Source organism: Melanerpes formicivorus, unplaced genomic scaffold (assembly GCF_026170545.1).
Source record: "Melanerpes formicivorus ecotype bairdi unplaced genomic scaffold, bMelFor1.0.p_v2 SCAF_258, whole genome shotgun sequence".
In the NCBI taxonomy this organism is placed as follows: domain Eukaryota; kingdom Metazoa; phylum Chordata; class Aves; order Piciformes; family Picidae; genus Melanerpes; species Melanerpes formicivorus.
The window spans coordinates 1-144,179 of record NW_027142610.1 but is presented as its reverse complement, the minus strand read 5'-3'; the positions used below and the strand labels follow the sequence as shown (position 1 = coordinate 144,179).

At 41.0% G+C, this 144,179-nt stretch overlaps 2 long non-coding RNA genes across 5 annotated transcripts; both read left to right on the top strand.

Moving 5' to 3' along the window:
* Positions 1-70,956: 70,956 nt before the first annotated feature.
* Positions 70,957-123,206, top strand: LOC137458548 (uncharacterized). 3 transcript variants are annotated; one of them, XR_010991815.1, is made up of 5 exons: positions 70,957-71,093; positions 71,498-71,544; positions 117,256-117,369; positions 121,619-121,758; positions 122,641-123,206. It is a non-coding gene; the product is annotated as an uncharacterized lncRNA (long non-coding RNA). The 3 variants fall into 3 exon arrangements; XR_010991814.1 differs by lacking the exon at positions 70,957-71,093 and having other exon boundaries at positions 71,139-71,544; positions 122,641-122,704; positions 123,091-123,206; XR_010991813.1 differs by lacking the exon at positions 70,957-71,093 and having other exon boundaries at positions 71,140-71,544.
* A 6,737-nt stretch (positions 123,207-129,943) lies between these two features.
* Positions 129,944-137,669, top strand: LOC137458549 (uncharacterized). 2 transcript variants are annotated; one of them, XR_010991817.1, is made up of 4 exons: positions 129,944-130,129; positions 130,280-130,399; positions 131,012-131,186; positions 137,470-137,669. It is a non-coding gene; the product is annotated as an uncharacterized lncRNA (long non-coding RNA). The 2 variants fall into 2 exon arrangements; XR_010991816.1 differs by having other exon boundaries at positions 130,280-131,186.
* The last annotated feature ends 6,510 nt before the right edge of the window (positions 137,670-144,179 follow it).

The window sequence follows — 144,179 nt, the reverse complement described above, 5'->3', positions numbered from 1 at the left end:
CCTCCAACCTAAACCTCCCCTGGTGCAGCTTGAGACTGTGTCCCCTTGTTCTGGTGCTGGTTGCCTGGGAGAAGAGGCCAACCCCTTCCTGGCTACAACCACCTTTCAGGTAGTTGTAGACAGCAATAAGGTCTCCCCTGAGCCTCCTCTTCTCCAGGCTAAACAATCCCAGCTCCCTCAGCCTCTCCTCATGGGGCTTGTGCTCAAGGCCTCTCCCCAGCCTTGTTGCCCTTCTGTGGACATGTTCAAGTGTTTTGATGTCCTTCTTAAACTGAGGGGCCCAGAACTGGACACAGGACTCAAGGTGCGGCCTAACCAAAGCAGAGTACAGGGGCACAATGACTTCCTTGCTCCTGCTGGCCACACTATTCCTATTGCAGGCCAGGATGCCATTGGCCTTCTTGGCCACCTGGGCACACTGCTGGCTCATATTCAGGTGGCTGTCAATCAGCACCCCCAGGTCCCTCTCTGTTTGGGAGCTCTCCAGCCACTCCGACCCCAGCCTGTAGCTCTGCATGGGGTTGTTGTAGCCAAAGTGCAGCACTCGGCACTTGGACTTGTTGAATGCCATCCCATTGGACTCTGCCCATCTGTCCAGTCGGTCGAGGTCCCTCTGCAGAGCCTTTCTACCCTCTAACTGACTAACATCTGGTCCTAACTTGGTGTCATCTGCAAACTTGCTAATGACTGACTTGACCCCCTCATCCAGATATTATTTTACATCCACTAGTATTATCCATTCATCCTCTATATCTGCTTAGGCTGGTGCTGTCAGCTGCTATTGCTTTCATGGCTGCTATAGATACCACAAAAGATCTTGCACTCTCCAAAGAACAGCTCTGTTTTGGATCTCTGAGATGTAGGAAAAAACCAACTAATTTACAACAGTTACTGACATCTGTTTCAGCATGTATATAATATCTAGCCTCACAGATTAATTTTTTTCTTCTTTGCTAGTGAGGGTGCTATTTAAAAGTACAGAAAAATATGATGAGAACACAATAACTTATATTTTCCTGTTGTAGAGCAGGAGTTCTATTTTGCATGTTTTCATAATCTTATGAAGCTGTAGAAATTAAAGATGAAAGGAGTTTGTATTTTTCACAAAGGAGAGATTCTCTCCTGTTTTGAACAATGTTAGATCAAAGTCCTTAAAAAAAAAGGTAAATATGTTCAGTGTACATGCTGACAAGCCCAGAGATTCATATGATGCAAAAGCAGTGCTCAGGGAACTCAGAGATGCTAACACAGGACTATAGAATTTGAAAAGGTATGAAATAGCCCTCCTCATGCTAAGGTGTTTTTTTCATCTGTATATATATATAATTAGTTTTGTTTTTTCCCCAGAAAACATACACCTGCACACCCATTTTTTTTGCCTGGTGAAATCTGGAGGCAGAATAAAACCAACATATTCTACTTTAGGTTGTTTGGCTGTGGTCTTCTCTCCCCTCTTCCTCCTCAACATGAAACATGAGTTTTTGATCATTTTCTTGTGTACTTCCCAATAATTGTATTGTAATAATAAGCTGGTGCACTTTTCTCAGGTGCATCTGTGTCAGTCCCCTTTGCCTTAGAACCCATCTTGACTAACCATTTATTTTTGAGGAATATTAATATCTTTTACAAGGTCAAATATATATATATATTTTCCATTATGGAAGAATTTGTCTGTGTATAATGGGATTTTCTTTCCCCTAAATATGTTTACTAGGGTTGCAATACAGATCCTGCTGCAATTGTTCTGGGTATTCCATGGGAAAGAAAAAGTAGCTGAATGCTACTGAATCCTAGACAAGACAAAAGGGGACAACACTTGGAATTCATAACTGATGAAATAATTATTACTGCCTGGTTTTTGTGAGATTGTAGGCACCAAAAATAAAAATGCTCCCCAAAAAATCAACATTCAAAGGCCAGCTCTATTATTTTGCAGTCAATAGGAAGACTCCAATTGACTTCAGTGGAAGGGAATGAAACCTCACTTGAGTGATTTTTCTAAGATTTAAGTAGATCAGATAGCTCTTTTCCTTCAGCTGCATCACTGCTGAGCCCATCTCTGGGTATGCCAGGAGGCTTTACAGGCCCAGAGGTGGGTGTTCTCTGGCCATGCTCAGTTGTTGCATGAGGCACTTCAGAAATATGTTACTAAAACACACATGGAAAAATCTTCAAACAGCTGAATGCTGAGGACAAAAGAAAATTGTGGTTTTACAGAAGCTTGTTTTCTGAGGAAACTTCTGTGTGCAATTCTTTTTGGTAGAGTATGTTGCCCTATTCTTGAAGCCAATGAATCTTCTGTCATTTACTTCAATGGGTGCAAAACCAAACAGGTAGGTTATGAGTTAGTCCAGTCCTTGTCCTGGTTTATAACACCCATGTGATGACTAATGGGGAATCCCTCTGGTGGAGGGAGAATGCATTATTGCTCCCTTGTGTTCTCACAGCCTATTTTTTACTGTTCCCCTTTGCTCTATCTCTTGCAAGCTGCGTCACAGTCTCCCGATGGTGGCTGTCCACACTCTTTTCCAAGGCTGGTTTTGTGCTATGCATACTGTAAGCCTGTCCACAAGTCCCTGGGTGCAGTAAGAGTATGCAGAGCTCAATGGAATAACATGACACCAGGGCTGCCCCCCCCCCCCCCCCCCCCCCCAGGGTGCTGTGGACTGGTGATGTGCTGTAAGCAGAGCACGCTCTACTAACAGCCTCTCCAAGATCTGCTCTTTCGTAGTGGTGTGCCACAGCATATCTTCCAGACCTGAAACTGGGCATATTTAATCAATGCATTTTAATTTCAGGTTCATCCTTCAGATTAGGAAAAAAGTGTTTATAACTTTTGAATAAAACCTGTATATTATTTTTAGCTCAGAGAAGAATATTTGGTTCTTACGGGGTTTACTGGAGTTGGAGAGAATATCCAGTACAATTTGAACACTTCTTTAGATGAATGAGGAAAGGATATCCAGTACAATTTGAACACTTCTTTAGATGAATGAGGAAATATAAACATACAGACATGAAATGGCAAAGAGATGTGGTTTCCTGTCCTGCAGAAAACAACCAGTAGCAGTAGCAAAACGGGAGTGATTGAATACAGAGCCCCTTTTCTCCTCCTTGAATTCAGCGAGATCTACTTAGGAAGAGGTTTTAAATAATTTTTACCTCTTTGTTTAGGGCTGCTTGAATTTTTATTTTTTGAAACCTTTTTTTTATTTTCCCCCCTAGATGACGAAGATTTCAGCCACATGCTCAGCTCTCTCTTGGTGCTGGCGATTTCACTGCTTATTTCAGGCTCCAGCATGATAACGTCACTTCTGCATGGTTCCAGGAGAGCTGAAGTAAACACTCCCATGCAGTGCTCTGAGAGCCCACATACAGTGGCTCATGCTCGTTCTGCTGTTTCATCCCAGACACTATATTGTCTGCATAAATAAACTGTAGCAGCAATTCATACACCAACCATTCGTCAGAGACTTTATTTCTATTTTTGCAGCTTGCAGTAATTATTTCCTCATAGGGAAATTGATTCTGCTTATATGGACTTTTCTTGAGATGGAGCATCTTTTCTCTACTTTCCTCATACTTATTATAAAGGAAGATTATTCATCTCTAAATTTATAGCCTCTAGACTTGTTCCCACTTGCAGCACCCAGACAGTTATTCACTTAGCTCTTCTCAATACCTGTTTTAAAAAAAACACCCAAACTCTTAATATTTTCTTTTTGAAAATGACTAGAGTCTGTCTTTATCATCATACTTTGTGGAAGCTTTTTGGTCTTATGACATTACAAATCAACCTTTTTCTTGCCTATTAGGACTTCTTTGCTCCCTTATATAAATGCTACTATCGCTATCTTTGTGACCAGAGTCTAATCATAAAAGTGTTAGGGTTGGAAGGGACCCCAAGGATCATTTAGTTCCAACCCCCCTGCTATGGGCAGGGACCCCTCACACTAGATCAGCTTGCCCAGAGCCACATCCAGCCTGGCTTTAAAAACCTCCCAGGATGGGGCTTCTACCACCCCCCCGGGCAACCTGTTCCAGTGTCTCACCACCCTTATAGTGAAGAATGTCTTCCTAACATCTAATCTGAATCTACCCATTTCTTTTTCTTTCCCCCATTCCCCCTAGTCCTATCGCTACCTGACACCCTAAAACTGAGCTCCTATGGCTTAAATTATTCATTCAGTTGGTCAGTTTAATAGGTAGGAAGCTTATAACATGAACATATAGAAACACTTGTTTCTTTAATTAACAGAACCTTTTAAGAAGTGATAAAACTGATTTCTGGGTTGTGCATTCAAACTTCATTGGCAAGCTTATGCAGCAGAGCATTCAGACTTTTTCTGTGGTGCCTTCTTAGGAGGCTACAGTTGTCATAGAATCATAAAGATTGGAGAAGACCTTTAAGATCATCAAGTCCAATTGTAACTCTAGTACCATGGCCACTGACCTATATCCTGAAGTGCCACATCTGCACAATTTTTTAACATCTCTAATGGTGGTGGCTCTACCACCTCCATGGGCAGTCTGTTCCAATGCCTCACTGCTCTTTCAACAAAGAATTTTTTCCTAATATCCAATTGTCCTGGGTCAACACAGTCCTCTCTTACAAGTCCCCCCTACCCATTTCCCACACAGGACAGAACGCAACACAAAACCCCTCTCTGGCTTGAGATAAAAAGTTTGACTGGAAATGATCCAATACATATTTACCTTATTTGCAGAAAAGTGCAGCAAAATGCAGAAGCAGCAGCAGAAGTTAATGACCTCCCCCCACCCCCTGACCCACAGCCTGCCCATCAGAAAAGAGCAACACCCCAGAAACCAGAAGCAGCAGGAAACCTCTCTTGTTATAATCTGAACTTTAAGCCCCATGATACTTTGCTCCACCAGCACTTTCATTTTGAAGCTGGCCTGATGGCAGCATGGTATTGAATGTCATTGGCACATTCAATTCAACCTGTGACACCGATCTAAATCTCCCCTGGCACTGCTTAAGCCCATTTTCTCTCATCCTATATCACTAGTTACTTGGGAGAAGAGCCCAATGGCTTCATCAGCCCCCTGGCTACCAGAATCCTCTTGCTGTCTGAGTTGACAATCATCTTCTTCCTGCAATGACCAATCTATTGATATGTGTTTGGAAGTTAAGGCGAGGGAACACAAAAAATCCCAGGCAAACTAGGATCTTGGTTTCTTACTGCTAGACTCCAAGAGAAAGCTTTTGAAGTGTTAGACCACATATTTTCAGATGTGCCTGGGATCACTCTCGGCTGAAGCTCCTGATCACCTGCTTGTTGGCTGTGAGGTTGACTCTTACATGAAGTCTCTGCTCTGCCAAATCAAATCATCAAAATAATTCACCTGCCGTAGTTAAAGCTTATGATTTTTTGCAGCCTGTCTCCTGATTTTTGGAGCCTGACTCATGGTTTCTGTGGAAAACTTCATCTTGGCAAATGCTGAAAGCAGTGGGAGTATTTGCAGCTTGAAGGCACTGTTCAGCGAGAGGAAGGGTGGAGGAATCTGCCCCTCAGCAATTAGTAGACTCGCTTTCTACGAAAGGACGTGTCATTTGGTAGGTTATTTTAGCATGCTGTACAGATGCAGATTATTTTTTAGAATTTTTAATTGGTGATACCATAGCAACTTTGTACAATGAAAAACAGTCCAGGCCAGATTGTGCCTGACAACCACCCGCCTGTTTGGGGGTGGCATAAAAGCTTTGAAAGGCTCTTGATGCTCCAAGTCTTGGTGTGGAAGGCTGTCAGTAGGTGAAATGGATTGCTGACCCCACAGCTAGAGGGGACAGGTCTGTTGCTTTGTCTCCCTACAGGCCTTCTTGCTTCCTTTTGCATTGGTCAAGATGCTACTATTAAAACCTTGGGATGTCAGAAAATTATTTAAACTCCAGGGTTCTGATAGATTTTTACCCTTTGTGGATCAGAGATGGGAGAATGTCTGAAAATGTAGTGTATGGAAGAAATACATGCAAGTGATTGCTTTGTTTCTAGGCCTACTAATGCTGCACTCAATAGTTTTCTTTCAGTGATCACTGAGATCTAGGCTTTTCCTCTGTGTGTTAATCTTAAACATTCCCTACCCTTTTAAGGATAAAAATCTGGACACATTATGGTCAGTGCTGGTCTCACATCCCTTGGTATCAATCTGACAGGGAGGGACAGAGAAGAGTGTCACATCACTATCCTGATGTAGGGCTTTTGGTGTCCTCAGCCAGAGGATTGTTTTTCATAAGCAGATCTCAAGTGAGATAAAGAGGCTATATTCAACTTTGTGTAGTATTGTGCTTTCATAATCTTTGCCTTTTCTGCTGTGTCTAAGACCTGTGTATGTATGCATGAATATGACTGTGAGGTGTTTTGGAGTCACTAATAGAAATTAAAATGGACTGTTCTTGACTGGGTGAGCAGATTAGGAATCAGCACAAAGAGGCAAAATGCATGAAGCTGACAGAATCAATGCAATTATATAAAGGTGGAAGGATTTTGGCTAAAAGATGGATGATAGATGAATCATGAGAGCAATTGTGGTTCCCAGCCCACCTAGGAAAGATAGAGAGCAGACAGTGGCTTTCACTCAGAAACAGTATTGGGAAAAGCAGAGACCTGGGGAGACTGGAGGCTTTCATGGGAAAGTAAGCTGTGATCCTTACACTCTCATGGGTAGTTAAGATAAGGGAGGATCAAAGCAGTGCCATGTATATACAATTTATTGTGCACGTATACTACAGCAAAGGCTGTCTTGTAGTGAATTTAGTCTTTACTTGGAGAAAAAAATTAAACATGTGATTAAATAGGATCAAATGTGTGGAAAATGGTAACTCTTGAGAAGGAGTATAGTAATGAAAGAGATATTTTGCAAACTGTGCAGGAGATTGAATGGAAAGAATTGAGAGTGATCCAGATAGAGGATACATGAAGAAAGTACCTGACAAACACAGATTTCCAACTTCTGAAAGAAGGCCACTTACTTACCTTAAAAATATCAGACTTCCTTCTTCAAGGACTCCAGCAGCCCTCTATTGTACACAAATAGATGTACGGGAAAGGAGCTTGAAGGAAGAGCAAGTCCAGTGCTTGAGAGCTGCCTGCTTCATTCCCAGTGTAGATTCATGGAAAACCTAACATGGAACATCGCTGAGCTAAATACCCAAGATCAAATGTTTTCCCACCCTATTGGGTAGCCTTATGTCCCTGGTCATTCCCTGGAGTTATGTACAAATTGACTTAAAATATACAGCAGAATAGGAATGTTGCTGAGTATCCATTTATTCAAACCATTTCCCATGGGAATTTCAAGGGAAGAAAGCAATCCGGCTGTGGGAAATTAAACATTCTTGAAGCCATGAGCAGAATTTATCATGAGTTAATGCTGTTGCAGTAGGAAAACACCTAAATATGTCCCCAGAAGCCTTTTAATAACAATTATTAAATGATTTTTTAATTTGAAGATGGAATATATTGTGGCTGTGTATATGTATGTTATTATTAATGTGAAAGAATTTGGCATTAATTATCAATTTAAAGAAATCTACCAAAGACTAATTGGATATATTTTTGTTAATTTCTGTTGTTTATGAAAATGAAGTTCTGCATTTTGACTATTGGTCTTAGAGTCATGGAAGTATTCCTTTTTTAATTAGGGAGATACTGTCCCCCACAGCAAACTTCTGGCCAAGCTGTCAGCCCATGGCTTGGACGGGAGCACACTGCGATGGGTTAGGAACTGGCTGGAGGGCCGAGCCCAGAGAGTGGTGGTGAATGGTGCCACATCCAGCTGGCAGCCAGTCACTAGTGGTGTCCCCCAGGGATCAGTGCTGGGTCCCGTGCTCTTTAACATCTTTATTGATGATCTGGATGAGGGCATTGAGTCCATCATCAGTATATTTGCTGACGACACCATGGTTTAGTTGATTAGGTGGTGTTGGATGATGAGTTGGACATGGTGATCTTGAAGGTCTCTTCCAACCTATTCTATTCTATTCTATTCTATTCTATTCTATTCTATTCCATTCCATTCCATTCCATTCCATTCCATTCCATTCCATTCCATTCCATTCCATTCCATTCCATTCCATTCCATTCCACCACTGCCTGAATGTTACAATTTTTCAATGTTACAGTTTACAAGTATGTTGGTTATCACCTGTTTTCCAGAACACATGCATAATAATGAAGTGAGGTTTTTCTCTCCCTATTAAATTGCTTTAAGTGAGAAGCTAAACAGGAAACAAACACCGTCAAGCCAAAGCTTATATATTTATTTCTGCATAATAGTATGCTCTCCAAATCCTTTCTGTGCTTTATTAAACCATAGATAGCTGCTCCCCTTTCCAACTAATCTTAGTTTGATGGAAATCTTCATATCAATTTATGATAAAATATTATCAGGATGTTACCATTTTTTATTGAGAAACTATATCACTGCATCTTTCATAAATACTAATTAAACAACTGAAGCTTACGTCAGTGCCAAGATTCATGTCAGCAGTTAGTGCAACTTGTTATTGTAAGATTAGTTCTGACACATTCCTTCCAGCACGGCAAGCAGTGGGATCCTGTGCAGCACTGGGAAGAAGTCATCTCTCTAGAGACTGCCAGTAGGTATCCAATAGGAAGGAAGACTGCTTTCTTTAACAAGATTAAAAACTCTCTGCTGACATACTCCCTAACTGAATCATCTTCAACTGTAAGTCTCACCACGCAGAAGGAATGAACGTATCACTCATCACTCAGTCTTCTCCCTTTATGACACTGTTAGGCCATTTGTATTATAATGTTCATTCACCGTGCCTGATACGAGGTTGTGGGGCTGGCTTGAGGAGCCTCCTCTAGTCTGGTCAGGGATCATTCACAACTGCAATAATCGGCAGTGATTTCTTGACTACAAGAACATTGAATGAGGCTTGCTCCTTTGAGCAATTACTTGCTGTGAAAGAGAAGTAAGGGGGAGAAATGACCTCATTCTGTTCAGCTGGCATGTACACTGCTGATTCAGGGGCATTCACTGGCCTTTGCTTAAAGGGGTGCTGGTAGTGGTGTCAATGTTTAAATGTTACCATTTGAGTTAGCTGAGATGTCATTACTTCAGCGCCAATAGAAAACTAAGTAGAAAAGATGAACTGAAAAGCTAAAGATATGCTTTAAACTGAGCATGCATAGTTTCATCAGGTATAGTGAGAATCTGGGATGTAATGCCATCTCGCACACCCTGAAGAATTTAGTGCAATCATTGTCTAGTACAGAAATGCTATGCCAACATGCAAACACTGGTATTTGAAGAGCTGTGTAAAATATTGCATCTCCTTGGTAGAGCTCATCCTCAAAAGAATTGATTTAATTGTTCAGATTCACAGGGGTTCTGGTGCAATGCCTTTTGGGTATCATTTCATTTCACTCTGGGTGCTTGTGAAGTTGCAGATTATGGTGACAGGGAGATAGGGCTAGACAATGCTTCAACACAGTACAGAGACTGCTTGCCGGGCGCTGCACCATGAATCAAGCATTCTGTCTTGTTTCACAACTTGTTAAGACCCAGATTTTTCAGAACAGTGTGAGCATTTGTGCATCCAGTTGGCACATGCAGTTGCCATGAGTGTGTGCACAACTGTAATAAAATGGAAATGAAAGGGACAAAATATGCATCTAATGGCCTGTGTGCCTAAAGTGATTCAGAAGTAGAGTACTCCCTCAAAATCAGATCTTAGTCATACTGCAGCTCTGAAAGACAGTCTAGCCTGAAAACTTGGATCCTCATGAGAACTGAGGCATTCAGTAGTGGGGGGGGGGGGGGGGGGGGGGGGGGGGATTTGATAAATGTTTATAAATATCTGAGGGCTGAGTGTCAAGAGGGAGGGGACAGGCTCTGCCCTGTTGCACCCTGTGATAGGACAAGGGGCAATGGATATAAACTACAGCACAGGAGGTTCCAGCTCAGCATGAGGGGAAACGTCTTCACTGTGAGGGTCACAGAGCACTGAGCAGTCTGTCCAGAGAGATTGTGGAGCCTCCTTCTCTGGAGACTTTCAGAACCTATCTGGATGTGTTCTTGCATGACCTGTGCTCGATTCTATGGTCCTGCTCTGGCAGGGGGGTTGGACTTGAAGATCTTTGGAAATCCCTTCCAACCCCTAACATCCTGTGAGCCTGTAAGCAGCATCTATGTATTTTTCTCTTTTTAATTTCATTTTTTCTAATGAGGTACATTTAAAAAAATTAAAGCCCCTGCATATCCACAATCAGAAAGTTATTAAATAGATAAGCCTTCTTTATCCTCCTGTTTGCTGCACTGACTTAAAATGAGTGAAGCTTTGTTCCCACTTTGGGTGGCTAATGATGAATTTGCTTCTCTGAAGAGAACCATTTTGGTTGGGAAAGACCTCTAAGATTCAGTTCAACCATTGACCTGACACCACCATGGCCATTAAAACCTCCAGGGTGCCCGCCACTTCCCTGGACAGCCTATTCAAATGCCTGATCAGTTTTTCAGTGAAGAAATGTTTCCTAATACCCAGTCCTTATGATGCAAAGTGGTCTGGCTGGTCTAGTAATTGCATCAAATTATACTGTTCTAAAATGTGAATTTAGACCTTGTAATCTGTAAGCAAGCTCAGCTTGGAATCCAGATACCATTTTTGGTTGTGTAGAATAGAATAGAATAGAATAGAATAGAATAGAATAGAATAGAATAGAATAGAATAGAATGGAATAGAATAGACCAGGTTAGAAGAGACCTTCGAGATCATCATGTCCAACTCATCATCCAACACCACCTAATCAACTAAACCATGGCACCAAGCACCCCATCAAGTCTCCTCCTAAACACCTCCAGTGATGGCGACTCCACCACCTCTCTGGGCAGCCCATTCCAATAGCCAATCTGTGAAGAATTTCTTCCTAACACTCAGACTAAACCTCCCCTGGCTCAGCTTGAGACTGTGTCCTTTTGTTCTGGTGCTGGTTGCCTGGGAGAAGAGACCAGCCCCCCCATCTACAACCTCCTTTCAGGTAGTTGTAGACAGCAATAAGGTCTCCCCTGAGCCTCCTCTCCTCCAGGCTAAACAACCCCAGCTCCCACAGCCTCTCCTCATAGGGCTTGTGCTCCAAACCCCTCCCCAGCTTTGTTGCCCTCCTCTGGACATGTTCCAGTGAGTCAACATCTTTCCTAAACTGAGGGGCCCAGAACTGGACACAGTACTCAAGGTGTGGCCTAACCAGTGCAGTGCACACATACCAGAAAACAGGCGGTTAATATCAAATGTCAAGATATGTGTCTTCCAGGTGGGGGGTGTGTGATGCTGTTCTAAGCATGCTGGTGGATGGAAAAGAGGTACAAGCATGAGAGATGACAGAACAACTTGTATTTTCTGTCTTCATTGCGTATGGAATATCAGTGGGAGTTCATCTTTACATCAGAGAGAGCTGTGAAGTGTGATGGTACTTTTTGACTTTGTCACTTGTACTGCATAAATGACTGATTAGTCCTAACAGCATCTTGCTTGAAGGACCTAGGCCTGCACAACTGCTAGTAGGCTGAGCAAGATTTGGGCAGATAAATATACACATGAAAGCCCTGTGTTTTCTAAACATATTGTACTGGAGGGTGCTTCTTAGCAACACCTCACAAAGTGAGCAGAGATACAGTGATCCTGTCTGGGTGCATCAATCATCGTCTTTGTCAGTATCCATTAGAAATGGAGTGATGTTGTGATATTCTTTGCTGAGTTTAAATCTGCAAGCATGGAAGAAAGCTGTATCACAAGTCCTTAATTGCTTGTGGTTTGGTTTGTTTGTTTTTCCTGAGAAATGCTGAATTCCTACCCTAACAAGAACGTTCCATTATTAAGTAGAGAAAAAATTGGCTTCTTTATGACCTTCAAGGGGGCCACATCTATTTAATATGATTATTTTTTTTAAGGAAATATCTTGAATATTGTCATAAAGGGCATCTGGACAGTTGCTGTGGGTTTTTTGTTTTGTTTTGTTTTGTTTTTTTGGTGGAAATACTTTTAGACTGTTCTCAGCTGATGCTGAAACTTGAGTCAAGATCTCCTACTAGATTAGTGCACGAGGTGCTGCAACTGGAGACAAAGGCACCTGGGGACACATATTTAACCTCTGTAAGAATTATTGAGAAATTTTAATTTGTTTGAATTATTTACTCTGAAGTCTGCATATTGCAGCTTAGGCAGCATGTCTTTAGGTGCAGAATAATATCCTGAGGATATGAGAGGGAGGGTGCTACAAAAGGCTGTCAAAGGAAAAAGGGCATAAAAGAGGAGGAACTAGTGTCATTAATATATAAGAAAGAGGTGAGGAAATTAATGATGACTCAGAAATTGCTGAGATGAAGTTTGAAATTTCTTCCTTTAGGCGTTTTTGAGTTGTGAATGTATAAACATTTTGTATAGAACACGTGGAAGAAGTGAATCTTTTACTGCCACTTGCATAACTTAAAACCTTTTGAGTTCACAGGAAAGGAAAGATAAAAGGGTGGGGGGGAAGGAAAGGAAAAAGGAAAGCAAAAAAGTAAATTTGTCTGAGATCTAGCATGAAATGCTTACATTCAAAAGAAATACTGTTATTTTTGTTGCTGTTTTGTTTTGCTATTTTAGAAGGAGTTGCAGTTAACAGAAGGGGAATCTGAATGGAAAGCAGAATGCCACCTTTGCAGATAATCAACTACACACGCATACAGGGAGGAGATACTTGGTGTATGAGAGTTCCTTAATTTAAACTTAAGAAAATATGATTTATTTCATCCTTATGCTTATATTAACTGCAGTTTCAAATGCATAATGTGCATATGTTATAATACTGGGGATGGTAACATCAGAGTGCTTTTTAAATGTATACCACTGTTTAGTCTGTTCACTAGATTGACATATGACAGGTACTTAGGCTGCTGAGTATTACTGAAAGCTGACAAAATAACTGGACTTCCACCAGAAAGAAATAATTAATTCTTTCCCCAAAGCAAAGATTGTTGTTAACTATTCCAGAACGGTAACTGTTAAAGCATTCAGTCTCAGAGATACTCTAATGAAGACAGAAGGTTTATATAGGCTTGGCTAGTCCCCATGGTAACAGCCTTTCTACTGGGTTACCATAGGAATCGTCAAAGCCTTCGTAAGCCTCCCTTAATAGAGCATATACGCTTTCCAGGCAGACAGGAATATCTGTTAGAGGATACACCTCCTGTTGTTAAATATAAATATAAACAGATTTTGTTTTTGGAGTGGTACTCATCTCTGTTTAACTAGCTATGTTATTCTTTACGTTAGAGTTATATTAAACATTGGAGTCACCTATGATACAGGAAAATGTGTGCAAACCGAGTGGTTTAACGAACAAGACAACCCTTATACGTTTGTACCTAACCTGTAGGGAACTGCTAGCAAAAATACTGTTCTATACACAGCCCAGACATTGCCCTTTCACCTTCCTGTGGACATCACAGAGCTTCGGTCAGTCTGAAGCTTTGCTGGACAAAAGTTATACAACAGGAAACAAACAAGCGAGAAATGGAGCCAAAGGAAACAAACAGAAACTCCATCTGAATGAAAAAAGGCAGAGAGCAAGCCAGGGAGTGACTTCAGATCTGTAAGTCTTTCAACACGGTTGTTGTTTTGCACTTCTGAATAATGTTCCTTGAAACTCTTACCTGAGCACAGTAGTAGTAGTTTCTTGGATAATTGGTCAGGAATTGTAGCTTCACATTCTTGATCCTGAGGCTTTTTACGAACAGGGGAGTACTGCAGGTTGTGAGGGAACCATGCACCTACTTGCTGGTCTTGTCATCACAGGCTTCATTTTATTCAAAAGACCTTTACAAATAAAGAATTTTAATATAATTTTGGTTCTGTTTAAGCTCCCAGGACTAACACAGTGTTCTTCATAGAGGAATGACATTAATAAGATGACTTGTTAAGGAAATCTTGCCAAGATCTTCAGGGCTTGTTATTTTTCCAAACAAATGCTAGCTACATGGGTTTCTACTGTAAAGCTGACAGCATCAGCATGCTTTTATATTTTACTTTCCAGCTGGCTAAATTTCATTATACAATTTGGTCTTATAAATCAGTAGAACTGAATGGAAGGACATGGTCTTACAGGATGACACTAGCAGACAATTTGGCCCTTTAGCTCCAGTTACCAAGACACCAGCTTCTGCACATGTAAAGATCTCTACAAAAACAGTGGGACTACTTACATGCTTTGGTTAGGCATGTGCTTCCTTGTCTTACCAAAAAAATATTTCTGACTGGAGAAAACAAGGTTTTTGGAATTGCCCAAAAATGTGTTTGTTTTGAAGTGGATCATTTAAACTGCAGATAGGAAAATTGCTCCATATTCTGGTAAGTTTACACAGATGGTATGGCAAGGCATACATTTTATATGACTCCTTTCCAGAACTGGTGAAAAAGTAATATATTTTTCCAGGAAAATATTTGAATGAGGCCACAAATGTAATTGATTTCACAACTAACAGAGGTGCCTTTATTAAGGAGGTTTTTGGACGGTCTAGCTGAAAGATGACCTCTCTAGCTACCCAAAATCAGGCAGTGAGCATCTGAGGACAACAGTCATCCAGAAGTGATGAGAAAATAAGGTTTGTAGGAGAGTAAAGAAGGGATTCTTCTGCACATTGATAATTTGAAGACTGCTTTAACTGTCCTCTGCTAGTTAAGAGTTGCTCTTAAACAGAAGCTGATCCCACATTTTTGGGTTTATTGTAGGAACTGATAGAAGTCACAAAGCTGGTATATGGAGCAAGGAGAGAGTCAGGATTATGTAGAGTATAACCACGAGAGTGCTCTTCAATGCTCTCTCCCACTACAAATATAGTATACTTACTGGTTTTTGAGTTCTGACTTCCCTGGCCATGCATTGTCTTGCCAGAGCAGATGGGCACATGCCAACCTCATGAAGGTCAATGAGACCAAGTGCAAGGTCCTGCACCTTTGTAGGGATGCACAAATATAGGCTGGATGACAAGTAGATTGAGAGCAGCCCTGCAGAGAAGGACTTTTGGGTGCTGCTTGACATGGTCTGGCAATGCGTGCTGGCAGCCCAAAAACCCAACTGTACCCTAGGCTGCATCAAAAGATGCATGGCCAGCAGGTCAAGGAAGGTGCTTCTGCTCCTCTATTCTGTTCTTATGAAACTCCACCTAGAATACTGCATTCAGCTCTGGAACCTCCAACACAAGAAGGACATGGATCTTTCTGAGACAGTCAAGAAGAGTGCCATAAGGATGATCATAGGGCTGCAGGAACTCTGCTATGAGGACAGGCTAAGGGAGTTGGGGCTGTTCAGCCTGGAAAAGAGAAAGCTCCAGGGAGTCCTTATAATGGCCTTCCAGTACCTGAAGAGGGCCTACAGGAAAGCTGGAGATGGACTATTTATAAGGGCCTGTGGTCACAGAACAAGGGGCACTGTAGAACAGGGTAGATTTATATTAGGCATTAGGAACAGGTTCTTTACTATGATGGTGATAAGACACTGGATTGTGTTGCCTGTAGAAGCTGTGGATACTTCATCCCTGGAAGTGTTTAAGATCAGGCTGGATGAAGCTTTGAACAACCTGACCTAGTAGGAGATGTCCCTGCCCATGGCAGGGGGGTTGGATCTAGACAATCTTTAAGGTCTTTTCCAACTCAAGCCATTCCAGGTTTTTATGGCTTGCAGTGCTCTTTGCCACTGTAAAGTTCTTCCCGGCTTCATTTGCAGAGGCTGCCACTGAAGCTTTTTGTAGGTGACAAATCCACCTGGTTTGTGACTCATGTTTTGCGATTGCATGGCTGCAATTTTTCACAGGTATGTGAGGTTGTGAATAAAGTACTGCACTGGCTGCAGCCTCCCAACCAAAAAGCTAGCCTGTTTTATATGTTTTTATGTTTGCATATGAAATCACTGACAATCAAATTGTATTCTTGTGCAAAATATGGCACACTAACAATTTGTTTGGCCTGCAGGGCATGCAGTACATCTGCTCCATTTCTGAAGGTGCTAAAATGGTGGGAGCAGGGTGAAGGTATTTGGCAATTTTGTGGTAATAGGAGCTCATTCTAAACTCCATATGTAGACTATCTGCTGACAGATGCACTGTCTTTCTCAGTGAGCAAGGAACTGGGCATAGCATTTCTGTTCTGTTCTGTTTTTAACTGCCCTTAGTTCCATTTGTATCCCCACTCCTTTTTCTCCACCCCATCTTGTTTCCTGTTTTGTTCTACAAAGTCAGGGGTCGGAATCAGACTTAAAAAAGGTCTGGAATCATAGAATTATAGAAGCATAGAATGGTTTGGGTTGGAAATGGGGTTTAAAGGCCATATAGTCCAGCATCCCCTGCAGTGAGCAGGGACATCTTCAGCTAGATCAGGTTGCTGAAAGCTCTGTCCAGTCTGACCCTGAGTAGTTCTGTAGTTCTTTCCCTGGTGTGTATTTTTGCAGAGGATATTTCCATCTCTGTACCTTTCTTTCCTCACAAATATGAGTATACACACCCAGCATGTTGTATTATCTTTGTATTTCCCATCTGGAGAACTACTTGTCCTTCTGGCCATTCTCAGGTGCATGTAAACACACGTATTTAGACAAACATGTTTGCTATAAAGTCAGACCAGTGGGGCTACCTATCCTAGGCACCAAAAGTAAATGGAAGATCAGCGTACGAGAGTCTCTTTGGATTCTATTGCTCTCTCTTCTGCTCAGGTTAAGGGCTGAGGTGACAGTGATGCCATGGCTGGATACAAGCTGCTCAGAAGCACACACATGGAAAGTGAGTATGAGAAGTTGTCCTTCCTGTGAGACAACAGCAGGAATGTGTGGGCTCTGCCTTGAGATGGATTATAAAATAGTCAAGAGTTTAAGGATTAGGATTAGAAGGCAGAGATATGTGGGTAATTTTTCAGTGGGTGATTGCTATGAAATCACCTGTCAGGAAGGAGTATATGATGGCTTCTTCAGATGACAGGAAGAAGCCTCATGTTCACAGGTCAAGTTGCTCACACTGGAACTGGAACCATGGCAATATCTGCCGGAGGGACAACACAGAAGGGCATAAACTATCTAGGATGTTTTTGGATGTCATTAATGACAGCTCTCTAACATTGGTGACTGAGGAGATGACAAGGAGAGGGACTCTAATATTCCTTGTACTTATGAACAAGAAAGAGCTGGCTGAGGATGTAAAGCCCATGGGTAGCTCCTTCTCAGTGGTAGCCAGTGAAAAGGGGCATTGTGCAAAAATTGTAATGTAAGAAAATCCATTTAAACACAAGAAAATGTCAAACACTGCACCGGGTTGCCCAGAGAGGTTGTGGAAACTCAGTCTTGGGATATATACACAAATCTAACTGGACATAGCTGTGCTTTGAGCAGGGTGGGTAGATTAGATGATCTGAAGAGGCCCCTTCCAGCCTCAATCCTTCTGGGATTCCAATTTTTTAATGTAAGGGAAACAGTACAAAGACTCAGATGAGGATGGAGGAGAAAAGGAGAAATGGGAATTGTATTGGGTCCAGCACAACAGTAGAAGGAAGCACCTCTCAAATTGAAAATTAAAGCACTAAGACAGCAAGATGGGGAAAATTAAGAACATCCTAACCCACTTTCCACCCTTCCTAAGCGATGAAGCATTAGCTAGCAGGACTTTTCCAAACGGAAATGTGGCTTGCCTGAGTTGGAAGAAGGTAATGAGCAGGTGCCAGCCCAGAGACAGTACTGTGCTGCTGTGTTGTGTGCTGTGGATGGCTCCTACCTCATTCATCACATGCCATATGTGCCGTATACAGTATTAGGGCTTCATATTTTTCCCATGATCCTTATTACATCTCTCTGATGGACTTATGGCCCTCTGCTGGCTCCTCATCATGACCTGATAGCATTGTCCCTGTGACCTCAGCATCTGCTGGACTGAAGAGGTGCTAAGTAGCTGCATGTGATACAGCACTAGAGGAACTGATTCCCTTTGCTTTGGTACATGCACACACCTCTTTGGACTGTGATGACAGCGCCTTTTTGCCATCTCAAAGACTTTGCATTCTGTTGATGTTGGCTGGATACATCCGGCCTGAGCTGGTTTAGTGCTCATGGATACTTTTTAACTTGAGGGAGAACATGTCTTAAACAAAGAAAAAGAAAAACCAGCTGAACATGATTATATCCCTGTTTGGAAACGCCTGGGCAACCGTCCCTAGGGTAACAAGCAAAAGAGGTCACTGAAGAAACACTGCAACCTACAGGATGAATGGGAGGAGTGTTGATGTATCTGAAGCATAGGAGCTGTTGACAAAGAAAACTGAAGGCTTTTTAAAGGAAAGAAATCATGTCAGGGACTTCTGACTGCTGCATCACAGGTGCCTTTCTGGAAAAGCTGAAAGCACTGCCACAGGAAAGGGCTCAGGGGAACATCAGCAGCTGTAACTTGCATGCCTAGGGGAAGTGATCAGTGTTAGATGCAGTTAAAGAAAATACTTGGTGTTTTTCTTGTTGGAAGAGAAATGTTAATGCCAAGAAACAGGTAGAAATGCAGGTAAGTAGCTTATTTGTATGTTTAAAGACTCAAAAGATTCAACATGTGGAGAATAAGGGCAAGACTCTAACAGTCAAGACAGTACCACAGAACTGAGAATCAAAGGGAAGGGAGGTCTAAGGTCTTTCCAGTTCATTTAGCTTTGTTTGTCTAAGATATTTCAAAAGCTGAACAGCCTGTTGAGCAGCCTTGAGTGCAAATGTGCATAAGACTTTTTTGATGTTTGTGGAAGTGTTCATGTGGGCACACTCATTCATACACTTGCTTGGAATGCATGCTTGAAATCATGATTCCTTAATTCAGTTTATATCTACTTCTTAAAGTATTAATAAATTACAAACAGAAAACACCAAGAAAGCAAAATCATTGTATATGGTATGGGAGAAAGGTCAGTTATGCCCTAGGCCAATCTCTACTGTAAAGAAGCAGAGTATTATGGGCACCAAAGGAGCTGTTGAATGGAACTGTGCCAGCAAAGACAGTGGATAATTTACCCTCTACATACAAAGATGATCTTTCTTTCTGCCCACAGTTAGTCTGTTAACAGCTTTCAAGATCAGAGTAGACATGAGGAAGAAATAATTTCAAAAGATCCCAGAAACGCTGAGTTGAAAGCAAGGAAGTTAATGTTTATGAGAAACATTTATGAAAATATTAACTTTTGGCAATGTAGGCATCCCTTTTAAGCTGAATGGGAGAGGCAGGCTTTAAAATCATAAGAACCCCTTAAAAATTCATGCCAAGATACAGCCTAATGGGAGCAAGAAAGTACTGAAAAATGTTCTTGAGAGTATTGGTTGTGTCCTAGTTTCATGTGTATAGGGTAAAATTAAAGAGGGATTTAGTAAGAATGATAAAGAAGACATCATCTGAAAACTATACCCACTCTAATCTGTCAGCAATTAATTTTACTTTATTATTAATTATTCAAATAATGAAGCCCTAGTGATTTTTATTTTTTTTCTCTATGCTGGAAGTATTGACTGAGCAAGGAAAATTAAGATCAGAAGTAATGACATAGTGAAAAGAGTCTAGATTCCATGTCTGTAACAGGGATTATTTACATATTGACTGTGTATATTTATTGTATATGATGGTTGGAAAATGTCTTTTCCAGAGAAGGAAAATATTACTAAGAGCTATAGAAGATTCTGACATTGTCATTTCAACCTCTGTCTTTTTTTTGTTCTCCCTTCCAAGTTTTACAAATGTTGCTTTTCTTCATTTTTTATATCCTGATACTTGTGGCATTGGAAGATAGAGGATTAAGAGACCATATTGAGCAAAACAAGAACACTGTCAGTTAGTCATTGTAAAGACAATATCACAGTATCAGTCAGGGTTGGAAGGGACCACAAGGATCATCTAGTTCCAACCCCCCTGCCATGGGCACGGACACCCCACACTAGATCAGGCTGGCCAGAGCCTCATCCAGCCTGGTCTCAAACACCTCCAGGGATGGGGCCTCAACCACCTCCCTGGACAACACATTCCAGGGCTTCACCACTCTCATGGTGAAGAGCCTCCTCCTCACGTCCAGCCTGAATCTCCCCACCTCCAGCTTCATTCCATTCCCCCTAGTCCTATCACTCCCTGATATCCTGAGAAGTCCCTCCCCAGCCTTCTTGTAGGCCCCCTTCAGATATGGAGAACTTGAGACTTTTTAGCTGTCATAGTTTGGAACAGAAGGAAAAAAAGGCCATGCTCTTTTGAAGGACTTTGTACCTTTTTTATACATATGCATATAATTTTACAGGTGCATGCTTTTTGTTTGCCCTCAGCAGAACTGCCACATGTCAGATGCTGTGAGCCTGAGGATAGGCAGCAAAAACCCATCCAAAAGCTACACCTTGGAGCAATCACTTTGTGTTGAAACTTCTTACATGTTATAAAATGCTTGGTGTAAATACTTAGTTTTCTAACATACTTAAGTTAAACTTTTACCTTAAATGTTTTAGAGTCCCCTGCATTCACGTATATCTTGTTATCTTGATACTTCAGAAGCTGTATGTTTTGCATGACATTGTTCTGTTAATCCTCCTTTGTGTGCATGCCTCTCATACCTCTACTACAAAGGATCCTGTTGAGTTTCTCACCAGCTAGGAACTTTTCATTTTAATAGGGAGTTTCATCATATGTTGTAGTCATAGAATCACAGAATTGGAAGGGACCCCAAGGATCATCTAGTTCCAACCCCCCCTGCCATGGGCAGGGACACCTCACACTAGATCAGCTTACCCAGAGCCATATCCAGCCTGGCCTTAAAAACCTCCAGGGTTGGGGTTGGGGCTTCTACCACCTCCCCAGGCATCTTGCTCCAGCATCTCACCACTCTCATGGTGAAGAACTTCTTCCTAACATCTAATCTAAATCTCCCCTCCTCTAGCTTGGATCTGTTCTCCCTAGTCTTATCACTACCTGACACCTTAAAAAGTCCTTCACCAGCTTTCTTGTAGGCCCCCTTCAGATATTGGAAGGCCACAGTAAGGTCTCCTTGGAGCTTTCTCTTCTCCAAAATGAACAATTCCAACTCTTTCAGCCTGTCCTCACAGAAGAGGTGCTTCAGCCCTCTGATCATACGTGTGGACCTTCTCTGGACATGTTCCAGAGTATTGTAGTCTTTGAGTCTTTTGAATGATTCACCCAAAAACTGAGAAGAATAGAGATCAGAGATCATTCTGGTGTCTAAAATAAATTATTTCCAAATTTAGTGTGCACAAATCACACATATGGACTTCAAGATTACAATTATTGTCTTCTACCTTCTGAGAAGAGATCAATAAAATGAATTTTAATTAGTGATTTTGCTTCCATGTGGGTAGAAGGATGTGGGAGAAGGGAGGAAAAAGATCTAGAGCTGAATTTTCTGGACTAGACTGATACTTTGATCATGCTGTCACCAATCATTGCTCAACATAAAAATTCACTTCTGCAGTTTTTAGTTTATCAGCATTAAAGGAGCACATTAGAAAGTCATGTGCACTTCAGTATCTGGTAGTCTGTGTTTTTATACTTCAGAACAGTAGTTCTGACGTGCAGTCATAATAAAGCTACATCTTGTATAACCGGTAGACATTTTGTGTCTTTACTCATCCTGGATATGCAATATTGCACCCAATCATTATTTACGACTAAAATATGGTAGGCTGAGTTTCCTTGATGGTTTTTGGTCCTTTCTGAAATTCTGGTTATGTAAAAGAGCCTTGAAAATGGCTGCAGATTTGGCAGAAACTTTCACAGACGTGACAGTCTTGATAAGTTCACAATGACTTACAGTGCCCAGCATGTGAATGATGCAAAACAAAAGACTTCAGAAAGTTCATTGCCTGTCATTTCCTGCATTTGCCTCTGCTCAGGCAAATATTTCCATGAAGACAACATTGTGCTTTACTTGCATTTTGCAGTCATCTTCCACATGTAAATGGAGCAACAAGTGCAAGATTCCTGTATTTTCAAAGCTCAGTCCTTTCTGTGGATGAAAATGTAAAATATAATAGGATCATAAAGGAAGCAGGAAAATGTGATAAAGATAAGGGTCTGCATACAGGAAACAAAATGTGTGTACTCATGTTTTTATGGTATTGCATATTATATATGCACACACACTTTTTGTCTACAAGCTCAGTCCTGAGGTGATGATGACTTCAAACTTAGATAGCTGTAGCCATAGCACCATGTTCATAACTGTTCTTGTAGTTAAAGATTGATTTAACTGTCATGAGTGACATGACTAGATGACATCAGGGGAAAGTAAAAGGTGTTTTATTAATACTCTTGTTGTGTGTCTTGCTACTTGCCATTATAAAGTCAACACTGAGTCAGAAGTTTCCATCTAGAAAGGGGACAAGATTACATGCCTATTAGCTAGGCACTCTTTGAAACCTCTGTCTCTGACATAATTGCACACGCTGTATTCAGGATATTTATGTGAAGTGGTCACCACTGTATATTCATTTCTTCCTGTCATATCTGTGGAGATCTGTGGATCTGTAGAAGCTCTTCTACTTGAAGGAACTGGCATACTTAATGCTAAATTACCCATAATGGAGCCAGCACAACACATGTTTTTCTTTTGTTTCCTGTTTAGGTTCAGTTGTGACTGGTTTTCTACTCATGCCAGTTACAGTTCACTACATGTAAATATTATATAGCATGTGTATGTTTCTTCATGTACAGCTTCTGTGGGACTCTCTGATTTGCTCATGTCAGAGAGACCTCGACAGGCTGGACAGATGGGCAGAATCCAACGGCATGAGATTTAACACATCCAAATGCCGGGTTCTGCACATTGGCCACAACAACCCCATGCAGTGCTACAGGCTGGGGTCAGAGTGGCTAGAAAGCAGCCAGGCAGAGAGGGACCTGGGGGTGCTGGTTGATGGTAGGCTTAACATGAGCCTGCAGTGTGCCCAGGCAGCCAAGAGGGCCAATGGCATCCTGGCCTGCATCAAGAACAGTGTGCCCAGCAGGAGCAGGGAGGTCATTTTGCCCCTGTACACTGCACTGGTTAGGCCACACCTGGAGTACTGTGTGCAGTTCTGGGCCCCTCAGTTTAGGAAGGATGTTGACTTGCTGGAACGAGTCCAGAGAAGGGCAACAAAGTTGGTGAGGGGTTTGGAGCACAAGCCCTGTGAGGAGAGGCTGAGGGAGCTGGGGCTGCTTAGCCTGGAGAAGAGGAGACTCAGGGGTGACCTTATCACTCTCTACAACTACCTGAAGGGAGGTTGTAGACAGGCTGATGATGGTCTCTTCTCCCAGGCAGCCAGTACCAGAACAAGAGGACACAGTCTCAGGCTGCGCCAGGGGAGGTCCAGGTTGGATGTTAGGAAGAAGTTCTATACAGAAAGAGTGATTGCGCTATGGAATGGGTTGCCCGGGGAGGTGGTGGAGTCGCCGTCATTGGAGGTGTTCAGAAGGAGACTTGATGGGGTGCTTGGTGCCATGGGTTAGCTGTTTGGGTGGGTTGGATTGGTTGATGGGTTGGACACGATGATCTTGAAGGTCTCTTCCAACCTGGTTTGGTTTATTCTAATTCTATTCTAATAATCTAAAATTTACTAGCAACAAAGCATTTAAGACCTCAGACAAGTGCAAAGTGAATGTGCTAAAGAAATTCTCCATGAACTTTTACCATTCAATTTGCAACAGTGTGCTGCAGGAACCATTTTATCTAGGGGTAAGGGCAGACAGAGATCTTCACAGGAGGTCATCCTACAGAAGGAAGCTGGAAGAATAAAGGAAATTTTGTGAACATCTGAATTCTGTGATGAACTGGATGACTATAAATGGAGGGCAATGATTTTTCCTCATTTAAAAATTGGTTTTTAGACTTTATTAATCTAAAGTTGTTGAAATAGACAATGCACTAAGTTTCAAAAGTATTCCTTTCAAACACTGGTGTGAATAGAAAAATCAATAGCAACAAATTACAGTATCACAGTATCACAGTATCGCTAAGGTGGGAAGAGACCTCGAGGATCATCGAGTCCAACCTGTCATCACAGACCTCATGACTAGACCATGGCACCAAGTGCCACATCCAATCTCCTCTTGAACACCTTGAGGGATGGTGACTCCACCACCTCCCTGGGCAGCCCATTCCAATGACGAATGACTCTCTCGGTAAAGAACTTTCTCCTCACCTTGAGCCTAAACTTCCCCTGGTGCAGCTTGAGACTGTGTCCCCTTGTTCTGGTGCTGGTTGCCTGGGAGAAGAGACCAACCCCTCCCGGCCACAACCACCCCTCAGGTAGTTGTAGAGGGCAATGAGGTCACCCCTGAGCCTCCTCTTCTCCAGGCTAAACAATCCCAGCTCCCTCAGCCTCTCCTCACAGGGCTTGTGCTCAAGGCCTCTCCCCAGCCTTGTTGCCCTTCTCTGGACATGTTCAAGTGTCTCAATGTCCTTCTTAAATTGTATAAATCATGGTAAGTCATGTGTGGTGCTTTAACATGGCTAGCTGAAGCTTGTTGAGCATCAGCAAGTTTTCACATTTACTTCATATCTCTCTGGTAGTGACAGCTACTCTGTGACAGATTTCAAATATTTTAAAATAACACAATTTAAACCCACCCCATTAGTTTTATTAGGTGATGAATATCCAAAATCTTCCATGTAAGCATGCAATAATATTGAATGACCTATAACAAGTCCAAGTGCCGGGTGCTGCACTTTGGCCACAACAACCCCATGCAGAGCTACAGGCTAGGGTCAGAGTGGCTGGAGAGCAGCCAAACAGAAAGGGACCTGGGGGCAGTGGTTGACAGCTGGCTGAACATGAGCCAGCAGTATACCCAGGTGGCCAAGAAGGCCAATGGCATCCTGGCCTGCATCAAGAATAGTGTGGCGAGCAGGATCAGGGAAGTCATTGTGGCCCTGTACTCAGCACTGGTTAGGCCACACCTTGAGTCCTGTGTCCAGTTCTGGGCTCCTCAATTCAAGAAGGACATTGAGACTCTTGAAAGTGTCCAGAGAAGGGCAACAAGGCTGGTGAGAGGCCGTGAGCACAAGCCCTATGAGGAGAGACTGAGGGAGCTGGGTTTGTTTAGCTTGGAGAAGAGGATGCTCAGGGGTGACCTTATTGCTCTCTACAACTACCTGAAAGGAAGTTGCAGCCAGGAGGGAGTTGGTCTCTTCACCCAGGCAATCAGCCCCAGAACAAGAGGACACAGTCTCAAGCTGTGCCAGGGGAAGTTCAGGCTTGAGGTGAGGAGAAAGTTCTTCACTGAGAGAGTCATTTGCCATTGGAATGGGCTGCCCAGGGAGGTGGTGGAGTCACCATTCCTGGAGGTGTTCAAGAGGGGATTGGATGTGGCACTTGGTGCCATGGTTTAGTAGTCATGAGGTCTTGGGTGACAGGTTGAACTTGATGATCTTTGAGGTCTTTTCCAACCTTATTGATCCTATGATTCTATGATAAAAGTTAGATGCTACTTCTAGGTATGGTCTGCCACAAAAACAATGGGTTGAAGTGTTGCCTCGGGGAAGCATGGGAAGAAACTGTTGAGACACTCCTCTGTGAGTATGTTTGTGATAGGGATATAGTAACACGATTCCACCTTAAAAAGGTCAGCATTCTCAACAGATATCTTGTCAGCTCAACAGGATTCATGTGTGTATGGTGGGTTGCCTGAGACAGAGCAAAGATATTATGCACTTGTCAGTGGAGGGGCTCAGAAATTTAGAACAGAATGTTTCTCAGAAAATGCCAATTAATTCAGTTGTAAATGTTCCATGGGAATGTGTCAGGATTGACTATACTTTGTTTTGCTTTCAATCAAAACAAAGACTTTTGATAACTTTTTTTTTTTTTTTTTTATAATCTTGTCATGACAGAATATTTGAGTGTTTAATTTTGGAACAACATTTCATTTAGTATTGTGTTTGCTGTTATAAATTAAGCGAAAGTGAGAAGATAAAATACTAACTTTTCATATAAGTTTATCTTAAATGAATAATAATAATAAAAAAAAAGTCCTACGGGAAACTTTCCTTCAGTTTAGAAGGGGTGAAATGCTAAGATGTCAGAATTTACCAGGATTCTGCTTACATGATGTCGAGGGTTGGAAGGGTAAGGCCAAGAAGCCTCCTCCCTTCCCCCTTGTAAAGTAAAGGGAAAGAAAATTGAAGGGAAAGGAAAAAAAAACCTCACAGCTGAATTAGCAAAGCAGTGGAGCTGTATATTTACAAAGCAATGTAGGATATGCAGGGGAATATATACAAATTTACAATATTTACAATATATACAAAGATATACAATAAAGTAACACAGAAATGAGAGTTCCCCCCCCCTGCTGAGGGGGTTCCCCACCTCCGCTCTCCCCCTCTCTCCCCCTATTCCCCAGAGTGGGTTGTGGTCCCTTCCAACCCTGAATGAAACTATGAAAAGAGAGAGAAAGAGGAAAAAAAAAGTTAGAAGCAGTTTGTGTTAATTGGAAAAGAGTTAATACAGGCCTTTATCAGTTTTCAAGGCCGAAGCCTTGGCAGAAAGCCCAGCACAGAAAGCTGCTGCCCTGTGGAGGAGCGGAAGCAAGACTGAAGATAAAGTGCTGGAATGCCCAGGATAGCCTCCTGCACTCCCAGTTCAGAAGGTGCTTCCTCCCACTTTACCAATGAAATTAGTTTAGATTGTTCTTTTCATTTACCAGCTTCCGTCCACCATATTCCCTTTCTTAAGGGGACAGTGTCAACCGGTCACACATGAGAAGTAACTGACAAAAGTCCATCACTCATCATTAAAAAATGAAATGTTTACTGTTTTCAAATCCAAATTAAACATACAGTTCCGTGAGAGAAACTGCTTAAAAATAGTATTTTGCAGTCATCTTAATGTTGAAAGGTTAAAAAAAACAAACAAACCACAACTGTATATTTCATTTATTAGGTTACTGAAAAAAAAGGTTTCCAAATTGAAAAATGTTTTCCAAGTGTCCAAATCAAGATTTGAATATTTGAGTCCTGTCACTGGGCACTATCGAGAGCAGTACAGTTTTCCCTCATTCCCTTTCATCAGGGGTATACACACTTTGATGAGATTTCCCCCTGAGCCTTCTCTTCTCTAGGCAGAAGAATCTCAGCTCTTTCATATGAGATGTTCCAGTCTCTTAATCATCTCTACAGCACTTCACTGGACTTGTTCCAGTAAGTTCATCTCTCTCTTGTACTGGGGAGGCCAGAATTGGGCACAGTATTTCAGATATGGCCCCATCAGTGTTTGGTAGCATGACAGGGGCAGCTCCTTCAGCTGCTGGCCATGCTCTTCCTGATGCAGCCCTAAACACTATTGTCTGCACTTGGTGTATTGCTGGCTTGTGTTCAACTTGTCCCCCAGGACCTCAAGGTATTTCTCTATAGAGCTGTTCTCCAGACAGTCAGGCCCCAATGTGTACTAGTGCATAGGGTCATTCCTCCCCATGGGCAGGCCTTAGCATTTATCTTAGTAGAAATTCTTTAGATTCTGCTTTCCCTTACTTTGTTGAAGTCTACATCTCCACGTTTTGTTTAATCTCTGAGCTTGCCGAGCATTCACCTTATGACACTGTCCAGTTCCTTAATGAAGAGGTTAAACATTATTGGCCCCAGTATTGACTCCTGGGTTACACCAGTAAAGAATTCCCTCCAACTGGACTTTGTGCTGTTGATCACAGCCTTCTAGGCTTGATTTTCAATCTGCCTCACTGTCCACTTATCTAACCTATACTATGTCAGCTTATCTGAAAGATTGCTGTGTCAAAGGCCTTAATGCATTTGAGGTAAACAACATTCAGTACTCTTATCATCTCGCAAGGTAGGAGGTTATCTGGTTGTTTAAACATGACTTCCACTACCTAAATCCATGTTGATTACTTCTGATGATCATCTTTTTGTTCTTCATGTGTTTGGAACTGACTTCCAGATTAGTTGCTCCGTCACCTTCACAGAGACTGATGAGCCCGTAATTCACAGAGGCTGATCAGCCTGTAGTTCCCCACATCTTCCTACTTGTCCTTCTTGAAATGATATTTGGTTTCTTCCAAGATGGCAGTGATGACATGATTGCATTCTTTCCTATGTCCTTTGTTTTCACACACTCCATTTTGCCATGAACAGATGCTTAATATTCCATTCACTTTCCAGATGCACATGGTCTGGATTTCCTTGATGTAAGCAGTTGTTGTGAGATCCTGCTCAATGCAGCAGTGATATTATGAAGAAGAACACTCACACAGGACTCTGAGAGGAGATTTTTCTTCATCTTCTCTTTTTGAGTTATACCTAGAACTTTTCTTCACTTCTATTACAAACAGCATTGGACTTGATGATCTTTGAGGTCTCTTACCTTACTGATTCTATGATTCTGAGAGACAGAGCTGCAGGGCTTCTTTCTTTCCTTCTTTACAAAGAAAAAGAATTCCCCTGCTTTGGTGGCAGAGGTGAATTACAATTCTGGAAGTGTTTTCTTGCCCTTTCTGATCATGGTTGTTTCTCTGGCCAAGACTGCCAGGAGACTGCACATCTTAGAAACAGTCTGAGGAGGGAATCATGTGTAGAGAAAGTTTGGATATGTGAGCTGCTAAGAGAGTTGGGTCTATTCTGTCTGGAGAAGAGAAGGCTCCAAGGAGACCTTATTGTGGCCTTCCAGTATCTTAAAGGAGCCTACAAGAAAGCTGGAGAGGGACTTTTTAGGGTGTCAGGTAATGATAGGGCTAAGGGGAGTGGAAAAAACCCAGAAATGAGCAGATTCATATTGGATGTTAGGAAGAAGTTCTTCACCATGATTGTAGTGAGACACTGGAACAGGTTGCCCAATGAGATGGTAGAAGCCCCATCCCTGGATGTTTTTATGGACAGGCTGGATATGTCTCTGAGCAACCTGATCTAGTATGAATTGTCCCTCACCTCACAGGGGTGTTGGAACTAGATGATCCTTGAGGTGCCTTCCAACCCTAACAATTCTATGATTCTATGAAACATCCTTCTCTTTTCCAGATCAAGGATTCTTCTGGTCCTGTTGGTCTTTATGACCCTGTCTATGACTGATCTGAATTTTCTTCCTGGTTGAGCTTTAGGACCTATGTTAATAGAACTGACTTTACCTAGATGCAATAGTGTGACTGCTCTGTGAGGAGTTTGGTGACATATATAGCCCTGAAACAAGGGTATTTTATTTTTTATGTAGACAAATAATACAAAGTTTGTGCTTTGTTTAGTACTTTAACCTACATGTTGGCTTTGAACCAGTGTCAGCAATTGGGCTGAACCTGAAGTCTTTGCCAGTGATAACCTTGAAGCTGTAGAAAACTCAGGCTCATGTGGAGACTTGGAAACATTCAGAACTAGGACACCAAAGAAATATCTGGATACAAACGTAGATATAAGAGAAGCACATCAAAAGCCAGAAATTTATCCAGGGACACCGAGACCTAATTTGATGGTAATTTGTACTTAAATGCTTGTGAGAAGATTAAGAAAGAGGAAAAGCAACTGAAAACAGAATTGTCTTATTCTAGAGACCACCAGGCTAGATCAGAATAATAAAATACCCTAGATTAATTCATCTGGTACTTAAAACCACATAATTCTTTTACCCATGGGGAAATGTTAAATATGTGGACATCTGCTGGGTAAAAAGCATTGAAACTTGGTTCATTGAAGTGCAGCTCTGCTCTTTAAACTGGATATGTGAGAATGACATCTCCATGTTTGTGGTCTCTCAAAGTTTGCTCTATCAGATTGTTTCTCCTTACCAGTTAAAAGAGGCATCTTTAACATCAGTCCACAAGCTTAACCTTATTAACCTAATAGCATGCAGCTGCTACTGGTGTATGCAAAATGAACAAGTAAAAAAGTGCTAGAATCTACCCTTGAACTTGGATTAGAAGTAGCTATAAGGTCCAAGTAAAGGTGTTTGTAGCCAGGAGGGGGTTGGTCTCTTCTCCCAGGCAACCAGCACCAGAACAAGAGGACACAGTCTCAAGCTGCACCAGGGGAAGTTTAGGCTTGAGGTGAGGAGAAAGTTCTTCACAGAGAGAGTTGTTAGCCATTGGAATGGTCTGCTCAGGGACATGGTGGAATCACTGTCCCTGGAGATGTTCAAGAGGGGATTGGACGTGGCACTTGGTGTGATGGTCTAGTAGTCATGAGGTGTTGGGTGACAGGTTGGACCTGATGGTCTTTGAGGTCTTTTCCAACCTTATTGATTCTATGATTCCATGATTCTAAATAATTTTATTCTCTAGTTCTTAGACTGGTAGGCTCAGCTCCAAGAACATACCTGTGTCTGGTTTCTTTCCCTCTTGAAATGTGGTTTCTGTAGCCCTGTTCCCATAGAGAACAGTGTTTTTTGCTGGAATTAATGTTACAGTCAATTCCAGAAAGCATCTGTCCTCAGAACCTGTTACATACATGGGTACATAATTTTCTGTACATAATGAATAGATAGTCTGCCCTGCATCATCGTCTTTAGAAGAATACTCAGGTTAACTGAATTATAAAGGTTTTATGAACTTCTCTGCTTTTTGGCTCCCAGTATGTGTGCCCAGTCATTGCTGCCATCAGTCAAAACAGCTATAAAAGACACACTTAGGGGAAAAAAAAAAGAAAGAAAAGAAAGAAGAAGAAACCAGACACAGGTATGTTCTTGGAGCTGAGCCTACCAGTCTAAGAACTAGAGAATAAAATTCTTTAGAATCATAGAATCATAGAATCAATAAGGTTGGAAAAGACCTCAAAGATCATCAAGTCCAACCTGTCACCCAACACCTCATGACTACTAAACCATGGCACCAAGTGCCACATGCAATCCCCTCTTGACCACCTCCAGGGATGGTGACTCCACCACCTCCCTGGGCAGCACATTCCAACAGCTAACAACCCTCTCTGTGAAGAACTTTCTCCTCACCTTGAGCCTAAACTTCCCCTGGTGCAGCTTGAGACTGTGTCCCCTTGTTCTGGTGCTGGTTGCCTGGGAGAAGAGACCAACCCCCACCTGGCTACAACCTCCCTTCAGGTAGTTGTAGAGAGCAATAAGGTCTCCCCTGAGCCTCCTCTTCTCCAGGCTAAACAATCCCAGCTCCCTTAGCCTGTTCTCATAGGGCTTGTGCTCAAAACCTCCCCCCAGCCTTGTTGCCCTTCTCTGGACATGTTCAAGAGTCTCAGTGTCCTTCTTAAATTGAGGGCCCCAGAACTGGACACAAAGGAGAAGAAAAAGAAGGAAAAGAAAAAGAAAAAAGAAAAGATAAAAAGATAAAAAGATAAAAAGAACAAGTGTTTGTGAAATCCTCATGATCCCAGATCACATTTTTCATGTATGAAGTTGTATCATTTTTCTGCAATCTGAGAGCAGCTGTCAAGTATTTTAAAATACAATTATTCTATATTGTAGTATCAGACAGATGCTTTCTGATGGGATGTATTCTAGCAGGTTCCTTCCTTCCAGAAGGCAGCAGCCACTCCCTGGGTCGTTATTGAAAGAGTTAAAAGAACTTATGTTTTCCATTTAGGAGTACATCAAAGGATGGAAGCCAATCCTTATTCTCCTGTACAATGTCAGAGGTGCACAGCATCAATGTTTTTACAAGTTATGGCAAGGCCATGTCTTATATCTGCTGATATATTTCTGAAATGTGTTTGATACATTTATTGTATTAACAAATTACTAGCATTAAAATTTAATTTAACAACATAAGCTTGTCCTACAAAGGTTAGTAAACATATTGTACCATTCCAATTCTCAAAGCTCTACAACAGCACAATTCTAAGCCAAAATATCCTATTAAAAAGGAAAAAAAAAAAACTAAAAAGGGCTTTTCTCCTTCCTCATTGTGCATTATGAAAGAGTCTCCAGTTACATGGTGTGCCCATTCTTTGCTCTCCTCCTGCTTTTTACACGATGGACTGTGTTCTTGCAGTCCAGAAGGCTCACACAGCCAAGGAGTCTGCTCTCTGTAGACTTCCTTCATTTGTTGCAAAAATTGGAAGATGTGCAAGGCAACTGTGGGAGGGTGGAAAACAAAGGTTCCTTCAAGAGAGTTGGATCCTGTTCAGATAATTGAATTCTATTTGTTGTAGACAGCAAGAATTCCCTAAACAGTGTTTTATGCATGATCACTTAAAAATTGCTCTGCTACCACTTTATGCTCTTGTCAGCCGATGAGATAGGGTCAACAGGATCCTGATGTTGGATACATACAATGCTACATACATATATATATATATATACACACACACATATATATATAGATAAAAAATCTGAGTATGAGGCATCTCAAAATGAACATCCATATTTATTGAACGTCTGTAGTGGTTTGAGCCTTAACTGGGAGTTAAAAGCTCAAATGGGGAAAAGGCTGACAATCTCTTCCCCGCTCCCCCCCACCTCCTCCCTCCAAACAGAGAGGGAAAGAAAAAAGGGGTAAGGAGCAAATCCACTAAACAACAATCTGGAGTCGGCTTGGAAGTAGAGAGGCAAAGAATTTTTCTTTAAAATATATATATATATATATATATATATATATATATATATATGACAATAACAGGAAAAGTTCGCAAGGGCAAGGAACAAGAGTGGATGGGAGGGGGACAGAAAAGCATAATACAAAACCAGTCTTTCTCTGAGGAGGCGCAGAGGCAGCAGGGAAAAGGATCAGGTCCAGCCACGTGGCTGAGGAGCAGGAGGGCAGCTGCAGTAGCTCTCATCCAGCAGAGGCAGGAGCCAAAAGGAGAACCAACAGCTATGATGTCCTGCTTTTTATACCCTAGCTGGGCAGGGAGCGGGGGAGTGGAACAGACTCAGCTTTCCCAGGGGGAAACGCCCTGCAGGGAGGGTAAAGTACCCGCAAGCCCTCCACCCTGCTTTGTTTTTTTGTTTTCAGAAAGAGGCGTTAACCCTCCACAATGTCTTTGCCCTTTGTTTCTGCTGCCCCACTGCAAATTTGGGATAGTTGACCCTGCCTTTTCATAGGAATGCTGCAAAGATAAATTAGCTGATATTTTTAAACATTAGCTTTCACTCAGAAGCTGCAATGATGAATACCATTAGCAAGCTTGCAGGAAATTAATTTCAAGCTGTTGTAGATTTCCTCATCAGCCAAGTGACTGAATACTTGGTGGTTGACTTTCTTTTTTTTTTTTTTAATGAGGTCACTCATTCAATGTTACATGAAAGCACAGTGGAGTGTGGTCGAAGTTACATAGCAAAACTTAAATTCTGGCCTTGCTTCTAAACATCTTCTTTCTTCTCTTAAAGCAGATTTTTTTTTGGTTTTGAAAGCACAACATAAATATTTTCATAAAGATTTTTATTCAGGAATTTATGGCGTGGTATGTGTAGCAACTGGCTCTTTTTTCTTACCAGTGACAGTGGCAAGAATATGACAGCCAATGCTGTCATCTTCTTTAGGTCATATCCTGAAATGCCACCTGGCCATAGCTCTCCTAGGAAAATGTGTCTATTGTGGATCATCCTCAACTTCTGCACATGGAAAATACTATTGGCATAAACTTTTGCCAACGTATATGCAAAGTGTTGTTTATATAAACTTTAGCATGACTAGAAGTTTGTAGACATCATTTATTTTAAGAAAAAAAAATAATGTTAAGATTTAATATGTTAAAGCAAAGAAATGACCTGAACTCAGCACTGGTTAGGCCACACCTCGAGTACTGTGTCCAGTTCTGGGCCCCTCAGTTTAAGAAAGATGTTGAGTTGCACGAATGTATCCAGAGAAAGGGCAACAAAGCTGGAGAGGGGTCTGGAGCACAAGCCCTATGAGAAGAGGCTGATGGAGCTGGGGGTGCTTAGCCTGGAGAAGAGGAGGCTCAGGGGTGACCTTATTGCCATCTACAACTATCTGAAGGGAGGTTGTAGCCAGGTGGGGGTTGGTCTCCTCCCAGGCAACCAGCACCAGAACAAAAGGACACAGTCTCAAGCTGCACCAGAGGAGGTTTAGGCTGGATGTTAGGAAGAAGTTCTTCATAGAAAGAGTGATTGGCCATTGGGATGTACTGCCCAGGGAGGTGGTGGAGTCACCATCACTGGAGGTGTTTAAAATAAGACTGGATGAGGCTCTTCGTGCCATGGTTTTGTTGATTAGATGGTGTTGGGTGATGGGTTGGACATGATGATCTTGAAGGTCTTTTCCAACCTGGTTAATTCTGTGATTCTGTATTCTGAAGTGATTTAATGAGAAAAACAAAAGAAAACAACTCTAACCACCCCAAACAGAAACTTTGCCTTCACTTTTCTTTTGCTCACCTAACACAGAAAATTATGTATTCCACAGAGAGTGAGAATTCTACCTGCATCTTGTACCATCTTTGATAACCATATACAGCCCTCTTTATGATTCCAGTTCAACAGGGTACTTTGGACACTGTAACTTTTAATAAGCAAGGAAACCAGTCAACTTTAATGGCACCACTCATGGATGTAAACCTAAGTATATGCCTAAACATTGTGCTCTGTCCCATTTAGATGACACATATACACAGTGCTTCACTAATATACAACATGTCAGTTAAACATAAAGTGGAACTGCTGTTCCATAAGAAGAGGTAAAACTACAAAATCTCATATGCAAAGTACACAGTAGAGGAAGCTAGCTAAACAAATACTCTCTTTGTAAAAGATCCCATCTTTCAGGGTGACAGCATTGGACGTTAGCATGTGAAGAGAAGCAAGAATGATACACTGAGCTAAAGCTGAATCTGCTTTTTAGGAACAATATTGATTTCAGTCCCACTGTTTCTCTAGAGTTGGATTTCAGCCTCCAGGAACATGCTGTGCTTCCCATCCAATAAGGTAAAAAATAGTGGTACCTTTTTTGGTATCTTATATACAGCTGAACAGATGCAGGAGTTAGGAAAGGTCTTGTGTTTATTTTCTTTTCCAGAGAAACACCATCACGGCACAAAATATCGTACGGATTTCATTTGCACACCAGGGGAAATTTCTGGCATTCAGGAAAGGGAACTGAAATTTTCCTTGTTGCATTTACATTGCCTGGGCACAAAGATAGCCCTGTTACACCTGTGGGTCCTGTGTTGCTTCTGGCGTACTCCCCTCTGCAAAGCTCATAAACTCCCTATCAGTGTTGTTTTATGAAGATGTGCTTTAGATCTATTTTTTTTGTTCCACTGACTGGCTTCCCTTCAGGATTTTCTTTGAAATTTAATCTGTTTGTTTATTTATTTTTAAAATGGGTAATGTTAAAAGCAACAAACAATTAACTCTGGTAAATTGTAGTACTTGTTAGATCTCATTCATTATAATACTTTTTTCCCCTGAAGCATTTTCTTCTAAGTAATGTGTACCTGTGATGAAATTCCACATTTTTTTTCCCCATGTCCCAAGACTGCATCTGTGTGTGCACAGGCAGCCAAGAGGGCCAATGGCATCCTGGCCTGCATCAGGAATAGTGTGGCCAGCAGGAGCAGGGAGGTCATTCTCCCCATGTATGCTGCACTGGTTAGGCCACACCTTGAGTCCTGTGTCCAGTTCTGGGCTCCTCAGTTTAGGAAACATATTGACTTGCTGGAATGTGTCCAGAGAAGGGCAACAAAGTTGGTGAGGGGTTTGAAATACAAACCCAATGAGGAGAGGCTGAGGGAGCTGGGGTTGCTTAGTCTGGAGAAGAGGAGTCTCAGGGGTGACCTCACCACTCTCTACAACTACCTGAAGGGAGGCTGTGGACAGGCAGGGGTTGGTCTCTTCTCCCAGGCAGCCAGTACCAGAACAAGAGGACACAGTCTCAGGCTGCGCCAGGAGAGGTTTAGGTTGGATGTTAGGAAGAAGTTTTACACAGAGAGAGTGATTGCCCATTGGAATGGGCTGCCCGGGGAGGTGGTGGAGTCACCATCTTTGGAGGTGTTCAGAAGGAGACTTGATGGAGTGCTTGGTGCCATGGGTTCGTTGTTTAGGTGGGTTGGATTGGTTTATAGGTTGGACGTGATGATCTTGAAGGTCTCTTCCAACCTGGTCTGGTCTGGTCTGGTCTGGTCTGGTCTGGTCTGGTCTGTTCTGTTCCGTTCTATTCTGTTCTATTCTATTCTATTTATCACCAGCACCTTGGTCCTCTGCTACAATTTTTTTCAGATACAAGGTTTTTAGCTATAATCTCCTTCACAGACTATTTTGCTACTTTGATATGTGATGTGTTACATTTCTTCTCCTGAGAAAGTATTTCTAAATATTTCTTTATGGTGTGGGTTTGTTTAGGAGCTCTTGAAAATGTTTACACATTTCTTGCTTTATTTCTTGAATACTTGAGATGTCATTGCTTTTTCAACCTGGAATGGACACAAACTTGCCTGCTGAGATCCTATTAAGCTGATGTTTTGCTATTTCTCTATCAGTAACCACTTCAATAGTCTTCAATCTACTATACACATTCTTCCTTTTGTTTCTCCTGCTGCTTCTCGCAGGTTCTTCTCCTGCAGGTTCTTGTCCTTTCTGGAGGTATTTTGAATAAAGTGATTTTTCTTTGCTTTCTTTTCTTTCTTTCCTTTCATTCTGGTTATTCTTACTTTTCTGGATTTCCGTGTAGCTTGTATTAAAACCAGATAATATTGTGACAGGTTTTGTGATGCTGCCACAAGGAAGAAAGGTTCTTGATATAGAAAAAAGGTCTTTTGGCGAACACAAATTTTGGTACTTAAACACTGTTCTTGAGACCAATTTGAATTTGCAAGGCTCCTATATATCTTGCCTTTTAGTCTTCTACCAGCCTTCAAGGATTGTTTCTTAAGTTAGATATCTGTTCTTGGAGTCTATGGGCCTTAACAATAGGCAACTGCATGGACACACAAGTAACCATGAACTCGTAATCTTCAATAACATGTGAAATAAATGAGTGAATGATCAAATTGTAGAGGAGGCTGGTAATTCAATAACACAATCTTGGCACATAACATATCATTGCAGATAGAGTTTTGCATCTAAATCCAAACATGTATTTATTAAGTGTGTTTTAATTTTTAATACTTTCTGAGAGCTGTGATTAAAGGTATTGCTGCTTCCCTATTTAATCCTGTCAATTTTTGTCTTGGTGAATCAATAGTTTCCTGTCATGATTTCAATTGCTGTTTAATTCTTATGTACATTTCTAACCACTTTATGACACCCACCCCCCCCCCCCCCCCTTTTGTTAACTGCTTTACAATGGCAAGTACACAGAAGAAAATGTAAAGACCATTATGTAGTTGGGAAAGTATTCTTGACACATCTTGGCCCTTTTTTGGACTACTGAACTGTTGCCATTTATTTTGAGAATGAGCTGACAGTGTCTAGAGGGTGAGTAAGGCTTCTGGTTTATTCTATTCTATTCTATTCTATTCTATTCTATTCTATTCTATTCTATTCTATTCTATTCTATTCTATTCTGTTCTGTTCTGTTCTGTTCTGTTCTGTTCTATTCTCACTTTTCACTACTGTATGAGTGTATGGAATAGAATAGACCAGACCAGGTTGGAAGAGACCTTCAAGATCATCGTGTCCAACCTATCATCCAGCACCATCTAATCAACTAAACCATGGTACCAAGCACCCCATCAAGTCTCCTCCTGAACACCTCCAATGACGGCGACTCCACCACCTCCCCAGGCAGCCCATTCCAATGGGCAATCACTCTCTCTGTGTAAAACTTCCTCCTAACCTCCAGCCTAAACCTCCTCTGACGCAGCTTGAGACTGTGTCCTCTTGTTCTGGTACTGGTTGCCTGGGAGAAGAGACCAACCCCTGCCTGTCTACAACCTCCCTTAAGGTAGTTGTAGAGAGCAATAAGGTCACCTCTGAGTCTCCTCTTCTCCAGGCTAAGCAACCCCAGCTCCCTCAGCCTCTCCTCATAGGGCTTGTGTTCCAAGCCCCTCACCAACTTTGCTGGCCTTCTCTGGACACATTCCAGCAAGTCAACATCCTTCCCAAACTGAGGGGCCCAGAACTGGACACAGTACTCGAGGTGTGGCCTAACCAGTGCAGTGTACAGGGGCAGAATGACCTCCCTGTTCTTGCTGGCCACACTGTTCTTAATGCAGGCCAGGATGCCATTGGCCCTCCTGGCAGCCTGGGCACACTACAGGCTCATGTTCATCCTACCATCAACCAGCACCCCCAGGTCCCTCTCTGCCTGTACCTTAAAGTCAAAAGTTTAATGTCTGATACATGTGCTTTCTTATTTTCTCAAATAGATACAATCATAAAACTGCCTCTAACGTATGTATTTCAGTGCACTGCAGGTTCCCCAGCTTCTGTCTTTGAGCTAAGAGCTGGCTGGCTGGCTGGCTCTCAGTAAATTCCGGATTGTATAAGCTTGTGAGTTGATAGTGGTGTTGGTAGTGAGCAGCAAAGCCATCCAAGGGCAGCTGAGGCCTGGGAGGGAAAAAAAATCACTTTCCTAGATACCCCAGAATGAGGTCAAGGCCTAGAAGAGTTTCACAAAAGCCCCAGTTTTCAAAACAGTCATTGGTTTTCAGGAAGAGCTTGATCTGTATTGCCTTGCACCACCAAACATGTCAGTGTCTTAGGGGAATTTAATCCTTTAAGTGCAGAGTAAAATTTGTTAGGTGGCTGTATGCCCTGCTGATTAATTTTCTTTTAATTCTGTTTCATAATAAACATGCTGAAACTGAGTCTTGTGTTATGTTGCATGTAATAGGGGACACAACATTCACAGGCTGTGAACTTCCATAGCCCCCACAAATTCAGTAGGGCCAGAGGATTTTTGTAAGCATAGTCTGGAATAAAATGTAAGAAGTTTTAACAGTGCATGAAATTCTAACAGTATGACCATACAACTGTCTAAAAATATTTCTCTGTTTGCAAGTAAGTAATGATATTTTTTTACATTATTTTTTCAGTTGGTGTGGGTGTAGAAGACATCGAGTAGAATAGAATAGAATAGAATAGAATAGAATAGAATAGAATAGAATAGAATAGACCAGGTTGGAAGAGACCTTCAAGATCATCGTGTCCAACCTATCATCCAACACCACCAAACCAACAAAACTATGCAACCAAGCACCCCATCAAGTCTCCTCCTGAACACCTCCAATGATGGTGACTCCACCACCTCCCTGGGCAGCCCATTCCAATGGGCAATCACTCTCTCTGTGTAGAACTTCCTCCTGACCTGCAGCCCTAACCTCCCCTGGTGCAGCCTGAGACTGTGTCCTCTTGTTCTGGTACTGTAGTTTGTTTTTTGACAGCTGAAGTGAACTAAGTGGGAGATCATTCATTTGCTACTTATGACAGTTCATTTGGCCACTTAAAACTTCAGCTTTCAGTCAGATACTTCCAATTTATCTCTTTTTTTTTTAGGTTAACAGTTCAATGTTTGTCAGGCTTTCTGAGCTATTCTTACTAGCTTCCATAAATAGTCAATTCTAATATTGCAGCTTATTACTTAAAAAAAAATAGTTTTCAGCAGATCTTGTGAATTATTATCCTTGGTTTTGATATAATGCCTAACTTAAGAGTAATTAAGAGGACATAAATAAAAAGGGTAAATGAATATTGTTCTGCTTTTCAAAGGAGTCAAGTGTCCTGCATGGGTTTTTTCGCTACAGAAAGTTATCATTCATAGATACCTTAAGTCTGTTTTGAGTTCATTTTAATACCAAAAAACCCCAAACCATAAACCCCAAAACAAACTAAAACCAAAACCAAAACAGCAAATGATATTAGAATAGAGTAGAATGGAATGGAATGGAATAGAATAGAATAGAATAGAATAGAATAGAATAGACCAGACCAGGTTGGAAGAGACCTTCAAGATCATCGTGTCCAACCCAGCATCCAACACCATCTAATCAACTAAACCATGGCACCAAACACCCCATCAAGTCTCCTTCTGCAAGCTGTAATATTATATATTGGAAAGGATATTCTGTGCCCTCTTTGGAGAAGCCTGATTTTTCATCTTGAAATAATACTAATACTAATACTAATACTAATACTAATACTAATACTAATACTAATACTAATACTAATACTAATACTAAACAACCAGGTTGGAAGAGACCTTCAAGACTTAATTACTCAAACAAACAAACAAGCTTTATTTTGAAAGAGCTAGATACAGTCAAAAAAGTGTACTCAGACAAGCACTGCAGAAAAATATACCCACAGAGTCATTAGAGATGAATGAGCAATGGGTGGACAGAATGTGTTGCTTGGTAAATTTAGCTTTGCCTCCGACTGCCACTTGTTTGTGAGCTGCTTTGGTCTTCCTTGAATCTGTTACACAAAATTAATCTCCAGCCATGGTGGCAGCTCTTGCGTGTTCTCACAGCCCTGGGAACTATAACAAACATGGTCTCCTGCAAGCAGAGCCTCCTGAACTGGGCAAGCTAGAAGGGATGGGCCAGACTCAGAATCTGGTCTTCTAGCTTGGTCTTTGGGCTAAGTCTGAACACTCTTCTCCTTTTGATATAGAGCCAAATATATATTACAGATAAACAATAATACAGATAAATTATCCAGGTATGGAAAACAGAGTAAGGGCTGAGAAAGTGGAACATCTGGATCTCATCAAAGGCAGAAATCTGAGCCAAATATGGTGGAGTAATTATCTCAAAAGTACATCCTAATCTCAGCAGAATGGAAAAGAAATTGAACCTTGGAGTATGAAAATCTGCTGGTGCAGTTGTTGTCTTTGAAACAAGCTGCGATCGAACCTGGTATCGGCGTGCGTGCTCTTATGGCAGAAACAGTAAATCAACCCCAAAGAACCTGTATCATCTCCTACTGTTGACATGAAAATGATCTGTACACTAAAGTATGAAAGTAGGAAAAGAAGAAGGTATAGTAATACCTGTGACACAGCTGCTTACAGTGGGATCAGACTAATCAGCTTTGCAGTTCTAAAGATCATCTCATTATACTCACAATTGCATTTGCAAGAATATATTAATATTCAGAGATGGAGTTCTTATCTACTAGATCAACCACAAACTGACTTAAGATGACAGATGACAACAAACTAACATTCAGCCTAAGGGCTACTACTTGTGATTCAGGCCACTATTGTGCAAGAGAGAAAAATGCTCCTTTAAATAGATGAAAGTAAGGGATAAGACGTGGCTAAAGCAGAGAATGCAGAAAAATGTCCAAGAATCACACAATGATGTTGATCACCAAGAGCTGGCTTTAAAAACCATTGATTCAAGTGTACAGAAAGTTTTGATACTGTAGCTCTAATATCAGGCACGCACATTAAGAATGAATGGACTTTTTTATGGAGGATCATGGTGATAAAATGGATAAAGACAATGATTCAGAGACATTTTCTAGACAGCCAAACCTCTTATGAAACCATCATTTATTTTTTTTAGGGAGCATACAGAAGCAAGCAGAGCATAAAGGAACAAGAAAACTTCTGATGGACTATAAAATCTTAGGAAGGTGTAAAATCAGACAAAAATCTACTTTTAGTTCGGTGATGAATTTTGAAACAAACCAACCAAACAAAAGAAGTAAATGCAAAGTGAGATTCAAATGCTTCCTTTTGCAGATGGACAAAATAAAAGACTGCTGAAGGAATTCCTGATAAGATCCCACCAACTTATGCAATGTCACAAATGTTTAACCATTACAAAGAGGATTTTCTAAGAAAATATGATTGAACTGCAGAAAAATTGGTCTGTCATGGCTCAAATATTTTAGTTTTGTCAGCTGCCTTAGAAAAGATGGGAATGTAATAACATAGAATTGATATATTATATATTGCATTACATATATACTTATATAATAATATTGATATAATGTGACACAATAATGTTATATTATAAATTATATTTGATATATCAATTTTATATTATAATTGATATAATAATACATGATTTTACAAAAAAGAGATGTGAAGCTGTACCTCAGAACCATAGTGCAGTCACAGTGAAAAATTAAGATTCCCAGAAAAAGCATTAAGCTTTGTCTTTGAGGAGCATAACAGAAGAATGAGATCTCTGCCTCATTTGATATAAAGTGATACTACTCACTCTCTACAACCACCTGAAAGGAGGTTGTAATGAAGTGGGTATTGATCACTTTCCAAGTAGCATGTGACAGAACAAGAGGAATGGCCTGAAAGCACACCAGGGGATGTTTAGGTTGGACTTTAGGAAACCTTTATTCACCAAAGGGTAGTCAAGAATAGTGAAGAGGTGATTGGGAACAGTCAGCATGGCTTCGCCAAGGGCAAATCCTGCCTGACCAACCTGGTGGCCTCCTATGAGCAGGTGACAAAATTAATAGATGAGGGGCGAGCAACTGATGTCATTTACCTGGACCTGAGCAAAGCCTTCGACACTGTCCTGCACCACATCCTGGTCTCCAAACTGGTGACACGTGGGTTTGATGGGTGGACCACTAGATGGATAAGGAACTGGCTTGATGGCCGCACCCAAAGAGTGGCTGTCAATGGGTCCGTGTCCCAGTGGAGGCCAGGGACAAGTGGAGTCCCTCAGGGATCAGTCCTGGGACCTGTCTTGTTCAACATCTTTGTGGGTGACATGGACAGTGGCATTGAGTGCACCCTCAGCAGGTTTGCTGATGGCACCAAGCTGTGTGGTGCAGCAGACACGCTGGAGGGAAGGGAGGCCATCCAGAGGGACCTTGACAGGCTGGAGAGGTGGGCACAAGCCAACCTCATGAAGTTCAATAAGAGCAAGTGCAGGGTCCTGCATCTGAGTCAAGGCAATCCCAGGCACAAAAACAGACTGGGCAGTGACTGGCTGGAAAGCAGCCCTGAGGAGAGAGACTTGGGGGTGCTGGTGGACAAAAAGCTCAACATGAGCTCTCAATGTGCACTTGCAGCCCAGAAAGCCAATCAGATCCTGGGCTGCATCAGGAGAAGTGTGGCCAGCAGGTCGAGGGAGGTGATCCTCCCCCTCTACTCAGCTCTGGTGAGACCCCACCTGGAGTACTGTGTCCAGTTCTGGAGCCCCTATTACAAGAGGGATATGGACGTGCTGGAACGTGTCCAGAGAAGGGCCATGAGGATGATCAGAGGGCTGGAGAACCTCTCCTGGGAGGACAGACTGAGAGAGTTGATGCTGTTCAGTCTGGAGAAGAGAAGGCTCTGAGGTGACCTAATTGTGGCCTTCCAGTATCTGAAGGGGGCCTACAAGAAGGCTTGGGGAGGGACTTCTCAGGATGTCAGGTAGTGATAGGACTAGGGGGAATGGAATGAAGCTGGAGGTGGGGAGATTCAGGCTAGACGTGAGGAGGAGGTTCTTCACCATGAGAGTGGTGAAACCCTGGAATGGGTTGTCCAGGGAGGTGGTCGAGGCCCCATCCCTGGAGGTGTTTAAGCCCAGGCTGGATGAGGCTCTGGCCAGCCTGATCTAGTGTGGGGTGTCCTTGCCCATGGCAGGGGGGTTGGAACTAGATGATCCTTGTGGTTCTTTCCAACCCTGACCGATACTATGATGATACTATGATACTATGATGATACTATGATACTATGAAGTAGTGTGGAATAGGCTGCTGAGGGAAGTGATTGTGTCACCATCCCAGGAGGTATTTAAACAATGTGTAGGTGTAGTGCTTAGTGAATTATGTTTGTGTGAATTATTTCTTAAACATTAAAAATCACCCAATGGATTTGTACCAATTCCAGATGCCTGAATTCTGACTCTAAATTCACAGTGGTTTTGTGAGATGGGCCTACGGTTTAATCTGAAGGAGGAGAACGTGGGAAATAAAAAAAAAGGATTCATATGGCTTGGAATAAGGGATGACACGTGGCCAGGAATTATTACTGTAGACTGTGAGGACATCTACCTGCTGAGAATAATGGAACACTGATCCACTTCTGCTTAAACTATCTGCAAACAGCACAAGCCACTGAGTGGAGGTATCATTATGGTCCATATGAAAGAGACCTTTTGAATTCAGTATGGGAATTTGTATAAGGATGGTAGCAGACTGATATTTTCAGCTGCTGTTAAGGAATCAAGGACATTTCAACTTCCCATATCTTGCTAGCATGCAGGTTCACAAGCAACAGAGCAATGGACCCAAACTGGCCAGTGGAATATTCCATATTAACACAACATCATGCTCAGTATATAAATGAGGGGAGCTGGGAAATTGAGACTCTTCCAGGATTGCAGTTTTGGGATTGTCTCTCCTTTGGGACCGCTATCTGGGAATGAGCTGGGCATTGGTCAGCAGGTGGTAAACAACTGCATTGTGCATCATGTGTTTGTGTATTCTATGATTATGATCATTGCTGTTGTTCCTCCTCTTCTTGTTTTTCTTGTTCTTCTTGCTCTTGTTATTAACCTTTACATGAACATTACTTTAATTTTATTTGATTTCAATGATTAATTGGTTTTATGGCATGAGATTTAACACATCCAAGTGTCGGGTTCTGCACATTGGCCACAACAACCCCATGCAGTGCTACAGGCTGGGGTCCGAGTGGGCTGGAGAGCAGCCAGGCAGAGAGGGACCTGGGGGTGCTGGTTGATGGTAGGATGAACATGAGCCTGCAGTGTGCCCAGGTGGCCAGGAGGGCAAATGGCATCCTGGCCTGCATTAAGAACAGTGTGGCCAGCAGGAGCAGGGAGGTCATTCTGCCCCTGTACACTGCACTGGTTAGGCCACACCTCGAGTACTGTGTCCAGTTCTGGGCCCCTCAGTTTAGGAAGGAGATTGACTTGCTGGAACGAGTCCAGAGAAGGGCAACGAAGTTAGTGAGGGGCTTGGAACACGAGCCCTATGAGGAGAGACTGAGGGAGCTGAGGCTGCTTAGCCTGGAGAGGAGGAGACTCAGGGGTGACCTTATTGCTCTCTACAACTACCTGAAGGGTGGTTGTAAACAGGCAGAGGTTGGTCTCTTCTCCCAGGCAGCCAGCACCAGAACAAGAGGACACAGTCTCAGGCTGCACCAGGGGAAGTTCAGGCTGGAGGTGAGGAGGAAGTTTTACACAAAGAGAGTGATTGCCTGTTGGAATGGACTGCCTGGGGAGGTGGTGGAGTCGCCATCACTGGAGGTGTTCAGGAGGAGACTTGACAGGGTGCTTGGTTACATGGGTTAGTTGATTAGATGGTGTTGGGTGATAGGTTGGACGTGATGATCTTGAAGGTCTCTTCCAACCTGGTCTATTCTATTCTATTCTATTCTATTCTATTCTATTCTATTCTATTCTATTCTATTCTATTCTATTCTATTCTATCTTAACATATGAGTCTCCTTACCTTTACAATTCTCTCCCCCATGTCCTGGGGCAGGGGGAGGATGAGCAACTGCGAGCAACTGCATGGTGTTTGAACTGGCAAGGTATACTGTTGTATTTTCAATGTATGCCCTACTAAATTTAATCTGTATTTTCCCTCATGGTATATTTTTATAAACATGGTATTAGTGCACTTGTATGAGTATTTTCTTAAAGGTTCTTAAAATTCTGTTCCCTGTGGTTAACCCCTATGTAGTGAAAAAATAAGTAATGCATTATTTTGCAGACATGTTGAGTACCTGTAATTCATGAGATTTGGAATGCAGCTTCTTATTTGAACATTGCTGGGTAGTGCTTGGCCTGGTGTTGTTTCCTCAGTACTCAATAAAAATATTTGGGAATGAATTATATTCTGTTCCACTCTTTATAGCACACCATTTTCCTTGGTATCTGAAGTCCTATAAAGCCATCCATTAGATAAATGGGAGGGGGGAATAAGAAAGCCATGTTTAGGCAGTCAGTCATCAGTGTAGACCTTAGATCACCTTTTCACAGACAAAAAAAATGGGACCTATAATTCAAAGGAATTACAACAGAATAATTAAGATCGGAAAATTACCTTTAAGGATGCATCCTGCTCACTTGTTTTCTGACCTTTTGTATATATCTGTAGCAAAAATGGGACAGGGAGCTGTTTTTAATGGTTACAAAGAGATCCTCATGACATGAAGGATATGAGTGCTGTTAAACTGATGTATCAGCTCTGTCTCTGCATTTCCACCCAAGGGATGTCTGAGCTTGGCTGGAATCAATAGGAAGTGTTGGAAAGCATGGTAGGAGTTGCTTTAGGAGGAAAAAAGCGCCTATAAAATAACAAACAAATTGTGAGTAAAAGCTAGTTGTGTAAAATTTTTCCAGATATGTGGAACCAGGAATTTTCTGCAAACTTTGCCTGGTAATGGCACGCCTTTTTCCATGGGAGACCAAATATGACCTTTCTGAAATAAGGGATAACTGTTACCATGCAGATTTTGATGGTCTATGGCCTGATAATGGCTTCCAGTGTTTGCCTAATGCTTCAAGCACCAATGTTACTTCAACTTAGCCTTTTTGGGTGAAAGAGAAGAAAAAGAATTATATAATTGCTCCAAAAGCTGGATTATATGGTTGCTTCAAAAGCCTCTGCAGACTTGGGAATCAGTCAATTAAGCTCTTCATTGACTATCACAGGTAGTGATAGGACTAGGGGGAATGGAATGAAGCTGGAGGTGGGGAGATTCAGGCTAGATGTGAGGAGGAGGTTCTTCACCATGAGAGTGGTGAAGCCCTGGAATGTGTTGTCCAGGGAGGTGGTCGAGGCCCCGTCCCTGGGGGGTGTTTAAGAGCAGGCTGGATGAGGCTCTGGCCAGCCTGATGTAGTGTGGGGTGTCCCTGCCCATGGCAGGGGGGTTGGAACTAGATGATCCTTGTGGTCCCTTCCAACCCTGAATGAAACTATGAAACTATGAAACTATGACTACGTTCTGAGGAAACATTAAAACAGGGCTCTCCCTGGAAGAATTTGAGGGGAGAGCTGTGGGTGGTAGATGGAATGGTAGTTTAATGAATGCTCTGGTTCTGCAGTGAAATAGCCCTGGAAGCTGGTGTTTTCAAAACATACATTTTAATTATTTATTCAAAAAAGTTAATGTCAGAAGTTAGTCACATTTACTAGTGAAATAGTTGAAAAATAAATACCCCAAGCCCCACTGTAACTTAATGGTTTCATTTGATCTGGAATGGAATGGAATGGAATGGAATGGAATGGAATGGAATGGAATAGAATAGAATAGAATAGAATAGAATAGAATAGAATAGGCCAGACCAGGTTGGAAGAGGCCTTCGAGATCATCATGTCCAACCTGTCATCCAACACCACCTAATCAAATAAACCATGCAACCAAGCACCCCATCAAGTCTCCTCCTAAACACCTCCACTGATGGTGACTCCACCACCTCCCCGGGCAGTCCATTCCAATGGGCAATCACTCTCTGTGTGTTGAAGTTCATCCAGCCTAAACCCCCCCTGGCACAGCCTGAGACTGTGTCCTCTTGTTCTGGTGCTGGTTGCCTGGGAGAGGAGACCAACCTCTGCCTGTCTACAACCTCCCTTCAGGTAGTTGTAGAGAGCAATATCCTTTGCAATTTTATTTCACTGTGGGAAAAAATAGCCAGTGGCTGGTGGTCAGCCAACATTAACTCCACTGTTTGTGCTGCCTTAATTATAATTGCCTTTTAATTCTGTGACAATTCAAAACAATCTCCATGTGTGCTGTTCCTTCTATCATGTGGGTATTTCTGGTATTTTCTTTGTTTGGTTGCTTTTTATGATTAAAAAGGTGCTGAATTACAAGTATGGAACTTTGGACATATGAAGAAAAACAGTGATTTTACCAGTGACACAACATTGAGAGTTTGCTGTGGAAGTCTCTGTGCACCTACAAAAGCGATTAATCTTCAGTCCTGCCTGGAAAGGAGTATCTTTGCTCTTTGGCAGAAAGAAATTGCATGATTTTTATCTGACATTGTGTTGTGTTCCCCTGGTTTCACAGAAATGTTTTGCAAAATAGAAAAGTACCTGTACTTGCTTCTACTGTTTAACCTAACCTTCCAGAGCTCCGTGTGAAAAAAGTAATTTTCAATATGGCTAGTTTAAAGAGCAGCAGTACAATGTGGCCTTACTGTCATGGTTCTCAAGCTAGCTTGCTTAGCTTATTTTATAAATTAGACAAATTACTATATAAATTTTAAAAATATTTCTATTTGCCTACAATATACTTTTTTCTTTGTGTGTGTGTGTAGTTGTTCACAGTATCACAGTATCAACAAGGTTGGAAGGGACCTCAAAGATCATTGAGTCCAAGCTGTCACCACAGACCTCATGGCTAGACTATGGCACCAAGTGCCACATCCAATCCCCTCTTGAACACCTCCAGGGATGGTGACTCAACCACCTCCCTGGGCAGCACATTCCAATGGGCAATCACTCTCTGTGTGAAGAACTTTCTCCTCACCTTGAGCCTAAACGTCCCCTGGTGCAGCTTGAGACTGTGTCCACTTGTTCTGGTACTGGTTGCCGGGGAGAAGAGACCAACCCCTTCCTGGCTACAACCACCCTTCTGGTAGTTGTAGAGGGCAATGAGGTCACCCCTGAGCCTCCTCTTCTCCAGGCTAAACAATCCCAGCTCCCTCAGCCTCTCCTTGTAGGGCTTGTGCTCAAGGTCTCTCCCCAGCCTTGTTGCCCTTCTCTGGACACCTTCAAGTGTCTCGATGCCCTTCCTAAACTGAGGGGCCCAGAACTGGACACAGTACTCAAGGTGTGGCCTAACCAATGCAGAGTACAGGGGCACAATGACTTCTCTGCTCCTGCTGGCCACACTATTCCTAATGCAGGCCAGGATGCCATTGGCCTTCTTGGCCACCTGAGCACACTGCTGGCTCCTGTTCAGCCACCTGTCAACCACTGCCCCCAGGTCCCTCTCTGGGATATCTCCAGCCACTCTGACCCAAGCCTGTAGCTCTGCATGGGGTTGTTGTTGCCAGAGTGCCAAAGAGAGCACTTAAGGAAATGTGTTTAGAAATGCTAGTACTGCAAGTTAACTGCACACTGTACGCTCCTGCTCCTTGTAGTTCCTGGAGCTGCAAGCTGAGATCTTGGTCTTAGCCCTGCAAACACTAACCATACTAATCAGGGGCAATCCTGTTTCCAAACAGGCTAATGAAGTGAGACAGAAAAAATAAGCAGCAGTGTTCCCCTTTCCCTGCCCAGTTTGGCACTAGGGGACTGAGTGATTAGCATACCTTCCCAGTGTCAGAAAAGTTTGTTGCAGTAACAGGACCCGAGCATGTGTCTTCACATTCCCAGGCTTCTGCTACAAATAAAGTCTTTCCTTCTGTGAAACCCTATTTATTTTCTGAAATGCTGTATACAGTATTCAACTGGTCAGACCTGAGTGTTTGAACATACATGTTTCAAATGTGTAGTATTTTTTATAAACTTAGGAAAAAAAAAACCCAAACACACTTAAAAAAACTGCCTGCTAACATTTCTTTATATTTTTTTAGGCCATTAAATAGTATGGACCTAGATTTTAGGCCAAACTTTCAAAAACATTTGCCAGCAAAAATATCTTCCTTTCTCAAATCAATATTTATGTGTCCTAGCTGGACATTTACATGAATAAATATGAGTTTTGCCTGGGCAAACACCGATACATGAAGGCTCTATTGGCATGTCTCAGGAAAGAGCTTTAACTGAATCTGTTTTCTAGCAATAAGTAAACTACCTGTTTTGAAAAGGGAGTCTTCTATGATTTAAGAATGATGGTTTTCATGTTAGTAAAATCTAGAAAAAAGATAAACTAATGGGACAGAGTAGAAATGTTCAATTCTACTATTTTTTTTTTAAACCAATTTTCCTCTTAGAAAGTTGTTATTTACTCCTTTGTAGTGCACTCTGCATTTTTGCTATATTTTCTAGATGCAAATTCTCCTACACAAACCATTAATTCAGTGGCTATTTAACTTCTCAGTTTTGAATTAAATGCTTTGATTGGAAATTCAGGACAAAAAATTAACAACTTTTGAGGGGGGTAGTGCAGAGGAAAAAAATCGTGTGACTTTGATGTGGCATAGAGTGATTGTGTTCTTTTGCTCTGGTTGTTGTTGGCTGTAGCTGCTTGCCAACGTCAAGTCAAAGAACCTGACTTGAGAACTGGAAACTGCCCAAAACATATGGAAGTTAAATAAATTTAAATAAATATCCTCTCACCTGCATTGCAGTCCTTCTAGTCATACTGGGAGGTCTTGAAGGAGTCTGTCTCCCTGATTCCTTTTAGTGCCTTGGAATTCAATCCAGAAAAAGAAAGGGATCCCTAAATTTAAAACTGCAATCCAAGTTTTGGCTTCTTTCTTTCTTTTCTTTCTTTCTTTCTTTCTTTCTTTCTTTCTTTCTTTCTTTCTTTCTTTCTTTCTTTCTTTCTTTCTTTCTTTCTTTCTTTCTTTCTTTCTTTCTTTCTTTCTTTCTTTCTTTCTTTCTTTCTTTCTTTCTTTCTTTCTTTCTTTCTTTCTTTCTTTCTTTCTTTCTTTCTTTCTTTCTTTCTTTCTTTCTTTCTTTCTTTCTTTCTTTCTTTCTTTCTTTCTTTCTTTCTTTCTTTCTTTCTTTCTTTCTTTCTTTCTTTCTTCCTTTCTTCTTGAAACTAACCACATCAGAGGTTTGTTTTCAAGAATATTAAATAGCATATGCTCGTCTTGGCCTTGAGAGCACTCTTGCACACAAGTACTGTAGGTGGGAGTTAACATGCTATTGAAGATACCAGGGGCAGCCAGCAACAGAGGTGTGGCCTCTTTTATCAAAGTGTTAAAATCAGCCCTGTGCAATGCTCACACTTTAACACATCACATCCTATATTGGAGCTACAAATTTTTATCAGTTTGAAAATAAGATTTCTGTCCACACAATAATTTAACCTCTGCTGAGACAATCTGTTCACCTTTATATAGTTTGTTATTCAATGATGTAATTCTGGTTTTGACTTCACATATTTTTCACCATACCCCAAAGTGGTGCCAGTTATTACCTGTCACCACAGGTGTCCTGGGACACATACAGTGTAGATTCATTGTGCCTGAGTAAAAGGGGTAATCCCTCTGTGCCTCAGAGTCAAAGATGAATATTCAATCCCTTTACTTCCACCACAGTTAAAATGAACCAAAGTTTGTGTTGTTTAGTAAGAAGGTTGTAAAAATTAGAATGAGTATATCAGTTACTAGTGCTACTTGGCATAAGCCAATACAACCTCCAAGATTTATCTTTCTAAGCATCTGAACTGCTTCCAGTTACTTTGTAATTGCTCTGTCATACTCAGGCTTCATGTCATCATTTTCTGGGTGTATTGGTTGGTGCATCTGATATGCAGAACTTGTCCTCTTCCTCTAAGTGTGTCTAGTGGTGTGGAACTCAAAATGAATCACAAGTAACTTAGACTTTTATTCCAAAATGTCCCTTGTCTGTAACCTGGCGGGGGTGAGGGTGCAGTGATTCTCTCATTTCTGTCCTCAGAGCATGCCTGGGAAAATGAACAAGAACTTGTCACAACCCCCAATATCTGAGTATGAGTCGTCAAGCACAACTGGATCCTCTAGAGTTAAACTTCTCAGAAGAGAAACTGTGACAAGAGCTACTGCTTCTTGCCAAAAAGGTTCAAACATTAAACTCTATTGCAAACGTCCTCTACCTAATGCCTCCTTCACTTAGGTGAAATTCAGCGGCCAGTAGTTCTGTTTAGCTGATCCCAAATAATCGGCAGACAAAATGGAGGAACATTTTCTACACCATTCTCAAAGAACAGGGAAACCATATGTGTAGTTCTGGCTTGGATCATTTGCCCATTAATGTGAGACCTCAATTTCTTTCAGCTTTCTAGAGGTTCTTCAGGTGGTCCACTGATCAGCTTCAGTAGTTTTAATCAGGCACGATGCAAGGATATTCCTAAAGGCTATCTCTGGCCTAGGGAAGATGACCTTCTTTAGCTCCTTCTGTACTCAGTAGAGAAAGTCACATCCCAACTTTGGCTGCAGGTTAAATTGGAATTTCATTAAACTATAAAGGACAGTATGGTTAGATTCCTGTTGTAAATCACTTTCTAGGAGAATCATCTTTCAGAGCTGACTACAGAGGGAAGAGAGAGATTAGCTATTGTGGATGCTTCCGCTGTTTTAATAAGGATTTATCATAAAAAATTATGTCTATTAAATATTAACAATTGCATGCCAACCTGAGTAACATTTGTTCTTAGAACTACTTAGAAGTTAACTGCAAGACATTAATAACCCTAGGAAACTGAAATGGAAGTACAGTGAACATATACCTCCCCATTAACAGTTTGGGGCAATCCAATTATTTGTCATATCTACTTTCTCTTCTCTCTGATGTAGCTTGCTGGCAAAACATGGAAGACTGGCACAGCCACATATGTTTAAGTATTTAGAGTCCTGACTTCAGATAAGGAGGATGTAGTTGTTCACAAGCATTTGCCTGTTATCACTTTCAGTCTTACCTTTAAAATCAGGTTGTTTAATAGAAATCTGGTTTTGATGTTTATCATGGTAGGTTTAAGATGTAAAGTGAGAGTTAGAAAATAGAAGATCACCCTGTCTGAGTTTTCTTTGTAGTTAAAGTGCCTGAATGAGTAAAATTTGTGGAGAAGCCACATTGAAAATAGTTTCAAAAGCCAGAAAGCAGAACAAAAAGTGATTCATACCTTCTCACACGTTCACCTTCAAACAAGATGGCTTTCAGAAGTTTCAATTCAAAGAAACCTAGAAGCTACTACATATGTAGAAACCACATTATGGTATGTTGAATGCATACTTAGCCAGCATTAGTGCACACACACTTAGGAGATGTGATACACCTGTAAATATTGACAGGGACAGGAAGTTGTGAGGTTATTTTTGTTTATTTGTTTCATCTATTTACTATGTCTAGAGGGAACACCAACTTGCACTTCTTAAAGAAAATGTAATTATAAGAATGCTATAAACCTGTAGTTGTTTGCATTCTCATCTGGTGAACTGCTTCACACAGAGAAAATCCTCATAAGAGCCCTCAGTTTTCCCTCAATCACTCTCCCTTTCATTGTTTAACTGAATGTCTTCCATTCTGTGTAGCATTAGGAGAGCTCTCAGGTTGGTGATTTCCAGATCACAGCTGAGAAAATGACAGTGTAAAGGAGTGGTAATTTACAGTACCTATGGAACTTATATATCAAAAGTGTCATCTTTTTCCAAAGTTGCATTCATTCTACTGTGCATCAGAGGGGCTTGTGAGAGAAGTGAACCTTGAAGAAGAAATTATGTGTCACATTAAATATAGTTTCTTAGGAAGAGACCATTTAAAATTGAGTCCATGCTCATCTGAAGTTGATACTTTAAACCCCAAACATTTCCATTAAAAAATTACCCTCCATTTTTACCAGAACTGGCATTTTCATATTGGCAATGTGCTCCATGTCCTATATTTCTATACATAATAATTTCAATTAGATACACTTTATGAATTTCAGGATATTTTTTTCAGATCAATTCTCCACTTTGTTGGCATCCAGCATACTTGTAGACCTCTCCTCTTTCATTGTTGGCTAATTAAAGTAAGCATCTGCTCTGTTTCTTCATGTAAGCTGTTAATGAAATTATCAGACAGTATTAGATCCAGAACATGGATCTTCATTCAATGCAGTCTTCAGGCTGACAGTGAACTCTGTGTGCAAACATTTTTTTCCCAGATTGGATTGCATTGGGTTGGAATGGACTCTCAAAGGTCACCTTGTCCAAGCGTCCTGCGCTCAGCTGTGACACCTCCAAGTAGATGAGGTTGCCCAGGGCAACATCAAGTCTGATCTTGAATGTCTCCAGGGTCAGGGCTTCAACCACATCCCTGGGCAACCTGTGCCAGTATTTTACCACTCTCATCGCAAAGAACTTCCTCCTTATGTCCAACATAAATTTACCCTGCTCTAGTTTAAAACCATTGCCCCTCATGCTATTGCTACAAGTACTTCTAAATAGTGCTTCCCTGGCCTTCCCATAGGTCCTCTTCAGATATTGAAATGTAGTCACTTTTTGGTTTGCTTACTCTACAGTAATTGTATCTAGTCTCTGGCTGCGTGTACATTCATGCTCTGATTTGGAGAAGCAGTGTATCTTTTTATGTGTGTTGGTTTGGTTTTAGAGAGTTTTTGCAGTGTGTGACCTGCACTCCTGTGAGATGACACTAAATCTGAATTTTGGCTCAAGATATTTACTGAAAGCTCTACAAACCTCTCCAGAGAATTGTGGGGTTCAAACTAGTGATTGATTCTTTTGGTGTCTTTAAACAGAAGCCACTAGTTGTGCTTGCCCCTGTTGTGCCAAATGCATAGGCATGTTTTCCAAGTCAGCTTATGAGACTATTGCAGAAGGCAACTTTTGAGAGTCCTGTTAAACACACTTTGGATTCCACAACTGTGCTACAGCGGCTTGACTTCCTTTGCTCTAATGTTTTCTTTAATATATAAAAGTTCCTATGTGATTTGCAAATGAGTAGAGGAGTATGTATCTGCAAATGCTTAAACAGCCTCTTGATATCATAGTTTCATAGTTTCATAGTTTCATTCAGGGTTGGAAGGGACCACAAGGATCATCTAGTTCCAACCCCCCTGCCATGGGCACGGACACCACACACTAGATCAGACTGGCCAGAGCCTCATCCAGCCTGCTCTTAAACACCCCCAGGGACGGGGCCTCGACCACCTCCCTGGACAACACATTCCAGGGTTTCACCACTCTCATGGTGAAGAACCTCCTCCTCACATCCAGCCTGAATCTCCCCACCTCCAGCTTCATTCCATTCCCTCTAGTCCTATCACTACCTGAGATCCTGAGAAGTCCTTCCCCAGCCTTCCTGTAGTCCCCCTTCAGATACTGGAAGGCCACTATTAGGTCACCTCAGAGCCTTCTCTTCTCCAGACTGAACAGCCCCAACTCCTTCAGTCTGTCCTCATAGGAGAGGTGCTCCAGCCCTCTGATCATCCTTGTGGCCCTTCTCTGGACACGTTCCAGCACCTCCACATCCCTCTTGTAATAGGGGCTCCAGAACTGGACACAGTACTCCAGGTGGGGTCTCACCAGAGCTGAGTAGAGGGGGAGGATCACCTCCCTTGACCTGCTGGCCACACTTCTCCTGATGCAGCCCAGGATCTGATTGGCTTTGTGGGCTGCAAGTGCACGTTGAGAGCTCATGTTGAGCTTATTGTCCACCAGCACCCCCAAGTTTCTCTCCTCAGGGCTGCTTTCCAGCCAGTCACTGCCCAGCCTGTATTTGTGCCTGGGATTACAAATTGTCACATCAGTCAAAATTTTGCGAAGTAGCATTATAGTCATTCTCTCTGAAAACTGCCAATTTGAGCACAGTACTTGTCAAAATTGGTTGGGTGGGGTTTTTTTGTTTGTTTTGTTTTGTTTTGTTTTTCCCTTTTTTTTTGTTTGTAGGGTTTTTTGTTTGGTTGGTTTGGTTTGGTGTTTCTGTTTTGTGTAGTTTTTGGTTTTTTTTACTTTTTTTCTTTGTCCATTTTACAATGAGGCAAAGAATATGGGTAGTAAGACAGATCTCTTATCTCTATTGCTTCCTGAGAAAGATTGCTGTTGTCAGGATATCTGTTGCCAGCTACTTGTAGGAAATCATGCTAGTAACCCATAGTTTCTGCTAATAAAATGAATTGTATGATCTTCTAAGCAGCAGGAGTCTCTGTAAAATTTTTCACAAAATTTGTCTTTCCAGGGCAAGGTGCCAAAATGTGCAGCTGGGGGAACACAAATGAAGGCAAAGCCAAATTTATTCTCTGTCCTCCTACCCTCACTGAAACCTTCATATTGGGAAGTGTCAGGTTTCTTAAAAAGGGACACTCCTGAGCTGGAATGATGAAAATTTGTGAGAGGATACTTGAACTGAGCACAGACCCAGATACAGGGTCCAGTCCTCTTCTGGCATGAATGGGTGAAAGCCCACTCCTGGAGACTGTGCTGACTTACACTAGTTAGACGTTCTTCTTGGCACTTCCAAGTGTCTTTCCTGACTGCAAACTTCTGCTATATTCTCTGAATTTTTGACTTTCTAAGAACTGTATATTTGCTTAGTAGTATTTACTAAAAGATAAGTGCATAAAATTTTTTAATGCATTTATCACTTCCTCTGCTTTGGGGTCTAATTCTCATCCTGAGCTTTTTGTCAGCTTGCAATAATGCATGGCTGTAACAGCAGTGCCTTTGGTGAAAACTTCAGGAGAATAAGGCCCCACATATTCTTATTATTTATATACACAGAAGTTTCATCTCCCAATAGCCATTGCAGGAGTGTCAGCACCAGTAGTGACCATGGGAACAGGACTGCTTTGCAGATTTATCATCTCTTGTCATTACTTGGGTAAATCAAGAAGCCCTCCCCAGATCTACCCAAGCCTCTTTGTTTCCTGTCAGTTGTGCAGCATGCAGGCCTGTCCTTTAGCTCAGCCTCACACTTGCTGTGACTGAGCTAAGGCAAAGAGAAGGTCCATCCAGGGGTCATATGTTCCAAGGGCTGTGACAAGAGGGCTCCGTGCACACCCAGGTCAATCTGTCACTTCACATGGTAGCCACAGTTGTAAAGCACAAAGAGTTATTTAGTAAGAACTGTAATTGTCTTGGGGAGTGCAGGAAAGCTTCAGAGGCTGAAGACTTCCCTGCATCAACTGTAAAGGTGTCTGTGGTGCCTTTTGGAAGACTAACTTTGATATAAGGAACAGTTCAAGCTGTTGAAACTGGTCTTTCTGTCGTTCTTCAAGGGAAAGTTACTGATTTAACCACTTGACAGGCCTCTGCATCAGATCAGCGATTCATACAACAAAGGTCTTAATTAAAGCTAGGACCTATTAGTGCATGCAGAAGTCAGTTTCTCTGTTTCTTTTCCTGGGGATCATTCAGCTTTGGGAATTGAAGTGGCAAGCAATAAAAAGCCCATTTTGTACAGTTTCTGATGAGTTGTGTTGGCCAGTCAAAAGGCTTGAGAAGGCTTTGAATGAATATGAGTGGATCTCTGGTTATCATCCAGTTGGGAAACAAGTCATCTCCTTTGTAACATTTAAATTTTTTCAATTGCTCATTGTTCCTTGTGGTTCTGGTTCCCAGGACTTGGTCACCATAAATCTTCATGTGAAAGTAATGACTTGTATTTCGATTCATGGAAGATGGGTTAAGATATGGCAAAAAAATCAGAGACTGGGCCAGTTTTCAAAAGACATCTTAATGCAGCCAGCACTGAATGTTTGCAGGTCTAGCTACAGTATAAACTGCACTGGCTCAGACTACTTTCCATGTATCAGCCACCAAGGTTCTTTGCTGGTTTAATCTGTAGGCAGCTATAGACTGCCTGGTCCATAATTTCTTAAAAACAAATCCCTTGATCATCACTTTATATATCTTCAGGATTGTAAAATTTTAACATAGAAGAATCTTCATGTAAAGCATTGCAGCACAGTGTCATTTGTGCTGATTGTTTAACCAACCTCCAATATGAAATAACAGCTTATGAAATGATACAGAAAATCTGGCTATATCTGGTATCTTGTTATTGCTTTTACTTCAGCAGTAAGGACTGTGCCACACCATTATGTGCTTCATTTCCCTATATAATATGGTTGGCAAGTGATCATTGGGTTCTTACCATCATTTGTTTGGTTTAACTGAAGATTTTCAATTTAATCAAAGGATTTGTGTCCTGCTGTGTACCAATTAAACAAACATTTAGACACCATATCAAGTAATCATTTAATATCCCATATCCTCGTTGCCATAATAACTCAGTGTGTTTATGAGAAAGACAAGAGAAAAAAGAAATCTATCCAGACTTGTGGTTGACTGATTAAGCTGTAATTATCCTTCTGAAGCTACACCTCACTTGTGAAACACAAACCCACAGAAATCACAGAAAACTTCTGGTTGGAAGAGACCTCACAGATCAGCCAGTCCAACCCTTGACCCAGCACTGAAGGGTTGACAGTAAACCTTGTCCCTGAGTGCCAGGTTCACACACTGCTTATACACCTCCAGGGACTGTGACTCCACCACTACCCTGGGCAGACCGTGCCAATGTTTGATAACCCTTACTGTGAAGAAATATTTCCTAATATCCAGCCTAAACTTCCCCTGGAACAGCTGGAAAACATTTCCTCTAGTCCTATCACTTGACACCAAGGAGAAGAGGCTGGCCTCCTCCTTGCTACAACCTCCCTTCAGGTAATTGTAGAAAAAGATGAGATCTCCCCTCAGCCTCTTCTTCAGACTGAACAATGCCATCTCCCTCAGATGCTCCTCGTAGGTCATGTACTCCTCATAGGTCATGTGCTTCTCACCCCCTCAGGTGAAATCTTTGCTTGAAATTTGGTAGGACCCTCAGTCTACTTTATCTGGAATTCAAATCATAATACTGAACTGTGCTCTTCATACATCAGTGGGCAGAAATGTGGTGATAAGTTCTACACGAAACAGAGTACCATCTGTTGGCAACTGAGTCACATGTACTAGTAACCAGTTACATGTACATGCAACTAGTAGTTGCCCTACTACTAGTTCAGGGCAACTTGCTGCTCCTGAACCATGCTACTTCTGCTAGGTATCACAGTTAGTCATGTTAATGTACTAGAAGATGGAAATACTCACCTGAAAAGCTTTGCAGAGAGTGCTGTATATCCTTTTATGTATCCTTGTGTGTTCAAAATACATTGGAAAATCTGGACTAACAGGCTGCATTGCCTACAAATATGGGTAAAACCAAATTAAACCAAACCAACCAACCAACCAAAACCACTCACAAAACTAGCACTGAGCTGTTGAGCTGAGAATGGTGGCACAATGCCCATGTTCCATCTCCACCTTCATTTAAAAAATGACCTCACACAGAGCAGTGTTCATGCCTTCTTGGGTTTTGACACGGGGAGTTGTCATGTGCAATGGCTTCTGAAGGATGGTGAAAAACATTGCTTTACTACCAGTCACTTTGGCAAACCCTTTGGACTCCTGAATCTCCACAGCCATTCTGTGGACTTCAATTACTTCTCCATGGACTCATCCTCATCTTGTCCAGGCACTGTAGCAGCCCTAATTAGAGCTGTCATAAGGTATGCATACACTATGCTGGTGTCACTACATTGTACAATGGGCTGTACATTAGGCTGGTGTCACTACATTTTACAATGTCCTGTAAGATGTACCAGTTCTGATCTTGTAGCAGTAAAACTATGGGAAAGTAGCAGCCTGTTGGGGTAAACAATCTTCTGTAGCATTTAGATCTTGTCTTATGCTCTACTGCACAATGTATACATAAGCATTTTGCTTTTTCTCTTCCTTCCTGTCACTGCCTCTCCCAAGGAGCTGTTCACATCCTTAAAAGGTCTTAGGTGGAGATAGCAGAAGTTCTGCACAACTGAAGAAAGGAAGGGTTACTCATTTTCGTAGTTTGACCCCAGTCAGCAGCTAAAGACCATGCAGCTGTTTGCTCACCCCTCCCATTTTAGTCTGACAGGGAGAATAATCACCAAAGAAAAAGAGTGAAACTCATGGGCTGAGGTAAGAACAGTTTCATAACTAAAATATAATATAATAAAAAACCCTATAATAGTAATGAAAAGCAAAAAGAGAGAAAGAGACAGAAAGGAATCTAGGGGTACTGGTGGTAGTAGGCTGAACATGAGCCATCAGTGTGCCCAGGTGGCCAAGAAGGCCAATGGCCTCCTGGCCTGTATCAGGAATAGTGTGGTCAGCAGGGGCAGGGAAGTCATTGTGCTCCTGTACTCATTATTGGTTAGATCACACCTTGAGTCCTATGTCCAGTTCTGGGCCCCTCAGTTTAAGAAACATGTTGAGTTGCTGGAGCATGTCCAGAAAAGGGCAACAAAGTTGGTGAGGGGTTTGGAACACAAGCCCTATGAGGAGAGACTGAGGGAGCTGGGATTGTTTAGCCTGGAGAAGAGGAGGCTCAGGGGTGACCTCATTGCCCTCTACAACTACCTGAAAGGTGGTTGTAGCCAGGAAGGTGTTGGTCTCTTCTCCCAGGCAACCAGCACCAGAACAAGGGGACACAGTCTCAAGCTGCGCCAGGGGAGGTTTAGACTCGAGGTGAGGAGGAAGTTCTTCACCGAGCGAGTCATTCGTCATTGGAATGGGTTGCCCGGGGAGGTGGTTGAGTCATCGACCCTGGAGGCGTTCAAGGGGAGATTGGACGTGGCACTTGGTGCCATGGTCTAGGCATGGGTTCTGTGTTGACAGGTTGGACTCGATGATCCTCGAGGTCCTTTCCAACCTAAGCGATACTGTGATACGGTGATACTGTGATATTAAATTATCTGAAGTCAGGTGATATGAAGTCTAATATCCTATGTCATAGCTGAAATAATTGTGTTAGTATGTGAAAGTTTCATAGCCAAATAAAGAGGGTACTAGCTTTTTAAAGTCTCCTCAATAACAAAGCAAAAAAAAGTGAGTCCATTTCTTACCTGGTGTAAAACTGGAGATTCCATTGGCAGGGTAGCAGTGAGCAAGTGCTTCATTCTCAGGGTGAAGGAAAAGATCTGTCTGGTATGTTTTGCAATTTATTACCTGGAATCAGGTTCCTCTCACTTCATTACAGCCAACTTTGTCATCCATGCTGCCTTCATGAACATTGGAAAGCAGTGAGCACTGTTAACATGGAATTCACATCTTTTGTGTTAATTAGATTATCTAGGTGACCAATAACTCTAAGAAAAGGTTATGTTGATATAACTCCTGTGTAAATGTCCATATTGTTCCTTTCAGCCATGAGGCAGATGGTATTCCTAACACATGGAGGAGCTGACTCCACCTTAATCCATCAAGGTCATAGAGATAACTCATAGCATCCAAACAGGTGCTCCTGCTACTAACATCTTTCACTTCTCATACAGCTGCCATTACTACTCTTTATGGGAGTAACGTGGGAGATATGTTAAGGTATCAAGGTAGAACAAACCTAAGTTCTATCTTCCCAAGGTTGTGCTCTCCTTAGGCACCAGTGGTGCATCTTTTGCAGAAAGCACTCAGCATGCATGAAAAGCAAACTACTTCAATTTAGGTGTTTCACAATGCATTTTGAATGCTCTTTTCTCAGGCTTTAACCACGAAGGAAGGATGGTTGTGGTACTGTGCTTTGTGATAGAAGATAAAGCAAAGAAAACATTGGATTTTTTTACTAACCCAGAAAAAAATAAAAAGAAAAAGTATTCTCTCCTCTGCCTCCTAGCTGCTACTCAGGTTTTAGAGTAAGGAAAGGCTAGCACATTTTTTGGCACAGGAACACTTCCAGATTGTGTCTTATTTCTTTGAACTATGCAGGCTAAGATAATGATATAAGGATAATTATATTTCATGCTTCAAACTGAAGTTGATAGGGGAGAAATATCCTTCTGTGTGGAGCTTTTACATCATGTTTAAAACATCTGTTATTAGCTGAAGCCAGAACGACCTATGCATGTATTTAAAGAATACATTTAAAGACTGCAGAACGTAACCAGCATTAAAAAAGCCCACAACCCTTTTCCTCCTTATATAAGCTAATCTGATATTTTAATAGTATCAACACTGAGGATGCCAGTGATACATCCCATGCTGATCATCAGTGTACTAGAAAGGTAATTTACTAGTAGCTTTAGAAAATGCAGTTTCCAGAAAAAGGTAAAAGTAAAAAAGCAAAATCTGTTGTCTAAAAACCCTGTCAGTAGCCTCCCAAGAGTCTTCACCAAGTTAAAAATAATAACAACAAACCAACCAACCCACAAGAAAACAGACCCCACAAAACCCCCCAAAAATTCAAATCCAGGGAAAATAGAGGAGGTTTCTTTAGAAACAACCTCACCAAAAATGAAAGAAAATGCAAGGGTTTAGAATTTAGAATAAATAAGAATGGAATAAACTGCTACTCTAAGTGTTCAGCTCTGCATGAGGAAGAGTTGAGGATTAGAAACTGAGAGGCGGTTTCCTGAGGGCTGCTGAGCTTCATCGCTGAGGGTGACCATGGTAGGGCTGCCTGTAGCTAGGCAATGCCCTGTCACTATTCAGGAAGCTGAGTAATGATGTATTGGAGGCTGTTTCAAAATTAGTTACTAGACAGATGGTTGCAAAGGGCCTGGATTGCCTCTCTGTTAGGTTTTCTACAATTTAAAACTGTACCAAGTGAAGATAGATCATGTAATTGAAAAAAAATATGAATAAGGAAGCTTTTCTGAACTTTGGAAGAAGATGTCCTCCAAGGGCCTCTCTTGCTGGAAATGGAGCTGGAGCAAGACCACTCAGCAATGCAGTAGTGAGCAGTGAGACTCGGTTGGCATTTGGCCTTCTGATGGGACAGGAGGCAGCAGGAATTCTGTGCGACAGCTGGCAGGACAAGACTAGCGCAATGCCTAATGAAATAAATGAAAGCCATCTCCTGAAAATGCAGAAAGATGGTGGACAGAGAGCTTTTGTACTGCACCTCAAATATCCAAGATATGAATCCTTCCTCTCTTATCTTGTTTCACCTGATTCTCTTGGTGCCGATGTGTAATGGGTTGGGGCAGACCCCCTCCCCACCATGCGCAGAAATAACGACTCAAACAAAGAGATTGCAAAAGTGATGCAAAGTTTAAATAGAGAACAGTGAGTGCGTGCAGAAGGCTAGAAACACAGTCCCAGAAAGATCCCATCCCCACCTGAGGGTGCACCCAAAACCCCCAGGGCTCCTCCTTCCCCCCCTGCTGCTAGGCTAGTCTCAGCTGGCCAGATCTGAGACTGCCCACCCCCTGTGGCCTTCGGCCTAACCAGGCCCATGGCCAGGAGATCTCTCCCTCAGTTACCGGGGGTTGGAGAGGAAAGGAAAGAGGAAGTGCCAGACCCTGCCATAAAATTTATAGTGGTGCAAGGCATCATGGTAGGAAATACATAATTTCCTGTGTCCACTCACTGGGCTGGACTTCTGGACACAGGAAACACCTCTGTAGCAGAGGGCACCCAGCCCAAACTACGACACGATGCTTTCATGACAGGGATGTATAAGGGCATCCTTATACCTTGGAAACCTTATATCCTTGGAAACCTTATGCTACCAAATGAGTAAGGAAGAAGGAAGAATTCCTCTGCTGACTTCTTTCACCCTCCAGAATAGATTTTGTAAAATTCTAGAGATTTGGTTTTACTTCTTGTCCATTAAACTAATTGAATGATTAGATAACTTACTACTATCGGTGGTGACAGGTTGGACTCGATGATCTTTGAGGTCTCTTCCAACCTTGGTGATACTGTGATACTGTGATCTTTTTCTTTCCTGTCACTGAATAATTTTGATACTTTGCATTTGAATCACTGTAAGGTCATGAAACTGTGGTATAAGTAAATGAAAAGCTAAAACGTTGGGGTTAATTCCCATTTTTTCATTCATAAAAAAGGATGGAAGATTAAGATCACCAGATGAGGGTAAGGGTAACTCTTTCATGCAGTTACGGTAAGAAAGTGCCTCCAAACATTAAGTTGTGCTATTTGAAAAGAAGCTGGGGCAGCATCTGACAGGATATCTGACAAAGCACTTTATTTGAACATCCCTTGCTGTACACAACATGAAGCTGAGTGCTGGCAGAAACTCTTTGAGGAAAAGGATGTTATTGGGTCCTCCTTTCCTCTGTGACTGGCAATGTGACTGTAGCTGACCGGTTAGTGAAATTGCTGATCATCGTTTTTAGTCTTGAAATTTTGGGGCTGTGTTTTCAGTTATGTTTTGATTTATTGTTAGAGAATGGGATCATAATTCATGACAAAACCATACAGGACACAATTAAAAAAACCCTACAAAACAAACCTCCTTTGCTAAGCAGTCGGTATTCCGTTCTTCAACAGGCAGAATTTAGAATAAAAGGTTACTAACATTTTGGCAGTGTTTTCCTCAGGCTTTCTCTTGTATTTCTGCCAAATATCTCACAAGGCTCAGATTTGATTAAAATGGCAATGCTCTCTGCTACTTGAATGTAATTAGAGCCATTCATTACAGCTTTAGTTGACAGTTTGGCAACCTGTACATTTTTCTGAATATGGACAAGTATTCCATGGAAACATTTCAAGGGAAGAGTGCAAGAAGAGGGTTGTCTCTTGAACTGCAGTAAATGGAAGGCTGTCTATGTTTAGAGGAGTTTATGGTTTTCCAAACTGTCAATCGAAGCTGCAAGGAAGAGCTCTAATTAGATTACACTAGCAGAGCACTGCATGTTTGGTTTGTTGTTGTTTGGTTTGGTTTTGGTGTTGTTTTTTTTTTTCTTCAGCCAGTTTATACAAGCTCCTCATATACGTTGTAGGACCATTAAGTTCTTTTATTGCAGGTCATTCTGTATTGCTCTTATTAATCCCCATCTAGAACACTGTTGGATGGAAAGCACATCAAGAAAATGTGTTTGCCTATATAAACCTTTTCTGCAAGCCAGCTTTTTGCAGAATTTAGAAGATATTTGGTGTGCTTGAATTTCCCACCCTTTCCAATATATGTCAAATAAAACACAGTTCTGACAAAGTCAGAGCAGTCCTGGGCCTCTTTCAGGTTCCTAATGAATTATATCTGTCAGTTAAAAATATTGTCAACTCTTGTTACTTTCATTTTGCATCCTTCTGTGGCACGCCCAGGAACTGCTAAAATATATCATGAAATGTCATTTTAAGCATCTCCCAAATAATCTGAAAACACAAAGCCTGTTGATTCCAATCAAGTTTCTCTTGTGATTAAAGTAGGAAAGACTTGGTCCAAAATCTGTCTAGAACAGCTCTTTGTTTTCCCTGTGGCTCATCACCACATTAATGGATGGGACAATCTGTAGTTTAATTTGGCATTGCTTGTTGCTGGGCTACTTCACTATGTGAACTAGGGGATGATAGCCTCATTGCCCTTTTGGTTTCATGGCAAACTGAATACTGAGGCTTTGCAGGAGAGGGGGTGCATCTGAATGAAATACGGGTTCAAAGTTGGGATAGCTTTGAGGTCATTTGTTTGTTTACAGGATTGTACACAAAACCCAGTTCCTCTCAACAAGCATTAGGAAAATGCAGACCACAAACTTTTGCCAAAGTCTCCCACCAGACACTTGAGCTGTGTGCCAGAGAAACATCTGTCTCTTTTTGCCTCAGTTCCTTTATCCTCTGACATTTAACTGGTTTCCTCATTCCCAGCCTTGTTAGATGTCCCTGAGTCCAGGATCTCAGAAAACCTTTTAACTTTGGGTGGAGCCACGGCTTTGGGGCTGCCAGTGAGAATTGCTTTTATTCTGCTTTGCAATAGTGTGACTTGAAGAGCAGTCGAAACTCAGGGCATGGAGGGCCCCGGGAAGCTGTCATATTCCTGATCCTGAATGACTGCCAAGACATTCCTCTTTCCTCCCAGGTCAGCTGAACCTCCTTGAGCTCGATGCCATTACTGTTACAATACTTATGGTGACCTTTGGGGTGGTTGCTTGCGATGTTTACACTCTTTTTTTTTCTTTCTTTTTTTCTTTCCCTCTGCCCCTTAAGCCGTGGGTATTGTGCACTAAAATCTTTGATAAGAAAGCAAGGGAAGGTAGGTCAGACAAAACCCTTACTGTCAGTCCAGGTGTCCTGGAAAGATGTACTTACATTGCTAACAGCTGATGCCATACAGAACTATTATAATCTCATGACTGCTCTTACTTGGACAACATTGATTTTACTGTGTTTGGGTAAATTCACACCTTTAAGTAAAACAGCTACATTGGTAAAAGACCAGAAGACATTTATTGCCTCTAATAGCGTCCAACAGACATGCTTCTTAAATCCAGCCTACCACTATGGAGCCTGAGGCCATGGCACGATTCCCAAGATAAGCAGTGCCAAACACACATGAAGTCAGAGGAACAAATTAACAGAATAGTCACAAATGTTTAACTATTTATGCAGTATTCTCCCTATCACAAATTTTCAGCTTATTATTGCAAATTAATTTTATTCCCTTCCCATTCTTCTTAAAGCCTCCCTCTGTGTGATTATCTCTCTTTCCCACACAGAATGGAAAGAATGGCTTTCAGATGCCATTGTTTGGCTTGGCAGAGGGCCTTGCAGGCGATACCTACCCAAGTGATTCTAACTCATAAATTGGGATTTTACTGGCAGCTCAACTGTGTTTGGTGCCCACCTCTGTACAAATGCGTCACAGTTGTGTTACATTCTCCCATGGGTTAGTCTGTTTTAAAGTCTCTTCCCATGGGAGTGGAATAAATACATTACAGTTCTGAAAGTTTTCCTATGCCTCAGAAACATTTCTATGCAGTTCTGTCTCAGATTTTCTCTAAAATGTGCATGCACTTAAATGTAAGAAGCCACTCAATTCACTTTAAGAAGTGTCCTTAGCTCCGTGTGTTCTTTTAAGCCACAAATGTGATTATCTGTGTTGAATAGGAAAGGAAATTTGAAACACGGGTAGGTTAAGGTGCCAAAGTTAACTGTGAGACTAAGTAAAGTCAATCAAAACTGAAGTAAAATAACCTGCAGAGAGCTCTGTGGTTAGCTTTGTTTCCAGCAGTTTGCTCACTGTATATATGACTTAGCCAGAGATAGTCACAAATGGCCTTCAAAGGAATTCCCTACCTGGCTAGGATGCTCAGCACCATTTCTTTATCCTGATGCATAGGAACTTTTGTGGCCAAAAGTGACTGCAAAGACTCCATATTTCACACCTCAACTGCTTTATCTCTTATATTCACAGGCTACTATAGTGTATGATTGATGCTGCAGTCATTATCACCAGGCTGGTCTCAAGCATTAGGACAGAGGTTTACTGCATTTCTTCTGTAGAAGCAACACATTTCAAGGAAATTTCTGTTGACTAGCCACACAGAAAATACTTCCTAGTGCTCTTACCTTTTAAGATTTAAAATGATAAACAACAACTTGTATTTTCACTTGTCCAGATCCTGCTCAGATTCTAGAGGTCAAGATTTCAAGATTTTATTATCTCTTTTTTTTTGATATGTGGATACAGTTTGATACACTCTCTTTGTTTGAAGTGAATTAGATGATTTAATTAGAGATTGTCCTTATCCTAAGTAAGTCTGCTTGAACAAAACATTATCAATAACGTTTAGAATTGCAACTCACTTATCTCAGGGTTACATGAGGCATACATACATACATGCAATGTGCATAATTCACTTAGAATGGTCTTTAAAAGTCATGGAGAAGAAAACTCAGGCTTAATTCATTCTATATGACATCAGAAAGTTTGCTCTTTCTCCCTCTTGACAATTTAACTTTCTGTTCTCACGAGGTTATCCCGTTCAATCCTTCATTGTAGTCTCTACCTTAGTGGAGCATGATAGCTTTCAGAGCAAGTTTCTTGAGGTTCTCAATAAATTCTTTCTTTTACCCCAAAACACATTTCGGATTTTGTCCTGGCTGTTCTTTTTGGTTAAATTAAATACTATTTCTTTTCCTTGGGATTTGCAAATCACTCTCTGTTGAGCTGAGGTTGATTTCCTGCACAACTCTGCCATTTTAATCCTCTGACTTTGGTGATTTTTAGGCATATTTCCTGTTACTATTTGAACTTCATCTCTTAGAGAAATCAGTATGTTAACAAGCACACTAGATACAAACGTGTGAGGCAGTTAAGAGCAGGAAGATAATTTCTGGCTGGTTGAAACCAGACACCATGGCACTTGACTCCTTCAGCGTTTGATCCTCACCCTTAGCCTTTCTCACTTCAGCTCCCGGTAACACAGCTGGCAGTCTCAGCTATCCCTCTCCTCTCCACCCTGTGACCAAGGCTGTGCCCACACTCCAGATTCCAGAGTCAGCCCTGGACCCACTACATGGTGTTGACATACTGCCAGTTTCCCAGAAAGGACCTGATCCTATCATAGCAGCAGACTGGTGCAACTGCTCTTGCCTTCAAAATGTCCACTCTCCTCTGAATTTGAAGAGTGCTTACATGAGGGGGTTTTTAAGCATGAAAGTCTACACTGCAGACAATGTTTCAGTACCATGTCTATAGAACATGAGAACTGTAGTGGTTTGTAGCCTAACAGGGAAAATGTGAAGATCAATATTATTTTATTATAATTTGACCATTGACAAGATAGCATTTTTGATATTTTTGACATTGTATTCTGTGAATCCTCTCTCCTGTTCATGTTTGTTCAACTAGTTTTGAGCTTTCTTGATCGTGACTCCTTAAGAACTTCCTTTTCCCCTCCAGCAAGATGAGTGGTCAGGAAAAGGTACAAATAATTTCACAGAATCACAGAACGTTAGAGGTTGGAAGGGACCTCAAAAGATCATCTAATCCAATCCCTTGCCAGAGCAGAATCACCGAGGCCACACAGGAATGCATCCAGGCAGGTTTTAAATGTCTCCAGAGAAAGACTCCACAACCTCTCTGGGCAGCCTGTTCCAGTGTTTTGCAACCCTCACAGTGAAAAAGTTTTTCCTTATGCTCAAGTGGAATCTCCTATGCTCCAGCTTGCACCCATTGCCCCTCGTCATTTCCTTGTATGCATTGATTCATGTGATGCGTTTGAATCAGAGGGAGTTCATAGCTAAACTATCATTAAACAAAGTACGGCAGATATTGCAGCAAAGTCACTACTCAGACTGTATGTCAATGCAACTATCCTGTCCACTGGGTTTCCAATGGTGCTGAGGTTCCTAGCACTAGGCAGAATGCTTCTGTGGGTACCAATGCCTTTAGTTTGCAGCCCAAGATGAACAATGCCTAACAGAGCACAGTAGGATGAATTCTGGCACAGAAAAAGAGATCTAAAGCTGTATGTACACCTGCACATGCTCTGGGTGCGTGTTTCTTGCAGCATCTCAGTGACGCTGGGTATTAGGTAATTACAGATATCTGCCTCTGTTTTGGCAGTCCTGAGGGCTCATCACTTACGTGGCTTTGGCAGTGCTAGGATCTGTTTTATCGTGTGCTGCTGTGTACTTCCGAAGGCTGGAATCTACACACCTCTCCAGAAAGAGAAGGAGGCTTTCTGTGGATCATTTCTGACGTCTTGGCTTTGTTACAGTTGTTTTACCTGGCTGGCTGAGCAAGTGGCGACACATAATGTGGCAGGGGCAGAACCATGTGAGGTCTTGGTTGCCCTGCCAATGCACACACGCTGACTGGCTACTTGGCTGGCATCTCTGGCCATGCACAGTGGCTGGCTCCCTTTGACAACACCAGCTTGGTTCTTTTTTCTTTATGTGAACACAAAACTTGTAGAAATGTTTTTTTCTTCTACATCTTTGCTCATATGCCAAGTGTGAATAAAACTACTTGGTTATTTCAAAAGAGAGGAGTAAAAAGAAACATGTGAGTGAACAGACTGTGTGACCAAGGACAGACTTTGTGACCATCTAAACCTCATTCCCTTAGAAATCCAAAGTAATCATAGATATCCAGAATCCTAGAAAACAAGAAAAGCTCTCTGGAATGTTGCAAGGGGGTAGATGATATAAGGGATAACATATACCTTAGGTTCATTATTTTGACTTAGAGCAATAGGGTTATGAACCTAAAGCTGAAATACATCTGGGGAGGGAGTTTGATTTTTGGTGACTGGAAGCCAAAGCAAGGCCATCTGAAACCCAATTTCATTCTTCCTGTATAGTTTTCTGAGGTAGGGTTTAATGTTTTTTATCTGGAGAGAAAACTGAAGTATTTCCTTGAAGAGTATTTATAAACCTAGAGAAGTCTACATGCTTGTGACATCAAATCACAAATGGAGTGCTATATTGCCTCGTGGGCATGGAAATTTCAAACTCTTTAGTACACTATTATAATCATATTAAAATGCATTTCTTGCAAACAGTGTAATTTCTGGAGACACTTTAGTTGTGCATTGGCTTACAGATTGTTATCACAGTTGTGGAAAGGAAAGAAGAAAATATTTCTATTTTCAAACACCTAAATCAGAGTGACAGGCCTGCACTCTCTCTGAGGGATCAGTGGTGACTTCTGTTTTCCTTCTACTGCACAACTGCTTTCCAACCATTATGCAAAAATATTAATCTTTGCTAGAGACAAAGCATATTTACTCATAAAAATCCCTTTGAGGATTTATCTTAGCATGTTTTCAAGACACAATATTTAAATGCTTTCACTAAAGCAGGATAAAGTAGAAATAAAGATCTGACCTGGAAAAATAGCACTGACTTTTAGTGAAATACCTCTTAGTATCTGCCTCGCCTTGCTGTCAGACTCAGGTTATGAGGCTGTTGTCAGCATACTTGTTGGCCTGTTACATCTGTTTCAAGAAAATTGGGTCGTAATAAATGAAAACATCTTGTGGTAACACAACATTTAACTAACTAAAGCCTTTTCTGATCATTTGGCTTAGAAGATAGTGGGTGGATTCCCCAGTTCATGTCCTTGCATCTTGAAAACTCTGATTTTATTATGCTGAAGTGACTCCCAATAGGCTGATGTCTTGAATATCCTCAGTGAATTTAATTTCATAGTTTTTGCTGGCACATTCTTTCTTCATTTGCAGCTGGCTATAGTTTGCATTCACATACTAAGAAAATTTCCCTAATTTTTGATTTGCCTTTTTTTTTTTCTTTTTTAAATTTAAGTGACTTATTTTATTACTTCCTGGTCTTCTCAGTTGGCTAATGAGACAGATTTATCACTTATCTAATAAGCATTCACATGCCCATGAATAATTCTGCTTTCCCTCAGTCTTTGCTTTCCATGAAATCTTCTTCATAGCTGAAGATGTCCTGTCTTAAACTCTTTCAAATTCTACAGCATTTCAAAGATGTGCCCCTATATTTGCAACAATAGAATATACGATCAGAGCTATCTGTAGTGCCATAGCTGTATTCTTAACAGGCTGGTTTTATTAGTACTACCCAACACCATGTTTGACTTTGACAGTCACAGTAATAAATACAGTGCATTAACATCTTTAATCCTCCTCTTATATGATTGGTTGGTGCCTTTATAATGGGGGGGTTGGCTAACTATGAATCAATTTGAATAAATTTTCCCCACCTGATTCAAGTAATATTTATCTCTTTAAAACCCTAGATTGCAATGCAAAAAAAGCCAGTAGTGAGTTTTAACTGTCTATTTTGTCCCATGAACAGATTTCAAATGCTAAGTTTTTGGTGCTTAACTCAAGAAATATAATACATTTTACATGCCCCAGTGCTTGAAGACTGCTAGAAAGTGCAAGCTATGAATGCCTGGCTCTGCTGACCTAAGGGGAGCTAAGTACACCACTCTGATGTGGTAGAAGCATAAGCAAAGGTAGGGAAAGTTGCTGGGGTAGTGGGAAGAAGCTGATAGCTGTTGCAAGGAAGAAAACCATGTGTGATGATCTTTGAGGTCTCTTCCAACCTTGGTGATACTGTGATACTGTGAGAGAGAAAACCAGATCTAAGCTAGAACTGGCTGCTAGAGAAGTCATTTTGTTGGAGCCGTGACCGAAGACTGAAATATTATAGACTCATAAGAACCTTTGACAGCAGTATGTGACTTCATAGTAACCTGCAGAAGATAACTGGATAACAGTTCGGATTGGATAGCAATGGTTTCTAGTCTGAGTAACTTATGAGTGCTAATGAACATAGAAATGAACTTTCACATCTAACTCTTCCAAGATTTTTCTTTATGTTGTTTAAAATGGATTTTCATTTTATCACTAATGGCAGGAACTTACCAGCCCACAACTAGGATGGAACAAAACTACTGATTCCAGGTATGAAATGCTATTATTTGAAATAACCTTTCCTCCTTGCCCCAAGTTCGTTTCTGGTCTGATTTGTAGCATAAATTTCCTGCATGGCATTGATTAGCATGAAATGGATTGCTCAGTAAATCTTCCACTTTGAGCTTCTGCTAGACTAAAACAATCCACTTAGGATTGTCCATATTACATCAGTGCAAAGGATCTCATTACTTGCTTTAACATTCTGAATTGGGACTGGTATTTTAGTCAATCCCTAAATTAATTTTGATTCCTAAGAGCCAGGCTCTTAAATACTTGTGTTGGGTTCCTTATTGTGGTACAATACTTCAGTGAGACAGGACTGGATTATAATTACCCATCCAAAAGACTGCTGCAGGATTTCCTTGAGGAGGTTTAAAGTTTCTTGAAAACTCTTCCTGAGCAGATAGTATCTTTTCCATTCTTGTCCTGGTTCTGCTGTTACAGAACCAGGAGCTGATTTTCTGTGGCATGCTGTTCCTCCCAAAACAAAGAAATGCTGTGCCCTTCCTTCAGCTTAATACATGCCTACTCCTTACTAACTGCTTGCTAAAACATGCCATTTATTTTGTGTTGTTGTGAAAGTGTTCCCGCTCAAACTGTATATTCAAGTCGACGGTCTTCTGTGACAAGATACTGTACAACTTTACAGTGTCATACACTACACCACAGCAGCATGCAGGAGCTCACATGATGGTCATTTAATATCCATGACTCACAGTCCACAGGACTAGGATTCTAGCCAGCTAGGATTTGTTCTAAGTGGCGTGAAATGACAAACAGTGCATGAGATACAGCTCAGATACCAAACATGGTGGCCGAGCATTAAAAACAACCCCATGGCTCCTTGCCCACTCTGATAAAAAACAATAAATTAAAACAATCATGCAATAGATCCATCCAATGGCTACTGAATACCATTTTGCAGCAATTTAAGAAAGTGTAAGTGGCAAAATAAAGAATATAGTATCTTGGCCTTTCTAAGTGGCTTCTGCATTCCCCCTGATCTCTGTCTGTTTTCTTTTCTTACCTTTGCTTTGTTTGATTTTTTTCAGTTTGTGTTTTATGGTGGACACTGATAACTGCTTTAGCTGTGCTTGTAATCTTTCTGCCTGATTTTTGTATTTAAAACCACAACTTATTTTCTGTGGCTTGATATTCAGCTGGGATGTTACACAGTTGTGGAGTACAGGAGGGATTAGATGTTACTCTGTGATTCACCCAGTCCCCGAGGAGAGCTATATAAAGCTCATCCTCTTCTCCTTGGCCCCAGGGAAGCCAGGGGGCAGATTATGAGCTAGCGGAAAAGATGAAGGCATAAAGAAAAAAACCCTCACCATCTGCAAAGAGGTTCCAGGAGCACACATTGCCCTGCTCTCACAGTGTTCAGAGCTGGGGAACAGTATGCTCCACTGCTTGGCTACTGTTGGTATAGCCGTAGAGGGGCAGCTTTAGGAAAACCAAATCTACTAAAAGTTCTCTTTCCCACACCACGACTGCTTCTTTGAGAGAAATTACTCAAGGTTTCCTTTCACAAAGGGAAGAAGATGATGTGGAAAGCAGGATTTACAGATATTGTTGTTTGCAGATTTCTTTTCTCTATAGCCTGGGAATCCTGAAATGTGGTTGCCTTGTAAGGGCAGGTTATTTTCAACCACTCCCTTCATTTATGTTCCTGTTAAACCCATGGCTTAAGTGGGGCTTCTGTGCTGGAGAGATTTTGAACTGGCTGTCTGCCCAGGGATGGATTGCAGCAGGAGCAGACTGACAGAAATAGGTGGTTATGTGTGTAGATCTCCAAGTCTTGAAATGAGAATATCTCTGCTAGAGGTCAAGGTTTATGCTTGCCAGTATTTCCCTCATTTACTGAAGTCAGTTGACTCTCCTTTACTAGTGCTGGCTATTTTTATAAGTATCACTATGGAGGGGGTTTTCTCATTCCAGTCCTTAAAAAATGACACAACTTGGGATACTTTTGCCTCTGAGCCTTCATTAAGAAGTGCAAGCCCTGTGCTTTCATGTTAAAATTTCTTCTAGATTACTAATTTGCAAGTGAAAACTGTTTTAAACTCATTTCTATAAAATATTTAATTGTATTTTTATGTGTTTTATTTGAGGCTTTAATATTTTAAGACTATTATTTTGTTCTCCTGAAACTCTTGCCTTTCCTTATCTCTCAGAAACAAAGCTCTGAATTCTAGAAAAGAAAATCAAGACAGCTGTTTGCTGTTTTGTTTTTTTTTGAAAGTTGTTTTGGTTTTTGTTTTTAAACCCCCCCCAATATTTAACAGTTTTGGACTGCTTGTTCGAACACCTGGAACGATGGATTTTCAATCATAAGTCTCATATCTGGTCCTTTTGCTTTTCCATGGCTGTTAAGGAGGAATCAATATATGATTTAGAAAATTGGAGGAAAGAAGGAACCTGAAAGCTGACAGTTATGACAACACCTGTCTCAGCTTTCTGTGTTCCCAGTGGCACATGTACTTATATTTATCCTTCTATTTTTACATCAACATTTTGAACCACATATGGTCACATGGAGCAGGGTTTTGCTACTTCAAAGTCTTTGTCAACTCTAAAGTCACTGCTAGATGTAGCTTATCTAAGATGAAAAGCCTTTACAAAATAGAGGTTGGACCTTCTTACAATGGGAGCAGTGTTTTAAAATGTTTTATTTTATCTTTTATTTTTAAAGATTTGAATGAAGAGGTCTGCTGCAGCACTATCTGGTATTGCCGTTGGCTTTACTAAGGCTTCCCTGACTTAACTTTTGTTTTTAGTGTTCAATATGTGGTTTGTTTTTAAAATACACGGTGTTATTCGTGTTACTGAAAGTAAATCCAAAGTGCCCTGCACAAGTAGGTAATGAGATTTGCAATGATTCTCAGTTCCTTGGGGAAATATTTTAGCCTTAGATGGCACTTTGGGAACCTGCTGCTTTTGCACAAATAAGCTTCCCATAGTTATAAGGAGATGCTTAATATAGGGGAAGATTGAAATCAATGATAAAGGTTGTAATGATTTCACTGGGTCAAGGATTTTACTATAGGATAGTTAAACACAGACATGAACAGTAATGAACAACGTGATGTACTGTCTCACTTGGGCTGTGAAAGAAGATTGCTTTTGGTATGAATGTTGGGTCCCAACAAGGCACTGCTTCTTCCAGAACAAGAGGACAGAGTCTCAGGCTGTGCCAGGGGAGGTTTAGGTTGGATGTTAGGAAGAAGTTCTACACAGAGAGTGATTGCCCATTGGAATGGGCTGCCTGGGGAGGAGGTGGAGTAACCATCATTGGAGGTGTTCAGAATGAGACTTGATGGGGTGCTTGGTGCCATGATTTAGTTGATTAGGTGGGTTGGATTGGTTGATGGATTGGACATGATGATCTTGGGGGTCTCTTCCAACCTGGTCTGGTCTATTCTATTCTATTCTATTCTATTCTATTCTATTCTATTCTATTCTATTCTATTTACTCTACTTCTATTCTATTCTATTCTATTCTATTCTATTCTATTCTATTCTATTCTATTCTATTCTATTCTATTCTATTCTATTCTATTTACTCTACTTCTATTCTATTCTATTCTATTCTATTCTATTCTATTCTAAAGTGAGAGCTGCAACGTGCATGAAGATGAATCCACACCATGCTACCCACTGGATTTTTTGGGTTGGTTAGTATTTTCTTTCCAATAACCTGCAAGGAGAGGAGAGGAGATTCTGTATACATTTGTTCTCTGTTAGTAGATGGAATTGCTAAGACATGTTTAAAAATTTGGCCGACTGGCCTTAATTTCTTTACTGTCTGACCGTCTAAACTGTATTTATTACAGCTTACTGAACACTGAATCAGTAGATATCTAGAACAGCATTTCCTTACTCTTTTGACAATAGCTGCTCCTTTCTAGCAGTTTCCATCCACTACTGAGCTACTATTGGGCCAGCTAGGCTCTGGAGTCCACTGATGCTTTCTGGTACAGATATGGCAATAAATGGATGGAGTTTTCAGTTAAAAATTTGGTTACAAATAACCTAACAGACTAAGATGTTTTGCAGAAGTATTATCTAAACTTAACTGGCTTAATGTCATAAAACTAGGAGGGGGCTGCTGAATTGAAAAAGAAGGAATGAGGAGTTGCTCTGGTTTGGAACAATTACTTTTTCTCTACTTTGCTCTATGGTTTATACTTCCAAAAAGGAATGAATGCACTACCATTGGTGATATGTTGATTTGAAATAAATAAATAAATAAATAGGTATTCTGAGCCCTATCCTGCATTTTTCAGGGCTGACTATGCTTCTTTACCCAGTCTCCTTCTACCTTCCTCAGGCCATTAGATAAAAAGCTTGAATCAAAGCACTTTGCTCATCTAACCCACAAGGCTGCCTCTCTCTGTGTACATTAACTGTTAACCCATACTGCCCTGCACAATTTCTTCTACCTTATCTGTTATTGTAGGAGGAGTACATGTGCTTATGTAGGTCCAGGTAATGTATATTTCAATTTGCTTAATATAATAGTTTAGATACATTGACTTTTGTTGCCATAATTTTTCTTGTCTGATTCTCTGATGGGAAGTCATCATTAGAATATCATGTCTACATGGACATACTGTTCTATTGATGAAGACAAGATCAGAAGATGCTATGAGTAGGTATTTTGCAGAGTACATATAAAATCACAGTCAAGTTGGTGGGTCTCTTTCACACAGCAAAATGTCAAGAGTCAGAAAGGCCTTTAAGTGGGAAATATTGTAGGTGAAACTGCCTTCACATTTGCTGATGATTGACCTGTTTCTCCTATGTAAGAATGCCCCAGTGCAACTTCTTGTATCTTGTGGGTTCTGTTTAGTGATTGGAATGTTAGAAAAAAAAAAAAAAAAAAGAAAAGAATAAGAAAAAGACAGCTTTATGAATCTATTGTCTGCAGGAATCAAACTGTGTCTCACTCCGCTTGGATCTTCAAGGTCTTCAGGAATCATTTGAGGGGAAAGGAAGGGAACGTTTGGGAGCCTGGAAGCCATGAAATATTATGGTTTTATGAATAAAACTTCTACAGAGGTTCAGCTCTTTATGGGTTGTCAAATGTGATGAAGTGATACCCCTATTATCATCTCTATCCTTGCTTTGTTGTTGAAGAAGCAGCAGAATAAAGACATTTTTTTTTACCTTGCAGGAGTATAGAATAGAATAGAATAGAATAGAATAGAATAGAATAGAATAGAATAGAATAGAATAGAATAGAATAGAATAGATCAGGTTGGAAGAGACCTTCAAGATCATTGCATCCAACCCATCATCCAACACTATGTAATCAACTAAAACATGTCATCAAGCACCCCATCCAGTCTCCTCCTAAACACCTCCAGTGATGGCGTCTCCACAACCTCCCTGGGCAGCCCATTCCAATGGGCAATCACTCTCTCTATGAAGAATTTCTTCCTAACATCCAGCCTAAACCTCCCCTGGCGCAGTTTGAGACTGTGTCCTCTTGTTCTGGTGCTGGTTGCCTGGGAGAAGAGACCTCAGGTATTGTCAGCCTGGACTCTTTCTCTGATCTTGAGCAAGACTCAAAACCTTCATAGTATTCAATTTTATAAATGTCATTACTCTTTTGCCTCACAGACAAGGCATAAGTTATTCAATGTCTGCAGACAGTTTGAGCCATCTATTTCAAGGAAATATAAGATAATAGTATCTTTTTTTTTTTTTTTAATTATTTTTATTTATCCCCCAAACCTCCCACTTTTCAGGTTTTTACAGAAGTTTTACAACCTGTCTGTGAAAATGAATTAAAGAGTAATTATGAAGTGATTGATATTTTTTCCTTTTAGCTTGCTTTCCTAAGGAATTACACTCATGTAATCCTGCTTTCTTGCTTTCCCTTCCTTTGTGTGTACATTTGTCTTTTGTGTCTGCTAGACAGTTTCAGTGAGATCTGATAGAGTTCCTAGATCAGTTCCTAGATGCTTCATGAAATTATGCTCAGAGTAGAATAGGGTGATACTCTTAATTCTCATGGGAAGGGTGGGGGGTGCTATGTTAGCAGTCAGAGATACTCTGGGAAAAGAGTTATGAGTGCTCAGCCACAGGAAATGCTTTGTTCAAACAGTGCAGACGAGATCTACTTAATAACAAAGTTTTGTTCCTGCATAGACTCTCCTTCTCTAGTCCTTAATAATGGGGTAAAGAAATGTAGAAGTCCGTTATCAAATGCCATTCAAAATTAGGCTGCATTGGTTTATGTTCTCACCCAGCTACTTGTTTTCTTGTAAAGAATGCAATTTTAAAAGAAAAATAAAAAAGCATATTCAGAATACCAAGGGTGAATTCAAACTCAAAGGTAAGGCCCTGTGCTCTTGCATATAAAACACGTTATTAATATAGTACTTTGTGCTAAATTGGACATTGATTGCTTCAAAATCCATTGCAACCCAACATTTTTCATGTTCTTATTAAACTCCCCTTAAGAAATTGTTTGCTGCTGGCTCTTCTGAGTGTGAGGAAAGCAAATGTCACATTGGCTGGCTGCCTCTTCTCTTGGGCATGGTCACTACAGATTGGCTCTAACCATTGTTTATTTGTTTGTTTTTCAAATGTTCTGGGGCAAAACAATGGGACAGGAAACGTCTGAGCCTCTCTGACACCCCTGCATCGTGAGCCCTGCTGCAACAGCTGGAGCTTATTATTTTCCTGGGTATTCCTTGGCTTAGGCCAAATTTTCTTGGCACTTTTGAACCCCTCCAGTTGTACAGCTCCTAGAAAAACTGTGCCATGGTCCTGAGTGCATTAATAGGCTTTAGCCACTCTGACTAACCCCACCTATGGCCTCAGAAGCTCCATTGTGGCTCAGTCCCTGCCTAAGTAATGCTGTGAGTGTGCCTATCTGTAGCTCCAGACGTGTTGTAGTCATGCCTGGCCATGGGCCATGTTGACCTGACTGAACTGTGGACCTGTGAACTTTGCTCCTAGCTTGACCTTGGGCCTGCCTTGACAATATGGTCTTGTCTGGTGATCATGAGAATGAATATGACTCTGGCTATCACTTTCACACCTAGTCTGACCCTAACTTGGTGATTTCCATGTCAGGCTTGACCTTGAACCTACCTTGTAATTGCAAACTGCTTGGGACTACAGGACACCTCACACCACAGAGATGCAAGGTTGTAGTTTGTTTTAAAAGAGTGGAAGACCTTCCACTACTCAACCTTCCCTCTGTACCTTCTGTGAGGAAAATTACCAGATGAAGCAAAACATCATAGCTTTGACTAGCCTGTGCATGTCAATCCATCATTCTTGCTACACCCAAGAACTCCTGGCTAAAATCAGTTACTTATGTGTACATATTTGTATTTATATGTGTGATATGGGCACACTGCTGGGAGGGGTGCCACTAAGGCATGGCTTGCCCTTGCTAATCCCTTCCCCAAGGGATGGAAATAGCCTTCTGACAGGAGATAGTGAGTCTTAGATTCCTAGAATTTCAATTACAGGTGGAGGAAGGGAAAGAGAGAAGGAGAGCTGGGTATTGTTGCTGTCTGCTTCCCTCTGCAAAGCACATATTTCTGCATGGATTTCCAGCAGCAGTCATTGATAATCGCATCAGCAGTAATGTTCCTTGATGCTTGCAGTCCCTCTTAAGGAGGCCAGGGACTGGAGCACTGCATGGAAACAGAGCTGAAAGAGGAAGGGGATACCAGTGACAGGTGAAGGTGAGTAGAGAACAGAAGAGCTGCTCTGTGCAAGGAGAAGTCCCATTTAGCCCTGTGTCTTTTCCATAGTAGGAGCCAGCTGTAAGTGCCTGCGTGAGAATAAAGGAGCTGCTGGAGCAATTCCTCCCTTCTTACATCCTTCCACCATATCTCTAGCAGTCTCTGGGTTAGAGACTCCTTGATCAAGAATCCAAGGTGGTGTAGCTCAAGACTCCAATAGACATGACGTTCATGCATATATTCATTGTTCCTCAGGGAAGTTTGTTATGCCTATCTAGCAGTAGGTGACACCAATATAAGGAATTTCAGTGTGCAATGTGCAAACCTACCCTTTTTTTGTGTAAAGACTTTTCTTTCTAAATATTTACCTAGGCATGCCAGAGCACGGGCAGAAGAATATGATTATATTACACCTCCAGTATAACTTCTTTCACCACCTGAAGCTCCTTCAGTTCTGAGTTTTTGCTAGTAGGATTTGGGTTGTCTGTTTTGCTGTGCTTTATGTTCTTCCACAGGATGGTGAGGTAGAACTTTTTCAGCTGATATACATTGTTTTCAGTTGAGGATGATGGCTTTTGCTGAATGGAAAAGAAAAAGCACATTACCTCGTGCCCTAGTTTATTTTTTCCTGGCTAGCCATTGAAGTAGTCACCTGAATTGTCAACTGCATCTTGTATGTCTGTATGCAGTAGGTAGAAAACCAGCTTCCTTATTTTACTTTGCTGTGAACTCCCAACCTAGGAACTCTACTTCATGTAGTTTACCCATCCCAGTATCATTGAAGATTGTCTGACTAGCCTTTCTTCTGTAAACAAATCCAGATTCAGAGCAATTGCTAGCTAGAGCTAGCTCATGTATTGAAAGCTACTAGGTGAGTAGCTGGAAGGGCCAATGAGGTTATTTGGGTGTATGACTGAATTTACTTTTATTCATTTTACTATTGTACTTATTATTTTAATGTATTGTTTCTGAAGGTTTTCAACAACAACCACCTTGACCTTGCACTCTCCATCTCTGTCAGTAAAAACCTCCCATCACACAGTGGAGAAAGCAGGAGTTTTCCAAGGCTTATTTCTGCTGCAGAGATAGGCAAGAGTTTCCACTATCTCGTTTCTGTAAGAGCTGCAGTGACAAAATCATGGGAACTGCTTGCAAGAAAGTGAAGCCGCTTGTGGATTCAGACAAGCAGAACTGGAGTTCTCTGGAATTTGTCTGTTGTTTTAGGATGACGTAAAAGTGCTACCATCTTTGTCAGTGTGTGACTGGATAACTTTTACCTGTCATCTGTCCTGGCATTGACAGAGAAGGATGAGGTTTATGATTTCATTTTTTAAAAAGTATTTAATTTCAAATGTAATTCTTATTGGTGACCTTCTTTGCTTATCAGTTCAGAGTCAATGGTCTACTAATACTCTCATTTACCTGGAAGCTGACATCCTAGAGGAAAAACAAAGATTGGTCAGTCTGCTAGGCTGGCCTATAGTGGCTTAATAAAATATTCTTTCATTGACATATACTATGTTCTGATCACTAAAGCACCATGAAGTTTGCTGACCTGTGATCTGCTCTCTTAAGTTCTCTGGATAATTTCCAAGCTAATAGCTTAATTGGTGCATATTTTGGTTGCAAACCTTTCTGCTAAAAGTAGAATTAACAAAAGTGTCTGGTGTGTTTCAGACAGAATCTACCTTGGTCCTCAGCTCTTTTTCAAAGTCTTGAAAGCAAATATTTTTTAAAATGAAGAAATGTAAGGAAAGCAGCACAGGAGATCAGTTTTGGTTTTGGAAACGTCAAAGAATGATTTTAATTCCCCCACCCCGGCCTTTGTATAGCAGTTTACATGAACCTTGAGAAATGGTTGAATAGGGATATTTCCTATCAATTAAAAGATGTTTTTGAGTTGAATTAAATCAGCACCTAGAATTCCACCTTAAATTCTCCAAAGATGGCATTTGCTTAAGGTTCTGAAGATGGGAGTATGATCTGCTAAAAATCAGACAAGTGAGCAGAAACAAACTATGACTTCTGCCCCAGGGGTAATGGAGACAGAGATGAATCCTGACAAGCACACACATGACAAGACCTAGGCAGAGCAAGAACGGGTGACTCACAAATTGTAGTGGCACGTTCTCTCCAAGGGCCTCAGTGTTCAGTAATGCCTGAAAGATCTCAACCACGATCACATGATGCATACAGTGGTTGGCTGACTGTTGAGCCATATAATAAAACCCTAACAAATTAAGTATAAAACAGCCTCTGGTGAGCTATAGCCCTAATTAGAAAGAAAATTAACAGGTATCAGACCAGCAGAATCCCTGCCAGTAAAGTATGTAGGGGATAACATTAAAGAGACAGGCTTTTGGTATGTGTTTTATGTTTCTCTTAAGTCGATCCCCTTTTCCATTACTTGTGCCACTACGAGAAAGCTAGCTGGATTCTTTCACTGGAAAGACCCGGACAAAGCTACAGAGAGGTTCATAAGTCATCACAGGTAAGTAGAGAATGGGGGAGTTCTTTACCAAGCACTTTCTCTTCTTGTGGAAGTGTTCTGCTGAAGCTGTTTGTATCGTCTCTCCATGCTATCCCCCTGCCTCCCAAATGGTCAGTGAATGTAGTGCCACCACTGACCACGCTGTTGTCAAAGTTCCCCTTACACACAGGCACAGAGTTTTCCCTGCTGTTAGAGTTCACTGTGGAATGAGCTCACGTTCAGCTTCAGCCCAGGTTTTTGGAGCTGGGTATTTCTCCATTCTTTTCTCACCCTGTCAAACTCAGTTACAAAAATCAGTCTGGATAGGTTTATTTGCAAAACCATAGTTTCATGACTTCCAGGTTCCCAAGGTGCTTTTGTCTGCCCTTTTTTCCTTTTCAGGTGTTCCTGTTTGTTCATTCTGGCCCTTCTTTGCTCTGTCTCTTGCTATTCCTTTTCTTTCTGCGCCCCCTGCATCTTTCCTCCCTCCCCCCCAGCTTCTTATATCTGTTTCAGTTTGTCTCATTGAAGTAATTTTGCTCAGGATGCTGATCTCCATTGCTGCTCCTTCATCTTGCCAAACCAGAGCACTGTCCCTTTATGCTGTCTAAATAGCAGTCATCTTGGACAAACAGATACCATGTGCAAATATCCTTGCAAGCTTCTATATGCCAGATACTCAGAGCAGAACAAGAAGCAGTGGCTATGGGGGCAATCAGAGTTTGTCTCATTATTTAGTTCATTAGCAACCTTCTTCTAGCCCATCATCTTGAAATTATGAGTCTGTGAAAGAGACAAAAGAACCGTATCTCTTAGGTTCAGCAGAGTCCGAAGCAAGTCATCTCTCATGCTGTCTGCTGAATTGGTAAACACACCATTGATCTGTGATGTTGCCAGCTCCATTAGGTAAAATAGAGGCTACCAAATTCCAAATCTAAAAGTAGGATGGTTCTTGTCTCCCTCATGCTTATTGAAAGCCAGCTGTGCCTGTACAGTAGAGAGTATGTGTCCCAGATGTACTGGGTTTGATGCACTTACAATTTAGAGCTTTTCTGTACGCATGCAGAGGTTATCTGATCATGATTATGATGAAAGCATGGTCAGGTCTTTGACTTTCAGAATGTGCTGTTCTTGCCAATGTCCCTGCCCCAAAAAGCAAACTTTTCCTGCTGGAAGATGGGCCATATTTGTTTTAAAAGCCCCTGAGAGGGGGCATTCTGCCAGGGCAGCCCTGTTGGGTGAACAGGTTGTCTGAACAGTGGTGCTCAGAAAGGAGGCAGCTTTTACAGTATGTTTATAAATGTCCTTTGAGAAAATCAGGTACAAGTTTCAGTTAACTGTCTGAATGCTGGGAAACAGTAGTTGTCTCCCAGGTTCTCAGGTAAGTGCAACTCATTGAAAGGGTTTTAAAGAGCATTATTTCAGGATGCATGAATTCATCTCAGCTTGAGAAGTCCCATTCTGCCAACACAAAGTGCTCCCATTCAGGGTCTAAAAGCATTCTTTCTCCTAGGTGTGTTCTGTGCTGATGGCTGTTGTCAACTTCCTTCCTGTTATATGTGACTGCATTTAATGTGTGATGGAAAGGATTCTGTCTGAAAAGATAGATTTTGGCAAATCTGTTGTCCTTTTAAAGCCACGACCCTACGAGGCACACATGGTATGAGTTGGACGACAGTATTCTGGCAGACTCTGCAGATAGCTATTGAAGTCAATTTTTGGCAAGGCTTTAGCTAGCTGGGTTGCTATCACATGTTTTTTATAGCTATTGTGGTTTACTTTGACATGGAAGGAGTGACGAAGCACACAGAAAAAAGCTTAGGTTGTTGCCACTTTAATAGTAAGAGTATAGACATCAAAGAATGGCAAATTTGTTACTGCAGCTTAATGAGTGACTGTCATTTCAGATCAGCTGAGGAGTGTTACCTAGCTAAAGTCTGATAACTTGATTGCTTGTAATCTTCTAAAAAGAAGATTACTAAATTACCTTGCTTGAGCGGATCTGGATGTGGATCAGCCATCCAGAAGTAGGAAATGGAAGCCACATACCCCTAAAATATCTGCCTACTTCCCTAGCCCAGTCTTGTTTCCTTTTTCAAATCATTTATGTGTTTGCTGCCCTATTCATTAACTATGTCTCAGCCAAGAGATACATCAGAGGATTCCTTGTTCTGCACATACTCCATATATGCTTATACGAAGGCTCCAAGAAATCTTTAGTCAAAAGGTAAGGCTGCATTAGCATTTTAACGAAATTAAAATACTAGATTGGGTCATAAATGTGAAAAATGAATCTGCTGTCACTGGAGATAATAGTTTCTGCTTGCTGCTTTTGTTCTACCTGTGTATGTGCACAGGCACACACACACGTGCGCACACACATGCACATATGCACACACACATGCACATATGCACACACATGCACATATGCACACACACACAGAGTTTGTCACAATGCAGTACAGCCATAATTTTCAGTTCACCAGAAGCTCATAATAGCAGAGAAATTGTTCAGTCAGGCTTGACGTGGAGAACAAGTGTTTGCACACACTCCTCGCTCTCTTTCTAGGAGGATAGTATCAAAAGAGGTTTGAAAAAGGAATGTCAAAGAGAAGAGAGTAAACACATTTGCCTGTTCTTTTCAATGCAGTTATTACAGGTGCTGGTCTGCTGTGGTTTAGCTGAGAAGGGAAAAAGAAATCACAGAATCATAGAATCAATAAGGTTGGAAAAGACCTCAAAGATTATGAAGTCCAACCTGTCACCCAAGACCTCATGATTACAAATGCCATGTCCAATCCCCCCTTGAACACCTCCAGGGATGATGACTCCACCACTTCCCTGAGCAGCCCATTCCAATGGCTAACAACTCTCTCTGTGCAGAACTTTCTCCTCACCTCGAGCCTGAACTTCCCCTGGTGCAGCCTGAGACTGTGTCCTCTTGTTCTGATGTTAATTGTCTGGGAGAAGAGACTAACCCCCTTCTGGCTACAGCCTCCCTTCAGGTAGTTGTAGACAGCAATAAGGTCTCCCCTGACCCTCCTCAGGAATGTAGGAATTTAGATGCAGTATTATTTTATCTGGAAAGGCAAACAGGAACAAAGCAGATAGGATTTCACTATTGGGAATCTTCTGCTGAGTGTATCAAAAAGACCTTAAGAGGTCTTTCTTGAGAAATAGCTTAATTACTTCTTTCCTACCCTAAAAGACTGGAAAATAGTCTCTGAAGTCCTCTGAAGAGGCAAAGAAATACATGACCAGACAAAGAGTTTGTTAGCTCAGGAGATACAGCAAAACATGATAAACAAAAACCTGTGATAAAATGGCTCTTTGTCACCCTTCCACCTACTACCTGACTACGTCCCAAAGTACAAAGCTTTTGATTCTACGACTTCAGTCATCCACCAAGCACCAGACAAAAGTATCTTTGGGGCTATGTATTCAGAGTGAGAAAAGCTAGCTTCTACCAAGACTCATCAACAGATTCAGCTGTGCTAAGAAAATAAGTTTGAGTTATGTAGACACTCACACCCAAATGCTCCTATTTCCCTTCTTTCTCTCTCTCTCTCAAGGCCAAAATATTTCCTCAGATATACATATTCATCTCCACTGAAGATAATGGGAACTAAGCAACTGCCAGAAACCAACTGTTGTTTTCTGTAGTAAAATATAGTTATCTACAGAGTAAAATATGTCTCATTTTAAAAATGGAAAATCCAGACACAAACTCCTCCTGATGTTGTACCGATGGTTCTGAAGAATCCCTCTCTCTGCTACATTCACTGAGCAAGAAGACTGACCAATTTATTAACTTCTCCCTTATGACTTAGGACAAAATTTAATCCATTCTGGCCATAAAATTGGTGTCAAAATTTAAAAGCTAACTATAGCTTTTCCTCATGGAAAAAATCTGAAATTTTATAACATCCACACCCAGGAGCAGTCAGTTTACTGAAATCCATCCTTCTCTGGCATTGGCAAAAATCACAGCAAGAAGGCCTAAATGTAATGTGAAATATGAAAGTATTTAACACATTACAAATATAGATAAGTATACTTTCTGTTGTAGATGCATTGAAGAGGCATGGCAACCAGTTAAGTTCCTTAGAAAATGCCAAACCAATTGTTTAACTGCTGCACAGAGCTGTAGGCAAGTATCCTAGTGAGTTCCTTGTAATGTATGAGCTTTTGTTTGTATTGCACAGTGAAGACAGACCAAATCTGCAACCTTCTCAAGTTTGTTTACAATATGATCCAACTAATTCACATCTGATACTGAATAACTGGCTTTACTGCATTCAGTTGCTAATGATTTTTGACACAGAGTATTTTTCCTGGAGGTGCTACTATTCGTGGTGAGGGATGAGGGGATGAAATGTTGATGGAACTAGAAAGGAGCAACAAGATGGGGGAGGTCCAGCCACACCCATGTAACTCCCTCATGTTCACCTTAAGTGCTCTTTGGTGGTTTTTTTGCACTACATCCTTCTGGGGCCTCCAGTTACCAGAATATATAATTTCATACTTCCTGTTCTTATACTTCACTATAACAGTGGAAACTCAAACCCCCACTTGTACCTCTCACACCCTGAAGGCAGCAGACTGCCTACACAGTTTTAAGCTGGAATTTCCTTTATGCTTTGTACAATGCAAACACACACGCTACAAACTGTGCAGTATTTTGACTGGAGGACTGACTTAATGGCTACTCTGCTTTCACTGTAGCTTATGTGCATCCTCAGATCTTCTGAAACTTTGCTAGAGATTCTATCTGGAGGTAACTGGCATTGCTTCTTTGAGTTATACACACTGGCCAGTTCAAGCAGAAGATGATTTTGGCTGAGCAAACTATGCAGCAGGATGCGTATTCCATTAAGTGCTGTTATTCCAGCTGAATGTGGCCGGTCTAAACTAGCTTTGTGCTGAAGATAGCATGGTTGCTTCAATTATTCATTTGCACACAACTCACTCCTGTTTTATTATTTGAGAATCAATCACAAACATTCATCTGCAACACAGAAATTAATATTGTTCATAATATGTTGAACTGTTTGTTCGGTACAAATTGCTGTCTGATGGGTAGTTGATGTGAACATGTGAGAGCTATTCGTGATACATTTGCTCTGACTTCTTTATGTGACAGTTTTACAAATAATTTAAACCAAGACAAAGATTTTAATAGAGGAAAATATTAAATAAATAATGAAAAAGACACAGGAAAGCAAGTAATTTGTTTGTGAACAAATACCCTTGTCCACCTAGAAAATTAAATTGAATTGCATGAGTGCCACATAGCAGCCATCAGAAGAACAGATGGGCACAAGTGGTCCTGTAAAGGATCTTCTGGACTATGGCAAATACAGTTTGTTTCTGAGTGGAGCAACAGCTTCCCAACAAGAAGCATGGCCAGCAGATTAAGAAAGGTGATTTGCCACTCTGCTCCAGTGAGACCTCATGTGGAGTAGTCTGTCCAGCTATAGGACCCCCAACACAAGAGAGACAGACCTGAGGGAGCAGGTCCAGAAGAGGACCACAAAGATGATCAGAGGGCTGGGGCACTTCTCCTACAGAAACAGGCTGAAAGAATTTGGGCTGTTCAGGCTGGAGAAGAGAAGGCTCTAAGAAGACCTTATAGCTACATTACAGTATCTGAAGGGGACCTACAGGAAGGCTGGGGAAGGACTGTAATGATAGGACAAGGGACATGGTTTTAAACTGGAGCAGGGTAGATTTAGATTGGACCTAAGGAGGAAATTCTTTAGAATGAGAGTGGTAAAATGCAGGAACAGGTTGCCCAGGGATGTGGTTGAGGCCCCATCCCTGGAGACATTCATGATCAGACTTGATGTGTCCCTGGGCAACCTGACCTTGTTGGAGATGTCCCTGCTGACTGAAGGGGAGTTGGACAAGGTGACCATTGAGAGGCCTTTCTGAGCTGCTGCCGTCTTTGAATCTGTGAACACCTGCACAGACATGCATCACTGCTGTTCTCTTTTCAATCCAATACTGCCAATGGGTAATCAAAGTCATTCGGGGGGGCACTCACAACTGTGAACCATTGGGAGCTATTTTGAATAGTTCCAGTGCATTCTTCTAGACAAAAATGTGGCTGTATTGTCAGTCCATTTTGCAGATGCAGACTGTAAAATAATGAGAGGCAAGGACTGACATTAACACAATATGGATGCCTGAGCTTAGTCTGCTAGAATAGAATAGAATAGAATAGAATAGAATAGAATCGAATCGAATAGAATAGAATAGAATAGAATAGAATAGAATAGAATAGAATAGAATAGATCAGGTTGGAAGAGACCTTCAAGATCATCATGTCCAACCTATCATCCAACACCATCTAATCAACTAAACCATGCAACCAAGCACCCCATGAAGTCTTCTCCTAAACACCTCCAGTGTGGAGGGTTCATAGTATCATAGTATCATTCAGGGTTGGAAGGGACCACAAGGATCATCTAGTTCCAACCCCCCTGCCATGGGCAGGGACACCCCACACTAGATCAGGCTGGACAGAGCCTCATCCAGCCTGGTCTTAAACACCCCCAGGGACGGTGCCCCGACCACCTCCCTGGACAACCCATTCCAGGGTCTCACCACTCTCATGGTGAAGAACCTCCTCCTCACATCTAGCCTGAATCTCCCCACCTCCAGCTTCATTTCATTCCCCCTAGTCCTATCACTACCTGATATCCTGAGAAGTCCTTCCCCAGCCTTCCTGTAGGCCCCCTTCAGATACTGGAAGGCCACAATTAGGTCACCTCGGAGCCTTCTCTTCTGCAGACTGAACAGCCCCAACTCCTTCAGTCTGTCCTCATAGGAGAGGTGCTCCAGCCCTCTGATCATCCTTGTGGCCCTTCTCTGGACACGTTCCAGCACCTCCACATCCCTCTTGTAATAGGGGCTCCAGCCTTCTCCCCCCAAAAAGAGGAAAAAAAAAACTAAAAACCACAGCTAGCCAGCTGGAGAAGCAAAAAGGGAAAATGCTATATTTACAAGCAATTTTTAGGGAATACAGGATATATACACAATTTACAGTATTTACAATATATACACAGAAATATACAGCAAAGTAAAAAGAAAAACGATAATACAGGAACGAAATTTCCCCCCCCTCCCCCCCCCACCCCGGAGGAGGGTTCCCCCCCTGCACCCCCTTCTCTCCCCTTTTTCCCCAAAGAGGGTTAAAAAGAGAGAAAAAGAGCAGTTGTTAATTAAAGCAGTTATAAATTAAAGCAAAGTGTTAGTAGGCCACACGCTTATCTGTCCAAAGTCAGTCTGGCAGAGAGCCTAGAAGCAGACGAGCTGGAAAGGAGGAGGGAAGAGTGAACTGAGGAAAGTCCCAGTCGCACTCAAAACGTAAAGTTGCATTCTACCAATCTACCAATGAAATTCGTTTAGACCTGTCTTTTGTTTACAAAACATTCAGCCATTGTGCCCCAGTACTGTCCTTGTCTTAAAGGCACAGCCTCAAACGGTCACATCCAGTGATGGCGACTCCACCACCTCCCAATGGGGAATCACTCTCTCTATGAAGAATTTATTCCTAACTTCCAGCCTAAACCTCCCCTGGCACAGCTTGAGACTGTGTCCTCCTGTTCTGGTGCTGGTTGCCTGGGAGAAGAGACCAGCCCCTGCCTGTCTACAACCTCCCTTCAGGTAGTTGTAGAGAGCAATAAAGTCTCTCCTGAGCCTCCTCCTCTTCAGGCTAAGCAGCCCCAGCTCCCTCAGCACCTCCTCAGAGGCCTTGTGCTCCAAACCCCTCCCCAGCTTTTTTGCCCTTCTCTGGACACATTCCAGAAAGTCAACATCTTTCCTAAACTGAGGGGCCCAGAACTGGACACAGTCCTCAATGTGTGGCCTAACTAGTGTGGTTTTCAGGGGGAGAATGACCTCCCTGCTCCTGTTGGCCACACTGTTCCTGATACAAGCCAGAATACCATTGGCCTTCTTGGCCACCTGGGCACACTGCAGGCTCATGTTCAGTCTACTGTCAACCAGAACCCCCAGGTTGCTCTCTGCCTGGCTGCTCTCCAGTCACTCTGACCCCAGCCTGTAGCACTGCTGTGTAGAACCCGTCTCTTGGATACAAATGGATATATATTCATTTGTAGAAAGGCTGATCTGGAAAGTGGTGACTCTGAAAAAGACTCAAATGTAAAGTGAATAAACAGCTGCGTGTGAACTTCTGTGGTCTTGAGCATATACAGTGAAAAGCAGGGCTGTCAAGTAGTAGTGTTGCCTTGAGAAAACCGCCAGTAAAATCCTATCCAGTCTCCACACACCAAACAGCCTGTCATTAGGAACAAGCTCAGAAAAGTCTTACAAGTCTTTAAAACCTGTGTCAAGTGTGACTGATGCAATACACTGTTCAGTTCCTATTAAAAAAAAAAAAAAGCTTAAAAAACCTCACATGACTCATGAGCTCTTGAACACTAAAAAAAAGGCAGAAATGAGATTTCTAGAAAGTAAGTGTAGAGAAATCAAGCTAGAAGTCATGTGGCTACTTGTTGTGATTACCTGACTCCTGGAAACTACTTACCTAGACATGAACATTGCTCTAGTCACTTGAAAACTGTAAGCCAGCATTGGATATCTTACAAAAGTTATATTCCATCTCAGTCAGAAGTTATGCATTTGCAAGGGTTTTCAGCTGTTGGACCACATGGATCAGCAATCAAGTAAGCTCAAAGACCCAAGTTACAGAAGAGGAAAGGGTTTCAAATAATTCACTTGAAAATCACCTAAGTGAAAATATTAGTTAAGGACCAGGGCAAACAGGTTGATACAATGCTTTATATAAAGGCAGGATAATTTTACAAATCCAACTGAAAAGAAGTTATTGAAGCTGAATTTTTGAGCGTTTTGCCACAATAAGAAACAATAACTGGCAGCTTGCCTCTGACAAAAGAAGCTCACCTAAGTTTCTATGAGGAAGCAAGGGTCTCATAGCACTTGCAGATGAGTTGCAGTGCATCTCTGGCATAAGCATCATTTGATAACTACTATGCTTTCTAATCACTTTCTAATTAAGCTGAATTATTACAAATAGGATGCACAGCTGTACTTCATTTGCCATATTCTTTCTTAGACTCATTGGCGCCAATCTGTAGCCCAATTTTTGTACTATGGGGCTACCTGAAAAAGTTCATCTTGTCAGATTTGTCTGCTGAGTTGAAAACTCTCTTCTACAGTCTACTTATGCTCATCTCCTTTGATATTGCTTTCTCTCTTTACCTTCCTTCCCTCCTTTGCCTTCCTTTACTTTCCCTTCTTCCTTCCTGTTTTCATTCCTTCCTCCCTTCCCTTCTTCCTCTCTCCCATCTTCCCTTCTTCCTTCCTCCCTGCCCTTTCTTTCAACCTTTCCTTCTCCTTTTCCTCCATCCCTCCTCTTCTTTCTTCCTTCCTTTCTTTCCACCTTCTCCCTCTTCTCCTCTCCTCCCTTCCCTCCATTCCTCTCTGCATTCTCTCTTCCTGCACCACCCAAGCACTTGTGCCATTAGCAGAAAATAAAGCAAGAGTGCAGTTACCCATAATTATTTTTCCTACTCCTAAACAGAAATATACAACAAAAACCTAAAAGATGGAGCTATATAAATTCCAACAAAGAAGATATAAAGGTATGTTGCAAGCACAGCCATATTATCTGTGTTTTGGATGTAAAAATGAATGATATTCAAATTACAGGGGAGTAGGTATGGGTGTGAGGTCCAGGAAAGCAAAAGCTGCATTCAAACCTAGGTAACCCAACTAACCAATGTAATTATGGCATGATTTTTCAATAGCTGATGCCACCCCAGGCTGACTCTTCTGAGGAATGACTGAGGGAACTGGGACTGTTTAGTTTGGAGAAGAGGAGGCTAAGGGGAGACCTCATTGCTCTCTACAATACCTGAAAGGACATTGTAGAGAGGCTGGTGCTGGTCTCTTCTCACAGGTGATTAGTGATAGAACAAGAGGAAATGGCCTCAAGCTACGACTGGGTAGGTTTAGACTGGATATTAGGCTGGACATTAGGAAGAAGTTTTCTACAGAAAGAGGGGTCGGGTATTGGAATGGGCTGCCCAGGCAGGTGGTTGTGTCACCAACTTCGATGTGTTTAAGGGTCATTTGGATGTGGTGCTTGGGGATATGGTTTAGGGGTGAACCTTGTAGAATAGGGTTATTGGTTGGACTTGAGGGTCTTTTCTGACCTGAATGTTTCTGTGATTCTGTGATTCTTTCAACTTCAAATGACTAAATCAGTTGGAAGCAACCTTTGATATAAGACCTTGAATTCACAGCTCTGAACCACTGCTTAAACTACATATATGGAGTTCCCTGATGTTTGAAGTGCTGTCTGATGTAGAACTAACATAGTTTGTTGCACTGCCCTTTTATCAGACTACATAGAATTGTAAATCTTCATCTTTATTCTTTCAGCAGATGCTTGGTATACCTACCACCCACCTTCTCACCTGCATGGCCTCCAATTTACTCCCTGCAAAGACAAAATCTATTTCAGTTACCAGTAATGGGACCAAGATTAGTTTTCATAGTCCCTATACCACAAAAAGAAGGGAGAACTGAACCACGGAGTTTGGAGAGATTGTACCAGGATAAGAATGTCCTTCTTCAAGCACTCAGATGTATTAGTGTATTTTTATGGCATGTAAGATATAAATATGGCGAACAAAATTTTGGCAGTGGGAGCTTCTATAGCTTCCATCTAGACTTCTTACTCTGTTGCTGCTAAAATAATTAATTAATAAAAAAAAAAGTCAACATCCTTCCTAAACTGAGGGGCCCAGTACTGTGTCCAGTTCTGGGCCCCTCAGTTTAGGAAAGATGTTGAATTGCTGGAGCATGTCTAGAGAAGGGCAACAAAGCTGGTGAGGCTGAGGCAGCTGGGGTTGTTTAGCCTGGAGAAGAGGAGGCTCAGGGGAGACCTTATTGCTCTCTACAACTACCTGAAGGGAAGGAGGTTGTAGACAGGTGGAGGTTGGTCTCTTCTCCCAGGCAACCAGCATCAGAACAAGAGGACACAGTCTCAAGGTGTACCAGGGGAAGTTTAGGCTGGATGTTAGGAAGAAGTTCTTCATAGAAAGAGTGATTGGCCATTGGAATGGGCTGCCCAGGGAGGTGGTGGAGTCACCATCACTGGAGGTGTTTAGGAAGAGACTGGATGGGGTGCTTGGTACCATGGTTTAGTTGATTAGATGGTGTTGGATAATAGGTTGGACTTGATGATCTTGAAGGTCTTTTCCAACCTGGTCTGGTCTATTCTATTCTACTCTACTCTACTCTACTCTACTCTACTCTACTCTACTCTACTCTACTCTACTCTACTCTACTCTATTCTATTGTGGTGTACAGTGAGCCAGTATAAAAGTGACTTAACTGCTGCCTCATGGCTCTCATGACGAAGTAATAAAAGGTAAAAGGAGCTTTTGACAAAACCAAATGATGACAGCTTCTAGGCGGAATACTGTATGTAACCATCTTACATCTATCTGAATGACAATCACACTTGATGAGGTTTTGTTCAGCTTTTCACCTATAAACACAATGCGTTCACATCATTGCTTCTAATTGCCTTTATGAAAGTAATTGATGCCTTACATGATTTACACTGCTTGTTTGTTTTATTTAGTACAAAAATAAATGCAGAGGCTTGGATATCATAAAAACCCTCAAAGAACCCAAATGGGTATTGTATCTATTAAAGAGATATTTTGGGGGGGTTACAAAGGGGGGAGACTACTGTGTTGTAAATGATATTCATAAAATTCTACAGACTTCATTATCAGTGCTGCAAGACTTCAGTACAAGATCTTCTCCCAAGAAGCAATTGCAAGTGTGATCAGTTTCTCCTACTACTGTAGTATTTCTAGGTTTATGTAACTAATGTTACCTAATGTGTGTGACAATTTTCATATTTCCATTGTGGTTTTCAAAGGAAATGAAGATTATTTAAAATGTCTTTTAACTACCAAGATAATGTTTTATTCCCCCCCCCCCCCCCCCCCTTATTTGGTTACAAAACAAATACAGAATGAAAAGATTAATCTCCATATTCTCACGCTGTACAAGCAACATTAATTAATTCAACATGACAAGCTTTGTGAAGTATCTGGGTAAGTCAATCTAGTATCATTTTGCTCATGAAGCCCAAAATGTGGACTGACAAAGCACAAGTATGAAATGCATTTCAATCAGTTTAATCAAATAGAGTCAATGTAAAGACAAGGGGCATTGTCAAGATGTGTCAGTGAACATTTGACCTGCCTTGAGGTTAATATTTTTTTGTGTGTGTGCAGATTTGTCTTGGGGTGGGACACACACACACACACACACACATACACCCCCCTCCCTCCTCTGAATTTCAGTTCTAAGAAAATGAAACATTTATTTTAGATCTGGTGCGCAACAGTCTACAGTGGGAATAGTAAAGGAAAGACATCGCTTTCGCATGATTGTCGACGCAGAATGTGAACATCTGAATCACACTCTTTAAGGAAATTAGACCAGTGTGACTTTTTGCCTTGATTGCAGGAAATTCTGTTTCATCTGAATGAGGAACCTGGATCCTGCACTTGGGTCAAAATAACCTCCTGCAGTGCTACTGCCTTGGGGAAGAGTGGCTGGAAAGCTGCCCAGCAGAAAAGGATCTGAGGGTGCTAGTTGACAGATGTCTGAACATGAGCTAGCAGTGCGCTTAGGTGGCCAAGAGGGCCAACAGCATCCTGGCCTGTACCAGGAATAATGTGGCCAAAAAGGAGTAGGGAAGTACTCTTCACTGGTGAGGTTGAGTTTTTGGCCTCTGGCTACCAGAGAGATATTGCTGCAGTGTGCCCAGAGAAGGGCAAAAAAGCTGGTGAAGAGTCTTATGAGGAGCAGCTGAGGGAAGGGGAGAAGTGCATTCTGGAAAAGGGGAGATAATTTTGGCTGGTCCCTGAATGGATCCCAAAGATGAAATTAAAGAGCACCAAATCCAGAATCTGCTGGAGAGTTTAGCTTGCTCTTTTCTCAAAAAGCACAAGGAGGCTGGGACAGGAAAAATACGTGGGCACACGCTGAACCATGCAGAATGCAGGTCTATATTTATTTCTGAAAATCTCTTCCCTGTCCTCTTTCATGGTGCTTGAGCTAATGCTGTAGTTTCTGATCACACTCAATATGCAGGGCAAAAAATAATGGTCAAATGATGGCACAAAATAATTCTGTTTTGCTTTTAAATCTACTCATCTGCCAGAGAACAACATGATCATTTTAAGGGCTTTAAAACTGTTACTTGCTCTGAAAGCTATAAATTGGCCAGGATTTAAATTTGGTGAGTATGCACAGCTAGAAGATCAGCTATTATTTTGGTTTTACTTTGGGTTTTTTTTCTCTCTCGTGTAAACAAAGCTGAGGGGGTGACCAATGTTTGAAGTTTCAAAATCCTATTTGCCACAACAGTATTTAGTTGAGGGGTTTGTTAATTTCATAGACTTCCAGCTTTTGAGATATATATATATATGTAAAAAATCATCAGTCTACCAGCTGTGGTGACCTCAGACACACAATCCAGATTTGCCAAGATATGGAAAGATCTGCAAAGAGAATTCTCAATGAATGCCTTGAGCAAGCTGCTCTATCCACCTCTGTGAGGTGTTGAATGTTACACCCAGCAATGATGACTGAATCGTCAATGCAGCGTTTTGTGCCTCTCCTGTGATATGACAGGAGGAAACTAACTAATTTGCTGGATTTCAGCCCTGCTGATGGTTGCCATTTGTGCTCTGTCCCCTGATTCCTGATTTTTTTCACCTCTGCAAACCCAGATGGAGCCATGCCTGGAGGTGACCAGAGCCCGTTGGAGGTACTGAGAGCATGATCAGAGGACGGTCGAGCTCTGGAATCACAGTGAATCACAGAATTGTTAGGGTTGGAAGGGACCTCAAGAATCATCTAGTTCAATCCCCCTGACATGGGCAGGGACACCTCATACTAGATCAGGTTGCTCAGAGCCACATTCAGCCTGGCCTTAAAAACATCCAGGGATGGGGCTCCGACCACCTCTCTGGGCAACCTGTTCCACTGTCTCACCACCCTCATAGGGAAGAACTTCTTCCTAACATCCAATCTAAATCTACCCATTTCTATTTTTTTCCATTCCCCCTAGTCCTATCACTACCTGACACCCTGAAAAGTCCCTCCCCAGCTTTCTTGTAGGCCACCTTCAGATACTGGAAGGCCAGAACAAAGTCTCCTTGGAGCCTTCTCTCCTCATGCTTTTAATACATGCACACTCTGCTCTTGAGTTTTTTTTTAAGAAACTGATCTGCAGGACACGTTTTCCAGGCAATGCTCCAAAGATTATAACTGCACATTTTTCCCAACCTGTTGATGGGTGAACCACAGTAAGTTCACAGATCTGGAGAGCTCTCCAGAGAGCTCAGTCTTACTCCCGGATCTCTTGGAATCGTAATACTGTGTTGAAGTATTGCAAGTTCTCTTATGTGATTTTTGAAAGCTTCCTTCTTCAAACCTTGCTGGAATGAATTTAGAGCTACATGGAAAGAATTATTAATTGCAGTTTAATGAATGACAGGAAAGGTTGGTGTCTGGCTCCAGCTCTGGAAATGCACTTGTATCGGTTTTAGTTTACCATTTAGTTTTACAGTCAACGAACTTGAATAACCAGAATGTTCTGAAGTGTCTTATTTTGATTTTTGTAGCAATTTGACTCTGGTATTTTATTTAAATCTTTCTGCTTGGTCCTTGACTGAAACATTTAACAATGCAAGAGTGGAGTATTTTGCTGCTACAGACTTAGACCTTCTGAAGAGCCTAATCAAACCCAGATTTTTTTTTCCCTTTAATTGGAAAATAAATGAGTCTTTTGCACTAAACACGAGCTAGTTAGAGCTATCATAAGCAACCCCCTATTAATCACGTACCATTTTTTGCAGCTGTGTACAGTAACTGACCTGCCTAGATACACTATAACTGAAGCAATTAAGGATCTTTTGTATTTTTTATGTAATTACCACTTCTGAGCCAGGTTGCTTAATACTTGGGACATTTGGGCATATAATTTCAAGGTCATTATATTTTTGTTCATCTCATTTCCTAGGAAACCTATTTGCAGACTAGCCTGAAGCATCCCAGATACTGTACATTAAAGTATGGCAAATTAATTTAGTGCTACCTCCTTCCACACAGTAGGTTCATGTCCATTTTTCCAATGTATAATACACAGTATGTTTTTAAATTGTAAACAATTCCTGTTTTTAATGATGCAAACAATGGAGAGACTGAATAAGCTTAAGGAGCTAACACATTTATCTCTACATTCTGCCATCTGTTTGAAACTGCTGATGTAATTCCAGTTTAAAATTACATTAGATCCTGCCTTCTGGACCCCTTTGCCTATTTATTTTATTTTTATTTCCCCCCACCCCCCCAAGGCTTTAGAGAAAGCAGTGCCTTCAGGTTGTTGACTACTTAGTATGAAACTGTGCCTTTGACTGTTTTCAATCTGGGCTTAAATATAGTTTCCTGGACAAAGAGGTGTAATAGAAGTAATAGCTTTATTTCCAGAGATGAAACTTATTCTCTGTGTACAGTTTGATGAGGCCTGTTTTCAGCAGTAGTGCTAGCAACCAGCAGATTTGTTTATACTCAAGAAATGGCAGAGATTAAGGGTTGTGTCCTTGCATACTCTATTGTCTAATGATGGAATTTTCAGTTTCATATCTGAATGTATTGTTCAGATTTAGTTTTATTTCTTCTGTGTAACCTTTCCTCCTTGTTTTACTGGCTTAATTAACAATCTTATGTTTCTTTTTCTTAACATCTCCTCTGCCTTTTGAGTCCACAGTAAAAGTTTTACATTTTCTTTACTGCTGGTGTATTGGGGCTGAATCACTTATTGCTCTGGATTTGGTACTAATGCTGACCTTTTAAGGATTTGTTTAAAGGGCTTTGTCTTTAGCAGACATATCAAACACATAGCCTGGTTTTTCATAGTCATATCAAAGTGTTGAAATCATAATTTAGATTTTAAGATGTTTGCATCACAGAAATTAAATGAATGTATTCCCCTTTACTTTGCTGGTGAGGGTTTTGGAGCACAAGCCCTATGAGGAGAGGCTGAGGGAGCTGGGGTTGTTTAGCCTGGAGAAGAGGAGGCTCAGGGAAGACCTTATTGCTCTCTACAACTACCTGAAGGGAGGTTGTAGCCAGATGGGGGCGGGTCTCTTCTCCCAGGCAACCAGCACCAGAACAAGAGGACACAGTCTCAAGCTGCACCAGGGGAGGTTTAGGCTGGAGGTTAGGAAGAAATTCTTCATAGAGTGAGTGATTGCCTGTTGGAATGGGCTGCCCAGGGAGGTGGTGGAGCTGCCATCACTGGAGGCGTTTAGAAGGAGTCTTGATGGGGTGCTTGGTGCCATGGTTTAGTTGATTAGATAGTGGTGGATGATAGGTTGGACATGATGATCTTGAAGGTCTTTTCCAACCTGGTCTCGTCTCATCTCATCTCATCTCATCTCGTCTTGTCTCTTCTATCTTCTCTTCTCTTCTCTTCTCTTCTCTTCTCTTCTCTTCTCTTCTCTTCTCTTCTCTTCTCTTCTCTTCTCTTCTCTTCTCTTCTCTTCTCTTCTCTTCTCTTCTCTTCTCTTCTCTTCTCTTCTCTTCTCTTCCATTCTACTTTTCAATATATATATTTTTCTTTTACTTTTTTTTTTTTTTTTTTTTTTTACCCTTGGTTGCACTGATTATGTACTACAGGATAGGCAGAAGTAGAAAGAATTTGGTAGAATGATGAAGTCTTGTACTGAAAAGTTTGTAGATTTATATTTATTTATAAAGAAAAAATATATCAAGAAAAAAAAACCATTTCAGGCTATTTTTCATGAGCACATTGTCAAAAGTCATGACAACATTTTGAAAAAGGGTACAGATTTTCAGATGCTTAAAACAATTTAACCATGCAGAAATCCTGAACCACAACAGACAAAAGCCTGAAGAAAATGTGGAAATAGATGGTTTCATTCTGATCCTTTTATAGAAAATGTAGATTTTTTAAATGATAGGCAGTTTTCCTAAATGTAACTTGAGAAATGCTTTAAAGTCACATGAAAACCAACAAAATTAATAGAATAGAATAGAATAGAATAGAATAGAATAGAATAGAATAGAATAGAATAGAATAGAATAGACCAGGTTGGAAGAGACCTTCAAGATCATCACGTTTGCTTTATGAGGAGAGGCTGAGGGAGCTGGGATTGTTTAGCCTGGAGAAGAGGAGGCTCAGGGGTGACCTCATTGCCCTCTACAACTACCTGAAAGGTGGTTGTAGCCAGGAAGGGGTTGGCCTCTTCTCCCAGACAACCAGCACCAGAACAAGGGGAGGCAGTCTCAAGCTGCACCAGGGGAGGTTTAGACTTGAAGTGAGGAGGAAATTCTTCACCGAGTGAGTTATTCGTCATTGGAACGGGTTGCCCAGGGAGGTGGTTGAGTCATCGTCCCTGGAGGCGTTCAAGAGGAGACTGGATGTGGCACTTGGTGCCATGGTCTAGTCATGGGGTCTGTGTTGACAGGTTGGACTCGATGATCCTCGAGGTCCTTTCCAACCTAAGTCATACTGTGATACTGGAAGGAAAATAGACTGGGTTGATGTGTAATTTGAATATATGATTTTGTCTTTCACTGTCTGGCAAAGTAGCAAAATGTTGTTATTAATAAATTTTAATTAAATGTAGAAATTGTGATAAATATGCAACTTTAGTCCTCTAACTGAATGGTTACCTGCAGGTGTGTCTATTGTCAAATGCACATCTTACATTTGCTAGCTGAACCTGCTTCCAGAAACGGCAGCGATTTTGGTAGATCAGTCACGGATCTCTGCAGGTTTCTGAGGAAGAACCTTGATCAAAGCTTTAAAGTTTAACTTTCTTAAATCAATCCCACCAATAAAAAAAAATATATATATAAAAAAATATATATAATAGTCACTGTGCTTTAATCATCATCAGGCTTAATCACAACAGACGTCTGGCGTTTAAAATGAACAGACTTAATGTGACAGACTGAGTGTAGGTTTTCTGTGTTTCATCCCCAGCCACTGAAATCAGTGGCTCAACTAAAGCAGTGGCCAACTGTCAGGAATGTGGGTGATGCTTTGGTGTTTCTTTGTTTATGCCTAGACTGGCCATCACCAGTGATGAAAACCTGCATCAGAGAGGTATAATACTCCCTCTACACTCCAGCATGGCCAACCCTGTCTGGCTGGACATGGAAAAAGTCAACAGCTTACTGTGGATATTTGAAGACTAAGCCAAACAGTATCTTAAGGGGACATGCAAGAAATCTGGGGAGGGACTTTTCAGGGTGTCAGGTAGTGATAGGACTAGGGGGAATGGAAAAAAATAGAAATGGGTAGATTCAGATTGGATGTTAGGAAGAAGTTCTTCCCTATGAGGGTGGTGAGGCACTGGAACAGGTTACCCAGAGAGGTGGTAGAAACCCCATTCCTGGATGTATTTAAGGCCAGGCTGGATGTGTCTCTGAGCAACCTGATCTAGTGTGAAGTGTTCCTGCCCATGTCAGGGGGATTGAACAAGATGATCCTTGAGGTCCCTTCCAACCCTAACAATTCTGTGAGTCTATGTTCAAGCCCACCCTATGTATCAGGTAAACCATATATTCCATATTTTAAAGTAAGACTATGCTCTGTGGTGGTTGATGTTGCTTTGATATCTGCAGAAAAGTTAAACTGGAGATGCCCAGGTAAAACAAAGAGCATACATACTTCATATTGGTCTGAAGCTGATGAACATGCAAAAATATTGTCAGTTAAAACTTGTAGTGGAAGCTCCTATCAGCTTCTTATAGATACAGTGATGCAGAGTAGAGCAAGGAGAGCTGATTTTCTGCTTTCGAAAGTATCATTACTGTATAGAGTCTGAGCAGTGTTTCCAAAACAAATAATTTATGACTCCACCCCAGCCTATGAAGAAAAATAATTAAAGTCACATTATTTCTTCAAATACTCAGATTGCAATGTTTGGTAACCAGCTGCCTGTTGTGGTAACACTCCTATTTCTGCACAGAATTTGTATTCCACATGAAATTAGTATACAAAATGAACTGAGTGAATGATTTGTTAGGAGAACTTTTTGTTGTGAAATTTTAATGAATATTTCATGATTCAAATTCAAAGCAACTATAAATATAAAGCATCAAGTTTTGCTGTGATGCATAAAACCTATTCATCATAACTGTTAAATATAAAGCATATTCGCTCCTGGTAAGAAACATAAATATGACAAGAAGTCCCAGAAAGTTGTAGTTATGGTTAAGAAGGAGCCTACATAATGAATACAGTAAAATTCCTCCCAAATGTTTTAAATAATGTTGTCTTTCCCAAGGACAGATTGCATTTCATCGGCATCATGGTTTGCAAATCAGTCAGTGTCACCAAAACTCAAACGCTGTCACTGCAGCTCTAGGACAATGTAATATTAAAGGATATATTTAAAATTTGCTTTAAAAAAATAAAAGAAAAAGGTCAAAGAATATGTCTTACCAAGTCCTGTGCCAGTTTAGTTGCAAGAATCTCCAAACGTTTTCTCCGGTGTGCACAGCAGGAATTTCTGCTCTTAAAGAGGTACTTTTGAAATGATAGATCTCTTCGACATCCAAAGGAACCTTTAGTAAATTGAAATGTTACACTAATGACATGGATGCTGTTTACCCTGGAGTAAAATAGATATTGTTTTTCTTGACAGCTATGCTGGTGAAAACATCTAGCACTTAAGCACATTAGTGTATGAGTTCATATGATGGCAAGACTGATTTTTAAACTGATTGGATAAATCTGATTTGAATTTCTTCAGTGATGGAGAGATCTTACATTTTCCTCCAGTTCTTTTCTTACTGTTGATTTACAGAACTGTCTCTCTTGAAATGAGTCCTCTGCAGCAGCTCTTGGTTCTTGTTTAAGGTCTTGTAAGACCTATGCATTTCAAGAGAAATTCAGTCCAGGTGAATTGCCCTATAAAACAATCCCATCAAGAAAGTCTGTGCATAAATTAAGTTACATAAATAACAGAGACTGCTGTCCCTGATCCTCTGTGCTGATAGGGCCCATCCCATTAGAAAGAGAAGCTCTGGAAGGCTTCTCTTTCAAACAGTACCACACTCTGGGTTGTTTTACAGAAAAGACTCCTGCTATGGCATCCTTTTGTTGAAAGGAGGGGAGACTGCCTGATATAAAGGCACAGACAGTGTTAGAATTTGGACGAAACATGGAAATATTGTGGTTGCTGTAGCCGTTCAGAGATGCAATAGAATTGAGGTTTGTGGGGAGGAACAGTCGTTCATATAGCCAGGATTCTGTTATGAAACTCCAATTAGAAACCTTCAGAGAAGTTAGCAGAGAATACAAAACGTGAGTGTGAAATAATGCTCATATTACTGATGAAATGTACTAATTTTCAAAATGCATGTGCCCAAATGTATTTACTTTATATGTGTTCAAAGGCATTGCTTATACAGCTTGAATCCCTCCTTAATACAATTCACAATGAGCTAGCTAATGAGCTTCTGGTTTCAAACAACTTGACTCCATTTTCCAAAGATGAGACCCTCTGAGAATCACATTGTTCTTATTTTCATTGAATATTTGAGTCTAGGTACCTTAAAGTTGCAAAATACTGCAGAACAGTCAGGTTCAGAAATTATTTAATCAGCAATCAAATGTCATTGTAGGCAGCATAGCAGTACTTCTTACGTCCCTCATTGCATGGTCAGGTTTTTTCATTAGAATCTGTGCTGGCCATTCTCCAAAGATGCAGAACTAATGCTGGCTGCAATTATCAGATTTGTTAAGCACAGAGAACTTGACAGGTATAGTGTTAATGATTGAAGAATAGCTAAGCAAGTCTCTAATCTATTGCTCATTGTTTCAAAAAAACTGGAGCCCAGCCCTATGATACTCAGTTATAATATGACTCAGAACAGCAGAATAAATAGCTCTGCACCTTTTCTCCCTGTGTGGTAAGTGTAATCATTGCTCACTAGTTTGCAAATAATGGGCTTTTTACTGGCAAATTCTTTGCTGAGAAATAAGCAAGATGGCTTTTAAAAAGTCGGGTTATGATATCTTCCCATCATGGTCATATTCCTACCCGCTGGAAAAATAATCTGCTGATAGGAGAGGGAAAAACATAGTCTAGTCACTACAAATATCAGTGCCTTTTAATTAGCCCTCAGCAATCACAAGCTATCATGGTGTGTATTGTACTGTGTTGATAAAGCTGTGAGGGGGAAAGGCTGCAGGTAACAGCTAGCTCTGAGTTTAGAACTACAGCATGTTCAGTGAAGCTTCTGGGTGTTGACACTTTCCAAGAACAATGGACATGTGGTTCACCTGGCAGAAAGAAAGAGGTGAGTTTGGACATAACTGAATCTTGGCAAAAGATTTGAAGTTTGCATTTGTAATTGTATTATTTATTATCAATGTATACCCTGCGTATTTTGAAATGAAAGATAAAATTATTGGTAATTCCAATACTTTCCTAATATTCCAATTTACAGAGCTGAAAACTTTCTGTTCTAGAGGATATAGAGCTAGTAGGTGAATTTAAAATATTTTGGGAAAACAAAAACTTCCACAGGGCACTTATTACTTATAGGAGGTCTCGGAACTGAACATTCAGTACTGTTATTGATCAGCCAAATTTAAAATCTTTTTCAATTCAAACTGCATCATCATCATTAATTCTCACGTTGACAGCTAAACTTGGCTTTCAATTGAAGCAGCCTTGTAATAAAACACAGTGGAAACACAATGTTTGTATCCTGAATATGTCCTTTTCCTGTATCTGCAGTCCATCAGTCTAAATCACCCTGCTCATTTTCCACTGGCTGATTAACAGGAGCCACAGAGAATGATATAAAAAATGAACAGTTTGATTAGTTTCTCCACTTGGTATCTTGGTCCCCATCCTGCTGTTATCTACCAACAGAGAATATTTTGATTGAAAATGGAAAAATGACCAGAGGAACCTAGAAGGCAGGGCAGAGGTATTGCCATTAAGAGCTGTTATTGGTGCCCATGGCTGAGAAAAAAGTAAAAGAAAAAAGAAGTCCTTCTTACATTCCCATCTGCAACAGTCTTTGGGCAACTTAAGCTGTCCGGCATGGCCATCAGAAGCCCTGCCATGGAGGTGCATGTTGCCAGGGCCATTGGTGTACTTAAAGTGACTAGCCCCTCTAGTGCTCCCAGCACACTTCTGGACCTGGGCTCCAGCACCCCAGAACCTGCCTGAAGCCTTCAGACCCTGCTTGAGCTCCTGACCCACAACACTCAGGCAGGGTGAGCAGGGCACCAGAGATGGGTGCCTGCTATCCAGATTAGTGGAGAGACTGGTCTTAGGGCAAGTGGGACACAGAAGGCAGCAAGCTGTGGGCTGGTCCAGTGTTGATCACCAGGAAGACAGGCTTGAAACCAGTCCAGGGTCAGTCTTTGTGTTGGGGTCTGAATGAGCAAAGAAGGCTAAAAACATCCTAGGCCGCATTAGCAATGGTATAGCTGATAAACTGAGGAAAATTGTTATCCACGTTTATTCAGCACTGAATAGACCGTGTCTAGAATATTGTACCCAGCTTTGGCACCTCTGATACAACAAAGCTATGGATTAGCTGGAGCGAATTCAGCAGAGGACCACCTAGTGCCTGGGAGCTGGAGTATTTGCACTGTGAAACAAAGGGAACCAATGGCTTTTCAGAGAAAGACAGGGCTTCAGGAGCACCTAAAAGCAGTTCTCAAAGTAAAACCATGAATTAGGTCCATTCAGGAGACACAACCAGAGACAAAGCTTCAGTATGGTCTGGGGTCTGCTCAGGAGCTAAAACCAGCTGTGTCTGAGCACAATTATGGCACAGGTCAAAGAAGGAAGGAAGAATAAGGCTTGAGTTTAGAAGCAGATCTTTGGCCTGTGTACAGGGGATGAGGGTGGAGGTCGCAGGTCAGGCTGGACGGGACCAATGAGGCCTGTTGGTGCACTCTTAACCCTGACAGATAAAGTGTGCTAAATATTAGAACAACCTCTATGATTTCGTATGAATGATTGCTGTTTGATAATGACTGTAATAATACGTATCTCTTCACTTTACTAAGTTAATCTACTTAAACATCAAGAAGTCATAAAGCCAGTTGCTTTGAGGAATATTTCTTTCTAGTTTGCTTTAAACGGTGCTTATAAAATTGAGTAATTTCCCTAAATGGACACCAAAGGAAGTGTGAATTTTAATATAATGGGACTTTTTTCTACAACAGTATATTCAAGGGAAAAAGTAAGAAGGCTTCAAGCTTCTTGTGTTTCAAGCAAGAGGGATGAAATTTGTGTTGGAAATTGCAATTCTTTGTGAGACAAAGCCACTTTTTGACCAGTAATAGCAAAGGCAACAAGAAACTGATGGTCTTGTAGGAATGGTAATTAGGAATACAATCTTGTCTCAGAATAACGCTTTTCTTTTTCTCTTCCTTTTCCTTGTATCTCTTCAGTGAAGGAAAATGATGGAATTTTTAGATTCAGGCTACCAGTTTAGGTCACTGCTGAAATACTAGAAGATACAAACCAATTTAACTCAAAGCCTCCACTGATACAATAATAATTTGTCAGTCTCTTTGTTGAAAAGTTAGATATTAAAACATGCATATCATTACCTATTGATCAGTACCTTGTCAGTACTTGGAACACTTCCATGTTGAAAGAGCAAGAAATATGATCTAGCTTTTCTGGGTATTTAATGACAGTTTTTCTAAAGTTTCAGATGGGGATCAAATGTTTGTTGCTTCTGTTGCAACCAAACAGACTGGACTAGCATCTAAGTTAGTTTGAGTTACTGTTTCAGGAGACATCTTTAGCCTATTGATGTAGACTTTTATTTTCCCCCCCTTTTTCTTTTTTCAGAACAAGGTAAGCTTTCCCTAAACCTAGAAGGAATAATCAACCAACTATTGTTGAGAAGCTTTTGGAGATCCCAGACGGATGGACAGCTCTAAATAGGATGGATGTGATGTAAAGACTAGGAACACTGTACAGAGAATTTGAAATTAAGGTAGTTTTGTAGAATTTCTCTGAAATTTATAGTGTCAAACAAAGTATGGTAGCTCTGTGATCACAGTCCCACCCTGGAAGTCATATGAGCTTCTGGCTTTATATTTCATCCATGCAACTTTGGACAGTTTGAACTGAGCACAAAATGAAGCTCAAACCATCCCTGATCAAACACAACACATTGAATGAGAGTCACTCTCTATAAATTAGGATGTGGTGGTAGAAACCCCATCCCTGGAGGTTTTTAAGGCCAGGCTAGATGTGTCTCTGAGCAACCTGATCTAATATGAGGTGTCCCTGCCCATGGCAGGCTGCTTGAACTAGTTGATCCTTGAGGTCCCTTCCAACCCTAACAATTCTATGAATACAATGCCAAATGAGAACTGTGGAAGTTATGTTGTGATGTTAGGGGGTAAGTGAGGAAATACATACTTCAGAACTTTCCTCCCTAACTAGTTCATAAAACCACAGGCAGCTGCTGATGTCTGTCTTGCAACATTGCATTACACTAGTACAATGATTCAGTTAAGGTTAGAAATCCACTTCTGCCTATTTGAAAGGCCCAAGCATAAATATGCACTCTTTAATTTCCTCAAAACTCTAAAAATTGGGAGGAACCAATCTTTTTCAAAATGAAGCCATTTGGTAAATATCAACACCTTCTTTTAAACTCTGATCTGATGTAGTGCTCTTCTAGTTTTTGTACACTTTGGGAATTGGACAGCTAGGTCTTTCATATGATAGGAGTTTTCTCTTTTTTTCTCCATGTGAGACTGTGTACAGAGTAGAATTCTCCTGTGGAATGTTGCACAGCTTGAACCACCAAAATTTTCTTTACCTGAACACATTACTCTGACTTGTTTGTTTATTTGTTTGTTTGTTTTATTTAATACCTCATTGCTGAATGTTTTTGTATATAAAAACTACCATCACAAAATAAAACACCAGTGCTGGAAACATCCTATTTAATTTTCTATCCAATTTGCCCAAGCAATTTTCCTTCATGAACTACTGCAAAAGCAGCAGAAACTGACAAAATGTAGGTCAGAGAAGGGAAGCTGTCAGATGCATCAGGTCCTGTAGCAAGGTGGAGCCATGCTGGTATATGCCATCTGCTGGGACCCCACATGCTAGCAGGTTCTCAGGTAATTGGTGTCCATAGAATCTGTCTGGAACTGTGACTTAATCAAAGGTAAACTTTTACTGAGTTGTAACAGTAAATGCCAACCAGTAAATCCAGTTTGAGCAGGTCACTTGTGAAGCCTCGTAGACTTCTGGTGTTTCAAAGGCCTGAAAGCTACTGCATTTCTCTGCAGCCTCAAGATATCTCTTGCTACATAGTTTTTCACATTTTAAACAAGATTAGTATTGGAAATGCCATGCTCTTCCTTTCTGAAATCTTAAGACAGGTTTTCCTGGTACCACACAAATAACACAGGGTTTTTTTTCAACCTTCAGATATATCACTGAAATTTGTGAAGAGTCAAAATGTTTCAATATTTCAAAACGTTATTCAGATTCATGTTTGAGTTGTTTTATTTTCACTAGGTAATTCACTGGATGAAGTATTCATAAAGATTACAGAAATAATAAAGAATATTTATGGAAATGGTTAATAGGAATTCAATAAAGTAATTGTACCCTTAAAACATTATTTGGTGATGTACGTTAAATCAGGTATCACAGGGAAACTAACACAATTTCATCCATGAATTCAGAGCAGCTCAAATCTTTAGGCTGCACACACAGTATGCATCTGAACAATTATTTACACAAATGATCTGTAGAAGGCAATGGCTTTGAAAAAAGAAATATCTGAGGTATTGACTACACTGTTTCATTGTGGTGCTTAACACTTCTAAATAGTACATGCTATGGACAATCAGTCTAAATTCCTTTCCAAGTTGCTGATGCTTAACAAAGGTCTATTAAACCATAGTTTTCTCTAGTTGAATTCAAAGCTTATAAATGCATTTCATTGGATTTTCTGAAAGAGTTTTCATTTTGCATGATGGTGCTGCAGTTGCGGGTTTTGATATAAAGTTCTCACAAAACAGCGTTGATTGTTTTGCTGCCATTAGTCCATTTTTACTGCATTCCTGCTCCCTAAAAGTTTTCTGTTTCTCTCCACAAGATCAGCCAACTTTGCTTTTAGGAGATTTATTCTTTATAAATCTACTACTACTTATAACTAATGATTGTGCTGCTGACTTGAAAAAGATTTTCTATGAGGCTGCTGTAACCTGTGTCCAGCTGTCTACATCTTCCTGGGAGCTTATTTGCATAGATGAGTTTAGACGAAGTTCAGGAATCCACTAAGAATTTCTTGCCATAAACTATGGCCCCAAAAACATTTCTTCCCAACACAGGAAATATTTTTTTCTGTGAGAGTTATTTTATTCTTTTACTTTTGGCAGTGGGTATTTTGACATATATCAAAAGCATTAATCTTCTTTGCACAACATAGATCATCAACTGAGAGTGGAATTTACAGTAGCCTGTTGAGAAAGTTTTCTGTCAGTGTTGCCTTTCTCAAAAGCCAAAGCAGCTGGGCAGACAGACTGTGTTAAGACCACTTGTTAGTTCCAACTTAGCACTGTCTCCATGACAGCTTTAGTTGGAGCAAACGTTTAGGTCATACTACTCAAACAGAATTGAGCAAAGGCTGAATGTAGCAGTGCAGTAAAAGCATTGATGTTTTAACTCTGCATTTGATTTCCTGTAAAAACTTGAGGATACCTAGTTGTAAATTCTCTACTTGAGAGAGCTGGGACAGCTTGTGTTTGAAGCAATTGCTGCTCCATCTACAGAAATAATTGGATTAAATAGGAAGAAGGAGATAATTAAATATGCAAGATTTTGCCAGAGTAAAAACTAGACTTACATTTTAGAGCCTGAAGAATGTAAGTACTTAAAAACCGCTGCATTTATCTCAGCTTCACAACAAAAGTAATCAAGCTGCTGACTTCCATGCACATTTGTGCAATCAAAGGCACTGGATTTCCACATTAATAAAGAAATGTATGCATATATATATATAAATATAATATGTATTCTATTCTATTCTATTCTATTCTATTCTATTCTATTCTATTCTATTCTATTATATTCTATTATATTATATTATATTATATTATATTATTCAGAATACACAACCTGCTGAATAAACAATGCCAAACATCAGCTATTGTATCATTTACAACAGTGACACAAATACATGTAACTTTGTATTGGGTGGGTAATCAATGAAAAAGAATGACTAAGAATCCACATTAAAATTTTCATGGGCACTGATGGACCCTAATGTGCAGCCAGCTTATTAAGGAATGAAGTCCCACTTAATTTACCCTGGCTTATAGAAAGTTCAGGGAAGATTCTGGTCAAGGGAAAATCAGAATGAGCATTCATTACATGGCAGACAAACAGTCTTAGAGTAGACATTTTCCTTATTATCACCAATACAGAATTATGTTCAACCCATTAAAGTATTTCAGATAATGCCTGCTGCTTTATATAAAGTACTGATATTCCATTTAGAGCAGCAACTATATCCACTGGGTTTGCAGGAAAATTTATTTTCCATGTGCTTGTGGAAAATAATTGTACTGCCTCTGAACCCCCTGTTATTTATCCAGTCACCTTATTGCTAAGGCTAAACCAAATGCATACTATTTACTATTTCTGTTTAGCTGAGCCGTTAAACATACTACTATGTTGCACTCTTGCAAACTGCATAGACTGAAAGATTTAAGATTAAATTATCGGTCTAGAAGCCTGGGAAAATTCCTGTAGACATATTGAAAACACTTCTTTTCAACAGTCAGCTAAGTATCAAGGCTACTTAATGATCAAATCAAGATCTGCAGACACCACAGCCTGCACACTCTTTCTTAGAAGATTTTAATCTTTGTCCTTGTCCTTCAGTGGAGTTTCTTTCCAAAGCATCTTGGCTTAATAAATGCCTTTCAAGAAGGCTTCAGTACAAGTGAGAGAGTACTTGTGCAGCAATCTTGAGTTCTTATCAGCTGTATAGTGATCAGGTGAAGGAATAATTGATTTCAATCAGCAACACCTGTTTTTATAATTGCTCAAGTGATTATAATTCAATAAGAAAAAAAGCCAATTTAACTATCTTTACTCAGGTATTAACCTCTGATATACAGCACAAGAGTGTAATTGCAATTGGTTAAATTCCCTTAAGAAAACCATTGATATCATACTTTTATCCTATTTTGATCTATATTTTTTTCTTAGTTTTCCTTAACTATTTACTTTTCTTTCAGAATAAAATATGTTTGTACATTCTCAGTTGAAAGATGCCCATTGCTATCCATCTTTTACCACTGTCAGATATGCCCTTTCTCTCAAAAGGTTCAGTTCTTTTCAAGTTTCCAATTTTCCTCATAGTTATCTTTTTATGACTTGCCATTTTCACGACAGCACTACATTGTTGACACATAATTCAATTTGTGATTTCCTGTTTCCATTTTTGCAAAGCTGTTGCTTAGCCAGTTATATTCTCCCTCCATTTTTGTGCACTCTCTCTTTCCTTACCCAAATATAAATATTTGCAGTTGTCCTGACTGAGCTGCACCCAGTCTTTTTTCTAGGCATTTCTCCATTTTGTAAAGATCATTTGTATTCTCAGCCTGTATTTCTCCATTCTTACAGTCATTCTCAGCTCCGTGTTGTGTGATTGTGAAGTTTGCAGGCTCCCTGGTCCATGTGCTAGGTGTGTAATGAAAATGCTGAATACTAAGAAGTCCAAGAGATGTTACTGCAGACCTCTTCTCAGCACATCTCATACTGTTTTTCTTTTTTCCTTTTTTTTTTTTTTTTAAATGAGGTTTTCATTCTGAAAACAGAAGTTAAGATAAGCCACCTCTCCCCTCCCTCCTCATCTTTCCCCTCCCTTCACAAATTAAACCAGGAAGTTTTTCTTCTTCATATCTTTTGGCGTGCCCCTCTCCCTGGCGGGTTCTCAAAAATAATATCACATCTCCTTGTGACAAACGTCTGATCCAGGGTATTCCATGGTGAATCTTTTTCGGCATAGTTGATCTGAAAACATCCAAATATGTTCCGTGACCTGCTCTAGAAACCTGTTTTAGTTTTCATTTCTGGTCTGTAAGTCATTGGTTTGCAGCTGTGAAGAGTGAAGGAAAAAAAGAAGAAGAAGAAAAAGAAATTAAACACACTCATGCTCTTAGTCTCATTTGTCCATACCATTAATTGTTCTTCAAGAAGCAGGCCCAAAACTTTTCTGATCATCTGCTCAGAACTGATACAGAAAGTCTAACAAGACACTACTTACATGCCTCAGCAGGTATCTCACACAGGCATTTCAAATTTTATGTCTATGTACTTAAATTATTTATTTTCATGGTTCTTTTTACCTGGCCTGGTTTCTACCTTCTGTAGGCTTTTTCCCTACCTACAATATGAAACTTTGCAACTCATGCTCTCAACTAGGTGTGGTAGAATGTCACTCATCTTGATCACCAAGCACTAGAATGCAGAGTGGCGGCAAAGTTTTCTTCCTTTTGTTTTATGACAGATACAGTTATACTTTATCCAACCAGCTGCCGGCATGAGTGTTTTATGATCCCGCTGAAATAATAACACATAATCCAGGTTTTGCTTTGGCGCCAGTCACGAGCAGGAGGAGCACAGCCGCCTGGGGACATTGTTGTCAATTGCATCTCCATGGTGCCACCTTCCGACAGGCTGAACGCAGCCGCTTGGCAGCCAGTCCGAGAGCCAGCGCAGTGCTGCAGGGGAAGAGGGGTTTAGGTAGCGGGACTGACCCTGTGACAACACATCTGCGTCACACTGGAGAGATGTGGGTGTGAGGAGCAAAAAGGGAAACTTCAGGAGCATGATCTGGAATATACCTTGCTTTTTGTACTGCTTGCAGAATGAACAGATGAAGGGAGAGGAACATCTTCCTTATGAGGAGAGACTGAGGGAGCTGGGGCTCTTTAGTTTGGAGAAGAGGAGATTAAGGAAAAGTGCCAAGTGCAAAGGAAAAGTGTCAGGAGGATGGAGCCAGGCTCTTCTTGGTGATGCCTAATGACAGGAGAAGGAATAAGGGGTGGAAGTCGAGGCATAGGAAGTTCCCTGGAAACATGAGGAAAAGTTTTTTTCACTGTGTGATCTGGTATAGGTGATCTTGCTCTGGCAGGAGGGTTGGACTAGATGATCTTTTGAGGTCCCTTCCAGCCCCAAACATTCTGTGATTCTGTGATTCCTTTCAGTCTACTGGGCACTAAGGCTCAAACATTGTAGAAATGCTGGTTGTCAGGTTTACATAACTTTAAATGACCAGAAATGAAAGAATGACTGAAAAGTGGACGTTTGTTTGTTTGTTTTCAATAGAGAGACAGCAGGACTGATGGATGTATTTTAGGTGGAAGGAGAATTGGTGAAGCTGTTACTGAAGGCTTTCTCAGTGATGTGCAACAGATACTAAGTAGTTTACATGGAACTGAGAGCAAACACAAGCCACACATCTCATCAGCATGAGATGCATGTCTTGCACTCTTGCTCCCAGTGTTTCTTATTTCCTCTGTTTCTTATTTAACTTCACACATAAGATAATAGGACAATGTAGACATGTAATGAATGCTACATGCTGACTCAAATCCTTCCTTCAAGTAGTCAGTCGAGTCCTCTGAATGAAATACCACAGATACCTATGGATACAGTTATTATAAATTAAGAGACTCTATTGATTTTTCTTACACATTAAAGAGCACCTGTATGTACCTGGTTAAGGAGGACTCAGAAATGGGCCCCTATCCATTAATGAGCTATCTTGCTTATTTTTGACATAAATCTTAAAGGCAAGATTGTTGAAAATGCATAAGGAAAATTTAACCCACCTCAGCCTGTCTTGACCTCTGATACTCCTCAAAGTATTATAGTTACTGGGGTAGCTTTAGTAAAATGATTAGAATATTTGCCCTCTAATACTTCTAAGCATTCTACTGAGAAGCCTAAAAATAAATTAAAGCAGGGAAATCAGCAGATATGCCTACAATATAGTGTGGGGAAAAGAAACTGACAGAGGAGTTACTCTTTTGAGAAACTGTTCCTCTTCACAGTACATCTCTCTTAACTCTTCTGAAATGCCATGAGGCACCCATACAAAACTCAACAAATCACAGAAAATTAAATTCCTGTCATTGCTCAGTTTTAAAAGCTACATTTTCTCTGACCTTTTTCTTGTAAGGGCTAGTGGCAAATGTTTTTCTATGAAAAGTTGACACCTGATACTCAAAATGTGAATTGTTGTGCTTTGTTTTTCCCTCCTGAGGTTGCAAATAATTATGTATTGTTGTCAGCTGTATGGACATAATGCTTACAAGGCAGAAGGCTTGAAGAAACCAGGGGGCTGGGACTTTCTGTCCATGAAAATAGTGCTGCAGGGAGAGTAGCCTAGCAGTAAGCAGTCTTAACAAAGTCTAGAAAATGATAACTATTCAAGAGGCTTTTCTTTTGGTTTGTTTGCTAGTTTTGAATTGATATTCTCAGTGGAGATATCTGGAACATTGCTTGTTAGCATCAACATGAGGCAAAAATTCTGTCATGTCATTTGAAAAAATCTGAACTTGATTGAATCACAAACATGCTCCTTGGTACAGGACCTGATCACATAGGTTTCTCTTTTGTGACTATGACTGTACTCTGCCTTATCCTCTGTAGAGATCTTGTCTTGTCTAAAGGGGCAGTTGCCATCTGGGGAATATTGTAACACATTTTTACAGAGCATGTAAACTAGATTTTGTCTTTTTGTTGTTGTTGTAACCCTTGCTTAGTGCTGGATCATGATGTATGGCAAAACATTACTTACATAAGCCTACTTACACAAGACAATCTGTAAAGCAAGTGAAAATCGCTTATCATGGCCACAACCTAGAGATAATTTTGCAGATCCCCAAAATATGCTTTCTTACCACGTGTTTCTTTCCTTCATGGGAGGGCCAAGGTTTTCTACCAAAATATATCTGCAGGCTTCTCTTAAATACAAAATAAAACAATTCAAGCCACAAATGTGGATGTATTTGTTCAGAAGCTTGCTGAGTTTTCCAGGTCACAGAAAACTGTTTCCAGTCAATACAAGAAGAGAGCTAAACCACTGATTTGTTTATGGGTGAATAAAAATCCTGTGGCTTTAGAGTGCTTTGTGTGGGGAGCAGGAGAGAGAGAACTGAGGAAGGCAGGGAGTTGTTCAGCTTTTTTCCCTGTAAAATAAAATCATGTTATTTATGTGCTTGTTTCACCAGCATTCAGTACTCCTTCAGGTTTTGAAATAAAATCTTTCTTTAACAAGCCTTACTTGACAGGAGTAACAAAGCCTGGATTGAGTATAAATAGGGGTCAGTTCCAGAAGTAAACATCTATCTGTATTAAAACTGGGTCTACTAATCATTTGCCGAGGCTTGATCTGGTTCTTCTGCTTCCCTAAGTAGAGAAAACACCAAATCTTGAACTCTAGTTTCCTCCATATGCAGATTATGGGACAGTTGTCACCTTTGAGAATTGCAGAGGGCTGTTAGGAAATACATTAATACAGTTTGTATCTCCTGATCTTAGAAGCCTTCTAGTTTTCTGTCTTTTGAAAGATAAATCAATGGGGTGTACGGACACTTCTGGAACTATTCCTTCTCCCATTATCTCATATAGCATCCTGGCGTAGCTGTGCGTGTAAAGAACTACATTTTGGAAGCACTATACATATTTGATATGTCCCTATAAACACCAAAGTAAAATCTGCTGGTCCAAACCAAAGCATTCGTATAGGAATTGTAATCTGAAATAAGGCATCTGCCTGAGTGAGTTTGTGTGGTTTTGTGTGGGGGTTTAAAGGAAAGAAAAATGCTGGGATCCAGGAATGATTAATGGAAGTTAATCCAGAAATGTTGCCGCACAGCATTCCAAGTAAGAAGACAGGACTGATTCAGCCTGTGCAGTTTGTATGCAAATTGATCTTGCACAGGGAGAGAGATTGTTTTTGACAACTTGACTCTAGCAATGCTGCAAGGCACCTAGAACGGTCCTACTTTCTGTTTTCTCCAGTTCCTTGTATTCCTTGAGGTGCTGATAATGAAAGACTTCTGGCCAGACCAAATGTAGCTCATGTTGACAGAGACAACAAATACACATGGTAGCTTTCATATTTCTCTGCAAAATCTCTTGACTTTTTTCATGCCTTTTCCATAGGGCAAGCTGTGAACCAGCACACAATTTCTGTCACCTGTGTTGATATTTCAGCAGTAGCATTACAAATATGTAAAGATGTGCAGGTCTTTAGAGAAAACATTCAGACAATTATGTTTGAATGATCTTTGGACTCCCTTTAAGCTTCAAAGGAACTGCAACACTTTCTCCTTAACCTCCATAATTGCAGCTAAAAAAAAAAAAAAAAAAAAAAGGCAGATTTTAAAAAGAAATCATGCAATCTAGAAACATACTTTCCATCTGTGTATTACGGCTGAAATCCAAAATAGGCCAGCTGGTCATAGCACAGCTCACATACTCACAGTATCTGTCCTCTGAATAAGTCATTTCATCATAAACAGTGGAAAGGAAAAAAAAATGGAGCCTTAGCTTCTCTGATTTCTTCTCTCTGTTTGACACTCAAAAGGACTGGAAGGTACTAAAAGATTTCTCTCTGATGTTAAATTTGATATTGTCATTGTCATTGCATTTTACTTGCTGCTCAAATATGTCTTTTTAAAACTGCGATCCAGGATGTGGAGTGGAATGTTTGTTGTGGCAAATGCCTCTCTTCATTGGAGCAGTTTGGTCTGGCAGCATTCCCAGTTTGCTGTAGATTTAGCAAGTAAGTTGTGTACAATCCCTTGATTTTTGTTCTTGCTTTTTGTGGCACAGTCTCTATATCTTGAGAGCTCCTGCAGTTTTACAGTAGTGTCTTTTAGCACCTACATTTTATATCTAATTGACAGGGATGAATCCCAGCAGACTAGAAATTCCTCTTTAAGTAATGGGAAATCTCTCCTTTCTTCCCCTCCGCATTATTGATTTTGCTTTGGGGATCTGGGACTGTGCACAGAGACTGCAGCCTTCCCTGGGCTGGTATGTTTTGTACAAGTGATTAGGCTGAATCCTTTTAGATAAAGAATAGAGATGGAGAATCAGGTAGAAGAGGTGGGATGGAAGGTAAAAACCACGGCAGTAGTACCCTATGATCATGAAGGGGAAAGTTAGTCATTGCAGTCTTATGAGATGACCTAATACAGTTTTGATCAGATACAATGGATATGAAGCCAATGACCAAGATCTATCTGAAACATAAGCAGTGAAAGAAATATGAAAATGACTGAGGAAACTACTGCAGTTAGGAAAGGTACTTAGCAGCCTGTTAGTGTGGGGGCACCAGATTATGTGAAATTGGAAGAGGGTTTTCATGCTGCCTAAGTTCTTCCTATCTTCCTCATCTGTAGTTTAGTGAGCCCTCCCCATCTGTCTTGGTGGCCCTCCACTGAACTTGCTGCAGTTTGTCAAAATCTTTCTTGCACTGGGGTGAATTATGTTGAATGTTTCTAGAACTAGAACAAATGGCAGCTGAACTTATAGTTTGGTGCTTTACTGTTTTATCTGTTCTTACATTCTTAAAGTATGAATCTCGACAGACTGTATTTAAAGCGCTTTGTCTACATAATGACCAGATTTCTGGATGCAAATTAATATTGGGTTTGGAGTGGGAACACATGGAAAAGAATGTCTGTTTTCACAAAAGCAACCAAACCCCTTGCCTTGTGTACATTGTGGTTTCTATCCACATTCACATGTGCACACCTATATTATACTTCTGTGGCTAAATAACTACAAGCCCAGCCTTACTCCGGACTCTCGGAAGAATACTGCTATGCTTTGTAATTTCAGCTGTGCATCAACATGATACTTTCTCCTCATTCATTCTAATTGCATGGTCTTTTCTTGTGCTATTTAAAGGACATCAACTTGTTCCATTAATTATTTTTTTTCTTTAATAACAAAATGTCTCATTCTGTAATTAGTTAAAAAGTTGTGTTTACTTGATACAGGTTTACTAGCATTACAGAGTTATTTAGGGAAATGGGAACCATTTGGAGGTCTCTAGCTCAACAACCAACTCAGAGGAGGGCCATCTCAAAAGTACAGCAAGTTGTTTAGGGCCTTGTCTGGTGGGTATTTTAATACCTCTAAGAATCAAGGTTCTGTGTCTTCTCTGGTCTACCTGATACAGTGTTTGACTGCTCTCCTCATGCAGATTTTTTTCTTAGATCTAGTTGATATTTCCTTTGTTGAAAATGGTGTCTATTGCCTTTTGCCCTGTTACTATGCATTGCCAAAAAGTATCTTCTCTATAACCACCCTTTACTTATTTATGCTGTAGTTGTTTGCAGAGCTGTATGAATGGCTGGTGAAGAAAGATGTGTACTCTGAACAGCTGTCAAGTTGAAGCAATTCAAACCATAACCTGCTGGGCAGAGGCTTCTGCGGGAAAGAGGTACAGCTAGTCTAAGCAGCTGGACAGAAAATTAGTAGTATTGCCTGGGAATACACAAGGAAGGGCGTAAATCTGCCAAAAATGCCTCTTTATGGCTCTGCTTGTTCACAGTTGGAGAAATTTCCCCCTTTTGCCAGCTGTACAAAATTGCCCTCCAAAAGGTACCAAAATTTAGAAAAGAGCAGGAGCCCCTCCTTGCTGGGATTTTGTGACACAAAGCTCCACACAGGGCTGGTACTGATACAGGACAATTGATCCCTGAGACAATATTTGAAGTTTTGGTCTCTCAGGAATGCAGCTGGAACAGAGATCTCTGTGCATTCTCCCAGATCTCTGGTCTCTCTCTGTGGCCTGGCTCTCATTGTGGGCACATTCATCTCTTATCTTTATGGCAAGGTATGGGCCACATGCACTTCCTGGGTCAGTACCCACATGAACAGCTTTGTGCAAGCGCATCTCACTGCTTTTGAAGTCCCGGTGAGATCAGGTGAACTGCAAAGCTGGCAGTCTTTTCATATTTGCTTGGATAGTATTATATGCAATAGATTCTGCTTCCTATCTCAGAAATTGTTTGTTCAAATCCAGTTGTGTGTGAGTGGCCCAGGCACAAACAATTGTTGCCATTCAAGCAAGATTAGGTGTGGTTTACATCCTTCCAGATTTGTTTCTTTGTGTTTTTGTCCTTAGAGATGCCTTGTTTTCAAGATCTCTGCTTAATTCTTTACCTATACTTAGCTTTACTCTGTTAAGTAATACTGATGAAGTTTAGTAAGAGTTTGTTACATTGAGGTCTGCTTCTGTATTAACTTACTGTAATGAAAATGTAAAATAACCAGAGCAAACCTCTATTCTAACTACACATACAATCAAATATGCCTTCAAGTAATTGGATCTGTAGGACAGAAAGCAAAACATTGCAAACGGTACTGGTTTGCCGTAATTCATAATCCTTTAAGCATATAAATCCACCAGACAGCTTAGAAGTGCAATTTCTGCCACCAGCGATGTTGCAAATGCACTTGCATACTTAGTACTAAACTATGGCATCAAGCAACAAGCTATGCTCTAGGGATTGTGTAGAGCTCCTATCACTCCTGTGCCAGTTTTGGGAGTTTTCATGTCTTAGGGAGGCACAGTGCCTCCAGAGCTGCTCTTGCATCACTATTAATTAGGGCGCAGTTTGCACTCCTCTCTGCATCTTGTCAGCTTCAGTGGCTGGTGTGCAGGGCGAGATAGTCTCGTCCCCTTAGTGCATGCCATAAGAACTGCTGCACTGCCTCAGACGGAAAGTCCAGCCAGCCCAGCACGCATTTTCTGACAGTGGCCTGCAGCAGATGTCTTGAGAAAGAGAAACAGAACAAGGCAATTACAGAGAGATACTTCTCAGTGGTTTGCTGGGAAACCAGGAATGTGGAGGTTTCTTGAGCCAGATAGCGTCTCCATGCTTTAGCATATGATAGCTGTACGGGCAGCCAGTGAACTTGTTTTAATCTCCCTCTGAATTGTTTTTACTCTTCCTGCCTCCCCAATATTTGATGGCAATCCATTTGATAATAACTGATGTGTGAAAGAGTGATTTCTTCTCCTGTCTTTAAACTTACCACCTGCTTACTTCACTGGATACTTTCCCTCCCTGCTCAACCTCCCATTCCTGCACTATGAAAAATCACCAAAACCACTCAGCCCCAGTGGGCAGCAACTGGAACCAGTCGCCTCCTGTTCACTGCTTGCACAAGGTGTACAAGATATTTTATGCCCAAGTTTTGAACAAATGCACACAAAAAAAATGGGATACAATTTGTCAGCCACCCTCAAGGACTACCTTGTATTTAGGAGTGGAGAAGGCTAAGATGCATAGCTTCTTGCCACAGACAATGGCAAGGATTGGGGCAGAGATCCCTTTCTGTACCAAGAAGAGAAATGCTATTAGGGAATGCAAAGCATGTTTTGAACAGAGTAGTTCCAAAGAAGAACGTGTCTCCTTTAAGAAATACCCGTTAAACTTAATTGAAACATCTGTGTGAAATTCATTACATTGTTTTCTTTCAAAAAGAAATGACAGTTCAGTTCAAAGCTTTTGATTTTTCTTTAGAGGAATGCTTTGTCTCATTTCAAAATTAAGTTTACTGGAGTTTTAATTTTAAAGAAAACAAAGAAAATGAAGAAAAATGCAGTGAAAGCAAGATAGCCTGCTTTCACTTCCATTGTGAGCTGCTTCTAATAAAAAATGTTCCTCAGAAAAACAACAAGGCCCCTCCACCTTCTCTAATATGAGGGATTAGACCTGCTAGAAAAGTGCTAGTGACTTCATCTTCAAAATAATCTTTGGCAGGCTGCATGTACTACATAGCCCAGACCTAGTGACTGATAATTATGATCAAAGTTACATTTTTACTATGTTTGCTATATTTTAAATTAGATTCTAGGTAGCTAATTTCAAGAGAACCAGAGAAGGGTACTTATAAAGCTGCATTGCATTTCTTCCTTCATTCTCTTTTTCTGTCAGCGTTTTCCACAAAGGAGCCAGGATTTGTAACCTATCAGCTCTGTAAATGGAATGAGAAGCAGAATTTAACATATTAACTTTTACTTTATTATTTTATCTCCTATTGGCCCAGCTGACATTAAAATCAAAATAGATGTCTTTGTTATTCTTAGAGGAGACCAAGGCATGAGCTGATATCAAAAGGACAGCTGAACAACAATCCGTATCTCCCCACAGTATGAAAAAACCAAACAACAAAGACATTACAAAAGCTGATATTTTCCAAAGGCCTTACTTCACTTTTTTACCCTTTTATTTTATTTTCATTTAATTCCAGGACAGGCATAGTGAAGTAAAATAGGTAAATAGGTGTTAGTATTGCTAGCAGTCTGGTAGAGATTTTGTGGGTGCAGGAAATAGATTCTAGGAAGCAATGACTGAATATTCTTGATAATGATATTTTTTTTTTCTAGCAATTGATCAGTATTTATTTTAGGAAATGTCTGAAATATATGCAATATCAATAAACTCCAAAGGAGTGTTCTCCTGTAAGTCAGTGTGATTGCCAAAAGACTACTGCTACGTAAATTAAAATCTGCTAATTGTTTCGTGTTGCCAAATGTTTAACTGGCCTCTGAAACTTGGCATACACAATGAAAATCAGTTACCAAATGGATAAAACAATAGCAATTATGCAGGGAATGGAATCTGGTTCTCTTCTGTTTGGTGCTGAGATGGAGTGCTGTTCTGCCTTTATCACATGCTGGGTGAGTGGTGAGATGCCCAGTACACAAAGGTAGTTGTGTGAGGTGCAGAGAGCTGGGCAGCTTGCAAGAGCAGATGCAGTTTGGCTCAGCATCTCTGGGCTTAGTGAAGGAGCACACAGCAGAAGGTGTAGCAGCAGTTAACAGCATCATATTTTACATGCTGGGAGGCTTCTGTATGCTGGTCTACAAATCTGAGCTGAAGGGTAGGGTGTGATTGAGAGAAATTGCCAGGGAAAATTGTGTCCATCATACTGTCTTGGTCTTTGAAGCTATCAGTCTTTAATGGCTTCTGAAGGATGGTAGATTCTGAACTCAGGGTTTTTTTTTTGTTAACTGCCTGCAGTTAGACATGATACTTGTTGGTCAAAGAGAGGAGAATATATTCTACATGTTTGTTCTCTGTCTCCAGCCAATCCTGCCTGGACTTGGACAACTACAGTGAGATTTCTTTTGGGCTCTCCCAGCATTTTAGCTCATAATTCATCTCATTCCAAAGAAATGGTGCAATAGCAATGCCCATTTCTTGCCACCAGCTAAAAAGAAAGCCTAGATGACTGTGATGTATGTGTCTACAGTGTAAAAATATCTGCAAGTTAGGTGAGATGAAGGGCTCATTTGCAATCTCTACAGACTGTAATCATTATGAGCTTCTGAATACAAACACCATTCTGGCTGTGTGTCAAAGATTTGGCAAGATGTTGCTCTAAGAAGAAAAATGCTCATGCTTGGTTTCTTTGATCTGGCTGTGGAAAGCTCATGCAGGAACCAAGCCTGGCAGCAGTAAAAGAAAGGTTAGGCTTAGAGCAATTCTTCCACATGGCTACATTTGATCTTCCACAGGCTGCTGTTTCCCTGTACCTACATATAATATAGTTATGACATGTAATACTTATATTGCATTGCTAATAAAATTATTGCAACTCCAAAGTCTGTTCCACAGAAGTGGAACAGAAGCAGAGATGTTGGCAAGCAACACTAATCTCCCTTGTTTGCATAGGTTTTTGTTCTCAAAGGCAAGAAAAGATGTGAGGCTTGAGGGTCTTGCAAGACTCATTCCCTGTATCATCCACTGTGATCTGACTATGCAGGATTACCCCAAAATGTGCTGAATAGCCACAGAGTCATGTTAACTTTCTGGTAAGTGACCACTGAAAATGCAATTTACAGCTTACTATCCAAACATGTAGTCTCAATCTATTTATAAAACCCCTCCTTATCTTCAGCACAGTCTTTTGTATAGTCTCTGCAGAATGAAGCAGTCAACTCAAGCTACTGACATGCTTTAAAGAAGAAAAATACACTATTGATTCCTATGTCAAATAAAGTTAACTGCCATCTCTGAAGTATGAACGAAAACAACTCATCTTCCAGTCATTAAGCTGCTCTCTAACTTTTGTAATCACATATTTTAATGCAATTAAAACCAGACATCATTCACCTGATAACATTTCTGCATGGGACACACAGCACTGTGTCTTGCTGCTGAGGGTACCATGCTGTTTGTTGGTATGTAGCAGTGCTCAGCTGGGAGACATTTCATGCTGATCTCAAGCACTGACTTCCTCAAGAGCCCTGGAATTCTAAGCAAATGATTTTAAATGCAATTTATTTGCTCACAGTTTATGTACAAAACTATCCCCAAGGTCTGTCCAGACTGCCCTGTGGTTATGCCCCAAAATATATTTCATGCACCATGTGTAACACAAATATGCCTGAAAGGACTCGAGGACCTAGAAGCAAGTTCTGATTGAAATAATTCCTTGGGGGAATGTTTGTTGCTAAAAAATGGCTGAATACCACAAAGATTAATAATCCCAGTATGAAATATTTTTTTCCATGCTTTTTCATTCCACTCATTTATTTGGAACATATGCCAGGAAGCATTAATGTTTTGAAAAGTCTCCACCCACATCCATCTACAAGTAAGAAGGGCCCAAGATTACAGTAAGTGTAGTCTTCTGACTGTGAAGTTAGGTTATGTTCGCACCACTGACCTTTTTCCCTTCTTTCTTCTTCCAGGGGTCCTTTCTAACAAGCTTTTTCCCAAATGCCCTTAACAGAGGTAAAATGGACCTTAAAACATGTAAGCTTTTTTTCTTGACTTTATAGTCTAGGAAGAGGGAGAAGGGGGTTTCTGTGGTATAGTTAGGCATCATTAGGATGAGATGAATCTTCCCTAGAAATACGTGATTTGCTTTATAGTTTAGGCGTCTGGCACAGGTATGCATGTGAGAAGCTAGGAAGGCTGAATCCCCTATGTGTTGTTTGGATGATTCATGAATCCTTGTTTTGGGAGTTGGAGCCTGCGTGTCTACTGTGTTACTGCATTGGTTCTCTACTAATGCAAAATGATAGCACAGGGGACAGCATCCTGTGTTCTGGGTGTCTCAGCTGACACTGGTATGGGAAGGCACTGTGTTTCAAGACCTGCTCTTACTTAGAAACCAGCGTGTTACTGCTTCTATACAGGTACTCCCACCTACTACTACGACTTTGTCTCAGCAAAAGGCAAGCTACAGTTCTGCTTTCGCATTGAGAGTGAGAAAATACAACAGAGATTATACCAATCCTGTAATAAAATAAAAATAAAGCAAACTTCTCTGTCTCATTATGAGTTCTATTGCTCCTTTAAGTATACATAACTACAGCAAAAGCAAGAGTATGATTTGACAATGAAAATGAAAACAAGGAGAAAACGAGAAGTGGGTTTACTCAAACATAAAGATCACAAATAAAACGAGATGCTTTGTACAACTGTGCAGGAAAAGCAGTTCTTAAATTACAATGACAATCCCTGAGTCAGATCCAGTAATTGGGTGATTGTTTTAATTAGGACTGACATATATTTGTTTCTAGATGTTTTGGCAAGCAGGGAAGAGGGGAGATCTTGGCAGAAAGTGTGTGTATCAGGAGGCACCTGATGCTATTAGGCCTGAAGTAAACCTCCCCTAAACTCTTCAGGATGTCATTGAAATACACAGATGTAATTATTTGAAGTTCCTTAAGGAATTGATGTCGCAGTAATTAGAAGACTCATTACATCGAGAAATAAGGAAATAAGACTGACAGATAAAAATGAACACACTGATAATTTAGCAATATGTGATCAAAAAGGGTTGTAAGAACCAGGTTTCTGAGAGGAGAGGTGCTTAGAAGACAATCAGCAGATGCAGATTTTCTTTCATCAGGCCAAGTAAGTTATAGATACAATAAACAAAAGAGATCAAACCAGGAAACACTGTTACTATCTAGCCTGGCCTTTTGCTCACCAGCTTGCTCCCCATGGTTCCATCCTCTCCAGCCTCTTGTCAAACCTTGTTCAATGGTACTTCAAGCCAGACGAAGGATAAGAGGTGTGAGTCCTCTAGAAGCAGATTTTGTCATGTCCTCCCAGCCAAGGCGACAGAGTATTTCCTATGATTTCAGGTGACTTTGAACCAGGGCTTCAAGCTGTTTACACTGACACCCTGACTTAAATGTAAGATGTCTGTGGTGCATTCTACTATGGAGCTGCAAATTTTTTGAGCTGTGCATATATCCCTTGCTAGACCTTCTAGCGCACAGTTTCAGACTTTCCATTCAAAGAGTGCCCTGGTTAATATTGTAGTATTAATTCTAACATTTTCTGTAAGTCAATTATTAAACATTTTCCTCAGGGAAACCTTGGTGGTAATAACCCAGGAAGCAGAGAGGTATTGTTTACATGCCAGTATGCATTTTGAGAGTTATGGTGAAATTGAACTTTAAGACATAGCATACTTATTACAGCAGGAAACTTAACTATGTGCACAGTGCTCAGCTATTGTCTTTACAGGTGATGTGGAGCTGAACTAAAGTTTTGAACCGTAAAAATAAATTACCGGCACGTGTTACTTCTTTTTGATTTCTCCGCCCATTAGAGAAGAAATGGACTAAAATAATTTCAATGTTCCTCTCAGGACTACATTTTTGCCTACTTTACAAAATTTCTAACTGTGCAGTTAGATTCTTCAGATTTATTCTTATAGTACAATCCTCGGCTACACTTTTGAGTTTCCCACTGCACGGCAATACTTGTTGGGTCTGTCCTTTTTGATCATCGATCCTAACGTTTTCCATCCTTTCACTGTGAAGAGTTGTTATGAGTTTTGCTGAGGACTCTTGGGTCTTTCTTCAGGGTGAGGAGATGCTAAAAAAGCCTGTACAGTTCACAGGTGTATGGTGCTGAATCTAAACTTACTTGGTCAAATGTGACCAGAAATAATTTCTGAAATCTTCTACCACCCACACATAAATAGAATCATAGAATTTTGGTTGGAAAAGACCTTTAGATCATGGAGTCCAACCATTATCTAACTCTACCAAATCTGGAGGTGTGGCCTCAGCAGTGCTGATCACAGGGTTACAATCTCTTCCCTGGTCCTGCTTGTTGCACTGTTTCTGATACGGGCCACAATGCTCTTGGCCCTCTTGACCACCCGAGCACATTTCTCGGTCATGTTCAGATGGCTGTCAACCAACGCACCCAGGTCCTTTTCTGCTGGGCAACTTTCCAGCTACTCTTCCTCAAGTCTGTAGGATAGCATGGGGTTGTTGTGACCCAAGTGCAGCACTTGGACTTGTTGAATCTTATACAACTGGCTTTGGCCCATTGATCCAGCCTGCCCAGGTCCCTCTGCAGAGCCTTCCTACTCTCAAACAGATCAACACTCCCACCCAGTTTAGTGTCATCTGCAAAGTTGCTGAGGGTAAACTAAATCCCCTTGTTCAGATCATTGACAAAGAAATTAAAGAGACTTGGCCCCCATACTGAGCCCTGAGGAACACCTCTTCTGGCTCCATTCAACACCACTCTTTGGCCTCAGCCATCCAGCCAGTTTTTTATCCAGGGAAGCATTCACCAATCCAAGACATGAGCAGCCAGTTCCTCCAGGAGGATGCTTTATCTAATGCTTTACTGAAGTCCAGGTAAGCAACATCCACAGCCAAAACTGAAATGGAAATTGAAGCTAGCAAGGTTGGTTTTGGTTATGATTTTGGAAATGTTGTTTGGTGGTCTTTTGTTTTTATCTGTTTTATTGTGGTTTTGTTTGTGTGTTTGTTTGTGTTTTGGTTTGGGTTTTTTGGTTGGTTTTTGTTTGTTTTCCTCAATAGAGCATGTCCTGTGAAAGAATTCTTGAAAGTTTTTCAGCAAACCACTCCCTCCTACCTGCAAAGTGCCTTTACTGCAGGTAGGGGTGAGAATTTGCCATACTCCTGTCCTCCTTTTTTCTGCCTTTTGGTTTTTTACACACAGGTCAGATTCCAGTTTTTGGAAGTGAAAAATCAAACAAACAAAATAAAACACCACCAAAGCCCCAACCCTATGTACAGATATGGAAAAGTATTTGGGAAACAAGGATAATCACAAAGGAGAGCACTTGACTAACTATCCTGAGCAGCACCTGAATGTGGCTCACCCAAAGGTGAGATGAGGTGCTGCCTGTTCTGTTCATCTTGCTGGCACTATATGGGTCTTCCTGTGCCTGACACAACAGATTTGGGGAAACACACACCAGAGGTGTCAGAAGCAGCAAAAAATTCCAGTGTCCCAGCTCCCAATGCTGCCTCTTTGGGGAAAAAAAAAGCTAACCGTCAGCTGCACGAACACCCACTGCCATTCAGCAGCTGCAGCTCCTGAGTGGCATTTCAGGCCTCTCGGTGCTTGGACCTGAGCTCTCCCTCAGAGGTGCATTCAGGAGGGAGTGTGAAAGAGTTTGCACAGCTGCTACCGGTCCTGTGAAGGCCTGACCCAGGAGCCAGAAAACTGGTCAATTAGAGGCTTGTCATTGACTCCAATAGGCTGCAAATGAGCTCCGGAGTAAATAAAGAGTTTCAGTTCCTGGAGCTGCTCATCTGGCACCTTTCACCAGAAAGGGGCCAGTTTTACAGTTTTAAGTAAATAAAGTTTAAAGTAAACAAAGCTGTTTTCCACCAAAACTCTGGATTCTTTGTATCTGAAGAAGTTGAAGCTGCTATTGCCTCAGCGGAAAGTTGCTGGCTATCAGGAGCAAAAGAAGAGGCTTGTGAATGAAGAAAGCTGCATGATACATTGCAGCAACCCTAAATCACGCAAGGCAGCCTTCTGCAGCAATACCTGAGATAGCTCCAAATCTGAGAAGCAATATAGCCCTGTCAGCATGGCATCCTGCCTGTGCCACATAGCCCGCACTTAATGGAGTTATGCTGTTTCTAGGACACAAGCTGGTATCTGCACAGTATTGTTTATGAACACCCATTGCTCCTTGATGCTCTACAGATACTAATGTAACTTCTTAGTGCATGCTAGCACACATACCTGTCCCTATTTGATGACATATTTTAACATTTACATGTATGTAAAGTCCATAAAGACTTGCTAGACTGATAAGCATTTGAGCAGCTAAACTGATGGGGGTCTTATCTTTTTTTCATGTTTTGTTTTCCTGTACTGAAGTGAAATGGTGCACTAATTTCACTGAATCAACCTAAATTCACCTTTTGGGTTACAGTCACACCAAATATACAGCCTAGTTTGAAAAACCCTGTTCCTGCTCTTGTACCATGCAGAGCAGAAAGATTAATATCTGGATTTCTTTGGGATATTGCTCACATTCTCATTGTGATTCCATCTTAAGAAAGGTGGAAAAGGGAGCAATAATTAATCATTTGGAAGTGTCTGTTATGCTTTCACAAGGAGATAATTTCCCCTTGTTCACAATAGAGTATGTTAAGTATTTAGTAAATAGTCTGGAAGGTGTCTGTTTCAAAGATTTTTCAGTACTTGACATCTACTGTTTTGAGAACGATTCTTAGACTGCATTAATAGTGCAAGCTAAAGGAATTTCACATATACTGATTTAATTTGTTTTATTTTATTTTAAATTCTATTCCTTTCCCCCTCTCCCCATTCATTCTCCCTTTTCTGGCCAGAAAAATCTCAAAAACTCAGAATTCCTCCAAAAATACAACTCTGGTAATAATCAGAATGTTGAATTTCTGACAAATGCCATCTGCTGATTTCCTTTCCCCCCCCTCCTCAAAAGACAAGGTTTTGGATACGGCTAGTAAGTACTTTAGCTTCTTACACTTTGTGATACCAAAATAATCACCATGGCAACTCTTTAAGGGCAGTCTTCCAAAGTGATTTATTGTGGATGCAAGAACTCAACAGCACTCTCTAGCAAGAAAGAAGACTGCATCTATTGCAGATTATTTTGGTACAATGCATGAATGGTGACTAATAGACACAGGCATGTCTGTCTGAACTTTTTCAGTTATTCCTAACAGTTTAACTTGCCATATTTATAGGTGGTGGAGGATGCAAGAGAGTTAAGGAGTGAGAAGCAATCAGTATTAAGCTTACACAGCTTATGTTGTAGTTGCCTTTCCTGAATACATTTTGTGCAGCCCCTGATGGCTGTAAGACTAGAATGCCAGAGAAACAGCACAAATACTAGAACAATGATGCCCTAGAATAAAAGGAGGTTGAATTTCTTTTGAGATAAGTAATGAAGCTTTTGGCATATCAGTTTTCTCTTTTCCTTCCTTTCATATTTTTTCTTAGTGCAACAATGAAAGTAAAGGAGATTGCCAAAACTATTGTTTGTCATAGTGAAAATCAGAAATCAGGAAAAAAAACCAAAAAGAAGAATGTTCCCCTTTGCATAGCTGTGAGGAAGACAGACCAGAATAAATGCTAAATCATTAATTCTAAGCAGTCATGATATTATTTTACAGGTAGCACCTTTTCTGAGTCAGGTGTTGGTTGGAATTAGCAGTTTTGGACCACAACCAGCACTGCTGTGTTGTGCAGTTGTGTAAGAAGTTATATATGGTTCTTGCATTTAGCAGATGATTCTCACTTAAACATTCATTTAGCATGATTACTTAAGTGAACCATATAAGGCTATTCCTTGGAGCTGCAAAATTGACTTGTTACAGTGATGCACTATGCCAAAAGCTAATTTAAGCTCTACTTAGGAATTTATAGCATTTATTTACTGTGCTGTTTGAATAAGGCAACTTTCCTGAGAACTCTTAGCTGGCCACAGCTTTCATATTGTGCTGCATCTCATCTGACACTCCCCAACATTTATTTTTCTATTACGCATTTTCACCTTGTTCTTGTCAACATCAAGTGAGAAGATAAGGAACTCTGTACAGAAACAAACCCACAGTGACCCCTATGGAAAGTGTCCTTGTCGTGTGTGAATAAGGGGAAGATGTGGAGTTTTGGGAAGTTTTCCTTTAATTGAATTGAACATTGAAAGGAATAGGGATCTCACCCACACTCACCTCTGATTTGAGAGGACTAAAGACACAAACCAGGGACTGCTCATCTCCTTTTTGACACTTTAGCTAAAGAGAATGTTGAATTATTGAACAATGCTGTGCCAGCAGTGTTATGCTTGGAGATAATGTCCTGAGGATGTTACTTAATGCCTTCCACAGCAGGTACTCTTCCCTGGGTGTAAGATACCCTGCAGGTTTTGTTTGTGGGCTTTCCCAGCCTGAACCACACTGAAAATTGTTTATGAGGTGAAAACTGAGGTCAAGATTCAGTGAAGCAAGTTCTGCAACCACCAGAAACACATGAGATTTCCTTGAAAGTAGGGAGTGAATGGAGGCAGAGGAAAGCACTGATGTCACAAAAAGTGGCTCATTGTCTTATGTTCACTCAAATGGGTGCATGCAAATCCAGGAGAGCTCCCTCCAGCCAGGTTACTGTACTCCTTATTTGTCTCAGAGAGACTGAGATCAAAACCTGTCCTGTCATCTCTCTGAATGTCTCATTTTCTGCGCGACCAGCCTTTGTGCAGAAAGCTCCCTGTGGTGCTCTTTGGTGCTAGTTTCAGCCTTCTCCTCAGTCCCAGCTCTTTCTCTCTTTAGCACTGTAACAATTCACGAGTGCTCCTTCCTTTGTCCGTTTTTCAAACAACAAGAAAAATAATGAGGAGAAAAGTTAATTTATGTCTCTTTGCAGATACTAATTCCAGAATGCGTCGTCTTTCTTTTCTCCCCTTTGCTGACGCACATGCTCTATAATAAGCTCTGTTACTTGGAGCCTGTAAGCCTCTATAGTAAGCTGAAACTGCTACTATATTTACTCACTTTCCACATTTAGACAAAGGCTATTTTTAACTGGAGTTCTATTTGCGGGGGCTGCCAACGTCACTTAATGTTCACATGCATCTTGGGCATCATATGCTTGTTATTTTTATTTACTGTCCCTGTGCCAGGTCTGCCTTTTTTTTTTTCTTTTCTTTTCTTTTCTTTTCTCTATTTTTTTTTTTTTTTTCAGGAAGAAAGAATGAGAATGCTTCTTCTGGCCAGTTCTTGAAAGCTCTTTTGTACAACAGCAGATACACAGATAAGTAAAGAAAAAGCAGCTCAGCAGTGGATTTGGCAAACCTGCTTTTTAATGGCTGGCATCTTTTGTCTCCTGGTCTAGCTGCAAAGCCGTGTTCATAGCCCCACTGCATTTGTTAAACATGAAGATGTTTCAGAGGTATGTTAATTATGCTGGTGCCATGAGTTCTTGTTGTGTGATAAGGAACCCAAGCATCAGGAAATTATTGTGATTCCAGTACTGCTACCAGGTAGTTAAAATAGACAATGTGTTAATAATCTGTGCTTTTTTGATTCTTCTTGCTAATAGGTGCGTGCTTTGGAACTTGAATGCAACAGATGTTCTTTTCAGATAATTAATTCAGATCTTCAGTGTAAGAGTCCCCTGTAAACGCTGGAAAATACTGTGTTGCAGCCATAAATCAAGTCTGTAAGTGGGGGCTCATACACGGTGTTTTCTGGATGGGTTTCCCTGCATTGCTCTAGTGACCTCAACTTGACCTAAGGGAATTGCCCTTTACAGAGGTTAGAAACACTTCGTTCAGCATGCTGACTCAGGACGCCTGATTCATTTGTGGTTGTCATCATCACATGCCCAGGGTTTTGAGATACCCACATGCTTTTGTAGGGAATAGGTTATTCTCTCTACACATAGCAACATCTTTATTTGCACCAAAGAATGTATTCCTAGAAAGGAGTGAAATTAGGGAGCAATCCTTTAATGCTTAGCCGTCAGCATGCTCAACTGGAAAGTTTCAGCAGGAAGCTAAGTTTAGGAAGAAAGCTAAAGTGGAGCCTCCTAGAAGTGGATTTTGTTTAAGTTTAAAATGTTTTGGAAAGCTTACAGGATTTTTTTTTTTTTTTAAATCTCATTCTGTACTTCCTACTCCTAACACTAATTCCCTTTTCAGACTGATTTCAACACAAGAGAGACAGAATAAGCTTCACACGAGTCAAGATTGTATGCTGATGACAGCAGAATCAAGGCTTTTACATTTTCCTGTTACTAATTTTTCCAGTGTTGTTTCTTTCTCCTCTACAGCGAATGTTCTCATTTTCTTAAAAAGAAAAAAAAAAAAAGAAAAAGGAAAAAGAAAAGAAAACAAAGAAACAAGAAACAAACCCCTTCTGGTTGTCTATAAAAGGAGGTCTGGATTTTAAAATCAAAGCTGCCATTTACACATATGTGCTTGCAAAACGGAGCAGTGAAGCCCCCAGTAAGTCATGGGCAGGTGTTGAGAGAGTTAGTGAGAACTGCACATGTTTAATGCTTATTTGCTTAGGTGACTAAACATGAATGAATCTACTTACCTGTCTTTAGACACTTTTTTTTTAAGAGCATGTCATCCTGAAGATGTTACCCTAGGTGGGATTCTTTCCATGGGAAATGATGTTTCTGCCACTAGCTAATGCTTATTTTTTATGGTTTAGAAACTACAAACTGAAATGAAAACCTAGGGAAAGAGAAGTGTGTCTGAAAAAAAAAACCCAACCCAAAACCTGTAACCTTTTATTATAAATTATCTTGTAAAAAATGTGAGTTTTCCAGTCTCCCTCAGTTCCTGCTAGGCCTTAGATTTGCCTTCAGAGAATAAAATGCATTCAGGACCTAAGGGTCATCCTAGGCCAGCACAGTGTGCCATGTCTGTGTGACTCTTGCTCTGAGAACAATTCATACTGGCAGGGCATAGCAGCAAGGCTAACCTGCAGTTAGCAAGGCTAACTGCTGCTGTTACTGATCAAGCTGAGGAATTACAGTTTAATTTAATTAATTTTTTTTGGTATGTCCTGTGCCTGATAGGAACGTAACTGTAAACATTCTGTCCCGTGTGTGGTGGTGTCTCTGATATCCACTGCCATGTGACAGCTAAACTTGTACAAGAAAAGACATCTATGCACATCATTTTCGAGGCAGGAGAGGTCTTCCCTTTGTCATGCCACAAGCATGTGATATGCATGTGGCTCATCAGGGGCAGGCAGCCGGTTGCTGTACGTGTCTGCATTTTCAAGGTAAACCTGTCACTTACTTTCTACCGATAAGGAACAAGCACAGCAAAACCAGGGCTCGTTAGCAGAGCCATTTATCTTTGCTGTCACAAGGTACAAGCAGCAGAAACTGTTTCAGATGCACTGGCATGATTTTTAGCCATCTTCTACAAAGGCACTTTCTCCAACATTTTTACTGCAGTGTCCAGGCAAGTTTTTGTGGTGGATGCAAAGACTTTGTATGCTTACCTATATATGAATGGGTCTTTTCCTGTCAGTTATCCACAAGGGAAAGGGTGGGTGTGGTGGAGTCTGTGGAGGTCAGAAAGTTTTGGTAACACCCTTACATCCCTCTGCCTCATGCAATGCACCAAATGGAAGCAAACTTTGTAATTTACAGTAGCGCTAGTCTTACTTCGTGGCCGTGAACAGCACACAGGTTACTAAAAGACAAGAGAGTCTGGTAAGCAAGCCTTTGCAGCCTGCTGCAAATATATCTGATTTTCTACAGTATCAAATATTTGCATTAGACTGCAACAGAAGGAGACATCAAAAGCAAAGAGAACCTTTTTTATCTGAAGAACTACTGTAGAGGGTAGGAAAAGGGTTAAGTATTATAGAACCCTAAGCTGACAGCTGGCCCCTGTGCTCTGCTGCTTTACAGAGGTTTCCCTTTGATGGAAAGTATTTCAGTGACACAAGGAACTTGCAGCTGAGGTAATACTATTCTGCTGCAGAAAGCTCGTGCTTGCCAGTGAAAGGCAATGAGTGAGACAGCTCTGAGAACACTGGTGGCCAGCTCCTGTCCCTCCTCCTGTATTTCTTGCATGTGAGAGTGTGCTGCAGGAGTGCAGGGAGGGGGTTACACTAAAAAATACACCAGATCAGGACAAATTGGAATTCATTACCTGTTGCTGAAATGAAGAACCTTTCCGAGGCATGATGATCAGTCCCAGACATTGCTGTTACTCATTATAGAGAGGAGTACCAGGATGATGCTTATGGATTACTGCAATCAAAATTGAGCCTTCAGAGTAGATGTTTTACCACCTTTCCCATTAATTCTTGAATTCTCTAACTCTATATATGAGTATATTGTGGCTTAATGAGTAAGATGTCAGGAGACGGACACTTAAAAGCTGTAGCACCAGTTCCATTTCATGTGACTGACCAAGCTTATCACTTTGTCAACAACATCCTCTGTGGTAAAAAGAACATTTCATGTTAACTCTTAGTATGAAATGGTGTCTACAGGAGTTAGTACTGGCCAAAACATTTGTTATGTGTAATCAGAGCACACTGAGGCCCAGAGCCCTGAAACAGAGCCACAGACCTGAAAGCAGATGTGTGCTAACTACATTTTCTAAGTTGTAAGCCTGTGCTTTCTGAGCAGTGTAAGGAAAGTTGCTGTCAGTACAGGAACGTGTGCACACACACAATTCACCCTTGGTGCTCTGGTGTATCTGGATACACAGAGGATTTAGAGTGCAGAGGATTTAAGATTTTAGGTGGGTGCTCCCCCCCCCCCCAAAGTGATTTCTTATTAACTAAAAAGAACTCAACAAATTAACCTACTTTGATTCAAAATGAGGAGGCAAAGCTATTGGTAGACGCAGTAACAGACTGGAAATTTTTCATAGGTACATTCACTGGAGTATTAGATACATTCCTGGAGTATTTTCTAAGTAGTGGAACCAGCTCGTGGTTTTGTATTGAATTCCAGTATTTGGTGGGTGTAGGCAGTGCTGTAGTCCAGGCAAGCAAATTCAGAAGCCATTTTACTCAGAGGGAATAATCAGTGCTTTTGCAGTTGCTGCATCATATTACTTGTGGCAGCTCTTGCAGGAGACACAACAGGGGAAAACCATGTTTTTAAATAGACATTCTCAGATTGTTCTACATACTCCATTGCAGAGTTTGAGAGATAGGTCTTTAAGTAGAAATGCCTTCCTTAATATAGATCCAAAATTCACATATGACAGAAATGAAAGCATTTGGGACCTAAGGTTAGCATATTCTGAAGAAAGAGATTATTTGTACTATTCTGATTTGGACCTAGTTTGGAATATGCATGAATACTTGGATCTAGGCTTACAGACATGGTAAGGCAGCATGAACTGCCTGGAAAGAAGCTGATAATCAGGCCCTTCGTTTCCAGGCATTTCCAGGCATTGATTTTCTTTAGAGAGAGCGAGAGAGTAAGTTGGCATTCAGCCCTCAGTCTTCATTCAAACCAAATTCCAGTTGCAATATTGCCAACTCTAAGTGTTAAAAACCAGGAGATTTAAAAAAGAAAAATAAAAATGTTGTGTATTTCTGTTTGCCGTCTGGTGTTTGAGACTTAATATGGGGTTTGTTGTCAGGCTTTTCTCTCTGCAACCAGAAGAGAGAGAAATTCTAGGGGTGAGAGGGCAGAATGAGATTCTCACAAAGCATTTGTCTTCTAAAGAAGCCTTCGAAAACCCAAATATTAGGAGATCCACGCTATAAAATCCCATGAGTCAAAACACATTGCCATATAAAAAAGAAATAAGGACTCCACAAACTATTTTGTTGTACTCCATATCATTGACCATGCTCTCAGTAAAAGTAAAAAAAAAAATAATTTTTAAGAATTAGAAGCTTCTCAAAGAGCTTTTATTCAATGAGCTGGATTTTATAGAGACCTGTCAGCAAATACTCTGAAATGTGCCCCTGATTCTAGGTCACATTCTCCGGATGCCGCATGTCTGTCCCCTGGAACAGGCTATAGACTAGGAACGAGCAAGGATAAATGAGGACATTTGTTATAGCCTGTGAATCCAGCCAGCCCAAATCTCTCCATACATAAACAACACCAGATCCAAACATCTTGTCACATCTGCTTTGTACACCAAACAGCTGGGTGCACAGATGCTTTGGTCTAACTAGAGCATCTTAGGCTGAGTGCATTCCTCTGTATGCTTAGTTATTTGTTTTAATTGGTTTTGATGATTGGAGTTGAATCACTTCTGATGTTGCTGCCATACAGGTACTTCTCTGGCTGATTGTGACAGCTGCCACTAGCGCCATGAGAGGCAGCATCGGTAACCTAAAGCTTCTGGGTGAGAGATCACCATGGGCAGGCCTTGAATTTCAGGGCACTGACTTCAGAAGCAGGAATGCTGTTCTCTGAGCTAGAAAAGACACTTCACATTTAATGTGGCCCTGCTACCAGTAAGGGTTGGAATACCACACTTACAAACACACAAACAGCTTCTGGGAAAGGAAGTGAAAGTTAAACACCTAAATAATACAACTCTGTATACATTATGTATAGAGCATTTACATATATACACACACACACACGTACAAATGCATACATATATATATTTATCATGAATTAAAGAACAAGTTGTTGATTTCTCCTTGTCCTTCCTTCCTAAGCCCATTCAGTCTCCATATCATATCATGTCATATCATATCATATCATATCATATCATATCATATCATATCATATCATATCATATCATTTTACTTTCAAAGCTGTTCAAAGGCAGGATCTAGTCTCTCTCATGCAGGCAGTTAAACAGCCAGCACACCTATGATTACTTTAAACAACAGCATTTCTTCCAAAAGGGGATAGGGCAAGCTTCTCAGCAATTCCCCATGCTACTCAGTCTTTCCACGATCCATTTTGGACTCATGGGGAAGAGCCCTGTTGCAAACGGCGGCACCTTGCTGAGCACCTGCTGTGTATGTCAGTGCTCCCAGTGAGAGTATTGAACCAGTCTGATGTTCCTCAGATAACAAAAGCAGAAAAAAAATCACAGACCATAATGGTCTGGCTTCTGGCCAACTTTAATTAGTGTTCTACCAACCATCTACCTAACTGTAAAAATGTTTCTGTTCATAATAAATTAAAATCTTCTGGGGAAATGAATCACCAAACCCCTGCCAGAACCAGGACCTAATCCCAGCTTCTTGCAGTGCAGGACAATACCCCCTAGTTGCCATTTCAATCTCAGGTTCCTTCCACATGGTACTGAGCCTGCACTGCCTGCTCCATCTGCACTGATGTTGCTCACAGAGTGCTTCTTGATGGCCTTCCCTTTGGGCCATCTGTGTACAGACTGCCTGTTGCACGCAGATCAGGAGTCCATAGGCTTCCCTGGCCCTGCTCTTTCTCTCTCCATCCCATCTTTATTCTCTACATGTCTTTGGGAAGTTTAATCCTTGAGGACGTACTACACAGGTCGTCTGGGTCTTAACAATCTTCAGAAATGACTCAGCTGGCACATATCCTTGTAGGCTTTCTTAAAAGCTCTGGAAACACAGGAAGAGTTATTTGCAAATTTGATGTGTTTATTTTAAAATCTATGAAACAAAGAGAAAGGAGATAATGCTGGTAGAGTAGGCATTTCCCTAACTGATGGATCAGGGGAAGTACTTTGTGTCTATTGCTAATAAACAGACATGGGGGAATCCTGTCCTCAGTGTCACCGGCAGGCAAGATGTTGGCTTACCTTTAGTCATTCTATATGCACCATGACATTTGCTAAGTCAGACTTCTCTCTTATGTCTCTGAGCATCCTCCATGAGGTTCTAAATTACTCACATCTCTCTCCTGGGAACACCTCCCTGTCATCTATCCTGTGCTATAGTGATACTGCATCACGAGTCGCTTAAGATTAATTACAATTGCTCCACTTTTACTCAACCGTGGAGAATCAGATGTCACTCCTCCTCCCCATGCCCTGTTGTGATAGGGCACCTTCTGAGTCTGATAGGATACCTTCTGAGTCCAGCATAGCTGTCCAACAGTCTTCGAAGTTGCCTGCAGTACTTTATAATCTTTGGGATCTTTGTAACATGGAATTGCATTTTACTTTGGCTAAATGTTTCATTAAACTTATTCCTGATCTCTGGCCCAAACTATGGGGGAAAAACTTGCACAAATGAAACGGGTGCGATGTCTCTTAATGCAAACAGTGGGAAAATACCTTTACATTCAGTGCTGCTCTTGCAAAGGGGATTTTTAAACATCAAACAGTGCGGCCACTTAATTGTTGAGCTCACTGTATTCCAGGAGCTTCTACTATGCCAACAAATTAGAAAGGTTGATAAACATTTTTGCCTCGGGTAAATAATTTGCAGCAAGAAATGTATTCCATGTATTCCATGACTGTAGCTTCTTTTCTGCTCAAGGAATATCTCTGGGAACTTTGCTGTTTCCTAGAGATGCTTGTAATAAAGACTAAAATTAACAAACTAGGCGTTACTCTAGGCATTGCCAATAATCTTCCAGGAAATGAACTAACCCCCTTCAATCTATGCATATTTGTGCACGTAATATCATAGTTTGGTTTCCTCCCGTTGCTTAGGGTAGTTAACCTCCATCACCTGAATAATCATGCAATTCACAGAGAAGCCTTGAGAGAATGCTAGTAAAGTGTCTTGAATCTGTTCAGACACAGCAGGCTTTTCTTTATCCTTCGAAAGGCTGTATTTTGTTGGGCTGGTATTGTGTTAAATGGCAAAATTTCTATTTCACAGGGGTTTGAGTGCCAAATAAAGGTAATGCACAAGTATGAATGTTTGCTGTTCCCCACTGTGGAAAGAAGATGACTACATTTGCAGTGCCGGAGGTTCAGATGGGGATGGCAGAGAACGTATGGTTGACATTGTATATTATCATTTTGTGTCAAGGATTTGGAATGCTGTTTCATGGGTGATGGGGTGAGCAGGAGGGTGAAGATAGAAGAGTGTTAATAAACAACCTTATTGCTTCCTACTTCTTGTAATTTGTTTGCTTTTTTTTGCAGAAGAAATCCTCTTCGTACCTTATGTCAATCATAGCTGAGAATATGAACTATTTTTCATGTGAATAAATGAATGTGAATGTATGTGAATAAAGTAACGTGCCATTTCCTATCTGGAAATTATGCATACATTTCATATGGTGAAAATCCATTTTCTCCTGAAGCCCACACTGGTGTTTCAAATGCTGATGTTCTTGTAGAAATGAGTCAAAAAATTGCTGGTTGGAGCTGGCTTAAAGGAAAACAGTCAAGATCTGCAAGACCATCATTTGGATTGAGCAAAGTCCTTTTCCTTTTTCCTCCTTAGTTGTATTCAAACAGCCTGTCAGTTTTTAGCCTTCTTTCAGAAGTAACAGTCAACAGTCATAGCTCTGCCATGCCCAGGGACCAGCAGCTCCGAGCCGTCTGTTGGCCCGGACAGAAACAAACCTGGGGCTGGGATAAGTGTGAAAATTCTCAGTAGGGAAGCAGCTGTGTTTTGATCCTCCCAGAGCATCTTGGAAACTAGCAAGGGGAATTATAATTACGAAGATGATATTATAATATTCGCATTTAAATATATAGGTTTTATAGTTGCTTCCTTTTCAATATGCATTTGCTTAGGCACAAAAGGTCGCGTGTGCACTAGCTGCATATGCTTTGCCGCGTGCGACGGCACATAAGTGAATCACACAAGTTGTATGTGAACATAGCTGTGATGAAATAAATGTTCAGAATAGGGTTTGGGGGAAGGTTTCTCTCCCTTTTCCTTGGTAAGTGCCACAGTAGTATCAAAATTCAGTGAGTACCTGCTATTTCTGAGGCTGTGGAGCACCTTGGAGCCTGCTTACTACATGGATGATTGTTCTGAGCATAGTGACAAAGTCCAGTATATTTGCAAATGGTGGAAACTTATCCTATCCTATCCTATCCTATCCTATCCTATCCTATCCTATCCTATCCTATCCTATCCCATCTCATCCCACCCCATCTCTGAAGACAATGTTTCATAGGGATAAATGGGCAATACCTAGTGAGGAGAAGGGAAACCTCACTGATCGCTAGCAGGAGGGAGAGGACATTGTAGGCACTGTAGACTACTGAATCAGATTTTAGACATCCACTTTATAAAGTTTCAGAGCCTAGGCCACCTATTTAAAAAGACAATGAGGTTCACTGTTGCCTGTTGAAATAAATGAACTAAAACCTGCATATGAGTTGTAATTCACAGGTCTATAAACAACACACATCACGTGGACAATAATTTCACAGGCCACAAGCACGTGTGTGATAGGGTCTACCTTGGGAAAAAGGGTGAACAAGAAGGGCTGACACACTCCACTTCAGTAACTCCTAAGTAAACAGTTCATACCAGATCACTCAATGGATTTATGGCCACTTAAAGAAACAGATCTGCCCCAATATTTCTCTCAGTTTGATTTTCTTTTTTCTTCTTCTTTTTTTCCCCTTCCTTTCTGATTTTGCAGTATGTTAGGTTTTGGTGCTTGAAATTTTACACCTGTTGGTTGTACACCAAATATTAACACAATGCTCCTAGAAGTGTCTGACTTCAAAAGTTTGTGTTGCCATTAAGCTATTTTCCTTTCTTTTTTGTGAGAGACGGACAATTAAAAACATTCCTACTATTTGTAAATTCTCCTTGTGAGGAACACAGCAGATTGCCTGGATCTTCTGCTTGTTGTTCTGGCTTCAGTTTCAGAACTGAATGCACTCCTTCTGCTCCGTCTGTTTGAGTTTTGACAATGCAAAGGATGAAGCTGGAGGAAGTCCCATATATAAGCGAGGTCTATGCTTCTGCTTTATCTCATTTTTAATTGAATTTCAATTGGATTCTGCATGCTTTTATGTAATTCCGTGCAGGAGGATACAGAGTTTTTGCAGTACGCTTTCTGCAACTCCAAGTTGTCTCTAGTCACAAAATGATAACATATAATGAGTATTTTATTTAAGCACAGCTGATGTTTTCAACTAGTACCTTTCTCCTGCAAAATAACTTATTTTGCACACATTGAATTGTTAAAACATAGAGTCATAGAATTGTTATGGTTGGAAGGGACCTTAAGGATCATCTAGTTCCAACCCCTCTGCCATGAGCAGGGACACCATACACTAGATCATGTTGCTCAGAGACACATCCAGCCTGGCCTTAAAAACCTCCAGGGATGGGGCTTCTACCACCTCCTTGGACACCCTGTTCCAGTGTCTCACCACCCTCATGGTGAAGAACTTCTTCCTAATACCCAATCTCAATCTACCTATTTGTATTTTTGTTCCATTCCCCCTAGTCCTATCATTACCTGACACCCTAAAAAGTCCCTCCCCATCTTTCTTGTAGCCCCCTTATGTTACTGGAAGGCCATAATAAAGTATCCTTGGAGCCTTCTCCTCTCCAGACTGTGTAGCCCCACCACTCTCAGTCTGTCTCCATAGGAGAGGTGCTCCAACCCTCTGATCATCCTCATGGCCCTTCTCTGGACACATCCAGATCCATGCTCCAGCACGTCCAGATCCTTCCTGTAATAGGGGCTCCAGAACTGGATGCAGTACTCCAGGTGGGGTCTCACCAGATATATAGCAGTAGATAAAAACCTCACAGTAGAATACACTGGCATAACTTTTCCCTCTTAATTAACTACATGTTAATTATTCATCAAGCTAGTGCACTTACTTCAGTTGATTTTGTAGCATTCCCTCTTTTTATTGGACAAAGGAACAAGTCCTCTCTTGGCTGATGTATGTAGGTCTTTGCCTTCATTGTGAGGTCTCACTAAAAGCTTTTTCTTTCAATTGGATTTTCTTTACAAAACTTCTTGCTTGGCACTCTTTTTTCAGCCTGGCTTTGACTTCTAGGTTACAATTCAGCATTCTTAAGGTCCATTTTATTTCTCAAGAGTATCGTGCTGATAAAACCCATGCTGCAGTAAGTTCTTTTACTGTCAAAAATCTTTCCTGCAAGCAAGCCTATCAACACAGATGTGCTAACCTGACTACCTTATTTTATACAGATGAATTTACAAAATCTGGGACTGTGTAATGAGCCTTCTAGTTATTAATAAAATATTAATAACGTTCTTTTGTAGGATCATATGTGTAAAACAGGTTTTTTGTAACATATGCTGCAGTGTATTAGAGATGAAGTAAAGAACACAAATGATCAGCCTGAGGTATAAGTTAAGTTTGCTTCTATAGCCCAGTTACACATTTCTGTCTGTACTATGAATCAATCAAAACTTTATTAGTAAACAACTTTAATCGACAAGAGCTGGTTCAAAGGACACATGTCACTATACACTCTTTTAATAAACAAAACAGACAAATGTAGAAAACTTTTGTAAGTTCATCTTGCAGGTTCTTTAAGTGCATAGCTCAGCTGTTTGCAGGATTGATTACTATAAAAGAAGTTAAAAATTCAATTAGAGCACACCAGTACAAGATAATTAGAAATGGAGTTATTGTATTGTGTTAACAGAAAAATTCTGCTGCTTTGGGGTGTTCTTAACAGGGGGCATGTCACACCTGCTGACAGGGCCAGGTGGACTACATGGGTAGGCCTGTGAGTGAGAAGACAGCTGTCCGCCTGGGAAATTCAGAATGTTTGCTCTGCTGGAAACATAAAGTTAAAATTTGTGACATGCAGTGTAAGTTCTTGCAATACAATTAATTCATCCCATTTATAAGAACTGCTAATAAAATAAAAGGCCCTGCAACAAATTCCACTAACAAGCCATTTCAGCTATCAAATTGAGAACGAAAGTGTGTATCTGATCAAAAACTAACCTAAGATTCAAGTGAAAGGGGAAGGATCCATCTCCCATAGTCTGAGCTATGGTAAATCAGATACCTGATCTGCACTAGTCAGTGGCAAATAAGAGAAGGTCACCTCTAGAACAGTGACTCACTCAACCCTCAGAGTAGTGGTCCCTGTGGTATGGGTCACTCCACAGTGCTGCTGCTTGGACCTCATCAGCTGCAGAGTGCGGCCTAGGTTGCTGACTTCAGAGAAATGCTGAGCTTTCCCATGGCTAACCCTACAGGGACATTCATCTGTCCTTGGAAATGAGATTGCCATGCTGAATCCCTCTTCTGGATGTACAATAAGTTTTTTTTAGCTTTACTTTCAGATCTTGGACGTCCACAGGAAGGATGTAGAATGTTGGTGAGGTTTTTATCTGTCTTTGTGTAGAGGTGTTTTAATCCGGTTTCTTCTTGTTTCAGGTGGAAGAGTTTGTACACAGGACATGTGCTGTCTATGCCAATCATAGCTCTGGGCACTTTCCTGCCTTTGGGCTCAGCTTATGTCCTTGCATCAGTTTCTGAACAGCTGCATTATGCAACCAAAAGGGAGAGGGTGCCAAGCCCTTTGGCATAGTCCCGCTGATAAAGTCATCCTTTCACAGGACAGAGAAGGGCTGGGCTGGGCTTCAACAGCCCGTTCAGCCTCGTTGTTGCACAAGGCTTTGCAGCAATACTGTCTGCATGAGAAGGAATAGTGACAATGGCTTATTTTTCTGCACATCCCAGCCTGCCGTGCATTTTAGGGTGGACAGATGGAAGTCCCATTGGATCTAGTTGTAGAGGGAGTGCAGATTAATTGCTGTCTGACTGTTGCAGAGTGGTACCAATTTCACTTGCCTAGGAAGCAGAGCCTGTTCCAAGGCAAAGGAAGAATGACATTTGCCTGATGCTATTACTTCTCTTGTTCTCTTGCCTGCAAGAGGAGGAAAGAGGCACAGTACTACATGGAAGTCTGTTTCCCCACTGAGATAGAAATAAAATCACCCTGTCCTGCAGGCACATAATTTTGTTAGTCATGCTTTGCCAATTACCTGTTTTTAAAGCACTTTAAATTAGATTCAACTTAATTCCATTTCACTTCCAGGTCATAATATTGTTCAGAAACATTATGGAAACACAGACACAATAAAACTTCTCTGCGGTTAAAAGATTAAAGAGGGTTGATGTTTCCATCTTTGCCGCTCATTGCTGGCCCATTTGATCGGCATAAGAGGGAACTCAGCGCATCAGCATTGAGTACCTCTTTGCACCTCTGCCCTCTGCGCTCGCTTTGAGACTTCATGAGGTGGATGCAGTCGTCGGCACATTATAGGATCCACTTAGGTGGCAGCAAAGGAGACCTCCAAGTTCCAGCTCAAAACACTGACGAGACTTTAGTAAACATGAAGAGAAAGAGCGTGTGAGACTGGAAGGGAGGTTTGTGCCTCTCGCTGCTGTGGTGCTCGACAAGTGGTGATAACAGCAGGTCTCAGCTGGGATGTGCCAGGGGAAGGTTTGTGTTGTCTCTTCCTGACTCCGAGGGATGGCTGCCGACATGGCAGTGACTGGTTATGTCTGCAGATGGGGTCCTGGAGTGAAAGTGAAGCTGGTCTGCTGTGCAGAATAGATATGAGGCATAGTGTTAGCAACAGAGCAGAGAGAGCAAAAACCCACTTGTGTGAATTTCCCCATCTCTGAGACCTCTCAGGCCAGCATCTATTGAAAACTGTGTTGCTTATTATTTCTTGCTCCCAGGATCCTTTACTGGCATTGCTTTGTAACAATATAGATGATATTTGCACAGTGCAAGATAAAATTTAGAACTCTTGGTTCTTCAGACAAGCCCAGTATATTTTCAGAGCTTAGACAAAAGCTTGGAGCATTTCTGTCTGTTTAAATTGATGGATGTGTGCAATTACTCCATTGAAACTTACCCCAATATAAATGCAGTTACAACAACACAGAAGTGGAGTAAAATGAGAATTAGGTCCCAAATAATTGTCTGAGTCTTGAAATTGTTACACATGGGTGTGTAAACCACAGTAGCTTATTTTTACCATTATCTAATGCAATAAAGTATTTCTTTGAATTTTTCCCCTTGTAGAGACATGTTATGAGCTTTAGTGAAGTTAATCCATGTGCAGCCTCAGGTGACTACTGCTTGCATTTCTAGTTTATTTTCTTGCCTTATTTTCATTCTCCCTTATTAATAGATGAGCTGAGGTTTCAGATGAAGCTTAACTTTCTGGAAGCCATTTCTCTTCAACTAGCTGTGACACATGCCTTCTTGATGGATGCACGGCACTCACTTCTCTGCAGACGAGTATCTGGTTTCATTGGGAGTCCTCTCTGACTCTAATGTTGCTGAGACAGCTGATCATCTTCTTTCTTTCTTTCTTTTCTTTCTTTCTTTCTTTCTTTCTTTCTTTCTTCTTTCTTTCTTTCTTTCTTTCTTTCTTTCTTCTTCTTTCTTTCTTTCTTCTTTCTTTCTTTCTTTCTTTCTTTCTTTCTTTCTTTTCTTTCTTTCTTTCTTTCCTTCTTCCTTCCTTCCTTCCTTCCTTCCCCTTCCTTCCTTCCTTCCTTCCTTCCTTCCTTCCTTCCTTCCTTCCTTCCTTCCCTCTTCCTTCCTTCCTTCCTTTCCTTCCTTCCTTCCTTCCTTTCTTTCTTTCT